We start from the raw sequence: 144,085 nt of genomic DNA on the forward strand, positions 1-144,085 counted from the left end.
CCTGATTACCCAGTAAGTCAATCGAATCTTGATTAACATGCCCAGCATGCATTAATTATCCCGTTGGTGCTTTGACAAGGCCTAGCCTTGTCTGCACAATTCAATTTCATGTTCTAACTGGAACCCAAGTTAGCAAACCAAATTGTGCCCTCGCCTCCAGAGTTAAATTTTGTCCTTCGGGATCCTGTACTGACCAGCTCTGCAACCCACTCCAGGCAAGCACTTGCCAACTCAATCCGTTTAAGGGTAGCCCTCTCCAGGAAAGACTTGAGCTCCAGGGATCCAGTCCTGGCCATGCACGGTTGACTCAGTTGGTAGTAAATGCAAAATGATCATCAAGACCAGACGAGCCCCTAAATGTTAGGGAAATTTCCTTCGATAAGAAATCTTCATGGAAGTAAGTACAAAGACAAAATAATCTATGCACAATTAGCAGTTTAATTTACTTGCAAGATGAGACGCTTCAAAAGCTTACAGAATAAACCTGTGAGGAATCTCTGAGAAAACACAGAACAGTCAGAGTACTTCTTACAGTTAAAAGGGGTCTGGTAAGATGCTGCCCAGCTGTCTCATGTAAACAATACATAGGTTTCACCCAAAGGGGGGGCTGTCCCCCCACCTTATCCTTCCTGCCCTAGGTGTTTACTATGAAGGGGGTAGGGGAACATCTTAAAAGACAGTCGGCCACATTCTTGAAGAACAAAGGACAGATACCCTAATTGATTTGGGCAGATTAACAGATGGTCATAGTTCCCAATGATCTGCTGACATTATTCAGACATGTCACAAACAAAGACCAGAGTTACATACCAGGTAATAGAAAAGCAGACATTTGATAAAAAATTTCCATAACAGTGTCCATCTCACCCTTGCGAAGCTAGCTTTTGTCTGGGGGAGGAATTAGGTTTCAGAGACACATTCTCTGGCCGTGCATGGTTGACCTAGCTGGCAGTGGATGCGAAGCGATCATTGTAAGGAAAACTGGATGAACCCAGAGTCAGAACCATTTAAGGCAGTTAAGGTAGAGATCAAAATACTCTTTAAAACAAATACAGTTTATGAACATTTGCATATAGAGACAGAAAGAAAAAAAACAAACTCAAAATCAGTGACTCTCTGTCTGCCGTACAGTTCAGAAACACCTCCTTTTTATGGGCAACGAGGTGGGAAAACATCTCACAAAATTACTGACCTTTGAGGAACAAATGACTAGGGTCTCAATCAGCTTCGGGCTTGTTCCTTTGATAAGTTTAGCTCTGAATTAGCAAATCTGTAAGGCTTCGTATTAACGAGGAGCAGGAAACGTGGAATCGTATGTTTAACGTCTTTAATGACGGAGTAGCACAAACAATGCTCACAATCACAGGTCAGGCTGACCAAGACCCCAGGTTCTACATGAACGCTTTCCAAACCCTGGACGTGAACTGGGGACCCCAGTCAGACACAATTTCCTCAGGCACCCCATAGTGCCGGAAGATGTGCGAAAACAGAGACACCGCGGTCTGTAGGGCAGTGGGAAGGCTGGGCAGAGGAAAGAGGTGGCAGGTCTTCGAGATCCTGTCCACAACGACCTGGATGGTGGTATGGCCCTGTGAAGGGGGGAGATTGGTAAGGAAATATATAGAAAGGTGGGACCATGGTCGTTGTGGAATGGGCAAGTGGTCTGGGTGGAACGAGCGGTCTCTCATCGACCACTACCGGTGCAGCCTTCGCGAGGACGTCCGGAGGGAGCTGGCATGTCGGGACGCAACCCTCTCCTTTGACCAGCTGGTGGACCTGTCTATCCGTCTGGACAATCTGCTGGCTGCCCGAGGACGTCCAGGAAGAAGCCTGCCTGTTCCACCCCTACAACTGGACACCGCCGTCCCCATGGACCTGGGGGCGGCTGCGCTCCTGGGCAGAGATCTGGGAGGACAGGTGTGGGGTGCCTCCAAAAAGAGACGAGGCCATTCCGCTGCACCACACTACTCCTCCTTCCCCGAGTTAAGTGGTGATAGGCACGGCAATTCCGCATCACCCCAGGTAGCTCATGCCCATTTTCCTTTCGGGTATGTTATTCTGTAAGGCTTCGTAGTAACGAGGAGCAGGAAATGTGGAGTCGTATGAGTAGCACAAACAATGCTCACAATGGTGAGACAATAACACACAAAGACCAGGGGAGCAGAGGGAACATATATACTGGGGGGAAAGATTGTGAATGAGGACCAGTTGCGCTAAACAAGACAACAGGTGAAATTAACTGACGAGATGGGTGGTGGTGTCAGAAGGCCAGGGACGTCGATCGCTGGAGCCTGCCTGCTGCAGGGGGAGGAGAGGCAGCAGAGGGCGCAGTCGTCACAAAATCTTGTGTAACCCACTTATAGGTGTTAATATTTCAATGCTAGGTTTGTAGGAATTAAGGGGAGACAATAGACCGTAGATGAAGGGGGACAGACACCAGGTGCGAATGGTATTATAAGACAGGATATATTTAGTGACAAAACACCAAGACATACATTAATATGTACACAAACACAGAATTATTCAGATACAAATAAAATGAATTAAAAGAAGGCCTATGTATTTTGTGTAAGTCACGTAGTTATGTTCAGTTGGTCAAGTTGTCGGTTTGGTACGTCAAGTTCAATGTGCTTGTTTCTGCGTGGCTAAGACAGTCCTACCACACCGCAGAAATCAAGAGGCTCAAATCCAAACAGATGAGTCTTCTGTCTTCAGTATGCAGTGGTTTCACCGGATCTCTGGGTGGCTCGCCATCAGCTGAAGCATCAACTGAGCTCATAAAAATTGGTTCTCAAAAACCAGGGTCTCTATAAGACCTGACCAAGAAAGAAAACTTGTTAAAGGCTTAAAAACAGAATAAAGTATGGCTTTAGCCTCGGTTTCTACAGCTCTGAATTTGTTTTGAAAGTTGTTCTAACTAAATCAGAGAGGGCTGTCAGTCATCTTCAACCATAAGGCAGGACATTGTTCAAATAACAATTTGATTGGTTGAAAGCTATTAAACAAGAATCTTAACTATTGTCACACATTTAACACTGGGTTACACTTGCATTTTCCAACTGTCTAAATACATGAACTCAGTACTTCACTATCAACAAAGTAGGTTGATAGTGATTTTTCACTCTCCTCTATAATGGTATAATTAATTAATACATCAGCTCAGTACATTTCTACAAGTTCTTCAGTGTTAACTGACCATCCAGCTCAAATCAACTGGCCAACCAGCTCAACAGACAAGACCAGCTCTTACAAACTGGTCAACCATTTTATGACCAGTTTTACCATGCTGGTCTCCAGCGATAGCAAACTGGTCAATCAGCTCACCCAACTTTTCAACCATCTCAAGAAACATTACTGGCTTGATCAAGCTGGCTAACCATCTTATGTTCTTCAGTTGGACCAAACTGGTCAAATATCCCAACCCAACTGGTTAATCATCTTGCCCACATTATTAGGAATTGTAGTCGAACATTAGGTATGCTATGTTGCTAATTAGAATGTACACATTTGTAAGGGTAATTTAAGTAAATATGTTGATATTTGTCACCTTGTTCTGACGAGATTGCCGTAGGTCTACATGAAACACAGACCTTATTTGAAGCGATTCTAAAAACCCTTATGGGAAGAATTAATGGAGAAAATGCTAAACGAACTGGAAACTAGCCTGTATAGCATTTTGCTGCTAGGTTTTATGATGCGTCGAATATTTTGGTCTATCTGCTAGTCTAAACGTGAATATTTAGTTTGTAACGTTTGAATAAAGCATTTCAAATAGATTTGTGAAATTGAGTTCATGTATGATACTGTAGGGTATGAGATGTCATTAAACATATTGTATTTCTAATTGTTTTGTTTGGTATTTTGACTACAGGTAAGTCACAGCCTCCAGCTAAAAGCTGTGGGAGACAAGAGGTGATCGGAGTTGAATTTGTTAAAATACAAGTCAACTAGATTCAACTGAATAATCTAATTGCTCTCAACAACCATGAGTTAAGTCTAGTCTGGCATTGATCTAGTACCTGCCACACACTCACATTATCGCATTCATTTGAATCTTTAGATATGTGAATGCCCAAGTACTTAACAGTGGACTTCATAGGAATGTTGTAAGCCTCAGGTAATTGACTTGTAGAATCTTGGGGACTTCAAATAACTGCTGCATAAAGATGGTTGTATCATCTGCTAACTGGCTAATGATTACCATGTACAACTAATGGAGCTATGTTAGAATTTTTTGAGAGCATTTCCGTGGTTATTATAATGAGAAAAGGGGAAATAGGGCAGCCTTGCTTGGCCCCGCGTTTGATTGTAAACCGGGGCAAAGTACCTCCTGGTAAAGAAATCAAACTTTGTACTTTCATAAAATGATTCTATAGTTTTGAAATCTATCCCCAAAACCAAATAACCTTAAGCAGCGAAATATGTCGTGTTGTATGTCGTGTCTGAGAGGAACTGATTTATATTATAGCTGGTGTTCCTGTCAAATTGTTGAGGTGTTGAATATGTCAATTATTTGGCGCTGACTATATACAGGAGTGAGTTGGTATTTTTGTCTGGTGTCTCTTTTTATTTTAGTACGTAAGAGGTAGGCTGGGAGATATGCACTTTTGTTTTTTAAAGAGTGGACCTGTTTTTCCACAGGTTATTCACCTTTTAGCGGATCCCAAGCACAAGGCCGATGCAACATTGGAGTGGCAAAAGAACAAAAAGGTTGTGCAGTATCCCAGTTAAAGTCCTTATCTCAATTCCATTGAGAATCTGTGTCACTATTTGGAAATTGAGGACCATCCATCCAATCTGAACAACCTGGAGCAAATCTGCCAAGAATAATGTGCCAAAAATTTGCAAAACGGGTACATTCAAAAATACTTAAAGTTGTTATTGCAAATAAAGATGGTTTAACCTCATACCAATGTGTGGTGGTAAAATAAATACATATGCAAGTAATTACACAGCAACACCAGAACAATTGTAGAATTAAGAACATCGTTATGAGGAATCTTACCGTTTAGTGCTAAATGCAAAGTAGCAAACGTTCAAACGACTTGAATGCACCTGATCGGAGTATTCATTACAAAAAAACAAATTTTTTCAGTTGCCAAATGTTTTGCCAAAACATAGTTTTTATTGGACAAATTTAGATAAATCCCACCCTGTTACGTAAAACCGAACAAAAAAGGGAGAAACCTACCAGAATTTATCCAATCGAAATGCTACTTGAGAAATCGCTGCACATATAGAACGTTTTGTTTTAGGAAACGAATACCGCCTCGACTTCAGCGAAGGGTTATACCTCCTACATCATTTTGCCGGGAATGCATACACCACGTGTCCTTTTGCCGGTCTTGTTCTGTGGGTGCAGGAGTCACATTTTCATAGAACAAGAGTTGTGGTTAAGATGGCGACGCGGTGGGGTGCAGGCGAGGAGATTTTAAGTGCCTGCAACATGGATTTTTTCTCTTCCAATGCACTAAATGAGGTAAAATACTATGAATAAATACGTTTATGTACTATATATTTGATATCATGACTGTATGTGGGCTGTTTCTCAAATATCTCGAGTGCTGGGAATTCACTGGAAAAGTGACACGTGGATAGCTACTACTAGAATCATACTTATGTAATGGAATGGTTGTTGCAGCCGGTTGTCCAATATTAGTTATAACTGATTCTTAATTTACCTAGGAGAGCGTGTGGGTATTCATTAGTGTATAATGTTATCACTGCTCTAGCTGGTAGTTAACATTCAAACCGTCTGAGGTAGTTTGCTAACTAGTTAGCTCTTGAACACATTGCCCCTGCCAGCCGGATGTGCAGTTAGTGAGCTAACGTTAGCTGGCTATATAGACATTTGTTTTCTTGGCATAAATGTTTAGTAAGTTGATTTTCGTGATTGGGTACCTCGGTCAGACACTACTAAGTAATCTGTTTAGGAAACAGTTGTTCTTCAATGTACACACGTGTAACACTAACTACCGCACTGAAACGCATTATATAGCCAAGAACAGTGCAGGGATTTGTTTTGGCCAAGATGAAACCATTGACACCTGTCTTAGATCGTGTAAAATGACGACACGTCGATGTCTGGCAGTTTAACCATCATTCAATGACGTTCGGTGATTTAAGGAACTTTTAATATCTATATCTGCGTCATATTGATATTTCTTTGGGCCTGTACTGTGCCCATATTCGAGTCTGATTCATTGACACGTGGTTGTAAATACATGACGTCGTAAACGTTTCATTGAAACGGCATTATCGTGATTAAACCAATTTATACTAATAAATAATCTACATATCCAGTAGTTATTGTGCTATTTAACATCTGTGTTGTTTTAGTTCCAGAAATGCATTGCACTGAACACATGGCGGCATTTGTTGTGAGTTTGAAAACATTTAGCCTACTTTCTTGTTTAAGAATGTAGCTAATGTGCTACCACATTACTTGGAGTTATTGTCAGTACACCTCTGACGTTAGGGTGTACATTGTAAGATTATTAGCATGCTTATTGATGAGCCACACGTGGTTGTGGTGGATGCTTTGACATGACTTGTTTTAACAGTGATTGCAACGTTAGTCAAACGACACCTACTTAGGAAGTGTACAATTAAGACCACGAAATTAAATGTCAATTATTATAAATGCATGGATTTCCTTTTTATATACAAGAGGGTGGTTACCACGCTTCTACCCCAGTGGAGCCATGTTTGTTGTAGTGTATCAAATTCAACACGTGGTAATTAGGGAGGAGATCCCTTTGAACTGGGCACAGGCAGCTACACGCAGGTTTCTGTTCAATGGTGCATTGACAGAACGACACGTGGTGGTTTACTCAGGGATGGAACTAGTTTGGTCTAATTCAGTTCATTTCGTCCTGAATAATAACAAACTCATTGATGGGAAGTGTATGTCCTGTCTACAGACTTTATAGAAGGTAAAGTTGTGTTTATTTCCTCTCCTCCACTGGAGCATGCGAAGTGACTAGGCCTGTACCATACATCCAGGGTGATTTGTCTCAGGTATTCATTGCTTCCAAATTATTTAAAACAACAAATTTGTTTGGGACAGTTGCCATAACTAGACATGGGAATAGATTTTTTTGGGACATGAATAACTACTGTACACCATGTGAAAAATGTCTGGTGTTATGTCTATATTATAATGTCTTTCTTTCCCATTTGAATTAAGAGGAAGTAGTGGCTACGCTAGTTACCTATCCAAAGCTATGATCGTATATCCCTAACCTAAAGCTGTTCTTTGTTGCCCATAGTAACAGAAAGGTGTAGGTTGACAACTATGTGAGATCAGATGCAACACTGAATACTACAGAAACATTTAAATGGACCTTGTATGGGGTAGTCTCTTTGATTATTTTTTTTTTCCCCACAAAATATATACTGCAGCCTTTAACTCTGAGTGGTAATCGTACATGAGTCACTGGCATGATTTGTGGTTATGAAAGTATTCTCAACCTTATGGTACTCGGCTTAAGATGGATTTTTATTGGTAACATGGCGCTGACAACTGGGCTGTGTGGTGGTAGTTAATGGGAGCACCCCCCCTTTCTGCAGATTTATTTTATTCCTTCCAGGGCCTGTTGAAGACAGTGGCCTAAGAAAGACACACTCTCTCCCACACCCTTGAGATCCTACTGCATTGGGTGATTTGCATGGACTGGGTGTGCCCAGTGGCTCCCATACTTGTGTTCAGAGATGGTCTGTCCTTCAATTGATTTAGTCCTAAGCCTGTTTTCTACTTGGGTCACCTTTTGGTTTGTTTGTGTAAGCCCCCTCTGCAAGTTTTCAGTAAAAAAAACAATTACAGCATTTTGCAATTACTCCGTGGTCAGAAAGCGGTTCCACCCCAATACCCTAGAGAATGAAGTTCTGAATAATAACATGAAAAATAGAATTACCTGTACCAAAAAAAAACACTAACTCAGAGTTCATGTAATGTATGCTGTAGTAGACAAGGGAGGAATTGGCAGTTTGTCATCTTGGTCTCTAGCTGCCATTATAGTTTCTTATAGTAAGCGAACTTCACTCCCGTACTTATGTCATCCAGCAGAGTCCAATGCTAACTTTTGTTGGACCGTGTAAGCGGAGCCAACCAAGAAGAGCAAATGTCTCTTACTGAGTGACTGACTTACCCACCTGCAAGCAAAATTGGTCCCGCATTTCAATCTCGTTAGTCAAAGCAAATTATGCATTAGGATTTGTTCTGGATAGATAAACTTTGCTGGCTACAACCTTCACTAGTTGGATTATAGTAAACCTAATACTAAACTTTTCACGGTTATATTGCGACTATTTCTGATAGTACGCATTTGTGCATGATTTTTGGGGTAACAAAGGCTAGATAAAAACCCCTTGGGCAGGAAAAGAGTAGAGGTTTCCATGATTCTCGGGTGCTTTCCCTTGACGAAAAAGTCAGTTATCATCACCTATATTGAAAGTTAGTGTATCATTGTCATTCATGAATGAAAGAAAAACTAAAGTTTTTGTGCCATGAAATGGTTTTGGCTGTGTTAAGTTCATGTTCAGTCTCACTAGCCATTGCTCACATCTTATGACTATTCCAGGTAGTTAGATACTATGGTATTACTGGCTAATAAGCTGTTAAGACACCCAGTGGCGAAAGCCATACATTTCTTAGATTCTATTTGTGGTGGTGGTAAACTTGAGAAACGTTAGTCAGTTTAACACAATTCTTAATGGTGTCTAGCGAAATATTCAAACTTGGTGTGATTTTAATGCATGACAAGATGAGCTAATGTCGAGATGCTATTCCGACACTGGACAAACCTATAGCACCGTGGTGTAGTGGTTAACGACGCAGCCACTGACATGGGAGACCTGGGTTCAAATCCAGTGAGGGCAACAACATTTATCACTTAATTATGGGCTGGCTGATCTAGGCTTGCCGTGTTCCTTTTCTGGTTTTCTCACTGGCCTGGACTGTATTTTTCTTGGCTTGACCTGGGAGGGGTAAAAACCAATTGTGTAATACAGATATATAGTATGTAAATATATCATCAGAATATTAATTTATTACACAGCTTTGCATGTGATGAGACATGAGAGCTGATTCAAGCAATTGCTGTTTACGTAAGCATAATGCACTGCATTAAAATGGTTATCAAAATATTAGCTACTATATAATCTTTTCATGAGGATGCTTGATTATTTGATGTGACATAAAAGCATGAAAAAAAATGTAGTTAATATATTTATGGTAACATATGGCGCAATACAGTACTTGCACTAGTTGGTTGACTGCCTGCTTCTGTATCACTGCTAGCAAGTGCTTTGGTAGGTGTAGTTAACATGACACTTACTGTCAACAAACGATGTCCATATAGATTCTGTTTTCAACGGATTGTCATGGTCCATGAATGGTTTCTCCCTCTTCACAACATGATAGGCGGTCGTAATTAGCTTTTCGATTTGGCTACACGCCACCTCATTCATTTGGAGCAGGCAGATGTTCATTGGTACAGCCTCAGGGTTGTCAACAGCCCGTTTGGCAATACATGCGACATGCTGCAGGGACTTAAGAGCAGGTTTTTGGATTGTTTGTTCCCTTAAATGACCCAGCCTTATCGACTTTCGTTGGAAATGCACAACATGAACAGCAGTAGGAGTCCCTTGCCATTGTTTTCGATCTATGGAACCTGTTCTTACCACGAAAACCAAAAGGAGTGAATTTGCTTTGCCTCGTACTATACCTTATTTGGGTCTTGCTCTAGAATGCACTATGAACTATGCTCGAAACAGATGAGCCATTGAATATTATTGGTCAAAAAGATGAGGTGGGGAGAAGCACCACAGATGCATTTAAGTGCAAGAACAAGTGAAAAGTGGGACGAGTGACAAACTTTTTAATACAATACTATGAATTTAAATGGGGAAATTGAGCACTGGCCCTCATGGGAAAATAGTGACCGGCTCCAAAGATTGTGGCACTGAACTGTGTTTCTTAACAACTCTTAGAGGGCCTCATCAGCCTACACATGTTTATAGGGGATGAAACTTTAGTTTTTCTACTGAACAAATCCTACCTAGTGGTGCTTTAACTGGAAAGCTGTAATTGTCCCAAACGGGAGACCTGTAGGATATGGGAGGGTCTTCAAGCTCCGGCTCGTCATTTGTTTGCCATATTTATTTGAGGCTGCATTACATGTTCTAGTCTACTTCAGCTGCTCAGTTACGGCTCCAAGATCCATCTAGTGGAAAACTGAGTTTAGAATGTTAGTTTCGTGCACAAACAATTGTGTGTGGTTAAAACTAGACTCTATTTACTCGGATCACAATGCGTACTGAACCAAACGTCCTGTACCGAATGGTACACGCCTACTGCACAGCATGTGCACGATAAGTCTCGCAAGCCCATTGCCTTAGGTTAGGTGGTTCTACCAGGTCTGATGTTATTTATACTTTTTTGATCAGCAACACCCCACCCCCTCGGTTCTGTAGGCATATTGACTCGTACTCTACCCATCAGGCGGTGATCCTTCATGGGGGCCTGTCCGGTGAGAGCATGGCCAGTCTGGAGCTGGAGACGGGTGAGGCTCTAGGGGCCCTCAACAGCTGCCTGGACCCCTCCATACTGTCAATCTTTGAAGACACACCAACCGAAGAGGTGAGGCTCAAAATCATATCCTGATTACTATTTAGCTCACTGCCTTAGTTTAAACCAGCCTCATCTGTGGTCAGTTAACTTTCTGCAAAATGGTGAACTGTTCCTGCAACAAAGAGCAGTTGTCTGCTGATTCTATGTAAAATGTAACACACAGCTTTAATTAATCCATACATCTTTTGTTCAGGACAAAACTGGACTTGATGAGGAGAATGAGGCAACGCTGCTAACTGCTCTGACGGAGATCCTGGACAATGTAGACGATGAGAACCTATCCCCCTTCGACACACTTCCAGACTCTGATCTTCTATCTGGACAGAAAGGCAGAGAACAGTCACCGGTGAGTCCAACACAACATGCACCAACTGTGAATTTGTGGCAGTTTTCTTTTTTAGTTTCTGAACATTAATGTCCTCAAAGGCTAATAATTTAGCTGCTGTCTCACTAGAGGCTAAATCATCTAAAATGTAAATTAAAAAAAAAAAAAATTACAGGTGATTATTGCAAGCAGGCAGGTTTGCCTCACACTATGCTTTTCTGTAGGGGCTTTGTATTTGCAGTTGGTGACAGCCTCTACTAGTTTATATAGCCTCTACTAGGTGAGCCAAGATGTAGGAAATGAATAGTCAACTGGAGTCCATTTTGGCTCTATTGACAATACAATGGTTTCAACTGTTTTATGATTTGGCAAAGTTGACCTGTGTGTGTGTGACAGTTGTTTTGTTGTCATTTTAGTTGAGGAAACTGCTCTGCTTGTCTCGCACACCACCAGAAAAAGAGATGTACTGCAACACACGACACTTTTCCACTGGAAAGGTAGATCCGCCATCATTGTACATGTATTCTAAAATCCATTGACATGACATCTTGTTCTTCCAAATAAATCCAAGTAAAGTGTTCATTAGTCTGCGACAATATGCTTGTTCCCTGATGGGCTTAAAACACTTCCAGGCTGAATGAAGAAACCCAGACGTTGACCTGAGCTTTTCCTTTGTCTCTCCACCCAGAGTCTCCCCAGAGCACATGTGTCCATCCAGAGGAGTGACGGGGAGGAGGAAGAAGATGGAGAGGCTTGTTCTCTCTCCCTGAGCCCAAACAGCCACCCCTCATCCCTGGAGCAAGGTCTCCTGGGCTGGGGTGACCTGCCTGTCCCTTTGGTTCTGGAACAAGAAATGGAGGCGGAAGTCAAGAATGGAGCAAGCTTATCCGTGAGTCTAGGAGAGCTAGTCAGACACATGCACCCCTACTGCATGGCCGTGTGCCTGGAGAACGGTGAAGAACAGCTACTGCCAGAAGAAGGCATTTTCCTGGAAGTGGTGGACCAGGGAGAGCATGGCGAAACGATATTTGCCATTACTGACATGGGACTGCCTCTCACAGTCTCTCAACCCAATCCTCCCCTGCCTGGAATGGAAGTCTTGTCCGGAATGGAGCTGATGGTTCCTGCTGACGTTTTGCAGAACACTGAGTCTGCAAATAATAATAATGATGTTGTTGTTGATGATGATGAGCCTGCAGAAGTGGCGGACCCTGCTGCTATCCAGAGGTGTGAGGTTATTGGCAGAAGCCTGAAACAAAAGATGTCTGAGAGGTATCCATCACGACGGAAAAAGAACAGAAAAAACAAAGACAAAAGTTCTACTGTTGAGGTTGCCCTGGTACCTGCCCCAGCAGGTGGAAGGGTTCTGAGAAGTTCATCCAATATGAGAGCCCCCCTGGAGCCCTTGTCCCAGAAGCCCATCAAGGAGAAGGCCAAACATGAGGAGAAAAATGTCAAAGAGCCATTTATCTCTGCAATCTCTACAGCTGAGGCCCCAAAACCCAAGCCGAAAGTGCTGCGCCTCGCCAAAACACAACAGTCTCAGCACCGCACAGAAGGCTCTGCTCTAACACTACCCACACATCCTGGTGTTAAGGTTATCCTAGGCTCTAAGCCTGTTTTTAATGTCAGGCCCCTCGGCCAGCTTCCAATGAGTGTAAATACAACTCCTGGGAAGGTTTTTCAACCAAGCGCAGACTGCCCGAAGCCTCAAGGCCCCCCAGCTTCTGCATCTGCCACGACAGCCACTCAGACAATAGCCGTCACCATGGTGACGCCGACCTCCTCCTCCTCCACTGCACCCCAAGCTCTGAAGCCCTCTAAAGCACCCATGTCATTGCCCTCTCCCATGAATGCGCCACCCAGCATTGCCCCTTCAGCCTCACTCCAGATGAACCCCCAACCTGTTGAAGCAGCAGCAATCGAGCCCAAACCCAGGCCCCTGTCCCTGGAGCAGTACCGGCTGCTCAGACAGCAGAAGAAACCAGCCCCTGTCGGGAGAAAAGAGGACCAAAGCACCAAATGGCCCAGCCTCCCTGAGCCCCCTACGGAGCTGCCTCCCATTCCCTGTCTCCCAACCCCATCCCTGAGAGACCCCCGCCGCACTCAACTCGTTCCAGGGAAGAACGAGGCGCAGGAGGTCAAAGCACCCTGGCAGCCGCTGGGTCCGGGAGCCCCTCCTACACCTGAAGCCCTGCTGGTGCCTCCTGCTTACATGAAGTCCTCAAAGTGCTCTTCTACCAAGGTCGCTGGTGCGACTGCAGCCCTTACCGTCACTCCCCGGCAGGCGTTCAGTACTGCTGCAGCTAGCCAACCTCAGCCAACCCTCTCTGCTGTGCCAGCATCCCCTTCAGGGGAGGTGGTGGCCCCACTGTCCCAGACCTCCTCTACACAGACCCTCTACCCAGAGCTTAGTTATGTACAATCCTCCCCTTTGCTCAATAACCAGCATCCCACCTTGAAGCCTGTGGTCCTTACCAAATCTCAGAGCTCTGTTGGAGCCTCGTTGAAAACCACTACACCTGTCCACAGGCCTACCCAAATTGCTGCTGTCCTACCCCCAAAATCCACCCCTGTTGCTGCTACTGTCCCAGAGAGAACTTTAAACCCTGCTGTTGTTGCCTTTTCTGTCCAAAAACGTACCCTCACTGCTCTACCGAAGGTGGGTGCTACTCTCCAGAAGGCAGTAGCTGCTTTCCCTCAGCCTAAGATGTCTTTAGCTACTGCTGCACCCACCCTGACCCAGGCCTCCAACCCTTTGTTGCGGTGTACTCCAACCCAGAAGGCCCCCAAAGCCAAAAGCCCCACACAGGAGTTGATAGAGGCCTTCACCAGTGAAATCGGTGAGTAAGCATTGACAGCTTGGCCCAGACTAACTGCATCCTCTGATCTGTTTATAGTGTTTGAAATGTTTTCCCCATACTATTACTGTTTTGGTTTATCGACATAGTAGCATGTGGTTTTGTCCTCTGCCGCAGGAATTGAAGCCGCTGACCTCACCAGCCTGTTAGAGCAGTTTGAGGAGACACAAGGTAAGTGATTAGAGTATTTATGCAGTTGTGAACACTGCCTGTTGAACTTATATTTTAAAATGACAGCCTTCTGATATCTCAGTTTCTGTCATTTTGTTTTTTTATTATTATTAGTTATATTGTTCTATAACCCACCTTAAGTAACCACATTTTGAAACAAGTTATTGGATTAAAACACAGCCAGGAATTGAGCTTTGAATAGCTGCTGTTTTTCCTGTTAAAATAGAATCGTAAAATGTTCTCCTTTGGGATGCAACTGGTGCAAATCTATTGGCTTGGATAACGTCTTGGAGTTGGCTAAAAATTCAGTGGGGTCAGCTTGTTCAGTCGCACTAGATTGTATCTGTCATGGTTCACATTCGCTGCATTGTCATGGAGTTGTGGGAAGTGGGCTGACAGGTTGTAGAACATGGTTAATTCTGGCCATGACTGATCTGATGATTATGTGGTGGATGGATTTAGGCGTGATGCGACTGCTTGTGTTGAGAACGAATCTCTTGCGTTTTCTTTGGGTGGCAAACATTTGGTTTTGCAAGTTCATCTGGAGTGTTTTTATCCCTCCCCCCCAGTGCAGGTGAGAAGCTTGACACTGCAATGTCTTCCATGTTTGCCTTTTTGAGGGATTATCTGAAGAGCTGGGCTTCAAACTGAAGTCACTCAGTTTAGTATGAGATATCGGAGTTCCTGCCAGTGACTGGTGCTTTGGATCACAGGGATTGGATAGAGCTGTGTCAATTTCACAGCAAACCTGGAAAAAATATTTCTGGGCCACAATGGCAATTTTGTCTGCAATATTTTATTCGGGAAGGATGGCATTACAGCCACTCAAGAAGGAACTGGTGGCCATGGCTTACATGAAATGTAAGCCCTGACTGCTACTACTTGGGGGTTTTGTCTTTAAGCGAATATACTGTGTGGTCAGGGCAGCTGTTATGCGCTCATGTCTGCAGAGGGGATGGAATTCTGCCCTGTCCGCAAATCCATTTAACTCTCACACCGCCACTTTTGTCTGGCTGGATTCACATGATGCAGTTAGAACAAGTGGCCAGACATGCGTGTGGCTGTGTTGCTCCGCTGATGGGCTTGTTTGTGTAGTGGCTCCACTTGTGGTAGTCTGTGATGACATCACCACCATTGAGTAGTCCCAGTCTGGCATAAATGTAGGTATCCCAAATGCCATCGGTTCCTATTAATGTGCTGTTGGTGGAGAAAGGCGAATGTTTTGCAAACCCCCACACCCCATTAATCCCTTGCTTGTTATTCATCCCCTCTCTTCCTTCTCTCCCTTCAGCCAAAGAGGAGCAGTGTGTTCTGGAGGTCTCTTGTAGAGCAGCCGCTGTAGGAAATTCTAGGTGAGTTGCCCTACTGCCACATCTGCTCTGGGGTGCCTGTGGAGCCTTCAGCATTTTCTGCAAACTGATGCCTGACTCAAAAGTGGGCTCAGCGCTCCTCTGCTTTTTGTATTGTTTTATACATTTTGTTTAAGCAGTTCAAGTGTTTTGCTGTACTAGTTGGTGTGGGTTCTGGACTAAGCTGTAGGTTGATCAGGAATATGTTCAATGAATGGATGTTGAAGCCGTGTCTCTTGTTTCTATCAGTGTGGAGCAGCCATGTGACAGGACGGCCGTGGAAAGAGTCAAAGCGCATGACTTGAGCAACACTGCAGGTATGAGCTACTGTACACAAATGAGATTAAGCTCCTAATTATAACTGGACAGTTGCCAGGGTCAATTAAATTTACTTACAAAGCCCTATTTACATCAGCAGTTGTCACAGTGCTTTTACAAAACACCCAGCCTGAAACCCCAAGGCGCAAGCAACAATTTTGAAGCAATGGCCATAAAGGGGCCAACATTTAGGGAAAAACCTAGAGAGAAACCAGGCTCTGAGGAGTGAGCCGTCCTATTCTGGCTTTGCTGGGTGAAGATTTTAAGAGTACAAGTAGTAGTAATTAATAAATGGTCAGCTGAGTGGCAGCTGGAATTGTCAGGTATCATCTTGATCTGCAACAAAACCAGGAGGACTTTGGACAGGGACAGCAAACAAGTTTTCAAGCCTGGTCCTGAAGTCCTAAGTTTAAACGGAGCAATAGACAAGGAAAATTAAGTGCATTCATTAGATTTACAGAGAAGGAGCACTGACCCTACTCCCCCAGCACCATAATATAGCAGCGGAAAACCTTGGGGCTGAGACACGGGGGTCCGGTGACACAGGGCCCCACAGCCATGAAGTAAATCCACCCACATTGCCAAGCATCAACCAAAGGGAAACCAGCCAACCGCAACCATCCTCAAATTGCCAGCAGCGTACACACACCCATTGCACAATGGGCGCAACGGCGAGACAACAAGCTGGTGACTCCGCCCCCAAATGGCATTGAAGGAGAGGGCATCCCAGTGGCGATGAAAGCCCACCTGGCATTACAGTGAGGGTGGACAGTATCATGCTTTTCCGTTCACCTTCACACCTTTGGACCAGACTGTACTCAATCATAGACCATGCTGTAGAGATTAGTCTTTAGTAGACACTTGAAAGTTTGCACTGAGTCTGCATTTCTACTCTTTAATTGGCAGATCATTCCATAGTAGTGGAGCTCTGAGAGAAAGCCTGCCTCTGGCTGTTTTAGAAATTCTCTGTACAATTAGAAGGCCTACATGTAGGCATCGTTTCTATAATTCCATCTGGATCTAAGAGCGTACTGACCGGTCTAAAGCAGTGTAACCTGCAACTAGTGATGGCCATTCAAGGCTTCATTACCGTTCTTGGAGCAGCAAAATAAAAGCCATCATTGAGATATATAAGGCAATATAGTTAACAATCTAGTCTGCAATTTTATGTTTAATGTCCATTCCAATGTTGTTTTTTCTTTTGCGGATTAGATTAACTATATGGCCTTGTAAATTTCAATTATGGCTTTTATTGTGATTAAGGAAATCTGAGTGATGCCAGTATAATATCCTGCTGCTAAAATAATGCTAATGATGCCTCGAATGTCCATCACTATTTATAAGTATTCAGCAAAACAATTTGCTAATGCTGATTATGTGGCTAATCCTAATTGTATATGGCAAATGCTAATCATTAACCTCTGATTTACAATGCTAATTACTCCAAAACCAATGAGCCGGTTTGCTGCTAATGCTAGTTACATTAATTAGTTGGAGTATGGTATGTATTACACCATGGCCTAGTGGTTAAGAATATACGTATTGTTACTTGACGTTTTGTTAATCTGTTTCTGAGCATGACCATTACCTGCAGTTCTCTACTTTTAGAGTGAGATATTGAAAGCAAGGTGACACTTCTATTGCACCTTGAGTTTAATTGATGGCTAGGTTATTTTAACCTTAATCTTGTTTCCATCTTTCAGGTCTGACCCCTCCAGCTACGCCACCTCACCAGATGTGGAAACCCCTGGCCCCTATGGCTCTCCTTGGGAAGAACCGTGCTCTGGAGGCCCTTAAACCATCGCCTTCCAAGGCCATCCAGATCGACCCGCGACCCCTGCCCTCAAACAAGCTCCGGTGCAAGCCTCCCTGCCACCCTGTGACCATTGACCCAGTGGCTGTAAGTCTGGCTTTCTTAGACCATGACTACTGCCTCCCTCAGAAGGAGCCTGTGGGGGTTTTGGGCGAGCCTGGCAAGCGCTGGAATGTCAAACAACAAGCAGCCATCACCATCAAGACCATCGAGCTGCTTAATGGAACCAGGGCACCCCAGATGATTCCTGCCCCCCCTCCTCAGCCCCTCACCCCAGCCCTGGGCGAGATCCCTCAGCAAGCCCCGATTGGTCCTCAGTTCCTGGATGTAAGGACTGTGAGTCCCAGCTCTATGCTGGAGACGCCCGAAGCCTCCCCTAACAGGCTGGAGGAACAGGCTGGTCCTGTGGAGCGGTTTCCCAAGAAAGAGAGGTCCTACCGGGGCTACAACACTGACTCCTCCACCAGACCTATCCCCGGCCCAAGCGAAGGAAATCGAGGAAGGGAGAGGAAAAGATTCCACCATTCCTCAAGTCCGTGTTCAACTGGCTCAGAGACAGACTCTCACTCCTCTTCACGGTCTAGATCCCGCTCACCACCCAGGAAAAGGTGAGACCATCACACTGTCATAAAAGCTACCCTTACCTGTCACTGGGCAAGGCTGTGACTTCAATGGCACAGTCTTATATCTGGCAGTGGAAGAATGTCCAGATTCATCTCAGCCATCTCTTCTGTAAAGATGAGGGCTGGTTCATGCTATAGGAACAGATGTATTGAATTTGTCTGTTATGAATTGAGTCTTGGCTCCCACCTTTATGGAGGTGGCGTTCTTGAATGTGCCTGATTTGTGATCCCACCAAATAAGACAACTGGTCTCCCATCAGATACAGGCCCCGTCGCCCGGAGAGCAGCTCCAGTGCGTCGTCTTGCTCGTCCCGCTGCTCCTCCCGGTCTCGCTCTCCTCCCCGGTCTTGCTCTCCTACCCGACGGCGGCGATATTCCTATTCCTCTTCTCGGTCAGGATCATGGAGTACGTCACGTTCCCGCTCTCCCCTTCGACGGTCGTGGGGCAGAAGCAGCAGGCGACACAGGTGATTAAAGCACTATGCTCAAACGTAGGCCTTTAGGCAGTTTTAGAAGTGAACAACATATGTGGTCAGATCTGTATGTTTTCCTGAAGACTTCAGATTGACATACTGTACCATTACTTTATGGGACATGTTCTTCAAATTCGACATTGACCAAGCTATTTGCTTATGTCCCACAGCCCTTCGCTCAGAACATGCTACAGGCCTGTATCCAAAGAGAACACTGAGGAGGTGAAGAGACTAAAAGAGAAAGCTATCGTGAGTACATGCATAGTTCTCTTTGTTGTGATAGGATGACTAGTTGTCTTGGTCTAGTTCCCTAGAGCAACACATCCTATTCAGTTGAAGACAGGCATTTGTCTGAGGAAAAATGGCTGTGTTGGATTAATATTTTTCTCTCAGGAGGAACGTAGGGTTGTTTACGTAGGAAGAATCAGAGGGACAATGACTCGTAAAGAACTGAAGGATCGCTTCTCTCTGTATGGAGAGATAGAAGAGTGCACTCTACACTTTAGAGACCATGGGTAAGTACTCCCAACATAGGCAACATTTTGTATTGGCAGGAGCAATGCCTAAAACCTGGCTTGTGGGTTAGACTGTGTGGAAAGCTTTAGCCAAAATGGATCCATTCAAAATCTTCCTAATAGGAAACTTTCTCTGCTTTGAAGAGTTCCCAGTTTTGTACCTGGTTGACCCTTTTTGTGGTCTTTCAGGCCAAGCTATTTGTTTATAACTGGGGCCCCCATGGAAAAACCACTGTGGCTCTTTTAATAACTCACACCTGAACATTGTCAACCAGTCATCGCTAGTGTACATTTTACTAAACAAAAACCCAACTAAGAGGTATGGTTTTTCTGGGCATTTGCAATTAATGCTCATTTTAACACTACAATCCTAACATCAACATTTGTAAACTATTAGCTTACCATTGGTTTATATCACTTTTAAACGCCTCATGAACTTGGTTCAACAGTTATACCACATCAGAACCTAAAATGTTTTTTTTTTTCTCAAATCTGCATTAACAATGTAAAATGCAGTCCTGTTTGACATCTTATCTTTGTGACAGCGATAACTATGGGTTTGTGACATACTACGATACAAAGGATGCATTCACGGCCATCGAGAATGGGGGAAAGCTCCGCAAGCCAGACGAACTTCCCTTCGACCTCTGCTTTGGAGGAAGGAGGCAGTTCTGCAAGACAAGCTATGCCGATCTAGGTATAACATGGTTTATTGAAATGTAGATAACTAATATGTAACTTGTTTTGGATGTCAACAGTGTTTAGATAGAAGTGTATTTTACTGTTAACTTAGAATACAACTGCATTTGATTGTAGTGGAATGAGAACTAGCAAAGGCTGGTCCCACAATCTGCCATTGCACTAATGTGATCTCCTTTCTTTAGATTCCAATCGTGACTATGACCCTTCGCCCACAAAGGGCAAGTTTGATGCACTTGATTTTGACACTTTACTGAAGCAGGCCCAGAAGAGTCTGAAAAGGTAACAAAGGTCAGCCCAGTGGAGGCCCTACGCTAAGACTTACCTCAGAGCCGTCGGCAGGCTCCTACTACTTTCAACGCTGCCTTTGCCTTGACCCAGGAGTGAATCACAGTGCATGGTTGATGGTACATTAGCCAGCTAACATTAATAAACATGCAGATGTTTTTGTTTGTTTGGGGGGAGGGGAGAATCAAGAGTAATGATACCTTTTGAGGTTATAATGGTTAGACATTGTACAAAGCTCTTAGGGGAATTGATATATTCCGGAGTCAATGAAAACAATGTTATCTAGTAATTTGAATACATTTTATATCATGATCAAAGAAAATGTTTAATGACAAGAATTCTGTGCCTTCAATATGGGTTGTTTAAGTATGAAATTATTTATGCCATGTTAATTTCAAGCTTGTCTGTCCTGACAAACTCCTGTATTTCCTTATGTTTGGTTACAAATGTTTGCTGGCTAATGCATTGATTTTGCTTTGTGAAATGGACATTTGTCTTTGTTTTGTTTCTGCAAGCTTACACCTTCTATTGAAGTGAAGATTTGTATGAAAAGTTTAAAATAAACAAAAAAAAGAAATTAGGATAACTTTATTTAAATGTATAATCAGAATTGCCATTGTGTGGCAAGACATTTTGCAAAATGGGGTCAAAAACGAGTTTAAATGAATGTCCTCTGTTATTTGGGAGAAGGTGGAATTTACATTGCTGAAATGTACTACAAACTGAAATAAACCAAAAAATAAAATAGTTGCCTTTTAAAAGTTTTAGAATTTCCCGATCTGAAAGTATTTTCTGGATTCAAGTGACTTAAATCTCACTTTCCTAAGTTAATGTTGATGACTCATCATTAAATATGGTTGGCTTGTCCAATACCTGAATTTGTGACCAAACTGTTAAATATGCAGTGAGCGGCTTCTGTGAATAACAATTGGGCACAATCTAAGTAAAATTACGATCATACCTCCGCCCTGGAATTCTGAAGTTTGGAAGTGGTTTTGATGACATGGAGCACTTAACAGCACTGGATGAAAAGTACATGATTTTGAGCTACCTGTTGTGACTCCACAGCACCAACTTTACAACCAGTAGGTCTGAATATTTGTAATTGTTTAAAAACGTGATTTTAATCACAATGTCATGACATTCTGCTAAAGATGAGCTAGCTAGTCAAGAAAAAGAATATCTAAGAGGAACCCAATACCTATTTGACACCGCTAATTATCTTGGGAATTTGCAACACCGGGAAAAGCTGGCTTCATCGCAAAAATTGTTTGAATCTAATTACTGTACCAGAAAGGTAACTTGATGTTTTGGAAAAACGAGGTTCCCGCAACATTAAAAGCGGCAATTTAGCACACTGTATCTAAAATGTTTGCACATTCTGACATTGTGGCCATCATTGTTCTTGAGAAAATAGGAAATTTACGCTATATCCATGCGGTACCAATGTCGCAAACGAGGTTTGTAATCCTCAGAGACCATTTCACACATTTTAAGTATGGGATTTTATATGAGGTTATAAATACGAAGCCTGTCAGTGACACTAAACAATAGTGGATTGCGAGCTAGAATGCTAGCAGCAGGCAACCGAAAAGCAGTTATTTTTTGTTCCGAGCTGTAAACACTGATGCACCTCATTGCAATCGTTACCGATTGCTCACATTGTAGTTATGGATTCATGCATATATTTTGTCAAACTTGGCGGTTTTAAAAATTGATATTTAATATCCATAGATGGACAGGGAATTGTGAATACAAGATCCCCAACTTCAATCAAATCCCACACATACACCAAGCAGCTTCATGGGCGATTACATCTTTGAGTAATATTGCACGTCAATTCAGTTTAATTTGTATGTTCATAACAGCATTGTATTGATCTTTCATTAATAGAAACGTTGATAATATTTTTTTGTTAAAATTTGTTGATCCGTTTTACTCTTGTTCAGACTACTCTCTTGGTAATGGATTTTTTTTTGGTTGCCACAAGTCCGGTTGTTACTGGTTTCATCCAGTCTCATGAGCATGCGCAGTTGGTGTAAACAGGAAGAAGCTGCGAAAACCAGAGCAAAGATAACCAGAACTGTAAGACGAATAGATTTTCACCGGTGGACAAAAATACAATTTATTAATCGTAAATGTATTATCTGAGTGAACGTCTATGTCAACAAGTACAAAATGCAATACTACGTAAAATTATTCTGAATTAAGTATTATATCACAGCGTAAGACGAAGTGATAGACAGCATTGCATGCAAACGTTATAGCTAATTACTGTCAGTAACCAGCAACAACAGGCACGCTAGCTAAATAGTAACGTTAGCTAGTTAACTATCGTTTGCTAGGTGAAGATAATTTTTGGCCAAATCAATTGGCGACTGAAGCAAAGTCTTTTTTTACTAGAAGATATTTATGTAAAAGCTAATTTTGACAATATCTAGAAACGTTCAACCATTACAGTGAACTACTGACAGTGGAATTGCTGTACTTATCAAGCTAGTTAACAGACTCGTCCTATTCAAACATATTTTTTCTGTCAACCCGGTCTAGTTAAGCCTACAGAAATGGTTCAGAAAGACAAGACTGTGGGGGAGACGTCTCAAGTGGAGGTTGAGGCAAACTCGGGGCCGTCTGAGACTAGTTCTGAGGGCCCTGGCCCAGTGGAAGAGCCGGGAAACATCGTTGTGGAGGTGTCGGCTCGCAGGAAATTCATCAGTGGAGTGGTGGAGGGTAAGTAGTTCTTTAGTGAAACTGTAATTTTAATTAATTCACTAGCTACGGTGGTTTGCTGGCTAATCGCTATAGTTTAGGATTGTTTTGTTTTATGTGTTTGATGCATACTGGATTTGCACACCATGTTGTCAAGAGAAAGTGTCAGACTCATTTCAGGTGGAATATGAAATAATAATTGCTTTAATAAACACAGATCAGCCTTAACATTATGACCACTGACAGGTGAAGTGAATACCACTGATAATCTCGTTATCATGGCACCTGTCAGTGGGTGGGATATATTAGGCAGCAAGTGAACATTCTCTCCTCAAAGTTGATGTGTTAGAAGTAGGAAACATGGGAAAGGGTAAGGATCTGAGCAACATTGACAAGGGACAGATTGTGATGGCTAGACGACTGGGTTAGAGCATCTCCAAAACTGCAGCCCTTGTGGGGTGTTCCTGGTCTGCATCCAACCAAGGAAGGAATAGCGTTGAACTTGCAACATGGTCATTGGGCGGCCAAGGCTCATTGATGCACGTGGAGAGTGGCCCATGTGGTCCGATACAACAAAAGAGCTACTGTAGCTCAAATTGCTGAAAAGGTTAATGTTGGTACTGATATAAAGGTGTCAGAACACACAGCGCATCACAGTTTTTTGTGTATGGGCTGCATAACCGCAGAGCAATTAGGGTGCCCATGCTGACCCATGTCCATTGCCGAAAGCGTCTACAATGGGCATGTGTGTTTCAGAACTGGACCACAGAGCAATGGAAAAAGGTGTCCTGGTCTCATGAATCACTGTTCCTTTTACATCATTTGGATGGCCAGGTGCATGTGCGTTGCTTACCTGGAGAACAAATGGCACCAGGATGCACTATGGGAAAGAGGCAAGCTGGCGGAGGCAGTGTGATGCTTTGGACAATATTCTGCTGGGAAACCTTGGGTCTTGCCATTCATATGGATGTTACTTTGACACGTACCGCCTGCCTAAGCCTGGTTGCCGATCATGTGCACCCTTTCATGGCAACGGTATTCCCTGATGGCATTGATCTCTTTCAGCAGGACAATGCTCCCTGCCACAAAGTAAAATGGTTCAGGTATAGTTTGAGGAATACAACGACGAGTTCAAGGTGTTGACTTAGCCTCCAAATTCCCCAGATCTCAATCCAATCGAGCATCTGTGGGATGTGCTGGACAAACAAATTTGATCCATGGAGGCCCCAACTCGTAACTTACAGGACTTAAAGGATCTTCTGCTAACGCGTTGGTACCCGATTCCACTGCACACCTTGAGAGGTCTAATGGAATCCTTGCCTCGACGGGTCTGGGCTGTTTTGGCAGCAAAAGTGGGACCTACACAATATTAGGCTGGTGGTCATAATGTTATGGCTGATCAGTGTACCTATAATAACAATTTCTCAAGGTTGATGACACATCCATGGCGTTATGGACATTATCATGTTTAAATCTATGTTGCCATTGGCTTTGTAAAATGCTTGATTTATTATTGGGACATGATGTGAATGCACAGATGTGTTGCTACAGTATGACATCTGATAATATTACACGTTGTTGTTCTAGGTAACCTTACTGTATAGGCTTTAATTTGCCGACAACATTAAAGTAATTTTGGTGATGGAGGGATTATGTTATTGGGTGATGGTCAACCTAATGAAGAACCGAGAGACTAAGTGTAGTGGGTATCCACCCCATTGCGCCATGTTATGACATTTTCCTGTCTGTCAAAATGAAGGTATGGAAGAGACGAATACTCTTTGTAGGATTACTTCATGGAGTAAAACATTTACTGTTCTGATAAAAAAAACACCAGTAATCAGAGAACGACATTTACAGTCTACCATTTTATTAGGTACATAGCCCAATTCAGAAAAATGTATCTTGCTACATAAAGTGATTGTTAAATTGAAGGGCTGGGCTAAACAACGTATCTAAGTGACTTAGAGCATGATTGATGTTCACTGGTTCCTGTATCTCAGCGGCCAGATGCATTCAAGTGGTCCAAAACAGCTTGTTGATCAGAGTTGAAGGACCGTGGCAAGAGTCATGCGAACTATGGACAACAAACAGGAAATGGTGCAGTAGAACAGTGGTGTGCAGGACAACATTTCAGATATACTATTCCAGCAAACGTCCACATAGAGTTCCAAACCTATCAGCTAAAAACACAAACCACTGAGAACGCAATCACCAAAATTGGATAGTTGAGGTCTGGAAAACCATGGTTTTGTTTTAAAAACCTATTGTGTTATTCAGTTTGGAAAATATAGGTTTGACATAAGCCGCATTAGTCCATGGGCCTATCCTGCTCAGTGGGGTAAATGTGTGGGGAGTGTTTTGCTGGCACACCCAGGTCCTGTGTTGCCGATTGGGAAAGGTTTATTTGCCACAGTGTGTCTGAATATATTTGCTGTCTAGGTGCATCCCTTTATGGCTGGTTTATCTTTCCTAACATGGATACGTCAAGAAGTGTAATGCACCATGTAGTAAAGCACATATCATCTAAGGATCGTTCTAGGAATGTGACAGTGAGTTTAGTTGTGCTGCCTTCTTTAAAGACCTATCAAAGGCCTTTGACAGAGCAGATCAGTGGTACTCATTGCTTGTCCTGCGAGTTCTTAATTTGTGGCTAGCCGTGATTTCCATTCATTATAGATAACAAAAACGCAATTTCGATTGAATTTGTTTAATGCAGGCCTGAATCCCGTCATTGTATATATCCATTGTTCCCTGCACAGCAGATAGATGGCAGCTGACTTCAGTTTTCTACTGGGCACTTTTGCAGTCTGGTCGACATGGATTGATTTATTGTAAAAAAGAAACGTAAATCTATCTACCGTTAAAAAGAGGGGGAGAAGCTGAAAAACAGCATGACAGCTATGACGAACAACCACCGGGGAACCGGGACAATATGGAATATGGTGGTGGGGAAATGCAGCAAGCTAACGTGGCTCCGGTGGCTAAGAGAAGGATATGGTCAATTCAAGAAGAACACAGATAGTTCTAAAAGGACAGTAATTTTTTGTACTGTATGACGAGACTAGCTCACTTTTTTATTTGCTAGAAGGCAATCAGTTGTTTTAAACAAGCAAATTTAGAGCACCATTTCCAGTCACACCATGGTGCCCTCTTTTACAAAGCAACCTCAGAAACAACAAAATAGTGCAACTCAAATGACAACAACAAATGATAGACATATCTAGCACTGTTGCATAGAATACAACAGAGGCAACATATGAGATTGCTTGGATACTAGTGAGAAACAAGAAGGCCTTCATAGGTTCAGAAATTGTAAAAAAATTTTTTTTGGCCTCAGCAGAAATTTAGTATGCTGATTTCACAAACAAGGAAGCTATTTCACTGCAAATTAAGGGACTGTTATGGCGCTTTCCACTGCATGGTACCGGCTCCACTCTACTCGCCTTGAACTCTACCCGCTTTGGGAGCTTTTCAGTTGCAGTACCAGCTCGGCTTGCCTCGGTTGGTTTTCCACCACAGATAGTACCCTGTACCTGCCTATACAGGAAAACTGCCTTGTCTCCACCTCCAACGCGACACACACTGGAACAACAATGGAGATATCGTACACCTAATAATGGGGAAAATAAAGATCTATTAAATGAACTCCATCAATTTTCTTTTAAATTGACATGCTTTGAACGTAAAGTAGCAAATCAAGTAAACTAAATCTGGATAACATGGTCAAAGACCTTGTTTGAAAACCAGTAAAAAAGTAGAATAGAATTATTGCCCTGCAGTATAAAAGATTATTTAACTGCAATGTTCTGTTAGATTTAAGCGTATACACCTAACATCTCAACAACAACACACATTTAAAACAATCTACATAATCCCTCCATCTCGATTAAAAGGTGTAAATAATTGCTTTATTACTTGCCGGCTATAATACCACGCTGACTGACTCAAGAGTAGCCTACTGTACACAAGGCAACATTTATACCGGTAGTAGCGAGGAAGTACGCGTGAGCGGTAACTTTGGTCGTAATACATTGCTGACTGCAAAAATGGTTAGAGAGCTTGGTAGGCTGCTTCTGTTTGGCCTGACATTACTACTTGCAATGTATTCCAGTTATCCTTTAGGTTACAAAAACAGCGCGTTTGTGGGTCTCACAGGAATAAGGGGTTGATTTCAACGCCAGTGCGTAGGTCCAAACAGAGAAGAGTTTTGGGAAAACACGATTGCTTAATTACGAGTCTGGTCCTATTCACTGGCACTGAATTTCAATGCAAGGACTCCTGGCACGGCTCCCAAAGCAGGTCGAGGTGAGTAGAGTCGAACCAGTACCATGCAGCGGAAAAGCGCAAATAGAATTTGTGACACAAGAACAGTGCCTCTTTGTGCATCTGAGCCAGGTGTCCTTGAATTGAAATGGGTTAATTTCAGTTTTTCAAGCAGGGTCTGTAACCATGTTATCCAGATTTAGTTTACTTTTGATTTGCCACCAAAGCTTGTCAATTTAAAAGAGAATTGGAGTTCATTCAATAGATTTTTCTGTTCACTGCAGGGTTTACGTTAGCCAGCAAATGCTGGCTTTTCACCGGTATCAGATGTGCGATATCTCCATTAATGTGTGTCGCGTTGGGGGAGGCGCTACGGCAGTTTTCCAGTGATCAATAATGTAGGGTACAGGGTACTGTCTGCAGTGGATAACCAACCGAGGCGAGCCGTGTAGAGCCGATGCCATATGACACAGGTCGGCTAACACGCTTTGAGTCACTCTTGTCCAATCAAAGGTCCTCAGTGTTTTCACATCACTTTTTGGTATCGCCTCAGCTCGATGGAACGTCGACAAAGCAGGTACTAAAAAAAGTATCTGGTACCAGGTACTATCACAACTTTTGGGCAGTGGAAAAGTGCAAAAGGCGAACCGAGTCGAGCTGGTACCGTGCAGTGGGAAATGCTCCCAAAGCGGGTAGAGTTCAAGGCGAGCCAAGTAGAGCGGGTACCATGCAGTGGAAAAGCACCATAACTCTCAGACTCAACCATAACAACATGCCTTGAAGACATCGGGGATGACATCGGTAAGCAACTGATTTAAGACTCATCCGGGGCGCTTGTGTTTTAGTATTGCACTTGACACAAGCACAGATGTAGGTGACATTGCCCAATTATGCGTTTGCGTCCGCTTCCAGAGTCTAAACGAGTTGTTCAGAGAGGAACTTTAATGTTTACTGCCTCTTCAGGAACAAACACGAGGAGAGGATATTTTGAAAGCCCTTTATACATTTTTTTCCTGATAATAATATTGACTGGTCAAATCTGGCATCTGTGAGCCCTGATGGCATAGGGAAAGGGAAGGGACTCATAGGCCTGATGAAGAAGAAGATATTTCCCAAATTTTTACGTCTCATTGTATCATTCGTCAGGAAGCACTTCTGGCTAACCTCAAAGACTGACTTACAGAATGTGATGCAGCAAGCAGGGTTGCCAGATTTGATTAACCATATAATGCTCAATCACAGTCTAAATACCGCACAATCCACTGAAATCCTGCACAAATAAAAAATTTACACGTACAACAAAAATGTACACGTACAATAAACTGACAAAATATTTATACATTAATATTTCTTTCAGCTTTTTTTTCATATATCTCTTAAACAACTTGAAACCTGCTCAAAACAACCAAACATTCAATCATTTTCAGGATTTTACCCCTTTAAATGCCAGCTTGATTGTTTGAGTTACCTCATTTATTAAATTTTTTTTTTACAAAAATAATATTTTCCATATAATAAATAGTAGAGGCATGGGGCTTTGGTGGTGATTAGAGTCTTGGATATGTCAAAGATTAACATTAGTATATTTTATGTAGTGCCAGATACTTCCTCTGGACACCTTCGTGGACAAAAATGTCCCATTGACTTCCATTAAAAACTATTTTTTTTTATCTCACTGCCATTAGAGTATAAAACCATTTCATTTAGAAGAAAAGTAGTGATATTTGAAATGTTGACTGTATTCCATCCACACACACACACACGGGTGCGCACAAAAACTGTTCTACCAGATTCAACCATTTTCCCATTGTAGGCCAATGGATGAAATTCTTGTATATATATTTTTTTTTTGGTGTGCCCTCTTGTATGTGTGCGCACGCGCGTTTGCGCACATGTTTGCGCATGTGCGCACGTCTGTATATGTGTGTGGGTGTGGGTGTGGGTGTGGGTGTGTGTGTGTGTGGGGGTGTGTGTGTGTGTGTGTGGGGGTGTGGTGGAATACAGTAAACATTTCAAATCACTACTTTTCTTCAAAATGAAATGCTTAAAGTGGTTGTATAGCAAGCATGTTGAAGTGGGGACAGTATAAAATAGAGAGTGAGATAGTAAAGCTGCAGGCAAATGAAACATTGCAAGGTGAACTAAGATCAGGTGTTACCCATTTTTGGAGCCTTGTGTCAAATACAGAGTATCCTCTTCTGAAGCTGTGCGTGCAAAATATGATATCCTTTAGATTGCGTAGAAAGCCAGCATCCTGGAGTCGTCCCTTCACTCTTAATGTTAAGACTGGTGTTTTGTGGGAACTATTTAAAGAATCTGCCAGTTGAGGACTTGTGAGGTGTCAATTTCTTAAACTAGACACTAATCCCAATCTATCTATTCTGGTTAGAGACAGTTTGTTCTGTGAAGGGAATAGTGCACATCGTTAGTGATGGCCAAACAAGGTTTCATTAGCGTTATTTTAGCAGCAGGATATTATGCTGGCAGCACTCAGATTTACTTAATCACAATAAGAGCCATCATTGAAATGTATATGGCAGTGTAGTTATATTGCCTTATATATTTCAATGATGGCCTTTTTGTAAAAGATAATCTGAGCAGGCGTTGCCAGTATAATATCCTGCTGCTAGGAGAACGGTAATGAAGCCTCGTATGGCCATCGCTACACATTGTTGTACACGATCTTCAGTTTCTTGACAATTTCTCACTTGGAATAACCTTCATTTCTCAGAACAAGGCTGATGAGTTTTAGAAGAACGTTCTTTGTTTCTGGTAATTTTGAACCTGTAATCACAGCCATAAACGCTGATGGTGAAGATACTAAAGTAGTCTGAAGAAGGGCAGTTTTATTGCTTCCTTAATCAGCACAACAGCCTTTAGTGGTTCTAACATAATCGCAAAAGGGTTTTCTAATGATGAATTAGCCTTTTAAAAAGATTAACTTGGATTAGCAAACACAATGTGCCATTGGAACAAAGGAGTGATGGTTGCTGATAATGGGCCTCTGCATGCATGTTTAGGTATTCCATAAAAAAATATGCCATTTCCAGCTTGAATAGTCATTTCCAACATATAAAAAAATTATACACTTTCTTTTCTGATCAAGTTGATGTTATTTTAATACAAAAAAATATATATTTAAAAAATTGACATTTCTAAGTGATTCCAAACTTTTAAACGGTAGTGTATGTTGCATTGTAATACAAATACAATTATCTCTGATATCCGGCAGAAATGGAGAGATGGAACATTGAAGAATTGAAAGCCACACTCATCCTGTCTTCAGGGCAAATGCATGGCAGCATAATTTGCACAGCCATGGGAACAGATGGGGTGGAGGGCAAGGAGGTTTGCTTTGTTGTGTGTGTAAAAACGGATTTTTTTTTTGTTTGCAACAGGCTTCTATGGCCGTCCATGGACAATGGAACAAAGGAAAGAACTATTCAGGAGGTAATGTAATTGTTGTTTACACTGTACAGTTGGCTTACATAGAAATAGGTGACTTTGGTCCCGGAGTGATTTTACCTTAAAGACCAAGGCTATATTCATTCCTTTAAACAAAATGTCTGATATTGAAAATGGCTGTTGTCAATATGTTCTGTGATGAACAATCCTGTTAATCACAATGCGTTGTGTTCCCCAGACAGCAGAAATGGGGCTTGAACACGTACCTGTATGCTCCTAAGGACGACTACAAACACAGGATGTTCTGGCGAGAAATGTACTCTGTAGAAGAAGCAGGTGAGCGCGTGTTTGCATTATTCCTGTCACACATATACACAAACATGTAGGGAAGGTGGCAGGTAACCTATCGGTCAGGGCATCTGACCAGTAAGTGAAAGGTGGTGAGATCAAATCCTAGAGCTGACAAGGTAAAAATCTGCTCTGTCCTTGACCAAGGCAATGAACACTAGTTGCTTCAGGATATCTGTCGTTAATGGGTTATCCCCTAACTTCAGGGTTGAGTTTTGCCCCAAATCTAGGGCAATCGCATAATTCTGCCCCCAGAACCAGATTCATGGAAAGAAAGACTGCCTTTCAGGCTTTGTTGTTTTTGCTTGTTTCAATAGGTTGCTCTTCTGATGAAGGAGCGTGCTCCAAACCTTCTGTAGCATTTAGGTTTTACATTTCTAAGGCTCTACACCCCTTCTGTAGTTTAGAATATGTTTGAACCAGGGATGGAAATTAAATTTTTTGTCCACCGGCCACTGTGGCTGGTGGATTTCAAAATCTACCAGCCACTCAATGTTTTTACCAGCCACTTTCTTTTTTTTACCAACAACGTGAAGCGTGTTGACGACATACAGAGCAGTACATTATCAGATTTGTCTCGTCGTAAACTAACCAATCGCGGGACTCCCCATTGTCTGCTTTTCTCCATCGTTCTTTAAAAAATTTTTTTTGACTTTCGCCTCTTTGTCCACTGGCTCCTCCTGAGATGTTTTCTCAGCGGACCTCTTAACGCCTGCAATGTAACGCCACATTTTTTTTTATGTGCGCCGCCTCTTAAGTGTACGTAAGAGGATTAGTGCCAAGCAATAATAAAAAAAAAAATCAAACCATCTCGACAATAAAGTCATTATAATGCGAGATTAAACTCGTTATATTTCGAGAAAAAAAGTCTAAATACAATCTTGAGAATAAACTCATTAAATATCGAGAATAAATCCGTTGTGTTTCGAGAAAAAACTCGTTATATTCCTAGAAAAAAGTCGAAATACAATCTTGAGAATAAACTCATGAAATATCGAGAATAAAAGTTGAAATTAAATGTAGAGAATAACGCATTCGATCAGTGTGCATTGCATAGCCTACTGATAGAGGACATGGCAGAGTTGGATCAATTAGTCAAGCTATATTATAGACTTTCTTTCAGTAACAAAGAAATACTATCAACTATTAGCTAATTATGACAGAATTATAATTACCATACGAATTTAAAAGAGAATTTGCAAGCGGCTAGGTCTTTTTAGAAGAAAAAATCTGTCCAATTTGCGCGATGTACTCGCTTTTGTCCAACATGAATTGACAACCAGTGGACAAATTGCAAGGTTATCGCTGGCTTCACCTACGCGCGATTCATCAAGGTTTCGTGGTTTCCCAGGATACCATAAGAAGGATTATTAAACTTTATTCTTGATATTTTTTGAGTTTATTCTCAAGATTGTATTTCGACTTTTTTCTCAAAATGTAACAAGTTTAATCTCGCATTATAATAACTTTAATGTCGAGATGGTTTTATTTTTTTTATTATTGCTTGGCACTAATCCTCTTCCGTAAAAGTGTCCGGGTGAAACAGTATGCTATTTTTATTTACCCGCCACGGTGGCCGATAGGTGAAGCGAGTTTACCCGCCACAACACAAAATCACCCGCATTTGGCTTGTGGCGGGTGCTAATTTCCATCCCTGGTTTGAACAATTGGTTACACTCCAACCAAGTAATAAATGACATATGCCTAACATTTAACATTATGTTCCCCTTTTTTGAATGGTTTTGCAGGCTTATTTCCTATCAATCCTGAGTGTGCAAATGTATGTAACATTGGTGGGAAATGGTTGTATTTATTATGCATCTCTCTCTTAGAACAACTGATGACCCTGATCAGTGCTGCAAAGGAGTATGGGATTGAGTTTATCTATGCCATCTCCCCAGGCCTTGACATAACCTTTTCAAACCAGAAAGAAGTGTCAGCACTCAAGAGGAAACTGGATCAGGTAACATGAACCTTAAAAAAAAAAATGAATGCTTCTTTCCTCCCTCGTCCTGCAGATGACCCACTGAAACCAATGCCAATTTACTGATGAGCTTTTCTTTTGTTTCTCATGTGGGGTATCCGTTTTGGGGGAATTCAGGAAAGTTCTGTATCTGTACTTCATTTATATTCCATTAGAAAAAGCAAGGAGCAAGTATCTGTTTAAATTATTTCTCTTTTTTGATTTTATCCCGTTCAGTGTTTCCCTTTTTCCCCCCAACAGTGGGGGGCGGGGGTTATGGGCCGACATGCCAGCATCAATGACACAAAAGTGAAATGCTAAAACATTCTCACTGTACAACAGTCTCTCTTGCTTGACAGTACTGTCTTAACATCATTCCCTAATAATAACCTAAGTACTCACTCTCAATTAAACATTATCTAAAACTGTTCATGAATCGCCTCCCAGACACATAATAAAAGCCACTAGCTACTAATTAATGAGGCAATGTGAATTCCAGGTTCAGTATAGTGTGTTGCATTGGGAGTTAAAGAGGGGGTAGAAAATATAGTTTTGCTGGATTTCGCAAACCCTCCTGAGTTTTTTGTACAATACATTCACTGTGACACTGAATAGTTTTTCCACAAAAATGATCCCTTGTGCATTTGTGGGTGGATGGAAAATTTTGTGTGGTTGTATTTATAACTCAATCTGTCTCCAAAGCTAATTAGCACAAGCAAATTAACAACAATAACATAAAAATAGGATTTTTTTAATGTAAAATATGTTGTCTACATTAACTTAACTTTTAACCGTTTCTCAGTGTGTTCCACCTTATAATATTTTTTAACTAAGTATTATTGCCGGACTCTGTCTCTTATTGAGTTATTTAACAAACTATTTAACAAAGTACCCATTGTTAAATAGCATAGTGGTTAGAGAATAATTATTCCTAGGAAATTAGTAAATACTAGTAAGCCTATTACTGGTTAAAAAGCTGTTAAAATGGCCAGTGGCAAAAGCCATACGGTTCATAGACGCTATGGTGGTTGTTAAACTTAATAAGAAACGTTAGTCAGTTTAACTATATCAATGTCATTCATGAATGGCCAATTAACTGTTAAAACGGCCAGTGGCAAAAGAGGATTTGTTGAGGATGGACACAAGGCTATACTGACACCTGGCAAATGTACAGCTCCGTGGTGTAGTGGTTAACGAGAAAGCCCTTTGTTAGGGTGACCTGGGATCGAATCTTGAGAGGGCAACACTTTCTATTGCAGGCTGGCTGAATTAGGCTTGCCTGGTTTCTTGTTTAAATAGTAATTTTGTTTCACTTATACTTTTTCCTTTGAAAATGTACATTACACACTGTATAGCCACACCAGACTTTTATTTTGACGGTGAAATACGAAAACCAGAGGTCTTACTATTGCTGACAAATCTCTAACGTTTCCAGCATGACGCTCATCAATTGTAGCCGATTGTAACTATCGAGTTGTGACGGTTGGTTAGCTAGTTAGCTTACCTTTGGTTGTCGCTCAGACGATGGCTACCTGCATTATATCTATGTGACAGCCACTTACTGACAGTTCAACACAAACGTGCGTGTGCACAGATACAGCCAGTTACATTTCTCTGACCTCACTCGCTAGCTTGTAGTGATGGAAAGTTTGACTCTTTACTGACTTTGGTCTTTTCGAGTTGTTCAATTAAGAGTTTGAATCTGTCGTCATTTCGTTCATTTCAGTTTTAATGCCAGTAGCCCCCCGTGGCGAACGAATGCTCATTATTCAATTGAACAATAAAAATGTATGACTCAGTCGTTCACCTTTTCTACTTAAGTAAATGGTCAGTGTAGCCTATGATTTCAACTATGTTTATCATTACAATCAAAAATCGGCTACTACATTAATTATTGTAGGCCAACCATGCATCCAATTATCTGTTACAAGTATGTAAAATACCATGGAGCACTGAGCTGGAGACCAGCGTATTCAGTGGTTGCCTTGTGAATCCTGTGTCACAAAAAAGATTTGTTCAAAAATAATGAGTTGTTCCCGGACTGCACATCACTACTAGCTTGATACTCTGAACGTCGGGTGCAGGATGTTGTTGCTCTGCTCTGATGCTTGTGCGATGGTAAACTGCGCCCAGCTTGGTAAAAAAAAAAACTGTGGAAATCTGCATCTTTGTTGAAAAAGATTGCCCCGGCACCCTTGACTGTCTGCAGTCAGGCATTTGCCCGTGAGTTTTAACACGACGTGAATGTGATTCCTCAGGTGACTCATTTCGGATGCAAGTCATTTGCTTTACTGTTCGATGACATCGACCACAACATGTGTCCTGCCGACAAGGAGGTGTTCAGCTCCTTCGCCCATGCCCAGGTGTCAATCACTAACGAGATCTTCCAGTACCTGGGAGAGCCTGAGACCTTCCTCTTCTGCCCCACAGGTAACATGCACACCATTTTGGCATTCTTATTAGACAATTATACATAATACGCATTTCTTATTAGACAATTTAAGATTGTATCTCAATATACATGTGCATCTAAAAAAATATATAATATCCTGGAAAAATTATTCCCCCCCCATAATTTAAATCAAAAGGTGACACCTTCATATCCTAGATTAACAAAGTGAAACATTTCAAGCCTTTTTTGTTTCAATCTTGATTATAGCTTACAGCTCATGGAAATACAAATTCAGTATCTGAAAATATTACCAAAAAAATGACAGTACAGAAATGTTGACCTGAGAAGAGCTCTAATCAGCTAATCAACTCCCTGGGCATTCAGTACACATAACCACAATCATGGGGAAGACTTTTGACAGTTGTCCTGAAGACACTCATTGAGGAGGGTCACAGAAGGTCAATGCTGAAAGGGCTGGCTGTTCGCAGAGTGCTGTATCAAAGCATATTAATGGAAAGTTGACTGGAAAGGAAAGTCTGGTCGGAAAAGGTGCACAAGCAACAGGGATGACGGCAGCCTTGAGAGGATTGTCATGCAAAGCTGATTCAAGAACTCGGGGGAGCTTCACAAGGAGTGCACTGAGGCTGGAGTCAGTGCATCAAGAGCCACCACGCACAGACGTGTCCAGGAAATGGGCTACAAGTGTCGCATTCCTAGTGTCAAGCCACTCCTGAATCAGAGACAATGTCAGAAGCGTCTTATTTATGCGAAGGAGAAAAAGAACTGGACTGTTGCTCAGTGGTCCAAAATCCTCTCTTCAGATGACACTAAGTTTTGCATTTCATTTGGATATCAAGGTCCCAGAGTCTGGAGGAGTGGAGAGGCACAAAATCCAAGGTGCTTGAAGTCCAGTTTGTTTTCACGGTCACGATGTAGGGATGCCGTGTCATCTGCTGGTGTTAGTCCACTGTGTTTTATAAAATCTAGAGTCAATGCCGCCGTCTTCCAGGAGATTTTATTCCATCTGCTGACAAGCTTTATGGAGATACTGATTTCCTTTTCCAGCATGTCTTGGCACTGACTTGGCACTGCCAATGGTATTACTGTGCTTGATTGGCCAGCCAACTCGCCTGACCTGAACCCCACAGAGAATCTATGGGGTATTGTGAAGAGGTAAATGAGACACCAGACCCAACAACACAGAGGAGCTGAAGGCCGCTGTCAAAGCAAGCTGAGCTTCCATAACACCTCAGCAGTGCCACAGGCTGATTGCCACGCCACATTGATGCAGTAATTCGTGCAAAAAGAGTGCCAACCAAGTATTGAGTGCATAAATGAACATGCTTCGGCAACGTTTGCATGTGTTTGGGTTAATTCGCTGATTAGAGCTCTTCTCGGGTCGACATTTCTGTATTATACATTTTTTATTATAGTATTTTGAGATACTGTTTTTATTCTTCAAGATTGAAACAAAAAAGGCTTGTGTAATGAATCTGGAATATATGAAGTTGTCACCTTTTGCTTTTACAGGAAAAAAAGTAATTTTTCCATGATATTACATTTTTTAAAAGCACCTGTATTTCTAATCTGTTTTGGGGCAGCTTCTTTCATAATGGAAGCACAAAAGCTTGACAAGTTATCTTTGTATCCACATGCCCTGTATGTTGTTATTGATTTTAAGTTGAAGGGAAATCTAGGTTTCATGTGTTATTAATTTTTTTTTAATTTACCAGAATACTGTGGAACATTCTGCTACCCAAGCGTGGCCCAGTCCCCCTACTTGCACACAGTGGGCGAGAAGCTGCTGCCTGGTGTTGAAGTGCTGTGGACAGGTACACCAGGTCCACTTTTTGTTTTAATTTAATGTAGTTTCCGCCATTTATGTTTCATTGGGTACAAAATGTCTGGGTAGTTTTTGAGAGGGCATTGGGTTGGATTTTAACTCTTCATAATCATTAGATAAATTAATTAACAGGCTGTTTACCATCTTGTAATATACTTTATCTACATCCATGTCTCCAGGTCCTAAGGTTGTATCCAAAGACATCACAGTGGAGTCCATAGAGGAGGTCTCTAAAATCCTGAAGAGAGCTCCGGTAATCTGGGACAACATCCATGCCAACGACTATGACCAGAAGCGCCTTTTCCTAGGGCCGTACAAGGGGCGCTCCACAGAGCTCATCCCCCGCCTTAAGGGTGTTCTCACCAACCCCAACTGTGAGTTTGAGTCCAACTTTGTGGCTATCCACACCCTGGCCACTTGGTACAAGTCCAACATGAACGGCGTGCGCAAGGATGTCGCCATGAGTAAGTTTTACATTTAATCCCCAAGGGGTACTTCTTAATAAGTTATGTAAAATTTGTATTTTTGTACCGTAAAAACAACATAGTCATTGTTAATGGTAAGTCTGACTCAGATGGACTTTATTTATTCACTTATTCACTCACTCATTCACATAAAGAATGCATTTACACATGCTTTCTTTACACATAAAGAAAGCACCCCAACATTGTATTCAACAGGGACAAGAAATTAGCATTTTATCTTTGTGTTGCCTTCACATCCATTCAACTGTTTTAATTTGATCTGGGTCCAATGTAAAACTGATTGCAGTTAGAATCAAAATCTAATCTGGGTTCTGAGAGTAATTGTGTGAATACAATCATAATGATTTTGCCTAACAGGGCCATTTCATTAAGCAGGATTATTCAGCTTCAACTCTGAAGTGAAACATTGAAGTGTTTGTTTGGTTTGTTTGTTGTTGTTTGTTGTATTTGTAGAATTGTGTGAAGTTTGTTTGAGATCAAGTTTGTAGGCTCGAGATTGTGTGTTTGAGTCTGTAACAACATGAACAATAGACTATTGAATGCTGCAATAAATAATTTAATTACTCTCTCCCTTGACGACCGGGTAAGCGATCATTATATGAACTATACGACACTATACGAACGGCTGAATTTTTTTACGTATTTCTAGTAAGAGTAGCTACATGATCTTAAGTGAACAGCGCTGTACGGAGTTACCCCAAATGACCGCCAATGTCTTGTCTGTCTTTTTTCTTATTTTTTTCAAGATGCTACAAAAAGATGATATGAACTTGACAGGGGATAAACTTGTCCAGTTGAATTATGCAGCTTTCAGTTTAACCCAGACACGTTAGGCAGCCCAGTATTCAAACTGGCCTGTACATGACACGTTTGTAATGGTTATCCATGTCTCTTCCTCCTTCCCCCTTTCCCTCTGTTCTCATCCCTCCCCCAAATGTCAGCGGATGGAGAGGACAGTACCGTGTCCATCCAGATTAAGCTGGAGAACGAGGGCAGCGATGAAGAGTTGGAGACAGACATGCTGTACAGCCCTCAGTTGGCCCTGAAACTGGCCCTGACTGAGTGGCTTGGGGAGTTTGTGGTGCCTCACCACTATAACAGTAATCACCACCCCTTACCTATCATCTCTCATATGACACACAGAATGCATATTTCCTTACTATCCTGTCATTTTAAGCAATGGTAATTGCCTTAAATTCGTCCTGGCTTTAATCCCTTAATGGCAGCTTTTCTTTGTCATTAAAACTACAGGGTCCAACACAGACTGTATTTTTACTGGGCCAAACTGAATAAAAAAAAAAAACATAATATAATTGTATTTTACAGATATACAGGTGCTGGTCATTAAAATTAGAATATCATCAAAAAGTTGATTTATATCAGTAATTCCATTCAAAAAGTGAAACTTTTATATTATATTAATTCATTGCACACACACTGATATATTTCAAATGTTTATTTCTTTTAATTGTGATGATTATAACTGACAACTAATGAAAATCCCAAATTCAGTATCTCAGAAAATTAGAATATTACTTAATACCAATACACAAAAAAGATTTTTGGAAATGTTAGCCAACTGAAAGTATGAACATGAAAAGTATGAGCATGTACAGCACTCAATAAAGTTGGTCAGCAGCAGGAAGTGGTCTAAAACTTCCTGGTAGACGGCTGCGTTGACCTTGGACCTCAGAAAACACAGTGGACCAACACCAGCAGATGACATGGCACCCCAAACCATCATTGAATGTGGAAACTTTACACTGGACTTCAAGCAACGTGGATTCTGTGCCTCTCCTCTCTTCCTCCAGACTCAGGGACCTTGATTTCCAAAGGAAATGCAAAATGTACTTTCATCAGAGAACATAACTCAGCAGTCCAGTCCAGCTGAAACCCATGTCTTGCATACGTCTGTGCGTGGTGGTTCTTGAAGCACTGACTCCAGCTGCAGTCCACTCTTTGTGAATCTCCCCCACATTTTTGAATGGGTTTTGTTTCACAATCTTCTCCAGGGTGTGGTTATCCCCATTGCATGTACACTTTTTTCTACCACATCTTTTCCTTCCCTTCGCCTCTCTATTAATGTGCTTGGACACAGAGCTCTGTGAACAGCCAGCCTATTTAGCTATGACCTTTTGTGTCTTGCCCTCCTTGTGCAAGGTGTCAATGGTCGTCTTATGGACAGCTGTCAAGTCAGCAGTCTTCCCCATGATTGTGTAGCCTACAGAACTAGACTGGGAGACCATTTAAAGGCCTTTGCAGGTGTTTTGAGTTAATTAGCTGATTAGAGTGTGGCACCAGGTGTATTCAATATTGAACCTTTTCACAATCTTCAAATTTTCTGAGACACTGAATTTGGGTTTTTCATTAGTTGTCCGTAATAATCATCGACATGTAAAGAAATAAACACTTGAAATATATCAGTCTGTGTGGAATGAATGTATACATTATACAACTTTAACTTTTTGAATGGAATTACTGAAATAAATCAACTTTTTGATGATATTCTAATTTTATGACCAGCACCTGTATTGTATATAAATATCATATCATCTGGATTTTGATTTATACCACAGATTTGCATGTAATATGAGACATGAGAACTGAAACAAGCAGTTGCTGTTTACATAATGACACAATGCACATCATTACTTTTTAATAAATGGTTATCAAAATATTAGCTACTATAAATGTCATTATCTTTTCATGAAGATGCTGGCTTATCCGCTCTGACACAAAAGCATGAAAATAAAAGAATTTAGTTAATATATTTATGGTAACAAAAATATGCCGCAATACAGTTGGCCTACTTGCACTAGCTGTTTGACTGGCTCCTTGTGTCACTGCTAGCAATTATCGCATTTGCTTTGCCTCATAGCCTGCGATACCACATTTGGGTGCTGCTCTAGAATGCACAATGAATTATGATTGGTCAAAACAGATGAGCCAGCGAATTCTATTGGTCAAAAAGAGGACACCGGTACTGTACCACACGGGATGGGGGGAGAGAAGCCCCATGGATGCATTTTAATGTGAGAACAAGCGAAAACCGAAGCGGTAAGAGTGACAAAGATGAAACGCAAACGTTTTAATACAATACTATGAATTTAAATGGGGAAATTGAGTACTGGCCCACTGACCGTCTTTTGACTACTTGCCTGACATTAGGTCTTACTGGTCCTGGGCCAACGGGCCATTGTTGAACCCTAAACTAGCCATGTTTTTTTTTAATCTACCACTTGTTTTAAAAGCCTGTCCCTCTTTGCTTATGTTTTTCCTTTCCCTTGCTTCGTTTTGCTTTTCAGGTCGCCAGGTACCCCACAGTGGTGCCAAGAGTTCAGCTATTGACATGGCAACCCTGGGCACCTCCTCGCTTTGCTCCTCCACAACGGTCACCACCGTTTTTCAACAGCCCATTATGGCCCCTTCAGGTGCCCCTGACCCCAACAACCACCCCATGGTCAAGAGATTGCAGCAACAGGAGGTAGAGGAGGTAAATTACAGAATGAAATTTGATCAATGGAGTTGAGTTGATTTTTTGGGTGGAAACTGGAAATTCTTCCCCTCAAGATCACCTACACAGTGGTACGTTAACAGGTTTCCTAAATGTTTTCAATGCTGTCCAGGTGGATGTGGGGAAGAAAGAATTTGATGATGAGCCCATGGAGATGGTGGTTGAGAAACCAGACGAGACGGACACAGAAGCTGAGTCTGTGGCAGAGGCTGATACGGAGACCAAGACCTGCCTGGCCCACTTAGACAAGATGGCTGAGGACATGAAGCCCATGGACACAGACAGGGAGGTACAGATTCCTGAGCCAAAGTGTCCTGAAGAAGACATTGACATGGCCCCAATGCAGACAGACGAACAGCTCAAACAGGTTAGTCGTTTGTGTTCAACTGTCAGAACTGGGTTTAAATTACATCTTGATTACAATATTTGTCATTGAAATACTAGAGTTTCGTAGTTGAAAGGGATGATTTTCCCTCTTTTATTCTGCATTTTACCTTGGGATTTTGGGTTAGTTGTTGTGAGTTGCAAATCCCAATTAAATTAGAATACTTCTCTGGAGAAAGCTTACCTTGATGTTTTTGCTGTTGGTGATTTATACAAATAAGAACTTCTCAGAGTCTGGTATAACAATTGATTATTTCAAGTTTAATTACATGGATCCACGGGAACAAGGCTTTGGGACAAATCTTTATATGTCTGTGAGTGGCCCAGCCTGAGCCAAAACCTGAACCCCTTTGACCATCTGTGAGGAGACCTGAAAATGGCAGTTCTGTCGCTGCCCATACAATATGAGACCTTTCGAGGCCGCAAGTAAGAATGGGAGAAACTATCCAAAGACAGGTGTGCAAAGCTGGTCGAGGTATGCACAAAAAGACTCAATGCTGTGATAGCTGACACTGCAAGGTACTGAGTAAAGGGTCTGAATACTTATGTACATGAGATATGAATGTTTTTTTTTTTTTATTATAAATTGGCACAAATTACTGTGATGGTAATTCCATGTATCGACACTCGGAGTAAGGGACACAGAGACAAAGTTCTCTTTGTACATTATTTTATTAATTATTATGCACAGAGACTATTATGAGAGACGCGTCAACCGCTTACACAAACATAATCGTCTGAGGAGCCTCTAACTAATATAGCTCATTCAACCGTATATATCACATAGGAAAAAGGGGTGTGGTAAGATGCTGCCATCTGTCTAAACACCTTTCCCTTTGTTCTATCACACAAGTCAAATGCTATCTTCCCCCATCTTATCCTTCCTGCCATAATGTTTACTGTAGTGTTTACCCAAAGGGGCCAACTGGCCTTACTGCCCCCTGTTGTATCTTCTCCTATCCTGTCCTAAAACCCATTGATCTCCATCTGGACAGACAATAGATGTCCCCTATGCAAATACCAGATCCCCCACATTCCTGTACCTATCTTAACAGTGGGACTCAGTCCTTTACTCAGTGAGAATACATTGTATAAAGAAATTTCCACAACATTACCTAACTTGATTTTCACTTTGTCATGATTGGGCATTGTGTGAAAACGTAAATGTAATCAATTACATGACTAGATACTTTCCGAAGGCACTGTAAGTGTGGTAAAGGTTAGCAAGCAAGTTTATTTAAATGGCACAATTTATACATAGGTGCAATTCAGTGTGTTTTACAAAGAAAAAGAAACAAGAAACCAGGCAAGCCTAGTTCAGCCGGTCCGCAATAGAAAGTGGTAATCGTGCCTGTCCTCTTGAGATTCTAACCCAGGTTGCCTATGTGAAAGGCTGTGTCGTTAACCACTACACCACATAGCTGTACATTTGCTGGGTGAAATTATATAATTTTGTCACGCATTAACATCACACCAAGTTTGAATATTTCATTAGACACCATTAACCATTGTGTTAACCTGAGTAAATTTTCTTAAGTTTACCTCCACCACAAATAGCATCTATGAACTGTATGACTTTTGCCACTGGCTGTTTTTACTGCTTATTAGCCATTTGTGAATGACATTGATACAATAACTACTGTATCAGTATAGGTGACGATAAATAACTTTTAGTCAAGTGAAAAGACGAGAGAATGGTGTAGCCAGCAAAGTATTTGTCTATCCTCAACTGTTTTATTTTATACTTCCTATAACGTAGCTACATAAGGTTGTAGCCAGCGAAGTTTTTGTCTTGAACAAATCCTCAGGCATAATGGCCCTCATTTATCAAAAGTGCGTACACCAAATTTCCAGCGTACACCCAAAACCACGGTGACTTTGTGATTTATCAATATGGACGTTGGCGTTCGGCACTCTCAAATCCTACGCCAGCTCAGGAGGTGGTGTACGCACGTTTTGAGTTAGTGCGGAAATGCGCAGAAAAACATATCCTAACGCACTGACAAACTAAAAGATGTTATGACCCACTGTAAAAAAAACTTCTGTGTTTATTTTTGTGCAACATGGACTTCAGTGTTTAATTTGTGTGACTTTACCAAAGCATTTGATTTATATGTATTCCTTCAGATGCGAGCCTGTGCGCTTTACATGACGTTTCAGGGTTAGGCCCGGCAGTTGCGCACGGACTGGGTTCAGTAATAAAAGGCTTTTAATGACCAAAATATAATTCAGACTGACAAAATAATAAAAATTACATTCTTCTTCTTTTAAATAATAATAATAATAATAGAAATAATAATAATAACAACATTCTTCTGCTAAATAACAATAAAGGTCATTAATAATAAATATCATAAAATAATAAGACGAATATTACAAATTGTCATGCAATTATTAATGTGAATGAATGGTACTCCACATCACATCATCTTTTATTCCGCTTTTTAAACTGCCAAATGAAACTATTTTATTTCTTTCTACCTCCCTGGTGATCGTCTCAATCTCCACGTCAGAGAAGTTTATCTTTTTTGCCTTCTTCCGTGTGTCCATGGCGTAAAATGAGGGCGTGGGCGAAGCGGAGACTTGAATATATAGGGGCGTGTTATTCTAATGACGGTCGTTTTCAGCCGCAGCATTTATCAAGGGCAGGTATTGCGTACACCTGGATTTTAAAGGTACACACAGCTTCATAAATCAGGCGTTGAGAGGAGTGTAAGCAAAATCTTACGCCAACATATACGCCCGTTTCTACGCAAGAATGATAAATGAGGGCCAATGTGTTTTGACAGTAACAGGAGTCGAACATGGGACCTGTTGTTCCGAAGGCCGCGTCTCTAACCACTATGGTAGTCCAGTCCCATCTGTCGGTCAGTCAGTCAGTCAGTGACATTTGCTCTTCTAGTCCGCTCTTCTAGTCCGCTTACATCGTCCGGCAAACATAAAAGAGTACAATAGCATAAAAACAAATACTCAAATGCAAACATCAGAACAAGATTATAATAAGAAAACATAGAATAAGAAAATACAAACCCGATTCCAAAAAAGCTACAGGTGAAAAATTGTGGAGCAATATCAGAAAGGAGTTTCTTAGAGAAAAATTGCAAAGAGTTTGAAGTTATCACCATCTACAGTGCATAATATCATCCAAAGATTCAGAGAATCTGGAACAATCTCTGTGCGTAAGGTTCAAGGAAACTATACTGAAACCATACTGGATGCCCGTGATCTTTGGGCCCTCAGACAGCACTGCATCACACACAGGAATGATACTGTAATGGAAATCACAACATGGGCTCAGGAATACTTCCAGAAAACAATGTCGGTGAACACAATCCACGGTGCCATTCGCCGTTGCCGGCTAAAACTCTATAGGTAAAAAAAGAAGCCGTATCTAAACAGGATCCAGAAGCGCAGGCGTTTTCCTGGGCCAGGGATCATTTACAATGGACTGTGGCAAAGTGGAAAAGTGTTCTGTGGTCGGACAAATACAAATTTGAAGTTAATTTTGCAAAACTGGGACGCCATGTCATCCGGACTTAAGAGGACAAGGACAACCCAAGTTGTTATCAGCGCTCAGTTCAGAAGCCTGCATCTCTGATGGTATGGGGTTGCATGAGTGCGTGTGGCAAGGGCAGCCTACACATCTGGAAAGGCACCATCAATGCTGACCGTTATATCCAAGTTCTAGAACAACATACGTCGTCCCATCCAGACGTCGTCTCTTTCAGGGAAGACCTTGCATTTTCCAACATGACAATGCCAGACCACATACTGCATCAATTACAATGTCATGGCTGCATAGAAGAAGGATCCGGGTACTGAAATGGCCAGCCTGCAGTCCAGATCTTTCACCCATAGAAAACATTTGGCGCATCATAAAGAGAAAGGTGCGACAAAGAAGACCAAAGACAGTTGAGCAACTAGAAGCCTGTATTAGATAAGAATGGGACAACATTCCTATCCATAAACTTGAGCAATTTGTCTCCTCAGTCCCCAGACGTTTGCAGTCTGTTATAAAAAGAAGAGGGGATGCCACACAGTGGTAAACATGGCGTTGTCCCAACTTTTTTGAGATGTGTTGATGCCAGGAAATTTAAAATCAACTTATTTTTCCCTTAAAGTGATACATTTTCTCAGTTTAAACATTTGATATGTCATCTATGTTGTATTCTGAATAAAATATTATTTGAAACTTCCACATCGTGGCATTCTGTTTTTATTCACAATTGTACAGTGTCCCAACTTTTTTGGAATCGGGTTTGTAGAAATAGCATAAATACAGGATAAAAACATAGGAAGCTATAAAAGCTGTAAGGCTAAACAGTGCAGTTAAGTTTAAGTGTTCAGTCATAGGTGTGTGAAAGGAGAATGGTTTTAAACTGGATTTAAAAATGTATAAGTACATTGTTGCAGTTTTCTATGTATTAAGAGCAAAGTTACTGCTCATGCATGCTTCTTTGCTATCACTATGGGCGGGCCAGTACCATGCAGTGGAAAAGCTCCATAAGAGCCCTGCTCTGTTTATATTCTTCAAACATATCAGAAATGTATTCAGGGCCTAAACCGTTCAGTGATTTATAAACTAAAACCACCACATTAAGATGTATTCTATAACTGCCTGGAAGCCATTGCAATGATTTAAGAACCAGAGTGATGTGCTCTGTTCTCTTGGTCCTGGTTAACATTCTAGCAGCAGCATTCTGAATGAGCTGCAGCTTTTTTACAGTCTTTTTGTGGAGTCCAGTTAAGAGGCCATTACAGTAGTCAACCCTACTAGAAATTAAAGCATGGATGAGCTTCTATTAGTCTTTCTGGGACAGCAAGCCTTTGATTCTTGCTATATTTTTAAGATGATAGATTGTTGTTTTGGTGACTGCTTTGATATAACTGTTAAATGTGAGGTCTGTGTCTATCAGAACACCTATATTACTCACTTACACAGAGAATCCAGTGGTTTACTAACACTAGTTCTTTCATTTTTGTTGCCAAACGCAATACTTTCTGTTTTATCTTGGTTTAATTCTAGGCAATTTTGGTAAGGTTAGTAAACACATTCTCCTGCCAACAGCCATTATTGAGCTAGAGTGTGGTAAGACAATGCACACATGTCCAACTTCCACTCGGCCCCCATGGGTGGCACTTAGCCAAATTATGTTTTGCGTTTTAATGAGCCCCTCCAGTCACAGGATCATCCATCTGAAATCTACTGCCAGCTGATATAGTCCCACTTTAGAAACCAGTCATAAGGTTGGAATAAACAAAAAAGAGAAGCCTATTTCTGCTCGCCCACAGGTGGAAGTGACTGTGGTGAGTTGGTGAAGGGGCTTGAGCAGTTATTTATGGGTCATATCTAGATAGCTAGTAGACATAGACTATCATCCAAAGGTTTGGGACCACTTAGAAATGTCCAAAGTTTTGGCGATTAAAATAACATCAAATTGACCAGAAAAGCAGTGTAGAATTTTTGACTTCTTACTGAAAACAGCTTATTTTTCGTGGAATATCTACATAGGCGTACAGAGGCCCATTATCAACAATCACCAGTCTTATGTAGGGCTGGGAACTGTGAGGGACCTCACGATACAATAGTATCACCATACTTAGTTTTGTATGTGATTCTATGAATTGCGATTCAATATTGCTTTTATTTATAACCATTTGCAAACAGTTCTGTCATACCTAAAAATATTTGAATAATACAACATTATTAGTCTGTCAAAGAAATTCGCAGACATTTTGCTAAAATGCATTGTGCCTAGGGGTAACGTTTTGATATATATATATAGATATAGATATAGATATAGATATAGATATATATCAATATCTATAATATATATATATATATATATATATCAATATCTATAATATATCTATATAATATATCTCTATTAGGGCTGTCAAAATAACACATTAACCCATGCGAATAATAAAAAATGCTTAATGCAATTAATTATTTTGTCGCCATTAACACTAGAACCGCCAGGCCTTTTTTACCTCCTATAACTGTCATTTGCCGTCATTAGCATACAAATCATCCCCATTAGCATGGACATTCTCTTCCACAGCATCACCATCCACCCAGAGCATCATTTCATCTACTGGGTCTTAATCAAACTACATAGTCTAAAATATAATGAATTACAGAATGTTTGTTTGGTTAATGAATATGAAAAATACAAGAATGTGTTTATATTGAAGGTCTCATCATACTAAAAAAAACTACTAAAAATAGTATACATAGAAAAAGATGAGGTCCGAACTGAATAGGCTGTGAACAGCGCGTTTGCACGTCTCTCCCAGGGGTTGTAGTGGGGCTGTCGAATTGATTTCAAAGCCTGTATTCTCCTAGATTACTGGCAAGTAATATTTCTCTCTAGGTGACATGAATGCGTTATCAAAAAATCAAGAGGAGCTATTAGAAAAAGACCAGCTCTGAAATGAATAGGCTGTGAACAGCGTGTCTTTGCAAGTCTCTCCCAAGGGTTGTAGTGGGGCTAGCTGGTTGATTTCAACGCCGTAAATCGAAAAACCAAGAGGAGTTATTAGAAAAAGACGAGATATTGTAGGAATTTCGTTTTGTGGATATTTTGCCTAATACATTTGTAGAATATTAATCTTCAGTAAAATAAGCAGAGAAATTAATAGAGGGACAATAGGATGTGTGCGATTTAGTTTCTCTTTCCCTCCTAAAATTATGTAGATTTACATTTGATGAATTAGCCTACACAATAAGCCGAATCTCCTATTGAAAAACGGTAACCCATGTGATAAGTAGCCTATATCATTTCTATTAGGTCTCATAAATAGTCTGTTTTCATTCATCTGGGTGTATCACGCATTAATCAATTTGACGTCATGCATTCAGTGAGGGGGGTGATTAGAGCCTGGGTTCCATTTGGGTACCAACGCAGATTGAGTCAGAAAACAGGGTAAGAAAAACAGGGAAATACTCTATAAATCGTTTTCTGTTAATCAGTTTAGAATTCCAACAACGGAACAATGTAATATACGTCTATTTAGGGAAATTAATAGAAGGAGGAGGTTGTAGCTTTAAAAATGGCAGTTTTATTTTAATTACAAACTCAAACGCCAATTTGCGTGGGCATTTGGCGGTTCTAGTGTTAACACATGTTTCTTTCTTTGAGCCCCAGTACCATAGTTAGTGCTTGACTTGAGCAAAAGGTGTCATTTGCGACAGAATTCGGTTAACTGTTTGGCACTTGACTTGTGCTGGGGTAGTCGAGAGCGATTCACATTAACTTTTTTCATAATAACAATATAGAGTAGCCTACACATTCATGTCATGAATTGTGTTTACTCACCACTTGCCTGTGAATCCTTCCGTTAAATGGAGCGCTGGCACTTTCAATGACAGCATGCTGTTTATATGTGAACGGGGTGTAACAGCACGTTAGTACTCGCAGGTTAGAATGCAGTCTGCGCTGGTCTTAGACGGGAAATGGCATATCTATTAATTAGATGAACAGCTGTGCCTCTCCTCTGACCCTTTTCTAAAACTGTTCCCTAGACGCTGTGTGCATATAAATCCACATGTTAACCTTGCTTTTAACTTGGTAAGTTATTTTATGTTTTTGCTAGACTAAACCAAACATAAATTTTGCCATCAGTCCCATTTCCACTAAAACATTATAATTGCATAAATAAAAACTTCTATACTGAGCATAAATAAATTACATATCTGATCCTGATTAAAGTTTGTGGATAAACATCTCTGGCTATCTTGCCTACCTTATGCCTTTGTAGTGATGGGGATAAACATTAACCCCTTCGAATGTTACTGAGTGGACAGGTAGGAAAATTAGTGCAGGAGAATCTATGACCTATGTGATAATTTATCCAATCATAAATGACCATAATATGCTGGAAGTTCTTAGAAAAAGGTGTTATATCTTTCGTCATTTTTAAAGTTTTTCACTGCCTACATTATCCTTCATTCTACTCATCAAGCAATGAAATTGTTAATGTATTAAATATGTTTGATGAACACCATTGGCTCAAATGTTTTATTTATTAAATGCACTGAATAACATAGCATCATTCTGAACAATGAAATACTTGTCACATGGCACACAACATCTACGCAACCGGTAGATTGCTTTATATACAGTTGCTGGTCATATAATTAGAATATCATCAAAAAGTTGATTTATGTCATTAATTCCATTCAAAAAGTTAAACTTGTATATTATATTCATTCATTGCACACAGACTGATATATTTCAAATGTTTATTTCTTTTGTGATGATTATAACTGACAACTAATGAAAATCCCAAATTCAGTATCTCAGAATATTACTTAAGACCAATAAAAAAAAAGTATTTTTAGAAATGTTGGCCAACTGAAAAGTATGAGCATGTACAGCACTCAATACTTAGTTGGGGCTCCTTTTGCCTGAATTACTGCAGCAATGTGGCGTGGCATGGAGTTGATCAGTCTGTGGCACTGCTCAGGTGTTATGAGAGCCCAGGTTGCTCTGATAGTGGCCTTCAGCTCTTCTGCATTGTTGGGTCTGGCGTATCGCATCTTCCTCTTCACAATACCCCATAGATTTTTTTTTTATAGGGTTAATGTCAGGCGAGTTTGCTGGCCAATTAAGAACAGGGATACCATGGTCCTTAAAACAGGTACTGGTAGCTTTGGCTCTGTGTGCAGGTGTCAAGTCCTGTTGGAAAATGAAATCTGCATCTCCATAAAGTTGGTCAGCAGCAGGAAGCATGTAGTGCTCTAAAACTTCCTGGTAGACGGCTGCGTTTACCTTGGACCTCAGAAAACACAGTGGATCAACACCAGCAGATGACATGGCACCCCAAACCATCACTGACTGTGGAAACTTTACACTGGACTTCAAGCAACGTGGATTCTGTGCCTCTCCTCTCTTCCTCCAGACTCGGGGACCTTGATTTCCAAAGGAAATGCAAAATTGACGTTCATCAGAGAACATAACTTTGGACCACTCAGCAGCAGTCCAGTCCTTTTTGTCTTTAGCCCAGGTGAGACACTTCTGATGCAGTGTTTTGTTCAGGAGTGGCTTGACACAAGGAATGCGACAGCTGAATCCCATGTCTTGCATACGTCTGTGCGTGGTGATTCTTGAAGCACTGACTCCAGCTGCAGTCCACTCTTTGTGAATCTCCCCCACATTTTTGATTGGGTTTTGTTTCACAATCCTCTCCAGGGTGCGGTTATCCCTATTGTTTGTACACTTTTCTACCTCATCTTTTCCTTCCCTTCGCCTCTCTATTAAAGTGCTTTGACACAGAGCTCTGTGAACAGCCAGCCTCTTTAGCAATGACCATTTGTGTCTTGCCCTTCCTTTGCAAGGTGTCAATGGTCGTCTTTTGGACAGCTGTCAAGTCAGCAGTCTTCCCCATGATTGTGTAGCCTACAGAACTAGACTGAGAGACCATTTAAAGGCCTTTGCAGGTGTTTTGGGTTAATTAGCGGATTAGAGTGTGGCACCAGGTGTCTTCAATATTGAACCTTTTCACAATCTTCAAATTTTCTGAGATACTGAATTTGGAGTTTTCATTAGTTGTTGTCAGTTATAATCATCAGAATTAAAAGAAATCAACACTTGAAATATATCAGTCTGTGTGGAATGAGTGTATACATTATACAAGTTTCACTTTTTGAATGGAATTACTGATATAAATAAACTTTTTGATGGATATTCTAATTATATGACCAGCACCTGAACAGTGGGGCAAAAAAGTATTTAGTCAGCCACCAATTGTGCAAGTTCTCCTACTTAAAAAGATGAGAGAGGCCTGTAATTTTCATCATATGTACACTTTTTTGGTAAATTATGGTGGAAAATAAGTATTTGGTCAATAACAAAAGTTCATCTGAATACTTTGTTATATACCCTTTGTTGGCAATGACAGAGGTCAAAAGTTTTCTGTAAGTCTTCACAAGGTTTTCACACACTGTTGCTGGTATTTTGGCCCATTCCTCCATGCAGAGCTCCTCTAGAGCATTGATGTATAGGGGCTGTTGCTGGGCAACACGGACTTTCAACTCCCTCCAAAGATTTTCTATGGGGTTGAGATCTGGTGACTGGCTAGGCCACTCGAGGTCATGATGAAAGACCCAGCCACGTTTCATCTTCAATGCCCTTGCTGATGGAAGGAAGTTTTCACTCAAAATCTCACGATACATGGTGCCATTCATTCTTTCCTTTACACGGATCAGTTGTCCTGGTCCCTTTGCAGAAAAACAGCCCCAAAGCATGATGTTTCCAGCCCCCATGCTTCACAGTAGGTATGGTGTTTTTTGGATGCAACTCAGCGTTCTTTCTCCTCCAAACATGTGTTGAGTTTTTACCAAAAAGTTCTATTTTGGTTTCATCTGACCATATGACATTCTCCCAATCCTTTCTGGACCATCCAAATGCTCTCTAGCAAACCTCAGACGGGCCTGGACATAAGCAGGGGGACACGTCTGACACTGCAGGATTTGAGTCCCTGGTGGTATAGTGTGTTACTGATGGTAGCCTTTGTGACTTTGGTCCCAGCTCTCTTCAGGTTATTCACTTGGTCCCCCTTTGTGCTTCTGGGATTTTTGATCACTGTTCTTGTGATCATTTTGACCCCATGATGTGAGATCTTGCGATTTGGCCATAGTGGAGTTTGGCGTGTGACTGTTTGAGGTTGTGGACAGGTGTCTTTTATACTGATAAGTTCAAATAGGTGCCATTAATACAGGTAACGAGTGGAGGACAGAGGAGCCTCTTAAAAAAGAAGTTACAGGTCTGTGAGAGCCAGAAATCTTGCTTGTTTGTAGGTGACCAAATACTTATTTTACCGAGGAATTTACCAATGAATTCATTAAAAATCCTACAATATATTTTTCTGGATTATTTTTCACATTTTGCCTCTCATAGTTGAAGTGTACCTATGATGAAAATTACAGGCCTCTCATCTTTTTACGTGGGAGAACTTGCACAATTGGTGGCTGACTAAATATTTTTTGCCCCACTGTGTATATAAAGCAAAAATATCCATAACAATGTTAACTAGCAGCAATTCTAAAGAGTGTAGAATTGGATGTATCAAAAATGTGGATAGAAATGTTAGATATTATGAATTGTATGTTAAAATATGCTATTTTAGCATATTTGTGTATGGGGGTCTCCGACTTCAAGTTCCTCAGTGTGTTCATCAATGATGACCTGGCATGTTCCAGGCAAGCTAACTCGGCAGTGAAAACTGCCCAAAAACGACTATACTTCGAAAATAGTTTGGCATGTCTGTTAAAACTCTCGCCAACTTCTACAGGTGCATCTTTGAGAGCATCCTCTCTGGCTGCATTACTGCCTGGTATGGCAGCTGCTCCATGTTCATAGTCATATTACACCCATTGTGCCTATAATATTCAGTACTTCTACCGATATTATTTTTTTTAAATTGCTGCTAGTTTACATTTTGTATTATTGCTTTTCTTGCTACAGTATATTATTTAGTATTTCTACCCATACTATTCATATTTCCCATCCTACTCTTTTTAAAATTGCTGCTAGTTTGCATTATGTATATTCCTATATTTTTGCTATATGTTTCTAAATTCATACTATGTAGATGTTGTGTGCCAAGATTTTCATTGTGCAGAATGACTATGGTTTGACATTAATGATGGCCGGCTGGCCCGGGGCAAATAAGACCTAACATCAGGCCAGTGGACAAAGACAGTCACTGGCTCATAAGGGCCAGTGCTCAATTTCCCCATTTAAATTCATGGTATCGTATTAAAATGTTTGCTTTTCATCTTTGTCACTCTTCCAGCTTTAATTTTCACTTGTTCTCACATTAAAATTAGTCTGTGGTACAGTACCATAGCCGTCTTTTTGGCCAATAATATTCGATGGCTCATCTGTTTTCTCCAATCATAGGACCCAAATATGCCATGTGATAATCATGACAGTCCTATCTTCATCGCTAACCCCTATGCTGTCTAACAATGTGTAGTCAGTCAGTCACTCAGCCAGAGACATTTCCTATTCTTGAAAGGCTTCGCTTATGCGATCCCGCAAAAATAACAATAAATAACTACCAATCCTATTGAAACGTAGAACAGTGAATCCCCCCCTTGCTTACCGACCTCTACACTTGAACCGTATTTTGTCTGGTGGTGAGACTTATATATTTTCCTTATTCTTTTTACATTTTTGTCATTTAGCAGACACTATTATCCAGAGTGCAATTACAGTTTGCTTTAAGAGAGCTAGGGGAAACGATTACACAGCTCAGTAATATGTGCATTCTAATCAATACATTTATTGGCAAAAGTAACTCCTGGAAGGAAGACCACACAAATTAACAATAAAACATAAGCGAAGTTTACAAAAAAGACAACATAGCTGAACTATTTTTGCTACTCTATGAAAAGGTGAGTTTGCATAGAGTTTGAAGATGGACAGATTCTGCTCTCCTAGCCTCCAATGGGAGCTGGTTTTACCATTTCATTGTGAGGACCGAGAATAATTTTGACTGCTTGGATTGCTAACTGCCCCACATGGGTGGAACAGCCAAGAGCCAAAGAGGGTTTGATAGTTGCCTGAAGGTAGGAAGGTGAGTCACCTCTTGTTTCTCCATAGGCAATAACAACTGCTTTGTAGCGGGGTGTGCGAAGGAGCAGGGAGACATTGGAGAACTTAGAATTTTGAACAATTGGTACATCACTGCGTTTTGAATAGGTTGCCCCAAATGGGGTTTGGATGCACATGCTGGGAGCCCTAGTAAGAGTGAGTTGCAGTAATCCAGATGTCATAAGTGCCTGAATAAGTACCTGTGCTGCTTTCAGTGTAAGGTAAGTCTGTACTCTACGAATGTTCCATGTAGGAAACAATCCAAGTGTGTGCAGAGCCTGAGAGGGTGAAAAGCAAGATACAATGGTTTAGTGTCGAAGGCAGCGGCCTTTGGTTTAGTTAAGAGACACAGCACGTGCTCAGTGAAGAATTGATGAGGGAGGTAAGAAATTGGAGACTGTCTCCTGAGATGGTCTTGAGGATGGGATAGGTTCAAGAGGGCATAATGTTGGGGGGCCAGCCATTTCTACCTGCAGGATATAAGCTGGTGATATCTGGGAAAAAGCGGTTATTGCATGGGCAGGTTTGCGCGTAAGGAAGGCTGAGTGAATGAGATCAGATATTGTCAACCTTAATGTGAAAATTATTGACAGTCATCAGCAGAAAGGGAATATGCTGGTGGGAGGAGATATAAGGTTAAGGAGTGCAAAGAAGGTGGAGAAGATTATGACAAGCCTGTGTGTCCTTCAGTCATACACATAGCCACTCCAATCTTTCTGAGGGACTTGGTTGAAACAATGACCTTTGTTTCTTTTCAGGATGTCTTTATTCCCGGCCCCAATGAAAAGGCACTGTTCACTGCGGAGCCTCTCTCTTTGGACGACCTCACCCTGCTAGCCGAGCTCTTCTACCTGCCCTACGAGTACGGGCCCAAGGCAATGCACATGCTCAAGGAGTTCAACTGGCTACGAGCCAACAGCAGCACCGTCAGCGTCAACTGTCAGGGAAAGGAACCTGAGAAGGTGGGGGATAGTGATTATGTTTCACACTGCTTTTGTTGCCTTTGAATATTGATCATTTCAGGCAACTTCACTAATACAACCCAATGCAGTGTTAAGATGTCAATCAACAGCTAATTAAAGCTGCTTTTTGTCAATTGAGAATGTGGACTTGCTTAATGCTTTGTTCTGTTTGGTAATGTTCTCTTCTACCAATTTCAACTAGGTACAGTGGGGAGAACAAGTATTTAATACACTGCTGATTTTGCAGGTTTTCCTACTTATGAAGCATGTAGAAGTCTGTAATTTTTTATCATAGGTACTCTTCATCTGTGAGTGACGGAATCTAAAACAAAAATCCAGATTTTTTTTTTTAAGTAATTAATTAGCATTTTATTGCATGACATAAGTATCTGATATTTCAGAAAAGCCGAACTTAATATTTGGTACAGAAACCTTTGTTTGCAATTAAAGAGATCATACCTTTTTTGTAGTTCATGACCAGGTTTGCACACACTCCAGCAGGGATTTTGGCCCACTCCTCCATACAGGCCTTCTCCAGATCCTTCAGGTTTCGGGGCTGTCGCTGGGCAATATGGTCTTTCAGCTCTCTCCAAAGATTTTCTATTGGGTTCAGGTCTGGAGACTGGCTAGGCCACTCCAGGACCTTGAGATGCTTCTTACGGAGCCACTACTTAGTTGCCCTGGCTTTATGTTTCGGGTCATTGTCATGCTGGAAGACCCAGCCATGACATGCGCTGGCTTGAGCAGGGGGACCTTGCGTGCGCTGCAGGATTTGAGTCCATGAAGGTGTAGTGTGTTACTAATGGTTTTCTTTGAGACTGTGGTCCCAGCTCTCTTCAGGTCATTGACCAGGTCCTGCCTTGTAGTTCTGGGCCTTGTAGTCCCTCACCTTCCTCAAGATCAATGATGCCCCACGAGGTGAGATCTTGCATGGAGCCCCAGACCGAGGGAGATTGACTGTCATCTTGAACTTCTTCCATTTTCTAATAATTGCGCCAACAGTTGCCTTCTTACCTCTATATGCTTTGTAAGTAGGAGAACCTGCAAAATTGCCAGTGTATCAAATACTCTCCCCACTGTAGGTTAAAACCTTAAAATCAGCCCAAGTAGTAACAGGCAGCCAGGGTAAAGATGCTAGTACTGGAGAAATGTGTTCAAATGTTTTAGTTCTAGTTAGGATTCTAGCAGCCGTGTTCAGCACTAATTAAAGTTTTTTTATTGATTTATCTATCAGGGTAACCAGAGAGAAGAGCATTACAGTAATCTAATGGAACTAATGCACTTCAATATTAATTGTGGCAAGAGACCCCTGTAGATCCCTTAATGTTACCCATTGGGTCTCTATGACTAGGATGGGTATCTTTCAGTCAGCTTTTGGCCTGAATTTGGTGGTTAAGTCGAAGTTTCTAACCTTTATGGATGGCGGGACCTTTCCACTTAAACTCAGTTTTTCTAATAATTTGCGTGTTTTTGGCACACCTGATTCAAATTTTAGCCATTTTATAAACAACCCTGTTTCCAGAAATATTGTGGCGCTTCATAAAATGCAAATAAAACAGAATGCAATGATGTGCAAATCATTTATCCCTATATTTAGTTGAAAATGGTACAAAGACAAAGTATCAAGTTGTGAAACTGAACAATTATAATGTTTTTGGGAAAATACATGCCCATTTTGAATTTGATGCCAAAAAAAGTTGGGACTGGGGCATGTTTTCCACTGTGTTGCATCATGTCTTCTAACAATAATCTGTAAGCGTTGGGAACCGAGGAGACCAATTGCTGTAGTTTTAAAATTTTCCCATTCTTGCTTGATATAGGATTTGAGCTGCTCAACAGTTTGGGGTCTCCTTTGTAGTTTTTGTTTCATAATGCGCCAAATGCTTTCAATTTGGTGACAGGTCTGGACAGCAGGCAGGCCAGTTTTGCACCCGGACTCTTTTACTATGTTGCCATGCTGCTGTAATATGTGCAGAATGTGGTTTGGTGTTGTCTTGCTAAAATACGCAAGGCCTTCCCTGAAAAACATTATATGGATAGCATATGTTACTCCAAAGCCTGTATGTATTGTTCAGCATTACTGGTTCATTCACAGATGTGCAAGTCACCCATGCCATGTGCGCTTATGCACCCCCATACCATCACGGAGGCTGGCTTTTGAACTGTGTGCTGGTAAGAAGCCGGATGGTCCCCCTCCTCTTTAGTTTGGAGGATGCGGTGTCCATGATTCCCAAAAATAACTTTAATTCTGATTCATCACACCACAGGACAGTTTTCCACCTCAGTCGATCTTAAATGAGTGGGCCTAGAGAAGGTGGTGGCAGTTCTGGATCTTGTTTATATATGGTTTCTTTTTTGCATGGTAGAGATTTAACTTGCATTTGTGTTCCTGAGCCCATGCAGTTATTTCCACTAGAGAATCATGTCTGTTTTTAATGCAGTGCCACCTGAGGCCCCGGAGGTCATGGCCATCCAATATTGGTTTTCGGCCATGTCCCTTGCATACAGAGATTTCACAGGATTCTCTAAATATTTTAATGATATTATGCACCGTAGATTTGAAGACACGTAGATTTGTAGATTTTTAATTGTTGCACTATTTGCATGTGCAGTCTTATGCAGCGTCCCAACTTTTTTGGAAACGGGGTTGTAGTAAATGCTCAGGGGTATTAACTTTTTCTGCATAAGGAAATTGCACTTAGGTTTAATTGCATAAATGTAAATTTTTTATGAAGTGTGTTAAATTCCATTACCTTTATCAATTCATGTGTAATTTATTTCAGATTAATGTGTACAAATATGAAATAAGTCACATGACTACATAGTTTTAAAGGTATTTGGAGAAATTTACTTCAACTGTTTCTTATTAGGCAGGTGTGCTTGTTTGTGTAATGAGTTCATGGACAAGGGAACTAAGTTGGTGCCTAGAGTTGATTCTTGCTTTTGCGTTTGGAGTCGGTTGTTGGTGTCTGAAACATTATGTCAAAGGAAGTCTCAGTCCACGTCAAGATGGTCATCATGATCCAGATGAATCTGAATAAATTGATCAGAGACATCAGAGCCAAAACAGAGTTTCAACTGTTTGGGACAGTAGGGAGGACTGGTTTCCTCAACAATGGCAAATTACCTCCTAGACAAAGGAACATCTCTAAGTGGATGACAAAGAAATGTTCACTGTAATATAGAAAATACCACCAAATAACTGTCCAACAGATCAAGAACACTCTTCAGGAGATAGACATGGATGTGTCAGCCTCTACCAATTTTAGAACACATCACCATGCAAACGTGCGTGTCACTTCCTGAAGAGAGGTCTGAGTGTAAAAATGCCCCAAAACCAACAGAAACTGAAGATGCAGTACAATCCTGGCAGAACAGCACAAGTGTGGATACCCGGCATCTGGTGATGTCTATGGGTTGCAGGCAGTCATTGACTGCAAAGGGCTTGCAACCAAGTACTAAATAAAACTTTTTTTGAGATTATGTTCTTTTGTCCAATTACTTTTGGTTCCCAAAATGGTGGTGACTGTGACAAAAAAGGGGTTTTGGGTTCATGGTTCGTTACAAGTAACGACCCTCAAATTAATGCTTTTGGTCTCCACTTGAACCTCATAAAATAAAATAATTACTAAATCCAATGGGCAGCCAAAACAACAGAACATGTCACTGCTCAAATACTTATGGACTACTTGAAAGTTTTGTGTGTTCTTGGTAGTTATCGAAGTTAGTTACCCCCCCATCTCCCAGAGACTAAAAGATGTCAATCAGTTCACTCCGTTATGATGCCATCGTCTGAGAGGATTCCCAGGAACAAGTCCCTGGATCATGCTCACTATGCACCAAATAGAAAGAAAAGTACTATAACTGGACAAGCACCACCCAGACCTGTCCAATAAGAATCACTAATTTCCATCTCTTGTGTTTTTCACCAACACTGTTGTCTGCCACCAGGTAGCCGAGTGGAAGGCCCGGGCTGAAAAGTTTGAGGAGATGTGTTGCTCCGTAATCCAGATGTTCACTAGGCTGTCCAACTCTGCCAACCGCACCATCCTCTACGACCTCTACCCTTACATCTGGGACATCAAAAGCATCACCTCCATGGTCAAGTCCTTTGTCCAGTGGCTAGGTACGCATGGACACACGTTCAAACTCACACAGACACACACACAGGCTGACTAGGTACGTATGGTAGAGAAAGCCAGAGCGGTGCATATTGTCCCCAACTCCTCAGAGCTGCAATTACTGCAGTTTCGGCTGCTAAAGAGACATTTAATTTACCCTCATAGCCTTTGGTAGTGAAGTTACACACATTCATCTACATGTTTATCTACACTGGCTCAACCCAGGCTGCTTAACATTTTGTAGCACAGCTCTAGACCTGGAAGTTCAAAATGTCACCTCGGGTTCTGCCTGTGTTCAAGGTGAGTCTAGAATCCTCTAATTGAAAGCTAAGTTTAGTATTACTTAGGCGTTTGCATATTCATCCACCAGTGACAGATAGGCAACTCCCACGCTGCTTTCCAGTTGTCTTTTTAATTCTGTTTTACAAACCTTTTGTGTTGAGTTTACTTTTGTGACTGACTGAATGCTGCTTGCTCTGCTAGCCCTTAAATGAATTTGTTCACCCCGCTTAGGTGATTTGCTCAGTGGTGACAGGTCCAGAGATGGGTTACGGCTGCTTGCTGTGTGGCTAGTAACAGGCTGCTGCATTCACACACACACAGACATACACACACTTACTTCCTGACTGCCCTCTGCCTGGGGAGTGGGAGAAGAGGGGAAAAGACCCACCCCCTCTCTTCCACTCTGTAGCGCACCTGTGAGCATGGAGAGCAAAAGGACACATTGCGGAAGGCCATTCTGGTGTATAAACAAAGACAACTAACACATTTTGTAGTTAATTTATTGCTTAACAAATTGGTTCATGTTGAAAAGATTGATTCCATAACGGGTCATCAGTGACTAATGCAGTAACTGCAGAGGTTAGTGAGACCTGCCCAGCAAAGGCTCTGTGTATCAGTGTTATTTCTGGTTCAGAGTGCTTAGTCAGCCTCTCCTGAATTTTTTCTTGCTGTCTCTCTCAGAACCAGTGTGTACACTTAACAGGTACACACACAAACAAATTGGTCTTCAAGCACATACACACAATGACCATACACACCCAAAATGAGCACACACAGAGTCTAACCAATGTAATACAATTTCCTGATGCAGTTTGGACCACCCTTTATGTGAGAGGTCATCAACAGCCATTTAATGTTTTTTTATTACACCGAAGCACCAGCATGGCCTCCAGGTTACACCGTAACCATGTTTCATTCACAGGTTTCTGTCCAGAGCTGAGGACTCTAACCTCTACAGTACACAGCAGGCAGCAAAGCCACACTGGCAGAACCACTTAAATCATAGGTATAACAACATTATGGAGTCCTATAGTCCAGTAGATAATTTGAGACAGATCCTGTTTCTCCGGATACATTAATTTAGTGGATATGTTTGTCTTTCTAAAGCACCCCGACATTAGATGGTTCATAAACAAATTAAGATCAACCAGTTAGTGTGCAGACAACCACATGTAATGCTTTGTTTTTTTTAATAAACAATCCAATCCACCAGATCTATAATAGTAATTAACTGGACTGAAAATGCACTTTTCTAGATTCCCAATGTGCTTACCTCCACCACTAATTTGAGCGCACTACTGGGCATTGCCAGGCGCCGAAATCTGGTGAAGAGGGGTTGTGTCCCCGTTGTTCTTCGTTAGCGCTGCAGCTGGCATTCAGTCTATGTTCTTCCTCCCTGGTGTTGTCGCTGAAACACGTGATCTAACAACTATCTTCTACTGTTCTCTCCGTGTGCAGATGGACGAATCCTCAGTACCAGTTTCTACTGCTATTGGATCGCCACTGGCCGATGTATGCGCACTGCAGGCCTTGACGCCTTTTCGATTGGGTTTTGTTCTTTTGCCTTTGTTTTGATTTTCATATGTAATGGAGAGTTTGTGATTTGGCCAAGGAACAAAAAGCAATCCTTGCAGATGAAGTCACAGTCCCATTTTTGCGCAGCGGTGTTTAGTAGCGAGCGATAAGCTGTAATTTTTTCGAATCTTTACTTCCCCCCTCTGACAGCATTTGTTTCTCTCTAACATGTTTGTTTTTACCAGTAGGAGGACTTTTCTTAGAAGTGGCTCGGAACCAGCAATGAATGTGCCCACACAACGGGGACCACACTTAGCATTCGGAATAAAAACTCTACCAGCCTACCAAATATAGAGGGTATTAAATAAAGAATACACCAAAATCTTCACTCTTAAATATGCTTTGAAAGTGGTTGGTTGTTAGTTCAATTGCATTGAAGCATGACAAACCAAAACAAGTAAATCGGCAGTATAAAATAGCTGTTTTATCAGCATGGAATGTATCTTTGTTAACTGTTGGACATCATCATGGTGTACGGTGTTGTTGCTTGACCCTCGAGCAGCTGAAAACTAGCTGTGATTTCCTCTGTGTGGGTGCATCTGGGCGCTGGGCCTCATCAGTGTTTAAATGTCAGGGTGAGGGGTTGTTAATATGTGAGGGGCTGGAGCATTTACTCCTCCTGTCCTCTCCTATTGCTGTGCCTGTTTCTTCACATGACAGGAGACCTCATTACCATATTTGGGATTGTTGATCTGATCTTACTGCCTGATGACACATTTCTAACAAAGTGCTTCTGAAATTGTAATGGCCAAAACAATGGCAATGCTTTTTTATTTTGAATGGTGGTCCATAGTTATTACAGTAGTCAGTGCATACTTTTGCCACAAAATGCCGGCTCAAAGTGCGCTAAAAACGATGTGCCTCTTTCTGCGTCTTTGCACAAACCAGTCTGCTCTACATTTAGTTTTTAGGGGGGAAAGTTCCTCCTGGTTTGAGTCTTGCTCTCTGGTTATGTGATGAGGCAGGTTAGATGAGAGTGTGACTTCAGACGAGGAGGTGCTGGGACCAGTGGGGTGACGGCAGTTGAAGCTTACACAGGGCGAGTTGCCCCTAGACGCTGACTCTTGCTCTGGTCTGTTGTAACTAGCTGGAAATTCGCACTCTGTCCTCACTTGTTTGAGTCGCATTGACACACCAAAGTAAGCTTTAGTTGCACAAGCCCCCAGTCCAACCCGACTAATTCCAGATGGAAATGCATTTTTCATGTATTCTAAGTTGGAGGGGGGGTGGCCCAAAAAAGTACTTAATTTTCTTTTGAGTGATTGGAAAGGAATGACATTTAGACCCTTACCCCAATGCTACAACCCCTCCCTAACCACCACCTGTCAGCGAGTACCTTCTTATCTCTGGTCCCTGTGGTAACGCTGTGTCCCTCCGCCGCTGTGTGCTCCTAACAGGGTGCCGTAGTCAGGCCACTGCACAGTTCCTTAGTGGAGACCAAGAGCCTTGGGCCTTTAGGGGCGGTCTAGCAGGAGAATTCCAGGTATCTACCTAAGCACTGACTACACAGATCTAACTGCCTGTAATGCTAGATAAGAAAATGAAATACAAGTTTTGTGGTGAAGAGAAAGCCGTTGTTTGCGCACAGCAGACGCGAGAAGGTTTGGTCTGTCAAAGGTGGGTTTATCATGGCTATGTTCAAATCTTTTAAAAATAATATTCCCCCCAATTGTAATACAATGTATTTAGTATGTCAATTTCTTGGACAGTTAAAAATAGCAGTGATTTTCTAAACTTGTTGGTCCATTCTGGATCCAGTGTAGTCGAATACGTTTTAAGAGAAAGTGAAGGTGAACTAAATCCATTGAAAGCTATAGGAGTCACACCAAAGTGATGGTTTCCTAATGCTAAAATGTGTGAAATTTGGAATTTCTTTCAGATGGCTTACTCAAAGGAGATGCTGCTTTTTCCTAGCGCATGCGTTCTGCCTTCCCCTCCCCTGCCTGTGTGGCATGGCTAGGGTTGGATTTCCATGACATTTCATTTCTTTGCAGGAAAAGCTCAGCGCGTATGTATGCATTGCACCACCAGTGAGAGCGCAAGCAAGTCCACCCACTCAACAAAAAAAAAACTCCATGAGCAAACTCCTTGCTCAAAGACATTAATACCAAGTAGATAATCCTTAAAAAGACGTTGGTTTAAGCATGTTTAATATACGTTGAAACGTTTAATATAGGTTTGCTCCTGGAGTTTTGTGTCGGTGCCAGAATCATTACATTTTTCTACAGGAGTACCCAGGCCTTGCGCAGCGACTCTTAAACCCAACCCCAGGTAATGGAGCAGCAGCATCTCCTTTAGCGAGCATTACCTTTCTCAGACCAAGCCTCGCCTCCTCCCAGACACTGTAACTCACAATTCCCCTGTCTGTAAGAAAAGAAAAGCTTCATTCTGTGCTATGCTCTCATGAGAACAGATGTGATGATTTGCTACTGCGGTTCACTGTCTAGCCAGAAGTGCCCAGGAGCCTTTTTGTTTTGTTCAGTTACTTCCAAGTCTTGGGCCATTGGTTGGTTTAGCCTTCCCTTGATAACCAGCTGTTGACAGCGCCACAGTGGCTCAGCAGTAGCAAAGGAGCTCTGGGTCTGAGACAGTGAACACAGAGAGAGGGAAAGAGTCAGTCAAACTGAACACATCTGTTTTGATCCCCGACAGAGATTGTTACCAATCGACGGGGCAAACGATCTTTTCTTCCAGCCTCCCCCAGCAATGCCGACATCCAAAATCTATTCCATCAGGCCCTACTATCCTAAAGATGAGGTGAGACTGCGTTTTTACTCATGGTGTATTTTGTGATATGGGCTGTAATCAGATACTGTGTCCAAATTACAATGATCAAATGCCCCAGAAAATATAAAAACAGTATAATTTTGCATTCATATTTTTGAATGAGATGTTTATCTTTAGTTGAATAGTCAGTGAAACCAGAACAAACAGTAAGTTGATAAATAACCAAAATGCTGCTGTCAGTGTGTATTTTTTACCAAATACATCAGACTGTAGTTCAATACAGTGAAATCCAAATTGCAGCATACTCAACTGAAGTGATATGCACTGCCCAATTTCCCCTCTGAATCAGTATTAGGTCAGCTATTTGCTATATTCCTGTTTAGTTCTCTAACGTGTGTGTGTGTGTGTGTGTGTGTGTCAGCATGCCGTGTACAAGATCTGCAGAGAGATGTACTCTGAAGGAGTAGAGGGACTGCCTTTCTCTGGAGAGGAGCCTGACCTCATAGGGGACCGGTAAGTACTTAATTGATTTAAATTGTCATCCAACATTAGGTTGAATACAGCGGGTCGATTTATTAATTTTATCCATTGTAGCAAAATCACAAGCTTCAAGGTTTTACCTTCAATGGGCTTTCACACCAAAAGAAGCAACCGCTGACTGTAACGCCTTGTTTTTGTGAAAGGTCTATTTTTCACAGGGGGGCGCAATACTATATTTTCTATAAAATATACTATAAATAATTAAATATGAAACCAAAATATAGTCTATTGTACAGGTGATACCTATAATATGTATTTTAAATCATATACATATTATTTTTATAAAATGTTGATTGCACTGTATTTTGACCAGTCATGTAGCAGGTTGGAGAATAAAGTGGCATGACGCGGAGCTGCCAGGCTGTTCGTGGGTTTTTATATTACAAAGCAGAATGCAATAATGCGCATATCCTTTAAAACCTATATTCAATAGTATAATTGAATAGTATAAAGACAACATATCAAATGTTGAAACCGAATTATATATGCCCACTTTGAAATTGATGCCAGCAACATGTTTAAAAAAACCTGGGACAGGGGCAACAAAAGACTGGAAATGTTGTGACATTCTAAAGAATCTGGTGGAACATCTAACAGCTGATAAGATTAATTGGCAAAGGTCAGTAACATGATTAGGTATAAAAAGAGCATCTCAGAGAGGGTGGGTCTTTCAGAAGTAAAGATGGAGAGGGGTTTACCACTCTGTGAAAGACTGTGCAGGCGAACAGTGCAACAATTTAAGAATAAAGTTTCTCAACATAAAATTGCAGAGAGTTTGGGGATCTCGTCATCTACAGTACATAATATGAAAAGATTCAGAAAAATCTCTGTACGCAAGGGACAAGTCCAAAAAACAATATTGGATGGCCGTGATCTTCAGGCACTCAGTCAGCACTGCATTAAAAACAGACATGATTCTGTAGTGGACATCACTGCATGGGCTCAGGAACACTTCCAGAAACCACTGTCTGTGAACACAGCACGTTGCTGCATCTACAAATGCAAGTTAAATCTCTGCCATGGAAAGAAGAAACCATATACAGTACCTCACAAAAGTGAGTACACCCCTCACATTTCTGTAAATATTTGAGTATATCTTTCCATGTGACAACATGGAAGAAATGACTCTTTGCTACAATGTAAAGAAGTGAGTGTACACCTTGTATAACAGTGTGGCAACAAAAGTGAGTATACCCCTAATTGAAAATGTCCAAATTGGGCCCAATTAGCCATTGTCCCTCCCCGGTGTCATGTGACTCGTTAGTGTTACAAGGTCTCAGGTGTGAATGGGGAGCAGGTGTGTTAAATTTGGTGTCAACGATCTCACACTCCCTCATACTGGTCACTGGAAGTTGAACATGGCACCTTATGGCAAAGAACTCTCTGAGGATCTGAAAAAAAGAATTGGTCCTCTACATAAAGATGTCGTAGGCTATAAGAAGATTGCCAAGACCCTGAAACTGAGCTGCAGCACAGTGGCCAAGACCATACAGCGGTTTAACAGGACAAGTTCCACTCAGAACAGGCCTCGCCATGGTCGACCAAAGAAGTTCAGTGGACATGCTCAGCGTCATATCCAGAGGTTGTCTTTGGGAAATAGACATATGAGTGCTGCCAGCATTGCTGCAGAGTCTGCATGATTGTCCACCCAGAAGGAAGCCTCTTCTAAAGATGATGTGCAAGAAAGCCCACAGTTTGCTGAAGACAAGCCGACTAAGGTCATGGATTACTGGAACCATGTCCTGTGGTCTGATGAGACCAAGATAAACGTATTTGGTTCAGATGGTGTCAAGTGTGTGTGGCAGCTACCAGATGAGGAGGACAAAGACAAGTGTGTCTAGCGTGGTGTTGGGAGTGTCTGGGGCTGCATGAGTGCTTCTGGCACTGGGATTGTGCCGGGAGTGCGAATTTCCAGTTCATTGTGGGATCCAGGGAATGCCAACTGTGACATACTGACCCAGGATATGATCCTCTCCCTTCAGAGACTGGGCCACAGGGCAGTATTCCAACATGACCCCAAACACACCTCCCAGACGACCACTGCCTTCCTATAGAAGCTGAGGTTAAAGGTGATGGACTGGCCAAGCATGTCTCCAAACCTAAACCATATTGAGCATCTGTGGGGCATCCTCAAACACAATGTGGAGGAATGCAAGGTCTCTAACAACCACCAGCTCCGTGATGTCATCATGGAGGAGTTGAAGAGGACTCCAATGCCATCCTGTGAAGCTCTGGTGAACTCCATGCCCAATAAGGCAGTGCTGGAAAATGTTGGTGGCCACACAAAATATTGACACTTTGGGTCCAATTTGGGCATTTTCACTTTTGTTGCTAGTGGTTTAGACATTAATGGCTGTGTTGTGTTCTTTTGAGGGGACAGCAAATTTACATTGTTATACAAACTTTACAATGTAGAAAAGTGTCATTTCTTCAGTGTTGTCACATGAACAGATATGATCAAATATTTACAAAAATGTGAGGGGTTTACTCACTTTTGTGACATACTGTATAAACAGCATCCAGAAACGCCCGCCACCTTCTCTGGGCCAAAGCTCATTTGAGATGGACTGGGGTGTATTACAACATCATGGCTCCATAGTAAAAGAGTCTGGGTGCTAAACTGGCCTGACTGCAGTCCAGACCTGTCACACATTGAAAGCATTTGGTGCATTATGAAATGAAAAGCTGGTCCAGAGGCGCTGGTCCAGAGGCACTGTCCCCGACCGCCACGCAATGTTGTCAACCAAGACAGCCCCGCAACATCCAGAAATTTGAGGTACTCAGGGCGGATCTCATCCACCCCCGGTGCCTTGCCACAGAGGAGTTTCTTGACTACCTCTGTGACTTCAGCCCGGGTGATGGACAAGTCCACCACTGAGCCCTCATCCTCTGCTTCCTCAATGGAAGACGTGACGGCGGGGTTGAGGAGATCCTCGAAGTACTCCTTCCACCGCCCGACGACATCCCCAGTTGAGGTCAACAGCTGCCCACCTCTACTGTAAACAGCGTTGGTAGGGCACTGTTTCCCTCTCCTGAGGCGCCGGACGGTTTGCCAGAATCTCTTCGAGGCCAGCCAATAGTCCTTCGCCATGGCCTCACCGAACTCCTCCCAGGCCCGAGTTTTTGCCTCCACAACCACCCGGGCTGTAGTCCACTTGGCCTCAGGAGTCCCACAAGCCAACCAGGCCTGATAGGACTCCTTCTTCAGCTTGACGGCATCCCTTACTTCCAGTGTCCACCACCGAGTTTGGGGATTGCCGCCTCGACAGGCACCGGAGATCTTACGGCCACAGCTCTAAGCGGCCGCTTCGACAATGGAGGTGGAGAGCATGGTCCAATCAGACTCTATCTCCAGTCTTCCTCGGGATCCAGACGAAAGCTCTGCCGGAGGTGGGAGTTAAAGATCTCTCTGACAGGAGACTCGGCCAAACGTTCCCAGCAGACCCTTACATTACGCTTGGGCCTGCCTGTCCCGCTTCCTCCCCCGCCATCGGATCCAACTCACCACCAGGTGGTGATCAGTTGACAGCTCCGCCCCTCGCTTCACCCGAGTGTCCAAGACATACAGCCGCAGGTCAGATGAAACGACAACACAGTCGATCATCGACCTGCAGCCTAGGGTGTCCTGGTGCCACGTGCACTGATGGACACCCTTATGCTTGAACATGGTGTTCGTTATAGACAGACTGTGACTAGCACAGAAGTCCAATAACTGAACACTGCTCGGGTTCAGATCAGGGGGGCCATTCCTCCCAATCACGCCCCTCCAGGTGTCACTGTCATTGACCACGTTGAAGTCCCCCAGTAGAACGATGGAGTCCCCAGTTGGAGCACTTTCCAGCACCCCTCCCAGAGACTCCAAGAAGGTTGGGTACTCTGCACTGCCGTTCAGCCCGTAGGCACAAACAACAGTGAGAGACTTATCCCCAACCCGTAGGTGCAGGGAAACGACCCTCTTGTTCACCGGGGTAAACTCCAACACATGGCGGCAGAGTTGGGGAGCTATAAGCAAACCCACACCAGCCCGCCGCCTCTCACCATGGGCAACTCCAGAGTGGTGAAGAGTTCATCCTCTCTCAAGAAGTGTGGTTCCAGAGCCCAAGCCGTGCGTTATCGGTGATCCCGACTACCTCTAGTCGGAAACTCTCAACCTCACGCACGATCTCAGGCTCCTTCCCCATCAGCGAGGTGACGTTCCACGTCCCTAGAGCTAGTTTCCGTGTCCAGGCGCTCGCGTACGAGCCCCAACCCCGGGCCTGGCTCCAGGGTGGGGCCCCGGCTGCGCCATACCGAGCGACGTCACAGACCCCAACATGTTTCTCATCATGGACCTTATTCACCGCGCCTCCATCTTGAAATCCAAAACGAGGCTGGGGGTTACACTCTAACCGGAAGTTCATTGACAGAGTGCAGCAGCGGGCGTCTATCATCATGGCGATACCTTTGTGGACATCAAATCTTTCATGTCTTCCCAACATAACAGTGGACTATGTCGAAAAATGGGCCAATAAGGACTGCATGATTCCCCGGGCTGTTTTGCTGAAAGGATACAGCAACTGGATCGAGGGATATGTGCACGACGTGGAAGGTAATGCACGGACGATCACAGCTTTTTTTCTGAAATCAGCATTAGTTAACGTTACTGTTGAAGTTAGCTTGTTAGCTAGATAAAACAACAGGACGTGACAACATTACAAGCTGATGCAAAGCATTGTTAAGATATATTAACCACACCAGCCTGACTGTTATTTTGAGTGTTAACAATAAATTATTTTGCCGACAGTCAAGAGTCGCTCAATGCGAAAAAACAAGGCACCTTATAACATTCAGGTATCATGACTGTGGATAAACTGCTCGGTTTGCGGAGTGGTGCCACTGCTAGAACAAATACGCTTGCTGTTTATCCACTGTTTATACGTAGTTGTGTGCTTAACATGTTCTAGATTAGCAATGGTTATTATCATAAACAGGCACAGATCACGTCTTGTTTATATTTGGCTGTAAGACACGCTACCCACGGCAGGACGTTAGCTGACCAGGCTAGTAAAAAGAGCAACTACTTGCTTAACGTTACCCCCGAATCAGCCCTTCACTTGTTATAACGTAAAAAGGACCGGTTCGTGGCTAATCAAGTCATGTCTATTTAGCCAGAAGGTTTAGCTAGCTATGTCTATGACAGTTAACATAAATATGGCTAACGTTAGCATCGTAAACTAATGTTAATATCTTACCTTGAAATGGCGACCGGGATCTCTTCTTATATTATGAATCCTTTCACGGCAAAATACAGGATCTTTTGGGAAACGATGGAATGTTTGACTTGTATAGGATTTATTTCTCTTAGAAGATGTACATTTGGGAACACAACAATGCGGCGGCATTGTAGGTAACGTTATGACAGATGGGCAGGCCAACGTTACTTCCGTACCCCACAGCCTCGTTTTGGTTTAAAGGAAGTGACGTGGGTGAATAAGGCGAATTAAGAGGTCTATACCCTCTACGGGGTGTTGGAGGGTTCATGGGAGTTTGCCCAACCAATCCACATGTGTTTTGTGGATTTGGAGAAGGCATTCGACTGTCCCTTGCGGCATCCTGTGGAGAGTGCTTCGGGAATATGGGGTCCTGGGTCCTTTGCTAAGGGCTGTCAGGTCCCTGTACGACCGAAGCAGGAGCTTGGTCCGCCTTGCCGGCAGTAAGTCAGACTTGTTCCCAGTGCATGTTGGACTCCGGCAGGGCTGCCCTTTGTCGCCGGTTCTGTTCGTAAATTTTATGGACCGAATTTCTACGCGCAGCCAGGGGCCGTCGGGTGTCAGGTTTGGGGACCACACAATTTCGTCTCTGCTCTTTGCGGATGATGTTGTCGTGTTGGCCCCTTCAAACCAGGACCTTCAGCATGCACTGGGACGGTTTGCAGCTGAGTGTGAAGCGGTGGGGATGAGAATCAGTACCTCCAAATCCGAGGCCATGGTCCTCAGTCGGAAAAGGGTGGCTTGCCCACTTCAGGTTGGTGGAGAGTGCCTTCCTCAAGTGGATGAGTTTAAGTATCTAGGGGTCTAGTTCACGAGTGTGGGAAGGATGGAACGGGAGATTGACAGACGGATCGGTGCAGCTTCTGCAGTAATGCGGTCGATGTATCGGTTTGTCGTGGTGAAGATTTACCGGTCAATCTACGTTCCTACTCTCACCTATGGTCATGAGCTTTGGGTCATGACCGAAAGGACAAGATCCCGGATACAGGCGGCCGAAATGAGCTTTCTCCGCAGGGTGGCTGGGCGATCCCTTAGAGAGAGGATGAGAAGCTCGGTCACCCGGGAGGAGCTCCGAGTAGAGCCGCTGCTCCTCCACATCGAGAGGGGTCAGCTGAGGTGGCTTGGGCATCTGTTTCGGATGCCTACGGAACGACTTCCTGGGAAGGTGTTCCGGGCTCATCCCACCGGGAGGAGACCCCGGGGAAGACCTAGGACACGCTGGAGGGACTATGTCTCCCGGCTGGCCTGGTAACGCCTCTGTGTCGCCCCGGAAGAGCTGGAGGAAGTATCTAGGGAGAGGGAAGTCTGGGCATCTCTGCTTAGACTGCTGCCCCCGCGACCCGGCCCCAGATTAGCAGAAGATGATTATGATGATGAAATGAAAATTACGACAAAGGAGATCCCATACTGTTGAGCAGCTGCAATCCTATATCAAGCAAGAATGTGGAAAAGAAATTCACTTGCAGAACTACAGCAATTAGTCTCCTCAGTTCTCAAATCCTAATGGAGTATTGTTAAAAAGAGGTGATGCAACACAGTGTTAAACATGCCCCTGTCCTTACTTTTTAAAAATGTGTTGCTGGATTCAAATCCAAAAGGGGCATGTATTTTTCCAAAAACAAGAACATTTCTCAGTTTCACAATTTGATATGTTGTCTTTGTACTGTTTTCAATTACATATCGGGATAAATGATTTGAACATCATTGCATTCTGTTTTTATTTGTATTTATTTTACGCAGCACCCCAACTTTTCTGGGAACGGGGTTGTAATTCAGAACACAAATTAAAACAAGACAACCAAAGCATTTGAGGGGTTTAACAAGTACTACTGGCTTGCAGACCTTGGCATCTGTCTTCTGGACTGCTGTGATAGCAATTTTATCGATTAGAACTCTTTTGGAAGTAGGTACAGAGACCGAGAGATAATTATCTTTGCACAATTAGCAGTTTATTTGCAAACAGGGAGATACACACATATAAGGCCAATGGGATCTCTGAGGTACCTAGAGAATCATCAAGACTTATACTTCAAAGTGGTGGGGGTACAAATCTGTATATTCATCCTGTAAAGAAAACATTATGTTCCTTATCCCTTCCTTCCCCCTGTCGTGTGTTTACCTATCCTGTCCCTAGTGTTTACCCAAATGGGCAGATTCCCCATACTTCCCCCAAGGGGCTAGGGGAAAATTGTAAATGGCCCTTTCAAGACAGCTGGCCACATTCCTGATATTGTCAGTGATCTCAAGGCAGCTGGGACCATAGTCACCAAGAAAACTATTGTTAACACACTACGCCTTGAAGGACTGAAATCCTGTGGCGGCTGCAAGGTCCCCCTGCTCAAGAAAGCACATGTACAATCCCGTCTGAAGTTTGGCAATGAACATCTGAATGACTCAGGGGAGAAGTGTTGTGGTCAGATGAGACCAAAATCAAGCTCTTTGGCATCAATTCAACTTGCCGTGTTTGGAGGAGGGGGAATGCTGCCTATGACCCAAAGAACACTATCCCCACCGTCAAACATGGAGGTGGAAACATTATGCTTTGGGGGTATTTTTCTGCTACGGGGACAGGACAACTTCACCGCATCAAAAGGATGATGGATGGGGCCATGTACCGTCAAATCTTGGGTGAGATCCTCCTTCCCTCAGCCAGGGCATTGAAAATGGTTTGTGGATGGGTATTACAGCATAACAATGACCCAAAACACACAGCCAGGCAACAAAGGAGTGGCTCAAGAAAAAGCACATTAAGGTCCTGGAGTGGCCTAGTCAGTCTCCAGACCTTAATCCCATAGATGATCTGTGGAGGGAGCTGAAGGTTCGAGTTGCCAAACGTCAGCCTCGAAATCTTGATGACTTGTGCTAAGTCATGTTTTGCAGAGGGATCAAATATTATTTCACTCATTCATATGCAAATCAATTTATAACATTTTTACATGCGTTTTTTGTTGTTGTTGTTATTCTGTCTCTCACTGTTCAAATGAACCTACCATTAAAATTATTAGCCTGATCATTTCTTTGTCAGTGGGCAAACGTTGAAAATCAGCAGGGGATCAAATACTTTTTTCCCTTACTGTGTATGTGTGTGTTAGGCCACCTCACAACTTGGGCACCTCACAACTTACAGGACTTAAAAGGATCTCCTGCTAATGTCTTGGTGCCAGAAACCACAGCACATCTTCAGAGATCAAGTGGAGTTTTGGCGGCAAAAAGGGGACCTACACACTATTAGGCAGGTGGTCATAATGTTATGGCTGAAGGTAAAACACAAATTTCTCAACACAGACTGCTAGATTCTGTCCACTTTTGATCCATAAACAAAATCATAATACCGGAAGTCTGGGGTGAACTTTCTTTGTAAGCATGTCCAATATGTTGATCTTCATATTTCTTACATGTTCTCCAATAATTACGAAGTTAACACCGTATTTTATGCCAGAATGCATAGGAGGCAGTCAGTGATCATAGCCAACCATTACACAGTCTATTATTATTCTCCAATAAGAAAGGTTTATCCTACATAATACCCCTTGCGTTGTATGTTCCAACCTCTCCTATGATCTATGAGTCTCCATTCATAGAGTGTTATGACAGTCACTTGGACAGCTCCTAGCATGAGGTATGGACAGGATGTATGGATAGGATGTGTGGGGCCCATCAGTAATGGGTATTACGTTCAACCTATTTTTTTAGATTAGATTCAACCTTATCATTGAACAGAATGAGTACAGTGCAACGAAATGCAGTTAGCATCTAACTAGAAGTGCAGGAAGAGGGCAGGAATTTTACAAGTATTAAGTATAGTGTATGTTACGCAGTCCTGTGGGCGTCCTGTGGGCGAAAATGCCTTGTTGATGCTAGAGGTCCGAGGAGAATGGGCCGACTGATTCAAGCTGATAGAAGAGCAACTTTGACTGAAATAATCACTCGTTACAACCGAGGTATGCAGCAAAGCATTTGTGAAGCCACAACACGCACAACTTTGAGGCGGATGGGCTACAATAGCAGAAGACCCCACTGGGTACCACTCATCTCCACTACAAATAGGATAAAGAGGCTACAATTTGCACAAGCTCACCAAAATTGGACAGTTGAAGACTGGAAGAATGTTGCCTGGTCTGATGAGTCTCGATTTATGTTGAGACATTTGGATGGTAGAGTCAGAATTTGGCGTAAACAGAATGAGAACATGGATCCATCATGCCTTGTTACCACTGTGCTGGCTGGTGGTGGTGGTGTAATGGTGTGGGGGATGCTTTCTTGGCACACTTTAGGCCACTTAGTGCCAATTGGGTATCGTTTAAATGTCACGGCCTACCTGAGCATTGTTTCTGACCATGTCCATCCCTTTATGACCACCATGTACCCATCCTCTGATGGCTACTTCCAGCAGGATAATGCACCATGTCACAAAGCTCGAATCATTTCAAATTGGTTTCTTGAACATGACAATGTACTGAACTGTACTGAAATGGCCCCCACAGTCACCAGATCTCAACCCAATAGAGCATCTTTGGGATGTGGTGGAACAGGAGCTTCGTGCCCTGGATGTGCATCCCACAAATCTCCACCAACTGCAAGATGCTATCCTATCAATATGGGCAAACATTTCTAAAGAATGCTTTCAGCACCTTGTTGAATCAATGCCATGTAGAATTAAGGCAGTTCTGAAGGCGAAAGGGGGTCAAACACAGTATTAGTATGGTGTTCCTAGTAATCCTTTAGGTGAGTGTATGTACAGGTGTAGTATATGTATGTACATGTATGATTTAATAGTTGTGCTATGAAGCAAATACAAGTACATGGCAATTATGACTACAATCAAGCAAGTTGGAGGTATAAGGTAGTACGTGCAACTGAAATGCAGGGATAGGAGCAATGAGGTTTCTAATGTTTCAAATAATATTTTTCTTCTAAATTTAGTGCTTGAGATATTCCCCATTTAAATTTTATCGACGGCCCATCTATCATTTTGCATTGACTTGTAATCTCGTAATACTCACTTTAGACACTCACAGTACTCTCCTCCCACCATAAACTACCCTGGACTAGCTAATGCTATTCGGGTCTCGTTTGATAAGGGAAGATGAAGAGACCAGTTGTGTTATTATTTAGGGGCAGGATTCTCGACAGTGCCGTTTTTGTGGCTATTGTTGGGGACTGACTAATCACATAATGTTTTGTGTTAATAACTTTACTTCCATCAATTAAAGTTCCATTGTATATTTTTGCAATATCTTTTTGAAAAGATTGAGGGAAAAATTAACTAACTCATAGTAGCAGTGATGGGATTCCCTGAGCTATAAAATGGCACACTATTAATAGAGAGACAGAAACAAAATAAAATGCAGCGTGGAGGCAGGGGCCAGAGACAGTTGGTGCTTCTGCTGAGCTTCACTTGTATAATGTCAATATTAGCTTGCTAGCTATGTTACCTGACTAGTGGCTGCCTAATTCTGGCTAGTGTGAGGGTTCCCCTGGCTCTTCAGATTAATGTGCACCACACGTTTGTGTTACAAATATTTCGATATTTGTAGACTTCTTAGTGACTTGTGTCTTTAAGGCACCCCAGCTCGGCTAAAATGCCGCAAATCACTGCATTTACTGTAATCGCTTATATCACCTGGTTCACTTGATTCTGCTGAACAGAGTGAAAAAATTGCATGGCTAATACAGTGAATCAGATTACACAATTACATGAACAAATTCAATCTTGCCTTTGGGATGATAGACTTTGGAGGGTTTGGAGTGAGGAACAGAAGGGTTAACATAAAATGTTCCTGAGCTGTATTAAGGGAAGACTTAAATCACACATCAGGTCTCGATGAACAAAATATATTTAAGATCAAAATCTTAACTGCACATTGTGTAATTCGTTGAGTACAAAATTACATAACAACGGTCAGTGGAAACCAAAATCACCGACTGATTGATGGCAGGATTCATCGAAAATCAAAGGAAATAATTGAAATCACAGGCTGTTTCAACTTGCGTAAATTTCGTCATGGCAACTCATAATGTCACTCAGTGTTGTGTATTGCCTCCACGTGCCTGTATGCACTGCAGACAATGTCTGATGAGACAGAGGATGGTGTCATGGGGGATCTCCCTGCCAACCCACTCTGGCCACATGAGATTGAGCATTTTCCTGCACCATGAGGAACCCAGGGCCTATTTCACCAGTGTAAGTTCTAACAATGGGTCTGATGATTTAATCCCGGTACCTTGCAGCAGCACGTGGAAATCTGTGCAACCCTCCAAGGATATGCCTCCCCAGACCATCACTGACCCACCACCAAACGAATCATGTCGGATGATGTTGCACGCAGCATAACGTTCACCACGGCAACTCCAGACACTTTCACGTCTGTCACGTGCTCAGTGTGAACCTGCACTAATTTGTGAAGGGAACAGGGCGCCAATCGAAGACCTGCCAATTCTGGTGTTCTCTGGCGAAAGCCAATCGAGCTACATGGTGCTGGGCTGTCGACACACCCCTGTTAAAATACCAGGTTCTTGTGATGTAAAAGAATGAGACAAATCATGTCAGACCCTTTTCCACCTTTAATGTGACCTATAATGTGAACAATTCAATTGAAAAACAAACTGAAATCTTTGAGGGGGAAAAATAAAAAACTCACAATAACCTTGCTGAAGCATCCCCAGATCATCACCGATCCTCCACCGAATTTCACAGTGGGTGTGAGAGACTGTGGCTTGTAGGCCTCTCCAGGTCTCCGTCTAACCATTAGACGAGCAGGTGTTGGGAAAAGCAGAAAATTTCACTTGTCAGAGAAGATGACCTTACTTCTTCCTCTATGGTCCAATCCTTTATGGTCTTTTGCAAACTTCAGCCTGGCTCTTCTTTGCATCTCATTGATGAAGGCTTATTTCTAGCTGTGCACAACTTCAGCCCTGCCCCTAGGAGCCTATTTCAAACCGTCCTCGCCGTGCACTTCACCCCAGCTGCTGTTTGCCATTCTTTTTGTGGGTAACTTGATGTCATCCTACAGTTGTTGAGTGACATTCAAATGAGTTGACGGTCATCTCGGTCAGTGGAAAGTCGTTTTTTGCCCTCTGAAAGTCTGTAGCCTTGTTGTCCCCAATGTCTGTTGCTTGACCTTGTTCTTATGAAATGGTAGCAACATGACGCTCACTGTATCCCTCTGCCAGTAAAGCCAGAATTTAACCCTTCTTTTCCTCACTCAAAGCTTTTCTTTTCAACTCTTTTATCATGCTGAATAGTAATATTTAATTCAAATTACCTTCAGTGTACTACTTGCACTGTTTTTGCCATCCAGCTGGTCCCATTGCAAGAGGAATGTGATGACCACAGCAGTGGTTTATATACTTCTTGTTAAATTAGATTTGATTCAGGTAATCACCTAATCAGTACTTCATTAAGTAAAATGAGGTGTGCCTGTGTTGCTTAAATTATTTTAGCACATAATTTATTCACTTATTTTCAGAACAAAATCATTGGAAAGCCTTTGTTGGTTCCAATTCTATGAATGTAATGTATTACCATAACAGAAACAAACAGCATTATTACCGGCAGAGTATTTCTGCTATTGCGGCATGCTAGGAATATGACCACCCTTGGTATAAGTAGCGTGCAAGAATTAACGTTATGTATTAACTTTTTTTTTTTTGCTTGTCAGCCGACCAAATGAACAGTAAACAAACATATCAGTCTTACCCTAGCTTTCGCATTCAAATAACATCAGCTAATTATTTTCAAGACTCAACGTTAGCTACTGGTGTAACACATTCATGTAGTTTTCTAGGTTGCCAGTATAGTAAAGTCCAAATTATAGGCAACAGAATTTTCTCACAATGGAGGTGAAATCTTTATCGTTAGAGAAGTTACAATGTACAAAAATACTGGCAAGTATTCTGTTACGTATTGCGGTCACTGGCGAACAAAATGGACAAAATACAACTAAGAATCATCTAATAAAAAAGGATTATGGCATACAGTGGGGCAAAAAAGTATTTAGTCAGCCACAAATTGTGCAAGTTCTCCCACTCAAAAAGATGAGAGGCCTGTAATTATCATCATAGGTACACTACAACTATGAGAAACAAAATTAGGAAGAAAAATCCAGAAAATCACATTGTAGGATTTTTAATGAATTTATTGGTAAATTATGGTGGAAAATAAGTATTTGGTCACCTACAAACAAGCAAGATTTCTGGCTCTCACAGACCTGTAACAACTTCTTTAAGAGGCTCCTCTGTCCTCCACTCGTTACCTGTATTAATGGCACCTGTTTGAACTTGTTATCAGTATAAAAGACACCTGTTCACAACCTCAAACAGTCACACTCCAAACTCCACTATGGCCAAGACCAAAGAGCTGTCCAAGGACACCAGAAACTAAATTGTAGACCTGCACTAGGCTGGGAAGACAATCTGCAATAGGTAAGCAACTGTGTTTATAAGTTATAAATTGCCTTTGGAACCCAGTTAAGGTACAAAAATCTATTAAACAAAATTGTGACGCAGTTAAGTTTTTTCGCTCAGCCGAGCGCTCTCTGTTGCTGTGTTGAGAATGGAGATGTGTGGAGCAGCCTGTGTCTGTTACCGCTTTTATTCTTTTCCCCTCCCCCGACTGAACGTCACTCACTCATCCGGGCATGTACTGCGGTCTCATGAGAGAACGCAGCTTTTTGATATAACGGTTTTCTTGTTCCCGAATACAAATATTTTTTAAAGTATTTGTTTGAAATAAGTATTTGTAAAAACCACGTTATTTGTGCCTTTCTGAATACCGTATTCGGCTTCGGCTCCACACCTAATAGGTACTCTTCAACTGTGAGTGACGGAATCTAATACAAAAATCCAGAAAATCACATTGTATGATTTTAAGTAATTAATTTCCATTTTATTGCATGACATAAGTATTTGATACATCAGAAAAGCAGAACTTAATATTTTGTACAGAAACCTTTGTTTGCATTTACAGAGATCATACGTTTCCTTTAGTTCTTGACCAGGTTTGCACACACTGCAGTAGGGATTTTGGCCCACTCCTCCATACAGACCTTCTCCAGATCCTTCAGGTTTCGGGGCTGTCGCTGGGCAATACGGAATTTCAGCTCCCTCCAAAGATTTTCTATTGGGTTCAGGTCTGGAGACTGGCTAGGCCACTCCAGGACCTTGAGATGCTTCTTACGGAGCCACTCCTTAGTTGCCCTGACTGTGTGTTTCGGGTTGTTGTCATGCTGGAAGTCCCAGCCACGACCCATCTTCAGTGCTCTTACTGAGGGAAGGAGGTTGTTGGCCAAGATCTCGCCATACATGGCCCCATCCATCCTCCCCTCAATACGGTGCAGTCGTCCTGTCCCCTAGCAGAAAAGCATCCCCAAAGAATGATGTTTCCACCTCCATGCTTCACGTTTGGGATGGTGTTCTTGGGGTTGTACTCATCCTTCTTCCTCCAAACACGGTGAGTGGAGTTTAGACCAAAAAGCTCAATTTTTGTCTCATCAGACCACATGACCTTCTCCCATTCCTCCTCTGGATCATCCAGATGGTCATTGGCAAACTTCAGACGGGCCTGGACATGCGCTGGCTTGAGCAAGGGGACCTTGCGTGTGCTGCAGGATTTTAATCCATGACGGCGTAGTGTGTTACTGATGGTTTTCTTTGAGACTGTGGTCCCAGCTCTCTTCAGGTCATTGACCAGGTCCTGCCGTGTAGTTCTGGGCTGGTCCCTCACCTTCCTCATGATTATTGGTGCCCCACGAGGTGAGATCTTGCATGGAGCCCCAGACGGAGATTGAGCGTCATCTTGAATTTCTTCCATTTTCTAATAATTGCACCAACAGTTGTTGCCTTCTCACCAAGCTGCTTGCCTATTTTCCTGTGGCTCATCCCAGCCTTGTGCAGGTCTACAATTGTATCCCTGATGTCCTTACACAGCTCTCTGGTCTTGGCCTTTGTGGAACGGTTGGAGTCTGAGTGTGTGGACTGGTGTCTTTTATACAGGTAACGAGTTCAAACAGGTACAGTTAATACAGGTAATGTGTGGAGATCAGGAGGGCTTCTTAAAATTACAGACCTCTACGTAAGTAGGAAAACCTGCTAAATCGGCAGTGTATCAAATACTTGTTCTCCCCACTGTATCTAGGAACATTCCTAAAAGGATATGAACATTCCTATAAGCTTATCGAGTGCCACCAAAACTTTTTTTTTAGGTACCTCTGTGTGAAATTGACCCCTCCCAGCAATTCTAGTGTTAAAAAAAGGTCTTATGCTGCTATACTATTGTCCTGGGGGATTGGGTCAGTTCTCCTACCCCACTAAGTTGTCCTTCTCCACTATAAATCGTTGTTGATATGAAGAATGCATTTTCTGAATTTTCCTCAGTCTCCTCCTGTTTTAAACTTTAGGAGGACTTGAGGTCCTGGTCCAAACCTGTGGAGTAACTTGTTTGGGGGGCCTGTTCCTGTCCTTGTCCATCTGGTCGTGCTTCTGACCTAGTCTAAATTTAAATAGACTCTGGATTTAGCCCACATGCATTTCTTAATTATTCCAATTGGACTCTTAATATCTCACCCGGCACAGCCAGAAGAGGACTGGTCACCCCTCTGAGTCTGGGTCCTCTCTAGGTTTCTTCCTAAAATACGGCCTTCTTAGGGAGTTTTTCCTAGCCACTGAAATTCAACACTACTGTTGTTTGCTCCTTGGGGTTTAAGGCTGGGTGTTTCTGTAAAAGCACTTTGTGACAACTGCTGTTGTAAAATGGGCTTTATTAATAGATTTGATTGATTGATTAATATATGAAGTTGCTTGAGTTTGCTAACAATGTCCTTTTCAGAATTGTACACTGCCAAAGTCTTTGAGTTGACTGGTTAAAGTGTCCTGAATGTCAATTTTGAGTGTGAGTGGTTCATTTGCCGGACCACGTAAGCGGAGCCGGCCTAGAAGAGCGAATGTCTCTTATGAGTGAGTGAGTGCCTGACTGACTGACTACCCCTAGTTAAATACCGTAGTGGCTAGAGACTGTTTACTGTTATATTGTGACACTTTCTGGTATTTTTTTCTAATTGTGCATTAGGATTTGTTCAGGTTAGACAAAAACTTTGCTGGCTACAACCCTCAGTATCTACGTTATAGGAAGCCTAAAATAAAACAGTTCTGGGGGATTTTGGAATTATGCATTAGGGTTGGTTCAGGATAGACAAAAACTTTGCTGGCTACATTCCCCATTGACTTCCATTAATTTCCTGTGGAGCCCCATGCATTTGTTGATTATAGCAACACCATCAGGCCGATCAGCTTGAAACTTGTGTAGGCCTTCCTGCCATAGGCCTGAACCCATATACTTGGTTGCGGTAGGCCTCACCATCTTGCATTAATGAGCATTTGAATTGAGACCACGCCCACAATAATTTTCATTGGCTCATATCAGACATTCTGTGAAAGATATCAACAATCCTTATACTGAATATTTAGATATTTGTCCCAAGATGCTTTATACCGAGTGCTGTAAAGATCAGTGCAGCGCTCTAGTTGTCTTTTAGACAAAATTCTAAGTGGCGGAAAATCCTGGATGGCAGACTTTGTGTTCTTTAGGTGAAGAGGGACCTGTGGACCAAATTTCAGACCTCTAGGTCATAAGGGGTGGAAATGCCAGTGGGGATTTTGGAGCGACTTAGGTTGTTTATTATAGGACCATCTAGGGGTCAGTTGGACCAATAGTCAAATAGATTAATTCGTTAGAAGGTGTACACCTGTGGGCCAAGTGGTGTGTTTGTAGCGCATACCATCTCACAGGAATATGCAGCCAAAAAAAGGAGTAATAATGATAACCCAAACAAAAATATGGCTCCTGAGGCCCTTTGGGACAAGGACCCCAAATTATGAACCGGAACAAAAACAATAGGGTTTCACCATTGAACTGCTGAAACCCTAATAATAATAACAAACTGGAATAAACCTAATAGGGGTTTCACCAGTGAACTGCTGAAACCATAAAAAGGAATAAAAGCCTAAAAAACAATTTTTGCTTTCCTAGTTAAACAATAAATACATTACATTAAACAAATTACATACATAATTCAAGACTTAATAAGTATGATAGATATTTGCATAAAACTACAAGCTGCTCTCTTAAAAACTGTGAGCTTTACCTACGTTGTTACTCTATACCTTCTGTGATTGTCCAGGTTTGTAGGAGGGTTCCTGAACCTGAGTCCAGATTATGGCTTTGTCCTGGAGGATGAGGAGGGGATATGTGGTTATGCACTGGGAACCGTGGATGTCAAGCCCTTCGTCAAAAAGTGCAAGATGAGCTGGATCCCCTCCATGCAGGAAAAATACAACAAGCCTGACTGCCAGAAGGACCTCTCTGAAGCTGAGGTAGGATACATCCATGACTTTGATATCCCTTAGTAGTTTTAATTTTATCACTGTGGACAGGGCACAAATTAGATTAGGATCACTACTTAAACATTAAGGAGCCTGGTTAATGTTATTTTTGTATGTACTGCCTGTATTTAGATTTGTATCTACTTTTCTGAAGAGATTCTCGAAGTCTTCTATTTGCACTACCCATTTGCTTTCTTCACAAGTCAAGCTGCCATAGTAGGTGTGCTGTGCTCACAATACAAGCACTATAAAAATACTGTCTTCTAAATTACTGAAATGTCAAATATTCCCTTTCCCCTTCCTGCAGAAGATGATGTTGAGTTTTCATGAGGAGGAGGAGGGCCTCCCGGAGTCATTCCTGTCCAATTTCCCATCCTTAATCAAGGTGGACATCCATGCCAAGGTCACCGACCCCAGCGTTGCCAAGAGCATGATGGGGTGCCTGCTTTCCTCCCTCAAGGCAAATGGTAGTTGGCTTTTGCAGAATCTCAGTCAGTCAAGCAAATTTGTCATTACATTTTAGTTTTGTATTTTTACTGTAAATTGCACACAAGCTCCTAACAGCTTTAACATTTAGAGTGTCTGGTAGAAATTAAGTTATTCTCACAAAATGTATTTCAACATATCTTTAGCATTACAACCATGGTGTATCTGTAAAACAATCTGCTAGGAAGTTGGTAAATTATGCTCCAACATGCTTATTACCACTCCTGAGAGTTTTTAGTTTTACTTCCTTAACTTTTACTTAGTAATGCTGTTGTTTACACTGCGCCCCAATGCATCCAGGTTCACATGGTGCATTCTGTGAAGTGCGTCAGGCAGACAAGCGGATGATAGACTTTTACAGTAAGCTGGGCTGCTTCGAGGTTGCTAAGATGGAGGGCTTCCCGAAAGACATCATCATCATGGGCCGCAGCCTCTGAGGAGGACATCATCATCACCATGCAATGCAGTCTCTGACATCGTCATCATCTTTGTTGCAGCTTCTGAGACAGTTTGCTTTGGCCAAAAAAGCAACTACGGAGCTGCATAGAGATTCAGCCCGGATAAGGATTTCCATCTGACTGTTAATTTTATAAATCAAATCTATATGTGTCTAGTCCACCCAGGAGTAGGCGAGGCTAGAGGCAGCTTGTTTTTAGGTAGTGTTCAGAAAACACACTTGTACAGATTCATTGTGCTGTACCCAGATGCCTAGTGCTCTGCCTGGATTAAAAATGAGTACCAAAACGTAAGAGCCACAGAGGTCAACTGCAGCCCTGTAAAGCTGTGTGCGCGTGTGTGTGCGCGTGTGTGTGTGTGTGCGCGTGTGTGTGCGCGTGTGTGTGCGCGTGTGTGTGCGCGTGTGTGTGCGCGTGTGTGTGCGCGTGTGTGTGCGCGTGTGTGCGCGCGTGTGTGTGCGCGCGTGTGTGTGCGCGCGTGTGTGTGCGCGCGTGTGTGTGCGCGCGTGTGCGCGCGCGCGCGTGTGCGTGCGCGCGCGTGTGCGTGCGCGCGCGTGTGCGTGCGCGCGTGTGTGCGTGCGCGCGTCTGTGTGCGCGCGTCTGTGTGCGCGCGTCTGTGTGCGCGCGTCTGTGTGCGCGCGTCTGTGTGCGCGCGTCTGTGTGCGCGCGTCTGTGTGTGCGCGCGTCTGTGTGTGCGCGCGTCTGTGTGTGCGCGCGTCTGTGTGCGCGCGTCTGTGTGCGCGCGTCTGTGTGTGCGCGCGTCTGTGTGTGCGCGCGTGTCTGTGTGTGTGTGCGTGCACGCGTGCACTGATTGGAGCAAAGATGGCGGACGTCATCTGTCACCAGAGTGGAGTTGGCTAAGACTGCTCCTTGTGTGCCTCCAGAAAGCAAGAGCTGGACAGGTGCCATCCACCACCATTCAGACCTTTTGACTGGACTGTCAGCAGCTACTAGTGGGATGGTGTGTTGTGATCTTTCTCTCATTCTGTATCTGACACAGGCTGATGAGGGTATAAGTTGTGGTAGGCCTTTATAAAAGTGTTCTCCTTTTTCAAGTGCTTCACCTAGCTAACAAATAGGAGAGCAGTTTATGTATCCACTTAGTCCACCCTTTAGACTCAGGGTTTGGGAATACAACGTCTAACTTGGTTGTGTGACAGGTTTCTTCATAGTCGACCTAAACACAGACAGACACGCAGGGTAAAACATGTTTCAGAACTTCTGAAAATGTGGTTCACGAGAATGTTGTTTTCTGGAAACCCAGAAATGGGGTTGAGATAGATATAGATGATGTAGAAGTGGTCACTTGATGATTCCTCCCCCTGTTCCTTCAGCTTTTTGCCATGCTTTTTCACTGTATTGTTATTTTGTTAAATTTTTATGTTGCATTTTTGCATCACCTTTGTTCATTGCCTTTCTAAAACCTTTTTGTAACTGTGCATTTGTATCTGGATCACCTGGGGTCCTGCAATTAGATCCGTATCTATTACAAATTTCCCATCTACCTGACCTATAAATTAAATGGTCTTCAAAATGGGTGCATTCATTTTAGCCCGCCCGGTGCCCTGGCTGTACTCAGTTTTGACATTAAATGAGCAATGACATGGTCTGAAATGGGCAACTCTTGTCTTCATGCTTTAGGAAGGGTGAAACAAATGCAATGAAGTGTCTTTAATTCAGTAATCCAGCCCTGGCTCCTAAACCAAGATAGATTAGTGGGATCCTATTGTCAGAAAAACTATTGAAACAAGGTCAGATGAAACACTTTGTTTCATCTGCCTGTTGAAACACACCAGCCTTCTTCTGCAAATTCCCACGATGCACAAGGAACCTCAACCACTAAACCCCTTCTTATCCAGAATAATTATGTCAAATTAGTAAATATGCTGTGTATATTCTTCACCAGCAGGATGAGGAATTATGTTGGCTCTGAATGACACATTTCTGTCCACAGCATCATACAACATTGAACGGCACCCACTTGTATAACTAATTATTGGGAGACTGCCTTTCTATCAGTTTTTGGCTCTAAACCCTTAGGTAGAATGGCATTGATGGATGTCCTCCACTGTCCATCCCAAAAAAGAAATAGGATGGAGACACTAGGTCTTTGTAACTATGTATATGTTAAGTGTTTTATACTCCAAACGTCTTTCTCATTTTTTTTAACTTTTTTTCTGTCAATTTGAATCAAGAAAAAAAGCACTTTCCTCCGAATATGAAGCCTTCTCATTGTAACTAGAGGAGCTAACAGTAGCTCATTTTGCTTTGTCCAACTGCCTGCCAATTTGACGGTTTGATACTGCTGCATAGAATACATCAGTACTGTGCATGATGCTCATTAGAAAATGTTTTGAAGGCGTTGGCAAATATCAGTAGGAAATTAAAATAGAAAATCAGATGCTTAATTAAAGTCTAGATGTCTCCACAGTGCTGTTACCTATGAAGAAAGATCAATAAATAAAAAAAATGGAAGTAGCATAGGTATTTGTTTATTTGGGTACCTAAGGTTTTCAAAAAAATATATGAGCACAAGCCTAAATGTTTAAGCCCAATTCAAACATTTGATGAGTTAGATTGCAGTCTCATTTATTTCAATTCTTTTTATCCAACCTTTCAGCCTCAGACTTTGTATTCCATGCTGGTCTAGTAAGTTCCACAGGGAGAATAGTAGCAAGTATTTTCCCTCCTAGTTCTCCACTGGAATTGAACAATTTACAGAAGTTTTGTGATTGCTTCTGGTATTGTGAGGACTGCATTTTCTTCTGCTTCTAGTACTGATTAGGAAGGTTTAACTTTCAGCCTACGTTCATACATACATTGGGCTAATTGTTTAGGGAGGGTTGGGGTCATTTATTGATTATGTAACTTATTTCTGTAAAAAGAATTATGTAAAATGAAAAATATGGTTTATAATAATAATAATAAACAATGAAACATTTTTGTTAGTAGCTTTTATATTTTTTGTATGAACTCATGCTTAGATTTATTGATCTACAGTTGTGCTCAAAAGTTTGCATACCCTTGAAGAATTTATAATATATCTGCCGTTTGTAAAGAAAACATGAGTGAGCAGGCAAAACACGTCTTTTATTTCTTATAGGATTTACATTCAACTGTAGGTCATAACATAATGGCACAATCATAAGACAAAATATGGCAACAAAGAAAAAAATTTACTGACCCCTGTTCAAGAGTCTGCATACACTTAGTTCTTAATACTTTAGCATCAATGACAGCGTGCAGTCTTATGTAACCGTTGTCTATGAGACCCTGAATTCTTGCAGGTGGTATAGCTGCCCATTTGTCTTGGCAAAATGCCTTCAGGTTATGCAAAGTCTTTGGTCATATAACATGAACTGCATGTTTGAGATCTCCCCAGAGTGGCTCGATGATATTAAGGTCAGGGGACTTTGATGGCCACTCCAGAACCTTCACCTTTTTCTGCTGTAACCACTGGAGGATCAACATGGTCTTGTGCTCAGGATCATTGTCGTGCTGGAAAGTCCAAGAGCGTCCCATGTGAAGCTTTCATGCAGTAGAATGCAAATTGTCTTCCAGTATTTTCTGATAACATTCTGCATTCATCTTGCCATTATTTTTCACAAGATTCCCCATGCCTTTAGAGCTCACACCCCCCCCAAAACATCAGTGAGCCACCACCGTGCTTCACAGTGGGGATGGTATTCTATTCACTATAGGCCTTGTTGACCCCTCTCCAACCATAGCGCTTTTGGTTGTGACCATAAATCTCTTTTGGTCTTGTCACTCCAAATTACAGTGTGCCAGAAGCTGTGAGGCGTGTCAAGGTGTTGTCGAGCATAATGTAACCAGGCTTTTTTGTGGCATTGGTGCAGTAAAGGCTTCTTTCTGGCAACTCGACCATAAAGCTAATTTTTGTTCAAGTATCATCATATTGTGCTTCTTGAAAGAACCACACCGTCTTTTTCCAGAGGAGCCTGTATTTCTCCTGAGGTTACTTGTGGGTTTTTATTTCTTTCCCAAACAATTCTTCTTTCAGTTTTGGCAGAAATATTTATTGGTCTACCTGACCTTGGCTTGATATCAAGGGATCCCAGAATTTTCCACTTCTTAATAAGTGATTCAACAGCACTGACTGCCATTTGCAAGGCTTTGGATATCTTTTAATATCCTTATTTTTGTATTTTTTTTATATATATTTTATAAATGTTTATCGAAATAGAACATAACCGACATGCAAGTGCTCTCTGTATTCACAAAAATATCAAAACAGGAAAAAAAAAAAAAGACCCACCATCCAGACCAAGATGACTTCAGGAAGCTGATGACTGTCCTTACCCCAAAAATAAATATATAATAAAAAATGATATTTACACATATACATATACATACACAATTAAAAATAAAACAGTCCTATCATCAACCCCAACTGTCCCAGTCACTCTATACACATACTGTGCCTTCTCTCATCCATGTATAATGGGATTAAAATATATATTATACAAGTACCCAAGACATTAACAGGGTGGATGAGGTTAATAAAAATAAATATGTAAATGAAATAATAACAGAAATTAAATTAAATAGAAAATACCTAAATAAATCAAACAAAACCATCATTACAACAAAAGTATATATACAAGTAGATTGTCAGATAAGATCAAAGCGAAAGGGAGATCTAGAGACCGGCAATAACATAAAATAACACAAATCATCCAGAGGAAATGTTCCAGTCTAAGGAATATCTCACCTTATTAACAGTGTCCTGGAGGGGCGGGGGCAAGTACCTCAGGAAGGCTGACCATGTTCCCTCAAATAAATTATTTCTAAGGGTAAAAATGTATACGTTTCTTGGTACCATTGTGTGACAGTTGGAGGTTTGTCACTCACCCACTGCTTCAAAATACATCTCCTAGCCAGAAACAGAAGTTTGTCACAGAGTTTAAAGAGCACTGTGCAGGTTGGACACCCCTATACAGCATAGTGTATATTAATGATAAACAACTAGATTTTCAAAAACTGGAGGAATATATTACCGCCATAAACAATATTTTGAGATAAAATAGTGATAAAATAACTTCTGCATCTATCTATCACTGACCGGAAGTGACGTAACGCGAGGGAGTCTGGTCAAGTTCATGCTCAAATTACAATAGACGTGGATGAAGAAACCGAGCTCTCCAACTTCGGCGAGCATGCCTATTATGGCCCACAGGCCTATAATTATGAGCCTCCTAGGCGAGAAAGAGGTCAGGGGGAGATTAGGGGGAGGAACAATGGGCAGAGCAGAGAAGTAGAGTTGTGGTGTCAACAAAACCATTGGCGAATAGGGCAAGTGACTTGGTGAGTTACTGTGTAGCACGGTGGCTAACGCTGGTTCGTCTAGTTGTTATACAATAACATTGGTGTTATACAATAAATCTGCTTCAGAAAACATACTTTCGACCTTGTTTCATATTAAAACTCTTAGCTATATCTTTGTGCAAACTGCATTGATGTCAAGGCAGACAATTGTGAAAACCTGTTCTAAAGCTCTCTCTCTCTCGCTCTCTCAGCCCTGATGCTAGGAACTTGCAGGCAGCGCATTTTTAATCCAGATGAGGGAATGGTTTCAGACGCAATTTTAGCTACTCCTGTCATCAAATCAACAGCTACCAAATGTTTGCTAATGCAATAGCATTAGCATTCAAACTTCTTTATTCTGAAATTATTAGACTAAAACATTACGAAATCAACCAAATTAAGAGTTAAAATAATTAAAAGTAAGACTTACTCTGCTTTTTCGGTGCATGGAATTTCTGCAAGTGCCAGCACTTGGTCCTCCAGTCCTGCCCGCGCCAGGTACAGGTGAAAGCTTTGATGGTGGTGGACTTGATTCCATCGACTGCACCGAGGGAACAGCATCGGTTATCAGCCCCACATGGTCCTTACTCCGAAATCCCATCCGAGACTCCAACAAATCTCCAGGTCTATAACTCTCCGGAGTGAAATGAGTGCCACAAACGACCGAGTGTGTGGTGACAGACGCAGCAGTGAAGTCTGCTCTCTTCACCGGCACAAAATGCACCCAAAAATGATAGACCTTGCTTTTCCTGGAAGGAAAATTATGTATACGATTTCCAGACAGGCTGGAATTTGTGCAAACAAATTGCTTAAAATGGGCATTCTTTCATCAAAATTTCTGCTTTTGGGTTTGAGTAACATAGCAATTTCTACTTATGTGTTTTTAAAAGACCTCTTCAGACAACATTAAGTATTAATTCCGTTATGAATTCAACCTGCACATTGCTCTTTAAAATCTGTTCTGCTCAAAGATAATGTTTTTGAAGGCAAGCTTAATATGAATAGGCCAGAATCCTTTGTAACTTTGAGTGAGAATATTTTACTCAATTCCTGGGCTATTGGAAAATTGGAATATAACTGTCTCATAATATTGTAAAAAAATAAATATTGATGAACTGTGTCTCTATTTCTATATTTAAGTGATGATATTAAATTAATGGCATTTCTGCCCTTTGCCACTTGGGCAAGAAGGCGACCAGGCTTATTGCTGTGTTCAGATAGCCTCTGTCTGGCAAAAAGGATAGAAGCCTCTGCATTGCTTGTTAAGAGCAGATTAAGCGCCGATCTTGCTGCTTCTAAGTTTTTAAGATTCTGTTTAGATGGAGATCCCTTAAACTTGTTCTCCAAACTCTGGATTAAATGTTCTAATTCCAATAACTTCCTGATTGTATCCCTCTTATGAGCTGCTGTGTAAGATCTAATGGACCCCCTCATGAACGCCTTAGCCATTTCCCATAACAGGGAAGGATTTAGACCTGGTGTGTTATGTTACCATAAAAAGTTCACATTGTTTCTCCAGAAAATCCCAAAATGGGCAGCTACTTGAAAGTTAGGAGTTAAATCTCCAGTGGCGTGTGGAGGGATCAAAATGGAGGGGGGGGGGGTATAGTCATAGATACCGGGTTATGATCAGAATGTGCATATTCCAATTGAGCATGCCTTGATTCTATCCACTACCTCTCTAGACACCAGAAAATAGTTGATTCTTGATAGAGATTGGTGGGGATGGGAGTAAACAGTGTAGTCTTTTGCCATTGGGTTTATAATTCTCCAGATGTCGAAGAGACCCAAATCCGCACACAGCTCCTTCAGCCTTGCGGTATTTTTTGACATAAAAGCAGGTTTTGATGGAGATTGGTCAACACTAGCATCCTGTACACAGTTAAAGTCTCCTCCTGATACTGTGAAGGGGATTAAATGTGAGGACGCCTCTGCAAGCAGTCCAGAAAAGGAGGGCCGAACGTGTTAGGGAACCGATGAGGATTCACTTCCCATGAAGGAAGCCTAAGATAATAACAAATCGTCCATCCTCATCCTTAATAACCTCGTCCAGAGTAAACGCTATCTTCTTATGAATGAGAATGGCTACTCCTCTACTATGTGAATTGAAGGATGAATAGAACACATGGCCTATCCGGCTTCTCCTTAATATAATGTGTTCCAGATCTGTCAAATGTGTTTCTTGTAGGAAAGCGATTTGTGCATTCTCTTTCTTTAATAAAGAAATAATCTTCTGCCTTTTTACGACATGGCCGACCCCTTTGACATTTAAGGAGATAATCTTAATGTCACTCATGGTTGTTAAATGAAACAAAAGATATGCCAATAATGCTCAGGCCAAATAAGATTCAGGGTCCTGAGCAATGAGATGATACATATATATTTGACAGGGTATAATGGTGGTGAGGAGGTAGTCTTACAATTCAGAGCACTGCGAACAAAAATTACCTCTGAACGATGGGCATTGAACACAGAAATAGGCCTCAACCAGCCTAAGAAAAAACAAAAAACACAACCACAAAAAACAGGTTTGTGTAACAGTTACAAATGGTTGTATGACACTGAAAGCGCAGGTAACACCGAAGAAGAGCAACAGCCTCAATCTCTTCAAGAAACTCCCGACCCCACGACCCAGATATATTCACATCCCTTTAGAGCCCCCAAAAAATAATTAAAGTTCCTCAGGGGTTATGATGCTCTAGCCACAGCTCCAAATTACAGACATCCCGATTTTATCAGACTAAGCTTAATTAAACTTTACCCTTTTGGGTGAATATCACACCCGTTACAGTCCTGACTTATAAGTGAAAAATTTCTATATTAGCTAAACTTTTTTTTTTTTTTTCTCTTTCCATAGACATTTTTCTCTTTCACCATAGACATCATATATAAAGGCTAGATACCTTGTCCGCGCTGTTGGCCAATGGAGGTTGACAATCGCACATGGTGGCCATCTTGCCACAGGCCGCTCGCTCACTCGTAACATTGTGTTTTGTGGTGCATGTACTTTTTAAATAACCATAACTTGCTAAATTTTCTATCGATTTTCAAACGGTTTGGTTTGTTATAAACGTCAGATATGTAGTTATGACACTGCATACATATGAACCATTAAAACCATGGACTTCCATATATCCTTGAACAGAACCAGATAGGTGTAATGAATATACAAACACAAGGTATTTATGTTAAGTCAATAAATAGGCTACTAAAACTCAGTGTACAGAATGGCAACATGACATATATACACTTATGTACTATTACAATAAAATTACTATTACAATAAAATAATTTTAATTGTTACATGTTTTTTCTTTCTGCCGGATAACAAGCATCTCTGAACTGACCACATTTCAGCCCTCTAAGTCACTTGATATGACTGAGCCCTAGCACCAGGTCTTGTGAAGCTGTGTGCAAAAGCAGATCAATATAGAATGAAATTGAGTACTTTAGACCATTATTTGCCAAGGTATGGTCATGCGTATTGTAAAATGCCCTATGGAAATTCCCCATAGGACTTTTGGTTAGACAAAATGCTGACAATAAAAGGCTTACTGTGTGGCAACCTCTTCGTGTAGAAGCATAATGAAAAGAAATCAAATGAAAGGTAACACTGATGTTACTTGTAGACTATTTGGATTGTATGTCAGGGGTTCTGATATAGAATGACTACAAAAAAATTGAATTACAGTCTCTATTTTGAAACTATTATAAAAGTGACATTTATTTGCACAAAAAAATAGGTACCCGATTCCCCTTTACAAATATCCAAAAAAGCAATGCTGTAGAGAGAACTACACTACTGTTGAAGGACAGTACCTTGAAAACACATACCTTGGGCTAATGCCCTTTGAAAAGGACAGCTTTATTAAGTTTCTGTCACATGTTGTTGCTCTGTAAGCGGAGGTTTCTAATTCTGGCGATGTGGTGCAGCCTTAACTTAAAAAACAGGTACACAATTAATTTTAACAGCATATGGTGGTGGCTGTCTATCCCATACTGTGTCTCGCCGGTGTGCTCCCCTAACACAAACACATCCTCTGAACCGATCCTTTTTCGGACAATGTTAACAACCTCAAGCAGTTTGATGGGCTGTGATTGTCTGGTACTGCCTGATGACTGCCGAATGACCCACTCTGCTGCCCTGAAGACCCTCACGGTTCCCTCTGATGGAATCACCAGACCTCCATTGTTTTTTAAAGTCAGCAGGTGGTAGCTCTGGTCCTTGATGGCAGATGCAGCATATGCATCACATGACAGCTTCTTCAGAGCCTGTCGCACAACAAATCCTGAAATTTGAGTTAGTAATATCATAACTTATAACAATAATCATTAATAAGCATGGGGAAATTAAGGGAACACTTCTCTTTTTGGATAATCGTGAGATTGTTTTTCCCCAGATTGTGACTATTGGCACTTTTGGTTATAGGGAAAATCGACTTTCAGTTAACCTTTACCTGAAATGTACACTAGAGCGTTGTCCACAAGACCATCGATGTGGACGGGAAGGTAGCTGTGGTCATGTACTAGGGCAGGAATGTCAGCAAACGGGGATGGAAGAATTCCTCCTGCTGCAGAGGACATATCTACAGCTGACAGGCATGTAGAGGTGTCGATGACAGCTGGTAGGGACTCTGTGTCATCCTGTGCCGTCACATTGCCTCTGCATGGTTTAACCACCCCACACTGGGCCATCAGCTTCCTAAAGATGTACTTGAACTGGCTGGCATTAGGGTTGTTATTCCAGCCACCGTAAAAAAAAATAAAAAAAGATAAACAAGTATAGTACACAGATATTCAATACATGCTTTAAAATGTTTTATGCTTACTTAAAGACAAATTAGAACTTAGCCACCCCTGAATGATCTTTCCACATAAAATAAGTTGAATGACATTATCATACAATTCAGACAATATCGCTGTCCTTCAAGCAGCACAGGAACCAACCTGATTGAAAGTCATGTGCAACTTTGCTGGTTAGCAGCTAAACTGTAACGTTAGCTGCTATAGGTCTCACTCAAAGCTTATTGTTATTAGCCAGCAAATAACTACAACCACATCCACAAATATTGTAATTTAGACAAAAGATTAGTTGTCATAAAATAATTTTTGGTATCAGTAAAACCTTTATAATCGAACAGCTCGATTGTGATATCTGCTTTGATAACTTGAGCAAGTAGCCGTGATACACAACTATGCTGCACCATTAAGTCGTTTTTAGAAAAGAAAAGCTGCAATTTCAAAATTTTCAAGCAATCTGAATTATAGCCACGTTAATAACGTTTGTAAGAAACCAAACCGTTTGTAAATCCGTCAAGGTTTCAGCGAGATGTTCGTGCTGATCACTCACCTTACATCAGGTACCACAGAGCCCGCCAGAAAGCCTGCCTGTGACAAGATGGCCGCCGGTGATGCCGGAAGTGACTGCGCCATGAGACATCTAGCCTTTATATATGATGTCTATGGTAGCCACCTGCACCGGAGCCGCCATCTTGCGCCTCCATGTTCGCTCGGCCCCTCGTCGTTCTTTGAGATTTACTTGGAATTTGGAGTGGAACCAAGCCACTTTCCTTGCTTGACATCGTTAGGAATCTTAGAGCAGTCAGCTAGATATAAAAATGCCAGTCTGTGGTGGATAAAATTAAAATTATGGTCGATGGGAGCGGGAGCTCAGCGCCAGTCCGACCTCTCAGCTCAGTGATGTCATACCGACCCCCTTAATATCCTTTTCAATCTTTATGAAGTTCCATTACTTTCTTATGCAGGTCATTTGACAGTTCTTTTCTGCTCCCCATGGTTCAGTATCTAGTCTGCTCAGTGCATCCATGTGAGAGCTAACAAATATATTGACTATTCATACACAGACACTATTTGCAATTTAAAAAGCCACAGGTGTGGGAAATTCACCTTTAATTGCCATTTTCAAGATGTGTGTCACCTTGTGTTTCTGTAACAAGGCCAAACATTCAAGTGTATGTAAACTTTTGATCAGGGCCATTTGGGTGATTTCTGTTATAATCATGATTTAAAAAGGAGCCAAACAACTATATGATAATAAATGGCTTCATATGATCACTATCCTTCAATAAAAAATTTTTTTTTTTTGCATGATCAGTCATATTTTCAAAACCATTGCCTAAATTGCACAATTTCTGCCAGGGTATGCAAACTTGTGAGCACTACTGTAAACCATAGGTGGTAAACAAATTTCATGGAGGTCTGCTGTCTGCTGGTGTTTGCTTGTACTTCATTGATTAATTAGGTCAGTAATTACAACCCATTTCCAAAAAAGTTGGGTAAACCAGAATGTGGTTTGGCATTGTCTTGCTGAAATAAGCAAGGCCTTCCCTGAAAAAAACGTCTGGATGGCAGCATATGTTGCTCCAAAACCTCTAGATATTGTTCAGCATTAATGGTGCGTTCATAGATATGCAAGTCACCCATGCCATCACGGTTGCTGGCTTTTGAAATCTGCGCTGATAACAAACCGGATGGTCCCTCTCCTCTTTAGTCAGGAGGACATGGCATCTGTGAATCCCAAAAGGAGCTTCAGATTTTTATTTGTCAGACCATTCCATTTCACCTCAGTCCATCTTAAATGAGTTCAAACCCAGAGAATGCATCAGTGTTTCTGGATCTTGTTAGGGTTTCAGCAATTCACTGGTGAATCGAATCGAATATGGCGATGAAGCCTGTATGCCAGCAACCGTTTGTCTGATTGTAACCAAACTTGGGAACCGTAGTTAGAATGAGGAGCTGAGGTGGCCTGCAATGTTTGGCACCAATCAACATTGTGGGGGCGCTAAACTAGAAAATTACATTAAAGAGTTATTACTCTTGAATGCAAATAGATATTTCATGATCCAAACTTAGTTTGTTGCATGGATGCAACAGGTTGTTGTGCTGCAATCAATAGGGAATCAGTAGTCCAAACCATGTGACCACCACAGGCCATTGAATTTCAAGCTATGAATCAAAGGCTTTAGAAATGCTTGATCGCCATCAAACTTAAGTATAATCAGTATAGGCTCCTATGGGCCCCCAACAGGCAGTTGGGTCGCCATTCGAGGGCCTAACAGTGTATTGTCAAACTTAAGATTTTGAACTAGTCCTTAGGCCGTTTGTCAGTTTATGAAAAAAACACTCAGGAAGCGCATTTTGGCCATGTACTGAAACATTTATAAAAAAAGTTGGTACTTCAAAACCTAGTGACCTACAAAATCTAAAAGGCATTTAAGGCCTAATATGGGCTAAAAGATCTATTAGGCCTATACGGCAATTTCTTATACCTTAAGATTACTTCATACACAGTGGTCTGACCTCATCTCTAATGGTTTTCCATGTACAGTTTGGAAGTAATTGGACACTGACAAGTTTTGTTATTTTCACTGTTTACTAAAATATATTCAAGTTACAGTTAAATAATGAACATGAGCTTAAAGGGCAGTCTCAGCCTTAAATTTGAGGGTATTCACATCCAAATTGGAGGAAGGGTTTAGGAATTCCAGCTCTTTAATATGTAGCCCCCTCTTTTTCAAGGGACCAAAGGTAACTGGACAATTAAATCAAAAGCGGTTTGATATACAGGTGTGGGCTATTCCTTTATTATGTCTACAATCAAGCAGGTAAAAGGTCTGGAATGGATTCCAGATGTCATTGGCATTCGCATTTGAAAGCTGTTGCTGTGAACCCACAACATGCGATCAAAGGAGCTCTCAATGCAATAGCACAATTCATACATTGAAGCAATTCAATGTGCTTTACAAAGATGAAAACATCAAAACAAATGAATACATCATAATAATAAAAAATACAATAAGAAAACATATAAAGATTAAAAATGGGATAAAAACATAGGAAGCTTTATGGCTAAACAGTGTGGTTAAGTTTAAGTGCTCAGTCATAGGCACGTGAGAAGAGAAGTGTTTTTAACATGGATTTAAAAATGTATACATTTGGGGCATGTCTAAGATCTTCTGGTAGTTTATTCCAATTTTGTACAGAATAAGTGCTAAACGCAGCTTCTCCATGTTTAGTTTGTAGGATCCTTTCCATGGTAAAGAAAAACCCCTTCACCACATCCAGCCAAGTGAAGAACCCTCCAGGAGGTTGGCATATCAATATCCAAGTCTACTATAAAGAGAATACTTTACAAGAGCAAATACAGAGGGTTCACCACAAGGCGCAAACTATTCATAAGCCTCAAAAACAGAAAGACCGGATTAGACTTTGCCAAAAAACATCTAAAAAAGCTAGCTCAGTTCTGGAACAGCATTCTTTGAACAGATCAACCTGTACCAGAATGATGGGAAGAAAAAAGTATGGAGAAGGCTTGGAATGGCTCCTGATCCAAAGCTTACCACATCATCTGTACAACACGGTGGAGGCATTGTGATGGCATGGCCATGCATGGCTTCCAATGGCACTGGGTCACTAGTGTTTATTGATGATGTGACAGAAGACAGAAGCAGCCGGATGAAATTCTGAAGTGTATAGGGACATATTGTCTGCTCAGATTCAGCCATCTTCAGCGAAGTTCTCTTTACAGAATGACCCAAAACATACGGTGAAAAGAACCCAGGAGTTTTTTAAGGCAAAGAAGTGGAATATTCTCCAATGGCCTAGTCAATCACCTGATCTCAACTCGATCAAGCAAAAATTTCACTTGCTGAAGACAAAACGAACAAAAAGACCCACGAACAAACAACAACTGAATTGAATTAAAGGCCTGGCAAAGCATCACAAAGCATCACAAAGGAAGAATAAGTTAAGAAGAAGAATATATAAGCCAAAATATAGCCAGACAAAAAATAACAATAAAATAAAGCTACAATTTACATAACACTGTACACTAGTAGCAGTTTTAAAGAAGAGTGCTTTAAACTAGCAGCAATCTGGGTGGTATTATTGAACATTTAGGTACGGCAAGTATGGCAGTAATATACATTGTAAACTAGCAGCAATTGGTAACTGTGGCCCAACTACTCACTCACACCAAGTCCCGGCCGCATATCACCCCTACTCTCTGTGTGTTACATTGGCTTCCTATCTCCCAACGCATTGACTAGAAGATCCTCCTACTGACATATAAAGCCCTAAACAATATTGCCCCTGCTTACCTCTCTGACCTTCTTCCATATCAACCTACACACTCAATCCGTTCCGGTACTGCGGGCCAACTCATAATCAGATTTGGGAAGTAACTGATTACAAAAAAACAGTAACTGTAATCCGTTACATTACCAACTAAAATGTTTTAATTGGATTACAGATAATTTTGAAAACATTTATGATTACTTCTTCGATTACATCAATTGAAAAATAATAGGTGCACGAAATAATTACGATTTTTTTATTTTAATTAATTGATTTTTTAAATGTAATGTTTTAGAAACATCTTTATTTAAATCCAAATACACTGATCAGACATAACATTATGACCACCTGCCTAATGTTGTGTAGGGCCCTTTTTTGTTACCAAAACAGCTCTCACCCGTCAAGGCATGGACTCCACTTGACCTCTGAAGATGTGCTGTGGTTTCCATTGCTCCGCGGTTCAGTTCTGATGCTCACAGGCCCATTGTAGGGGCTTTTGGCAGTGGACAGGGGTTAGCATGGGCACCCTGACTGGTCTGCATCTACGAATCCCCATATGCAACAAACAGCAATGAACTGTGTGTTCTCACACCTTTCAATCAGTACCAGCATAGCTCTTCTGTTGGATCGGACCACACGGGCCAGCCTTCACTCCCCACATGCATCAATGAGCCTGTCGCAGGTTCACCGCTTTTCCTGCAGATCAGCATGTATAAAACCTATTTCTGTGCACATGTTCACGATTGCCAAAGTGCATTCGCGTGCCTGGGGTTTCTGCAACGTTTTGACAATGTTGGTGGTTGTGGAGCAAATCATCAGACTGCATATTTATTGTATGCGCAAAAAGCTACAGATATTTTGATTTTCATATATTTTGATTTTCAATTGAAGCAATAAAAAACATGAATAAAACACAAATAACAGAATAGGCTAACACATCCTTAGATTTTGGGTTATGTTCAGATAAAATGTCAGATTCTGGAAGATTAAGGGTTAGGCTATAATTGTAATGACTGAATATCTGACAGACTTTTAGCGTTTAATGTAGAGATGTAGCCCAATCATATTGAAGTAGAAGGCAATGGTTTAGAAACCCTTCCCAAAAGCACTGTACATAACCTATAAGGTAAAATGCTAATTCCGTTTTGGCCAGCTATGTAAACTGCAACATAAATTGATCCTGCAAAAGGTGTTCAATTGTTTATAGGCTATTCCTATTTGTCTTCTAATGCCCCTTAATATAAAAGTAATCTAAAAGTAATCAGATTGTGTTACTGAGTTGGGTAAGCAAAAAGTTAAGTTACTGATTACAAATGTAGACAGGTAACTTGTAACTGTAGCGGATTACATGTTAAAGGTAACCAACCCAACTCTGTTCATAATCCCCAAGTCTCTAGGGTTGCTCTTAGACTCTGGAACTCTCTCCCCAAAACTATCCATGACTCTGAGACTATCCCCATCTTCCAGCAACACCTCAAGAATTTTTTATTTTTTTGTTTGTTTTTGTTCCGTCTTCATTTTGAAAAGCGTCTTTGGGTCCTTGATAAGTGCTATATCAATAAAATGCATTATTATTATTATTATTATTGTCATATATGAGTGCAATAAGCTTAAGAATGGTGGCATAGCACACTACAACTTACATAGTGAGAAATTAACTTTGGTGAGAAAATCTGCATGCATTTTTGAAGGAATATGGTACTAAGGAGCGGAGTTCGCGGTCCGATAGCCAATCCGGTCTTAAAAAACTTGGGCAGAATTGACCAGGGTGAAATCTGTTTTATATTCAAGATTCAACAGACATTCACATGAGGGTCGACAACCGGCGGAGGAGCAGGAGCCGGGGGAGCCGGCGGAGGGTCGACAGCCGGCGGAGGAGCAGGAGCCGGGGGAGTATAGGAGCCGGCGGCAGGTCGGCAGCCGGCGGAGGAGCAGGAGCCGGGGGAGGAGCAGGAGCCGGGGGAGCCGGCGGAGGGTCAGAACCCTGTGGGAGAGCCGGCAAAGGAGCCGGAGACGGGGAAGCCGGCGGAGGGTCAGGGAGAGCCGGCGGAGGGCCAGTGAGAGCCGGCGGAGGGCCAGGGAGAGCCGGGACAGGCGAGGGCGTCGCTGAGGCCGGGACAGGCGAGGGCGCCGTGGGACGAGGCGGCGGCACCTGGGCAGGAGAAGGCGCTGCGGGCGGCGGCGGCCAGTCATCCGCGGCCCCGGGCTGCGGCGGCCAGTCATCCGCGGCCGGGACAGGGACAGGCCGGGGAGGCAGAGGGTCAGTAGACGGGAGAGCCAGCGGAGGGACAGGAGCCGGCAGGAGAGCCGGCGGCGGGTCGACAGCCGGCGGAGGAGCAGGAGCCGGGGGAGCCGGCGGAGGGTCAGGAGCCGGCGGAAGAGCCGGCGGAGGAGTAGGAGACGGGGAAACCGGTGGAGGGTCAGGAGCCGGCGGAGGAGTAGGAGCCGGGGGAGCCGGCGGAGGAATAGGAGCCAGCAGAGGAAAAGGAGACGGCAGCAGGGGGCGCTGGCGGCGCTGGCTGCGGCTCGCTGGCTGCGGCTCCCAGGCAGCGGGGGCCGCTGGCTGCGGCTCCCAGGCAGCAGGGGGAGCAGGGGGCGCTGGCTGCGGCTCCCAGGCAGCAGGGAGCGCTGGCTGCGGCTCCCGGGCAGCGGGGGGAGCAGGGGGCGCTGGCTGCGGCTCCCAGGCAGCGGGGGGGCGCTGGCGACGCTGGCTGCGGCTCCCAGGCAGCGGGGGGCGCTGGCTGCAGCTCCCAGGCAGCGGGGGGCGCTGGCTGCAGCTCCCAGGCAGCGGGGGGCGCTGGCTGCAGCTCCCAGGCAGCGGGGGGCGCTGGCTGCAGCTCCCAGGCAGCGGGGGGCGCTGGCTGCAGCTCCCAGGCAGCGGGGGGCGCTGGCTGCAGCTCCCAGGCAGCGGGGGGCGCTGGCTGCAGCTCCCAGGCAGCGGGGGGCGCTGGCTGCAGCTCCCAGGCAGCGGGGGGCGCTGGCGGCGCTGGCTGCGGCTCCCAGGCAGCGGGGAGCGCTGGCTGCGGCTCCCGGGCAGCAGGGGGCGCTTGCGGCGCTGGCTGCGGCTCCCAGGCAGCGGGGGGCGCTGGCTGCGGCTCCCAGGCAGCAGGGGGAGCAGGGGGCGCTGGCTGCGGCTCCCAGGCAGCAGGGGGAGCAGGGGGCGCTGGCTGCGGGGGGAGCAGGGGGCTCTCAGGCAGCAGGGGGCGCTGGCGGCGCTGGCTGCGGCTCCCAGGCAGCAGGGGGAGCAGGGGGCGCTGGCTGCGGCTCCCAGGCAGCAGGGGGAGCTGGGGGCGCTGGCTGCGGCTCCCAGGCAGCAGGGAGCGCTGGCTGCGGCTCCCGGGCAGCGGGGGGAGCAGGGGGCGCTGGCTGCGGCTCTCAGGCAGCAGGGGGAGCTGGGGGCGCTGGCTGCGGCTCCCAGGCAGCAGGGGGAGCAGGGGGCGCTGGCTGCGGCTCCCAGGCAGCAGGGAGCGCTGGCTGCGGCTCCCGGGCAGCGGGGGGAGCAGGGGGCGCTGGCTGCGGCTCTCAGGCAGCAGGGGGAGCTGGCGGCGCTGGCTGCGGCTCCCAGGCAGCAGGGGGCGCTGGCGGCGGCTCCCAGGCAGCGGGGGGCGCTGGATGCGGCTCCCAGGCAGCAGGGGGAGCAGGGGGCGCTGGCTGCGGCTCCCAGGCAGCAGGGGGAGCAGGGGGCGCTGGCTGCGGCTCCCAGGCAGCGGGGAGCGCTGGCTGCGGCTCCCGGGCAGCAGGGGGCGCTGACGGCGCTGCGGGGGGCGCAGGCTGCGGCTTCCGGGCAGCGGGGGGCGCAGGCTGCGGCTTCCGGGCAGCGGGGGGCGCAGGCTGCGGCTTCCGGGCAGCGGGGGGCGCAGGCTGCGGCTCCCGGGCAGCGGGGGGCGCTGGCTGCGGCTCCCGGGCAGCGGGGGGCGCTGGCGGCGCTGGCTGCGAGAACCGGTACGGCGGGTCCCGATAGCCCCAGCAGTCCTCACATCTCCCTACATCAGGGAAAGCCCTCATAGGCCCCACCAGCGTTGTTGCCCGACGCCTAGGAGCTGGCACCGGGCAGGGCTGGGGCACCTGGACTACCCCCACGTGAGCACGGGTGGCACGGCCGCGTCCTTCCACTCCGCCTGCCCCCACAGCACCCCCCCAAGAATTTCTTGGGGCGGACACACAGAGGTTTGCTTCCGTCGCCTCTGTCGACGTCTCCTTTTGGGTGGACGCTGTGTTGGCCCGGTGTGCCGCAGGGGACGGTAGGGGTTCTCCTCCTCCTCAGTGTCGCTGTCAGGCCAACCGAGGAGTTCCCCTACCGTCCATTTCTGCCGTGTCTCTTTGTGGTGGTTCATTCTGTCACGGTCGTGGGATGAAAAGGACACAGGCGCAGAGTAGAGGTAGGTAAGGTAATCCATGTTTAATGCAAAATAAAGAAAGAAGGACTCCAACAAAACAAAAGGCAGCAACCAGTGACGTGGGTATTCCTTACACAGGATAAACAAAACCAAAATGAATCACGCCTTGGGGCCTACAAACTAAACTTAAATAGGGTCCCCAATTGGAGGCAATAACTAACACCTGCCTCCAATTGGGGAAACCAAAAAAAGGAGTAGAGGTGGCTAAAGGCCACCTCCTGTCCTGTCCTGGCTATGCCCCGATCCCAGCGCAGAGATGGCTAGGGGCACAGCCAGGACGTGACACTTCCTTTTAATTTTATTGATCACTGGTTAGTTTTGAACTCCCAAAATTGTGTCCAATTATGAGATTAGTGTGTTTGGCAAAAAAAAGTATTAGTAAAGAGCTGGATTCTCAGGCCCTTAAAACCAGGGATCAAGTGCGTAATCTTGGTGTTCTGATAAAACTCAGACCTCACATTTAACAGTCATATTCAAATGGTCACCAAAACAGCATTCTAAGATTTGCAGGCTTGGTGCCCCAAAAAGACTCAGAGAAGCTCATCCATGCTTTTATCTCTAGTAGGGTTGACTACTGTAATGGCCTCTTAACTGGACTCCCCAAAAATACTTTAAAACAGCTGCAGCTCATTCAGAATGCTAACCAGGACCAAGAGAAAAGAGCACATCACTCCGGTTCTTAAATCTTTGCATTGGCTTCCAGTCAGTTACAGAATAGATTTCAAAGTGATGCTTTTAGTTTATAAATCTCTGAATGGTTACATTTCTGACATGTTTGAAGAATATAAAGGGCTTGATGTATGAATTGTGCTATATAAATACATTTGCCTGCTTTACCTGGTTACTTTGATCTTAATTAGATACTTCCCTAAAGTGGTGAACAAAGCCGAACACAGTTGAATACTTTTACTTTGCACTTTGTACACCTCTACTTCTATGTGATTTTTGTGATCTTTCATTTCAGTTCCAAAGATGCGTTGTTGAGCTGGGGGATGCTGTTGCCTGGGTAAATGCCAACATGGGCCTTTTCTGAGACTGGGTAGTCCTCACCCCTGAATGATGAGGAAATACAGGGTGCTCTGCAGATGCTCAGAGAGGCTTCAATTCTAGAGGAAGAACAAGAAGCTATCTCCCATTCATGTTTTTGTTTAATAATTTTGAAGACACTGAAACATTCATAGACGAAATAGACAAAAGAGGACTTAGTGATAATTTTGAGCTTCCCTGTTAATTATGTTTGTTGATGAGGATACCTATTAGCTGTCTTTAAACCATCAGCTAATGCTGGGTTCCACACAACAAAAATTACAAGATCCAGAAAACACAATATAATTTGACGAGACAAAGAGACAAGGAACATCATTTATTTAGCAAGAGTAAACTGGACAGTTTAGTTTTGACAGTGTTGGAATGTAATGTTTAGAATATTTAATGGGGTAATTAAATGTTTAATTGTCTAACTGGCATATCATTTAATTTTGTATTTCTTAGGTTATGCCATTAACTTTAAGATTTTGGGCTATATTAATTTACTTTCAATAATGTATGTTGTGCTCTTTTTGACCTGTTCTACTTGTAATTTATGCTATTGAAACAACTTTTAGAATAAGGGTTAAATTAGATGTAATACATATTCCTCCCAACAATGTTTTAAGTCCATAACCACGTCATTACTATATAATAAAAATTGTGCTTGTTCCAGTCACCCCTGGATAAATGTATTGTTCTGTAAACAGATGTTGACCTGACCTTTAAATTATGCAAATTGAAACTTGCCACCTTTCTGCAACAGGCTATAGAAAATTCCACACTTCCAGTTATTAATTTCAACTTTCTAGAAGATTGCTGTTCAATTGAACAATGCAAGTCAGAGGAAGGAGAAACCATTACAATGATTTGTATGAAAACTGGTCAGATCTATACAGCAGAACCCACAGGTCTCAGAAAAGGACCTTCAGAACAGTTTAGCTGTCACTGAAGTTGTTGCTCAACGGTTCACCTTACACAGCATGTTCACATTTGTCTAATATGTTGAATCTATGGAAAATACATAAATGGTAATACTGTATAAACGTGTGCAAAAGGAAGGCCTGTTTCACTTTGTAACATGAAGAGCTCAGATCAACTATATTTTAACTGCAGTAAGCAGAATTCTCAACCATCAACCTCCTAATGATGGCCTTCTACTGTATCACATATAACCAAGCAATGGCTACTTAAAGAAAAACTGACCATGGCAGGCATAGTGAGTATGACTGTGCATGTGTATGTATGCATGTGTCTGTATTATAACTGCACTCAGCAGCTTTCTAAACCACCCATGTCTCATTCTTGACTGTAACCAGAGGCACAGTTTTCAAATGAATGTATTTCAGTTGTTTGTTATCAAACTATTTTAATCCTGAAACAAAATACAACTAAATGTTATTGGAAAATACCATTTTATTTTACTTAATTGGAACAAGCATAATCAGACAGTGCAGTTGTCAAAGCAAATACACTTTTGTTTTCTATATCAGTGCTTGAACCGCTTGAACCTAGTGTTTATATCTTGACAAATGATATTGAATGAAATCACATGGACTGAGATAAAGTTGTAACATTAGTTTACTCTTCCTCCATTAGTACACTCAACGTAATGACGTCATATGCATACATGACACCTAGTGTTGAAACGTGTGTCAAACCATAGACATCATATATAAAGGCTAGACGTCTCATGGCGCAGTCACTTCCGGCATCACCGGTGGCCATCTTGTCACAGGCAGGCTTCCTGGCGGGCTCTGTGGTACCTGATGTAAGGTGAGTCTTATCTCGCTGAAACCTTGACGGATTTACAAACGGTTTGGTTTCTTACAAACGTTATTAACGTGGCTATAATTCTGAATGCTTGAAAATGTTGAAATTGCAGCTTTTCTTTTCTAAAAACGTCTAAATCTTGCAGCATAATTGGATCACGGCTACTTGAGCAAGTTATCAAGGCAGATATCACAAACGAGCTGTTCGATTATAGAGGTTTTACTGACACCAATAACGATTTTATGACAACTAATCTTTTGTCTAAATTACAATATTTGTGGATGTGGTTGTAGTTATTTGCTGGCTAATAACAATAAGCTTTGAGTGGGACCTATGGCAGCTAACGTTACAGTTTAGCTGCTAACCAGCAAAGTTGCACATGCTTTTCAATCCGGTTGGTTCCTGTGCTGCTTGAAGGACAGCAATATGTCCTGACCTACAGGTTCAGCCAGGACCACTTGGAGCTTCTCTTTAACTCCATCAGAGCATCTGATAGGGTTCATAATTTATATTTACCAGCTGCAACACTAAGTGACACAGTGTCAGCAAATGCTTGTATTGTTTTCAGTTTGTCGGTCCATATGTTTTTTTTTTTACTTTTGGTAACGTTTTCTGAAGCCATACACCCTAAGACAAACCATTTTGAGTATTTAGAAAAATGCCTGTGTTTGACTATTTGTTTGCAGAACTTATCATCACTGATACAGTCTGAATTGTATAATAATGTCATTCAACCTATTTTATGTGGAAAGATCATTCAGGGTTGGCTAGTTCTAAATTAGTCTTTTTGTAAAAATGTTTTAAGCATAAAACATTTTAAAGCATGTATTGAATATCTGTGTACTATACTTGTATCTTTTTTTATTTATTAATTTTTGGTGGCTGGAATAACAACCCTAATGCCAGCCAGTTCAAGTACATCTTAAGGATGTAAAGCTGATGGCCCAGTGTGGGGTTGTTAAACCATGCAGAGGCAATGTGACGGCACAGGGTGACACAGAGTCCCTGCCAGTTGTCATCGACACCTCTACAAGCCTGTCAGCTGTAGATGTGTCCTCTGCAGCAGGAGGAGAAGATCTTCCATCCCCGTTTGCTGACATTCCTGCCCTAGTACATGATCACAGCTACCTTCCCGTCCACTTCGATGGTCTTGTGGACAACGCTCATGTACATTTCAGGTGAAGGCTAACTGAAAGTCGATTTTTCCCTATAACCAAAATTGCCAATAGTCACAATCTGGGGAAAAACAATCTCACGATTATCCAAAAAGAGAAGTGTTCCCTTAATTTCCCCATGCTTATTAATGATTATTGTTATAAGTTATGATATTACTAACTCAAATTTCAGGATTTGTTGTGCGACAGGCTCTGAAGAAGCTGTCATGTGATGTCTGCCGTGCCAGCCTGGTGACAGATGCTGCATCTGCCATCAAGGACCAGAGCTACCACCTGCTGACTTTAAAAACAATGGAGCTCTGGTGATTCCATCAGAGGGAACCGTGAGGGTCATCAGGGCAGCACAGTGGGTCATTCGGCAGTCATCAGGCAGTACCAGACGATCACAGCCCATCAAACTGCTTGAGGTTGTTTACATTGTCTGAAAAAGGATCGGTTCAGAGGATGTTTGTGTTGGGATAGACAGCCACCACTATAGGCTGTTAAAAATAATTCTGTCCCTGTTTTTGAAGTTAAGGCTGCACCACATTGCCAGAGCAACAACATGCAACAGAAACCTAGTAAAACTGTCATTTTCAAAGGGCATTAGCCCAAGGTATGTGTTTTCAAGGTACTGTCCTCTTTTACTTCAACAGTAGTGTAGTTCTCTCTACAGCATTTCTTTTTTGGATATTTGTAAAGGGGAATCATGTACCTATTTTTTTTTGTGTGTGCAAATAAATGTCACTTTTATAATAGTTTCAAAATAGAGAACATATTTTTTGTAGTCATTCTATATCAGAACCCCTGGCATACAATCCAAATGGTCTACAAGTAACATCAGTGTTACCTTTCATTTGATTTCATTTCATTATGCTTCTACACAAAGAGGTTGCCACACAGTAAGCATTTTATTGTCAGCATTTTGTCTGACAAAGTCCTATGGGGAGTTCCCATAGGGCATTTTACTATACGCATGACCATACCTTGGCAAATAATGGTCTAAAGTACTCAATTTTCATTCAATTTCATTCTGCTTTTGCACACAGCTTCACAAGACCTGGTGCTAGGGCTCAGTTGTGTTTCTAAAGTCATATCAAGTGACCTAGCGGGCTGAAATGTGGTCAGTTCAGAGATGCTTGTTATCCGGCAGAAAGAAAAAACAAGTAGTAATTAAAATGATTTTATTTACTTTATTTTATTTATTATTATTATAATGTTATTATAATAGTACAAAAGTGTATATGTCTTGTTGCCATTCTGTAGCCTATTTATTGATTTAACATAAATACCTTGTGTTTGTATATTCATTACACCTATCTGGTTCTGTTCAAGGATATTTTCATATGGAAGTCCATGTTTTTAATGGTTCATATGTATGCATCTCTGACGTTTCTAAAAAACCAAACCGTTTGAAAATCGGTAGAAATTTTTTAAAGTTATGGTTATTTAAAAAGTACATGCACCATAAAACACAATGTTACGAGTGAGCGAGCAGCCTGTGGCAAGATGGCCGCCATGTGCGGACGTCGACCTCCATTGGCGAAAAGCACAGACAAGGTATCTAGCCTTTATATATGATGTCTATGTGTCAAACCAGGATGTACCCAAACTGACCAATGGCGAACATAATTGGGTGTTACTTAATATTCAAGAACCCCCATTTAAACTGACCAATAGCGAACATCAGAGGGCGTCACTTAATATTCAGGAACCCCCATATTAAGTAACGCCCCCGACTTGCGGGTCTGCAGATATACCTTATTGGCCTTTTGGGCCTACTTCATCGATGACGTCTATATCCAAGCGACGCGATTTGTTTTTACGTAATATTGTACTATGTATAGCGTCCCTTGAAATCAGAGGTTGCACTCCATCCGGAGATTCCTACTGTGTTGTTAATACGTTTACTTTATATTTCTACAACGAATCATGTCTCACAGTCACGGAGAAGATGATTGCTGCTCGGAAGACCACGGAAGTGGTGGCAAATCGAGATTGGAAAGCTATGTATTCAGTAAGAATCGCCCTTTCCTAAGTAGTGTAATATTCATGGTAGTACCAAAAGCACACGTGGGGAAGCTACTGTACCAGGTTGATTTTGTATCGCGTTTACACTCATTGGAGTTAATTGTACGATTTAGAGAGAACGTTTTATGATAAAGACCGATAAAAGATATTGCTAGCCAAATGGTTAATTATACACTACACAAACCATTATTGGTATTATTTTTTTGGGTAGCTGAGTCACATCCGTCTCGGAAACGCACGTGTGGTAGGCTAACTAAAATGGCTAAATATTTTCGCAGGTTGTGAATTATCATCAAAAGTACCGTTCTATACTTTCCAATGTGACGAAGAGGAGGATTTGGAACATTTTCTTGAGCTGCGAACGGTACGTAGGTATTACAATATTTATTTAACAAAATCAGTGTACAGTACTTTATTCAGTCAAATTATTTGGACAGTGACTCGAGATTTGTTGTTTTGTCTCTGTACTCCAGAATATTGGATTTGAAATTACATTTCAATCATAAACCGCGCACCATAGTCACTATTTAGGGGGACCTAAAATAATTGGACAAATTAATCTTAAATTAATTTGTCATATTCAGGAACTTGTTTCAAATCCTTTGCATTTGATGACTGCCTGAAGTCTGTGACCCATATACATCATCAGACGGCGGGTATCTTCCCTGGTATTTCTGAACGTTTTATTGGCAGTGTCCCCCATAGATCCAACTAATCGATAATTATATTTGTTTTTTAAACTATTGATGTTATCAATTAGTTGTTGCAGCCTTATTTCTACTTCAAGGCCCTGCTGAACAAATATGAATGTTACCTGTTCTCTTTTAGGTGTGCCTGGGAAAGGGAGCCAAGGATGAGAATAATGTGGTGGAAGTGACTGCTATGAACCACCAGGGAAAAACTATCTCTGTACCTGTTGCAAACCTCCATATCAACTGCCTGCCCATGGTGAGGGACAAAACACCGCTATGTTTAGACTGGGAGGATATATTTAAAAACATTTAAGAACCTTGATTGCCCACACTAATTTTTACCTTTTATGTAAGCTAGGCTTGTACTAATGTACCAAGATGTATCCAAATGTATAAATGGGATTTGATTTTGAATTCTTAAATTAGACAATGTATTATTTGTCACGAAATATTTTTCTAGCCAATGCGAATGTTTGAATTGGTTTGAGTTCCGGCTGATCTACGTTTGAATCTAGGGGCGGTTGGTTATATGTTTGAATCCTAAATGTTGGTTAACCCATGTAACATCTAGTAAATAATTGGTGAGATGAGATTACGTTCTGGGTCCATAGGTGTTAAGTGATCAGCCTAGAACCAGAATTGAGAGCTCTTTTTGAAAATGATGAGCAAGTACATGGGCCAACAGTTCTCTTCCCTTCTATATTAATGCTGTGGGTGATGTCATATATTCCGTTGTTTAATTTAATATATTGCGCCATTCATGTATACGTTCTATGTACAAAAGGTTAATTTCTGTTGGTGTGAGTGTGTGGTTTACAGTATCATATGTTATTTTCCTTAGGTGAGTCTTGGGGAGTTTGAGTTAAAGGCCCCCGTTACAATCAGACTGAAGTCAGGTACCGGACCGGTGAACGTTAGTGGTCTGCATCTCATTGGTAAGATAATTATTTAATTGAATGAATGAACCATAAACAGTATGTACAATACGTTCCAGTTGAACTTATTAAAGGAAGTACTACTGCCACCACCACCAATATTAATTTACAAAAACCATTATCATTTTAATATGGGAAAACTCACAGTTTCTGTTAAAAGGGTTCAATTGTCCTCTTAAGAACTTGATTAAGAACACCTGTACATTAAAGGGATGGTCTTTTAAGTTCTCGGGCCTAGAAGCAGTGAAACTGTCAACTCAGGAACATATTTATATCCTGCTGGTTGATAAGGTCTCCTCCTCTCCTCCCCCAGCCACTGACAATGGTGACTCTGACATGTCTAGTGAAGAAGAAAACTTGGAAGAAGAGATCATCCCCATCAAACCAGCCAAGAAGAAGAAGAATCAGATGTTTTAATGGGACTGGATCTTATATCCTGGATATGTGATTTATAGGTGTTTTGGGAATAAACAAGATGAACACCAAAAAATAAACATATCAATTCAGATATTTGCTGTCACACTGCAAAGTTATTAGAATGCAGGTGCGCTAAAATAAATTGACTCTACGAGGGAAAGATGCTTGAATCTGGACCTCATGTTCAATGTTTGACCTTGTTTGGGTTGTGGTTACTAAACCATATCCTGGGATTGGTTAACTCTTGTCTGTTTGAGACCGCTCCTGGTGTCTGCTGTGTTTTTAACTGCAGATGTATTTTAGTTTAGTTGCCAATTCTTTCTATGTATTGTACGAAATATACAGTGAACACCCTAAAATTATTATTGTTAAAACAATTTTTGAGTAAAAATGGTTATAAAGCTTTTAAGAATCATTAGGGTGTAATTACTTTGGGCTATGCACCTTTTTAAAGGTGGAGACGGCATTTATGGTCAATGCTGCCTGTCTGTTCATTCAGATATTACTGTAATGTCAAGTGGATCCAACACAATTTGGAATGAATCCAGGATGTTATTTCCTAAAGCCTTTGTTATCATCATGGTTAAATTGTCTTCAGTGGACTAATATGTTTTACTCAGGGCCATTCAAATGTATTTGGGTGCCAGCCTTCAAGCCCAACATATTTGTTATTTGACATTTCAGCCAAAAGAGAAATATCTTGATTTGTAGCTAATTTCCTATTATCATTCACTTTTTACCATGATGCTATCTGAATATTTTGTACATTTCAATAGCAATTCTACAAATATGGGGTCCTGCATGCTCGACTGGTAATGCGGCCCTGTTTTCACCCCTGACTTTCAGTCTATTTTCTGGTGGGTGAAAGTAAAAAATGCATTGTTTTAGTATACTGTTGTTAATTTGGATAACAGTAGACCTCTTCCATCTTGTTGGGGAAGGGGTTTGAATAGGTAGGTGTTGATGTTATTGTTGTTCCTTGAGCTGGGTTGGATTTGAACGTGAATAAATAGCCTGGTAGAGGTACTCTGGAAAAACACTCATGTGAACATAATGACCTGTTTCTGACTGTTTAGGAAAGTAAAAGATGGCTAATTCATTAATCCTTTGTGATATTACCTCTTTTTGAAGTTATTTTTATTTTGTACATTTTCATATTGTATAAATAAAAACATGGTTTTAATTTGGATGTTTCATTTATTGTATTGGTTTAAACAAAAATCATAACTTATTTTTGGATGTCTGAGATCTGACATTGCTCTCAGTGTCATCAGAGACTATTGTATTGTGGTATACTAAATAAAGGATGCCTCTGCTTGCTACCCCTCGCCCCAGCAAGTACAAAGACATAACCTGGCATAAAAGTGTAGCATGTTTGGTTTAGGTGCAGGCACTTAAGGCAGCCTAGGATCAAATGCTGGTACATGTGAAGGAAGCTTGTAATGTAATTATTAAAGCCTTTGGGCATCCTGGTTGGTTGTGTCTTCTGACATATTTTTTATTTTCAGGTGGAAATACGTAATAATATAAGGAATGGGAAAGAACTTTGACATCTTCAAGAAGTTCATCCATAGGAACAATCTGGCAAGGTAATACTGTAGCTTAATAAAAACATCTAGAGTATCCCAATCAATTGCTGAGGATGCAGTTTGGGCTGAGATGGGGGTGTAGGGGAATTAGGTTAAAGGCCAGGCACCGGGGTGGGTATTCTCGTAGCCCCTTATTGAAGTAGACTTAAGGTACACCGTCAATACTGAGCGTTTATGAAGTCTCTCAACTCTTGTTCCAGCTGTGACACTGTCAAAGAGATGGACAAACAGAACAGAAAGACACTGGTAGGAGTAGTTGAAATGTTGAACTTCTAACACATTTAAATTATCACACAATATTTAGAGCAGTCAATTTAAGAAACAAGACAGGACTAAATGCATTCTCTTCCAGTAGCATTGTGTAGCTAACCAGTTCTGAGGGAAGGGGGTATTGTCGATGTCAATCATACTTCAAACATTTTGTTTAATTACCAAAATCAAAAAATCTGTGAGAAAAAGACTCACAAGAGTGTCCCAGCATGTTTTCGTTCTCATCAGTAACTGTGATGCTATTGAGAATCTTCCTGAGGTCACCAACGCACACAACCAAGAGTTCACAAGATTGCAAAACAAACTATACAAAAACATCCCTTCTCTTACCCTCTAACCCTGTGCTACTTTTTTAAATACATCTGTAAAATACTCACTGTTGCCTCGTGGGGATTATGACAGTTGGCAACTGCAAAGAGAATTCAACGTGCCACTAGGGGATATACTTTCTGGAGAGGGGATGGATGAGGGTGGGATGACAAATGGGTGAGAGTATGACTTAAATGTCAAGGGACCAGTTAGCTGGACGTTAGGCAGGAATGTGCCAATGCCTATACAGTGTGACTGTCTTACCTTGGTATAGACGTTTAAGCCTACAGCTGTAGCCAGAGCAGTAATGGTGGCAGTAGCATAACCCACTCCTATCTGCCTGACAACACCCCCATCCACAAAAGGAAAATCAACAAAACAGCCTGGCACACAACATTACAATATAATTCAATTATTATTTGCCTTATGCCAGTGTAAGCGTATCTGTGTGTTTGATATTAATTATTTGATATGGGTGATGCAGCATTGCTGTTGATGTAGTTAGCCCATGATTTGTTGACCAATACTAGAATACTACAGCTGGGACTGTCCTATAGTACAGATAGATTATAGACAGATAAATGGACAGAGAGAAACAGATAGACAACAGACAGTAAGACACATGAGATTCTAGCCATAGGTGTGTATATTACATGTAAATCCTTTCATGCCACCATTTATGGTTGAGTTCCTGCACTTGTCTACATTCAGCAATGGCAGAGATTTGGTTCATTCTCTGAGAGTTACCAATAAATAAGACCTAAACTTCTCCTGGTTTGCAGTTGAAATCATTGTTTACTCTGTATAAGAATCAAAATGGCATCTGTGCTTAGTGATACACCTGTGACAATCCAGACTTAAGAAATAGGCAGCAGAACGGAGGAACAATAAAAATGATACATTCCAGAAATATACAATGCGCCAAAGAAGTGTTTTGTAAATTTTTATAGAACTCAAATACCGCTGTTTAAGCAGCTGATGGATCAGCATGACATTGCGGATGGAAAAATTGTTTAAATGTCACAGGTAAGGTTACCGGTTAGCATCTGATGTGATCTGGAAAATGGCATGTTTTGACAAATTGATGAGCTATACGCACAAAGTCAACAATGGCAGAGCATTGTTAAACTAAGGAGATATCTTGTTGCATACGATAGTTACGAACACAATCCAGCTGTATATGGAATGTAGATGTATATGGAAGCAAGAATGATATGTATTGGTTAAAAAGCCACTCCCACTGGTCAAAGGATCTATGCAGCAATAAAAGGGTAGGGCTAAAGTAGACCGTTTCAAATAACCATGGCTTCCTTGATGCCAGTGGACTCCGCCAGGAGACCTATACCTGCATTATATCACAATGTCGGAAAAAACTATTGACCTATTACGAGCAGTCCTAAAATATATTTTACACCATTGCTTGATGAAGATACCCAAGACCTGGAATGGGATATAAGTTCCACAAGTGTCAACAAACAGTGCAGCAGTCCGCCTTCTTACTCAACGGTTATGCTCCCATCCTACCCCTCCACCTGAACAGCCTTCAACACCACCACCACCACAATCACCTGACCTGCTTGCCTATCCCCCGACCTGCTTGCCTATCCCCCGGATTCTGACGTTTTTGATGGGGGACTGAGTCTGGTTTATGTGAACACCATCAAGGCTTCCATTGTAACAATTTTAGAGATTGTGATTGAGGAGCACAAAAAACAAAACTGCCACATTTGTCTTACAGGCCATGGTTATTCAGCATCTCTATGATTGTCCCAAGTATTATTATATCAACCATTTTGACGCTCTGAAATCCTTGGGACTTTTACCTAGAGTCCGTGGACTTTCAGAGTTTTTTCTAAACTGAAAGAGTCAACATACATCAGTAAGACCTTAATTGCTATAATAACTGTTTATGTAGGTTATTTGAGAGAACAACTCATACATTTATTTGGAGAAATGTTACAGATCTTATGATGCATATTATTGAAAGGAAAGTAAATTATTTTTCACTCTACACATCCCAAACCTTTGTTAATGTTGGATCGTGTTGGTATGCATATATAATGGTGTGTGTTTTAAAAATACAGAGCCATAAGCCTGTAAATGTAATCAAAGTATTCAAAGTCATTAATTATTATGTAACCGAGAAAACTGATTTTAAACTCTTGATTGGTATTGTAAGCATGTAAACTGATTTTCAATTATTGATTGATATTGTAAGGATGTAATCTCTTGATTAATATTGTGAATAAATTCTCCTCAACCTTTTCTATAAGTGTCTGATGCATACTTTTGGAATAACCATAATAACAAGAATTAGGAGAATGCTAATCAAAAATATATATTTTAATCCTACTCACCCTGGGTCTTTTGGAAGAAAGGAGCGACTTCAGAGAGCTATTGCAAAACAGGTAATAGTATAAGTGACGGACCTGTAACTGATTGGCTGTCCGGCCAGGACGCTTATACTCTCCATTAACCAGTGAGGAAACCTTCCCGCGAAATAATGTGTTTACCACTTATCGTTTTTCCCAATTCCAGGCCGACATGTGTGAGCTTTTGCTGATAAAAATTATGGAAATCGCTATATGTTAACGGTAATACACATTTCCTCTCACAAAAGTAGCTTTTGTGAGAGTGTTAAAAAATAAGAGCGGGGCTGAAGTGACTAGGACTTTTGCATCTATTTTGAAAGAGAGTATAATTCCCAAGAAAGTCACGGAATCTGGAAAGGAGTTCTTTAATCGTAGAGTCTAAAAATGTATGAACGAGCACAATATTATCCATTTTGCTACGGGTTCAGATTTAAAATTATCACAAGAGCATACGTATGACACCGTTACAAGTAACATATCCGAGAACACACTTGGAAGTTTCCCCTTCGTAAAAAGAAGGCATTGTTTTAAAAAATAAAAAAGGCGATATTGTGCGTGTCTCAAAGTTGCGAAGTGTTTTTGATAAGAAATATGAACACGGTTACTCTGACGAATTATTTTCAGTGACGGAATGCGTATACCGCCTGTTTATAAACTAAGCGATTATGATGGAGAGTCTAATCGAGGGTACCTTTTATGAACAACTAAACTAAAGAACGTAAAAGGAGAAATGCACGTATATGTCAGGTGGAAAAACTGGCCGAAAGAGTTCAACAGCTGGGTCCTAGAGTCGGAATTATTGGACGTAACAGGATAAAATAAATACTGCTAGGGTGTGTTGTTCACAATTGATTTAAATTTTATCTGACGCTGCCCAGCCGAAATATATCCAAACAACAAAAGTTCTTATTTCACAACTAATTTTGCCAAACCGATAGAGCTACAGGGGGAGCTGGGAGGTAGGTCTCGTGGAGATTATATACCTGCATAGCAGGATAACTATCCTGAAAAATGATTCAGTTTTTCTACAAAATAGACTCTAAACCCACTGAAGCTATCAGACTCAAAGCTGGTTACAATAAAAACATAGAAGCGGTTGTCTATGGTATGAACCAGGCCTTAAATGAGAAGATTAAGAATGTGTTTTTAGGTTAGGATTAATATTCAAAAGCGAGTAAAAATTCTTGCCTCAAGTGGAGGTGTTTAAGTATCTAGGGTCTTGTTCACGAGTGAGGGAAGGATGGAACGGGAGATTGACAGACGGATCGGTGCAGCTTCTGCAGTAATGCGGTCAATGTATTGGTCTGTCGTGGTGAAGAAAGAGCTGAGCCGCAAGGCGAAGCTCTCGATTTACCGGTCAATCTACGTTCCTACTCTCACCTATGGTCATGAGCTTTGGGTCATGACCGAAAGGACAAGATCCCGCATACAGGCGGCCGAAATGAGCTTTCTCCGCAGGGTGGCTGGGCGATCCCTTAGAGATAAGGTGAGAAACTCGGTCACCCGGGAGGAGCTCAGAGTAGAGCCGCTGCTCCTCCACATCGAGAGGGGTCAGCTGAGGTGGCTTGGGCATCTGTTCCGGATGCCTCCTGAACGCCTTCCCGGGAAGGTGTTCCGGGCCTGTCCCACCGGGAGGAGACCCCGGGGAAGACCTAGGACACGCTGGAGGGACTATGTCTCCCGGCTGGCCTGGGAACGCCTCGGTGCCCCCCCGGAAGAGCTAGAGGAAGTGTCTAGGGAGAGGGAAGCATAGACATAATAAAGAGTAGACACCGCATTGACCGCTACTGCCTACTGGCGCTGACGAGCCGTGGGGCCGCCATCTTGGACCGGTCCGCCGCTCCACTCAATATAATCTGTTTTGGCAGGAAACGAGCTGTCAGCGCATTTAATTAATCATACCTCAGTGAATACCTTACTGATTTTCACACAGTTTTTTTGCTGCAAAGATCATACATGTAGCTATGATACAGGACACATGGTTCGGCGTATATTAATATTCATAGTGGACGTAACAGTAATAGAATATTCTGATATATGATATAAAGTGACCAGACGTCCAAGATCAAAACTGTGAACATAATCCCCAAAAAGGGAGAAAAACAGGAACATTTCCAGTTTGACTATCATTCTGATTGAAACACCTAATGTGTAAATAGTGGCAGTAAAGTCAGAGATATATATTTCTCTCTCTCTCATTTCGCAGCCCCCATCCCAACATACACACATGGGTCCCAGTCTAAAATAGCAGGATGAAATGAAAAGTGACAGTTTTTATTTAAACTGCACATTTACTTTGTTGAAACTCCCTTGAAAAGTCTGCAAACTTAATGTAGCAATTTTCAAAACACAGTTACAAGTGCTTTTCAGAACCCAGAAGATGATGATGATAAGTAAAAATTGTTAGTGAGGAAACCCAGTCAGCTATCAAGACTCAAGGCAGTTTAGCCCACATATTCGGGATGCGTTCTGACAGATGTCTGGAAACAAAAGATAATTTGAGCCCATTGCCTGTAGTTATACACACAGGATTTTATAACATGTTTGTGTACATGGATATTATATATTTTCAAAGGGTCGGAGACAGTTATGTGCCACTCCTACAGTTCTTATAGAGGGAACAGACGGAGATATTATCACAATTAATTATATGTGGCCACACTATGTACCTGTAACCAAGAAGTATATTGAAAACATACAGATTGAGATTTAGACTAAGATTAAGATTGGGGTAAATTGATTGTTAAACTCCACTTTCAACTGGTACAATCTTCTTTACATATTTAAAGATGTTACACAATCCGTAACTTGACTCTAACCGGTACATAGCTATCTTATTATGTTAATCAAGTAGGAAACTGACTCCCTGGCTCAGGGGTTGGCGGTATATTTTGTAATCTGTTTAGAATGGTTTTACCACTACTGAAGAGAGGCTTTAAAGCTAAGCCCCATCTGAAACATGCGGCGAAAAAGTTATATCGAACATTATGAATAAACGCACAGCATCAGATCCTGAACAACAAAGAGGATCCGGTGGACTCATGATGCTGTTTCGCAGAACTAAAAAGAGACCCCCTGGTGTGCGGATGCCTCCCCCTAAAAAGCCACGGTTAAAATAAAATCAGTAAGAAGCGGCGCAAATGCAGGAGGTCTGCAAAAGGAATAGGTGAACTCTGCTAAACGTCAAACGTCAGCATCAAAGTGACCAAGAAAGATGGCGGTAATATTCCAGCTGATGCCAAGGTGGCTCTCATTAATTATCCTCTGGCTACCATCAAGTGGACGTGACATTAGGAGATCGACTCATCCGTCAAAGCAGCTATACTTACCCCTACAGGGCAATAATGGAATGTTTACTAAATTACTAAATTCTGTAGACACACTAAATAAGCAATTTGCAGCCGGCTTGTTTATGAAAGATACAGGAGGCGGTTTGTAGTGCGTCGACCCCGCATGCCATTCCACCAGCTGCAAATAGAGGGCTGAAAGGTATATCTTTTGGGAGCAATACATCACATGATTTTCTTTCAAGAGCATTTACTCCTAAGTGCCTTTGATTTAAGAATCAAGTTATCAAGAGCAAAAAAAGAATTTTGAGATTTTAGCTTAAAAGTGTTGAGTGCCTTGCTGGTTGTTGAAAAAAGTTTCTGTTCGTTTAGGTTTTACTCCATTCAAAGAATTACCATGAAAACATTCAGCATACCCAGAGGCTCTAGAATTTCCAGTCAGGACAACCTGTTTTTGGAAGCGCAACCCCGCTACATTATTATAGGACTGGTTGATCATGAAGCCTGCACAGGTAGTTCCGTAATTTCAACGTAGAGTATGTAGTCCTCTGTCTGGACGGACGTAAAATTCCCGCTAAGGTCTTCCAACCGAATTTCAGCAACGGTCTACACGTTACATAATTTTATAATCTGTACCTGGCTACGGGAAGACATTTAAAAGATCTGGCTTTGCCCATCCTAGAGGCCTTCTGTCTTCTGATATATTGTGTGAGGCAGTTACATTTTTGATCACGTCTATCATATTAGAGCCTCTTAAAATGTTACCATTACTGATGAATTCACCCTTGTCATTCCAGCCAGCTCTTCCTTTTGACCCCTTTATTTGATTCATAATGTATAAAAAAAAATGTTGGCTACGTGCTGGAGTATGTTCGAGCATGTCGCTCGAGCAACATCATCGTCGTCTATGGTGTGATCTTTTAAGCTCCCTGGAACAAGAGGTTCTGTAGACTCTGTTTCCGGCAGGGAGAGGATCAAGTGTCCCGTGTTATTTTCATCTTGTTTCAACAAATACAAATACCTTTGTAAGAGTTGAGAGTATTTCTTTGCCTTGTCATAAGGGTTCATTCCTTCATATCGGTATCCAGATCCCTTTCAGCAGTTTGTCTAATAGTTTCAGGACATTGTTGCTTAAGTTTATCCAGCTGATGTTGAGGCACTAAATACATTTTGTTAGACATTAGCTCCCACTCCTGGGGGTGATTAGGCTACTGAGGAAAGGGAGGGCTACGCTTAATAGGAGTAGAAAGAAACTGCCCTTCTGCTGTATGGCACGCCTCTTTTTTTAGGGGGCAAAGCAACGAAGTTGCTGGAACACTTTTATGTTTGTATGTTTTATTACTATTATTAGGGGGCCAAACAACGAAGTTGCTGGAACCCTTTTATGTTTGTACGTTTTATTATTATTATTATTCTCCAGGGCCATTTTCAGAGGTCCATAGCTCGGTCCCCTCTGGTTCAAAACTTTGCCTGATTGTAGATGGCATAGACATCATATATAAAGGCTAGATACCTTGTCCGCGCTGTTGGCTAATGGAGGTCGACGTCCGCACATGGCGGCCATCTTGCCACAGGCAGCTCGCTCACTCGTAACATTGTGTTTTATGGGGCATGTACTTTTTAAATAACCATAACTTTAAAATTTTTCTACCGATTTTCAAACGGTTTGGTTTGTTATAAACGTCAGAGATAAAGTTATGACACTGCATACATATGAACCATTAAAACCATGGACTTCCATATGAAAATATCCTTGAACAGAACCAGATAGGTGTAATGAATATACAAACAAGGTATGTATGTTAAATCAATAAATAGGCTACAGAATGGCAACAAGACATATACACTTTTGTACTATTATAATAAAATTACTATTATAAAATAATTTTAATTACTACATGTTTTTTCTTTATGCCGAATAACAAGCATCTCTGAACTGACCACATTTCAGCCCTCTAGGTCACTTGATATGACTTTAGAAACAACTGAGCCCTAGCACCAGGTCTTGTGAAGCTGTGTGCAAAAGCAGACCAATATAGAATGAAATTGAGTACTTTAGACCATTATTTGCCAAGGTATGGTCATGCGTATTGTAAAATGCCCTATGGAAACTCCCCATAGGACTTTGTCAGACAAAATGCTGACAATAAAATGCTTACTGTGGGGCAGCTTCTTCTTGTAGAAGCATAATGAAATCAAATCAAAGGTAAAACTGATGTTACTTGTAGACTATTTGGATTGTATGTCAGGGGTTCTGATATAGAATGACTACAAAAAATATGGAATAATTACACAAGTCTCTATTTTTAAACTATTATAAGAGTGACATTTATTTGCATAAAAAAAATTGGTACATGATTCCCCTTTACAAATATCCAAAAAAAGAAATGCTGTAGAGAGCACTACACTACTGTTGAAGTAAAACAGGACAGTACCTTGAAAACACATACCTTGGGCTAATGCCCTTTGAAAATGACAGTTTTATAAAGTTTCTGTCGCATGTTGTTGCTCTGTAAGCTGAGGATTGTAATTCTGGTGATGTGGTGCAGCCTTAACTTAAAAAACAGGGACAGAATTATTCTTAACAGCCTATGGTGGTGGCTGTCTATCCCATACTGTCTATCCCAACACAAACACATCCTCTGAACCAATCCTTTTTCAGACAATGTAAACAACCTCAAGCAGTTTGATGGGCTGTGATCGTCTGGTACTGCCTGATGACTGCCGAATGACCCACTCTGCTGCCCTGACGACCCTCACGGTTCCCTCTGATGGAATCACCAGAGCTCCATTGTTTTTTAAATTCAGCAGGTGGTAGCTCTGGTCCTTGATAGCAGATGCAGCATCTGTCACCAGGCTGGCACGGCAGACATCACATGACAGCTTCTTCAGAGCCTGTCGCACAACAAATCCTGAAATTTGAGTTAGTAACATAACTAATAACAATAATCATTAATAAGCATGGGGAAATTAAGGGAACACTTCCCTTTTTGGACAATCATGAGATAGTTTTTCCCCAGATTGTGACTATTGGCACCTTTGGTTATAGGGAAAATCGACTTTCAGTTAGCCTTCACCTGAAATGTACATGAGAGCGTTGTCCACAAGACCATCGAAGTGGACGGGAAGGTAGCTGTGATCATGTACTAGGGCAGGAATGTCAGCAAACGGGGATGGAAGATCTTCTCCTCCTGCTGCAGAGGACACATCTACAGCTGACAGGCTTGTAGAGGTGTCGATGACAGCTGGTAGGGACTCTGTGTCACCGTGTGCCGTCACATTGCCTCTGCATGGTTTAACAACCCCACACTGGGCCATCAGCTTTACATCCTAAAGATGTACTTGAACTGGCTGGCATTAAGGGTTGTTATTCGTTTAAAAAAAAAAAAAAAGATATACAACATTTTTACAAAAAAATACTAATTAGAACTAGCCACCCCTGAATGATCTTTCCACATAAAATAAGTTCAATGACATTATCATACAATTCAGACTGTATCAGTGATGATAAGTTCTGCAAACAAATTGTCATGGTGCGGTGAGCAGTCAGTAGTTAGTTTCGTTTTCCGTTCGTGTTCGGTTTGTTTGTTGTTTTAATAAAAACCCACGAACGAGAGTACTGCCTGCGCCTGGTTCCTCCAACACTACACCACGACGAGTCGTTACAGAATGATCCACCGCAACTGGAGCCAGCAGGCAGCCCCTCCAGAGAGGGTGTATACGTGGAGGGGCGATTGGTGGTCTGACTCCCTCTCATCGGATGATGATGAAGCGGTCTATGAGAGAGTGGAGGAGGATCCCCTTGGGGAGCAGTGCTGGGGGTTGCCCCAAGATGGGTTCGGGGTGCCGCTGTGGGGCATGGACCAGTATGGAGTGGTCAAGCCCCTCACCAAAGAACAAGGGGAGCTGGTGAAGGGTCTCCTGCAGGACATGCAGGAGGCAGGAAGGACAGGACGTAGGCGAGGCCGGAGGAAGAAGAGGGCGAGGTGCCCAACGCCCGGTCCGAGGTCCCCCCAGGAAAATTTTAGGGGGGGGCTGAGAGGGTGCCCGAGGGAAGTCCCGACGGCGCCCCCTCTATGTCCGGTGCCTCCTCGACCCCGTGCAGGCTGGCAATTAGGCGCACACCGCTTCCTGCTCCGCGGCCTTCCGCCGCCCCTGTCCCTGCGCCACGGCGCCGATTGCCCCCTGCTGCATTGGAGCAGCAGCCAGCGCCTCCTACCTGCCAGCAGCGGCAGTCAGCGCCCCCTGCTGCATTGGAGCAGCAGCCAGCGCCTCCTACCTGCCAGCAGCGGCAGTCAGCGCCCCCTCCTTCCTGCCAGTGGCAGCAGCCTGCACCGCCTGAGGCCGAGGAGGAGCGGCCTGCACCGCCTGAGGCCGAGGAGGAGCGGCCTGCACCGCCTGAGGCCGAGGAGGAGCGGCCTGCACCGCCTGAGGCCGAGGAGGAGCGGCCTGCACCGCCTGAGGCCTGCACCGCCGGCGCCCTCTCCTGGCCGAGGAGCGGCCTGCACCGCCTGAGCTTGCCGGGGTTTGGCTGCCACCGCCCTCTCCTGTCCCGGCCGCCCCGGCGCCCCCTCCTGTCCCGGCCGCCCCCTCCTGTCCCGGCCGCCCCGGCGCCCCCTCCTGTCCCGGCCGCCCCGGCGCCCCCTCCTGTCCCGGCCGCCCCGGCGCCCTCTCCTGTCCCGGCAGCTCCGACCCTCCGTCGGCTCTCCCGGCCTCTGACCCTCCGCCGGCTACCGACCCTCCGTCGGCTCTCCCGGCCTCTGACCCTCCGCCGGCTACCGACCCATCGTCGGCTCTCCCGGCCTCTGACCCTCCGCCGGCTACCGACCCTCCGTCGGCTCTCCCGGCCTCTGACCCTCCGACCGGCTACCGACCCTCCGTCGGCTCTCCCGGACCCTGACCCTCCGCCGGCTCCTGATCTTCAGCCGGTTCTGCCTCCCCGGCCTGTCCCGACGGCTCCGCCACCCTGGTTAGTCGCGGCTGTTCCGCCCCCTCGGCGGGTTTGTGCCGATGGGGGTACTGTGCTGCCCCGCCCCCCCTCCCTTGGGCTGGGGTTCGTCTTGGCCCGTCCGGTGGCCGGGCCTTTGGGGGGGGGTACTGTCATGGTGCGGTGAGCAGCAGCGCCACAGTGCCATGTTTTCACAAGTTCCCATATCTCACGAACACATCCCGGACTGTCACATGTTTCCAATCTTCCACACCAGGTCCCAATCTAGCTCGTTTGTATGTGTATATATGTTTCCCCTCTGCTCCCCACATTGTGGATCATTGTTGCTGTCTGTTACTATACCGGTGAGTGTTGTTAACATACTGTTGAATGTTGATTGTTAAGACGCGTTGTCGCGCACTTTATTTTCATTCAGTCAGTAGTTAGTTTCGTTTTCCGTTCGTGTTCGGTTTGTTTGTTGTTTTAATAAAAACCCACGAACGAGAGTACTGCCTGCACCTGGTTCCTCCAACACTACACCACGACGAGTCGTTACACAAATAGTCAAACGCAGGCATTTTTCTAAATACTCAAAATGGTTTGTGACACTTCCAGGTATTGTGTATGTCTTAGGGTTAGGGTGCATGTCTGCAGAAAACACATGTTACCAAAAGTAAAAAAACATATGGACTGACAAACTGAAAACAATACAAGTCACTTAGTGTTGCGGCTGGTAAATATAAATTATGAACCCTACCAGATGCTCTGATGGAGTTGAAGAGAATCTCCAAGTGGTCCTGGCTGAACCTGTAGGTCAGGACATATTGCTGTCCTTCAAGCAGCACAGGAACCAACCGGATTGAAAAGCATGTGCAACTTTGCTGGTTAGCAGCTAAACTGTCACGTTAGCTGCCATAGGTCTCACTCAAAGCTTATTGTTATTAGCCAGCAAATAACTACAACCACATCCACAAATATTGTAATTTAGACAAAAGAGTAGTTGTCATAAAATCGTTATTGGTGTCAGTAAAACCTTTATAATCGAACAGCTTGTTTGTGATATCTGCCTTGATAACTTGTAGTAGCCGTGATCCAACTATGCACGATTTAGAAGTTTTTAGAAAAGAAAAGCTGCAATTTCAACATTTTCAAGCATTCAGAATTATAGCCACGTTAATAACGCTTGTAAGAAACCAAACCGTTTGTAAATCCGTCAAGGTTTCAGCGAGATAAGAGTATTTGTGTTAGTGCTGATCACTCACCTTACATTAGGTACCACAGAGCCCGCCAGGAAGCCTGCCTGTGACAAGATGGCCACCGGCGATGCCGGAAGTGACTGCGCCTTGAGACATCTAGCCTTTATATAAGATGTCTATGGTAGATGGTACCCATACTCCTCATGGTGGCGCTGTAGCACTCAGTCGAAAATGGAAAAAGTGAAGCTCAGATCTCATGAACCGAATGTTGTAGAGACACGCAACCAAGTTCCAGATATACCTCTTCTCATGCTGACCAAAAAAGTCTCGGGGTCTTTCAAATTCGCCCCTTGGATTTTCCTTCATTTAGAATTCGGTGAAAAACACGATAACGACATCTCCTCCGAGAGCGCTGAACGGATTTGCATGCTGTTTGGTGTGAAGGACCTTTGAACCATTATCTTTAAAAGTTATATAAGGAAAGTTGATATCTCAAATAGTACGGCCGAAATCAGCTAATGAAATGGAGCTGGGTGGGTCTATGACTTTAGACGTCCATTAATCCCAAATGGAACATCAAACAGCTATGAAATGAAACATACTAGTACATGTGTCTCTCAAGAATGGACAGAAAAAGTCCCATACAGAAATACCTCTTGGGGGCGCTATAAACATCACTGATGTTTCTCATGATTTTGCCGTTAATAAAAACACACTTAAATGACATCTCCTTCGAAACCACTGAACAGATTTGGTTGTTTCTGGTGGATTTAAAAAATGTGTGTGCTATTTCGGTTATTATAGATCCCAACCCGATGAGAATATTCAATTGGCCAGCCGGCCCTATGGTGTTGTGGGAACATCCTGGTCCTTCAATATTGTGACACCGGTTCGATTCCCATCTCAGAGCTTCTGAATTTTGTATCTCATAAATGCTTTTCCACATTACATATCTGAAATACCATGATTTTCAGTTATTTGTGAGAATAATTGTATAACGTGACCCTTTTATGCTGTGGAGTGATTGGAGTCATTGATTTCATTATAAGTAGGATGTATAGCAATTAGCTAGCCATCTATAATAATCTTTGTACGACAGTACACTTTAGTTCCGTTACAAACGTTTTGTTGCCAACTTTATCTCAGCAAAATTGTAATGGCTGGGGTAAAATTTACATTTGGAGAGGATAGAGAATTGTAGGGACAACCAGTAGCTACTGTGGTGTTGTGGGGATGTCCCTGTTCTTCAATATTCTGACTCTGGTTCAATTTCCCTTTGAGATGTTCCAAATATTGTATTTCAGAAATGTATCCAGTGGGATGCGTAAGATTTTGAGTTCTGTGACGTCGCCCGGTATGACCTGAGGTTTATCACAAACTTTAGAGCATTTACTCATCACTGTTCTTTGTATGATCGGGTTGGTTGGTCTGCATTGTCCACCCATAAACGTAATCATTGGTACATTTTCATTTATAAAGCTATTCTTGGTCTGCTTCCCCCATACCTTCAATCTTACATCACAAAGAAAGGTACCGGAAGATATTGTCTTCGTTCTGAGGACCTAATAATTGTATCTGTCCCTCACGTCCGGACTGAATTGGGAAAAGGGGCGTTTAAGTATGCAGCCCCCTGTGCATGGAATCAGCGGCAAAATGTTCTGAAACTTCAAGCGCCGGTTTCGTTAGTTGGTTTTAAATTACTTTTAAATGACATGCAGGCTACACAGACCGGCTGTAGATGTTATGACTGACTATTCGGACGATCCTTGCTGTTGTCTATTGCTTGTGATAAACATTAATGAAACTGTGATATTTTATGACCTTGAAACTCACTATTTATTATTGCCATAATTTGTTATATGTTGATGTTATATGTTTTTATGTCTGCAACCTTGTTAATTGTGCTGCTGTCTGTCTTGGCCAGGATGCTCTTGGAAAAGAGATTTTTAATCTCAATGAGTTATCTTTCTGGTTAAAAAAAGGTTACAATAATAATAATAATGGCGCAGCCCGAACGGGCGAGCTGCAGCTCGGGTGGTTGTGGAGGCAAAAACTCTGGCCTGGGAGGAGTTCGGTGAGGCCATGGAGAAGGACTATCGGCTGGCCTCGAAGAGATTCTGGCAAACCATCCGGCACCTCAGGAGAGGGAAATAGTGCCCTACCAACGCTGTTTACAGTAGAGGTGGGCAGCTGTTGACCTCAACTGAGGATGTCGTCGGGCGGTGGAAGGAGTACTTCGAGGATCTCCTCAATCCAGCTGTCACGTCTTCCATTGAGGAAGCAGAGGATGAGGGCTCAGAGGTGAACTTGTCCATCACCCGGGCTGAAGTCACAGAGGTGGTCAAGAAACTCCTCGGTGGCAAGGCACCGGGGGTGGATGAGATCCCCCCTGAGTACCTCAAGTCTCTGGATGTTGTGGGGCTGTCTTGGTTGACACGCCTGTGCAACATCGCGTGGCGGTCGGGGACAGTGCCTCTGGGATGGCAGACCGGGGTGGTGGTCCCTCTTTTTAAGAAGGGGGACCGGAGGGTGTGTTCCAACTATAGGGGGATCACACTTCTCAGCCTCCCCGGGAAAGTCTATGCCAGGGTTCTGGAGAGGAGAATACGGCCGATAGTAGAACCTCGGATTCAGGAGGAACAGTGTGGTTTTCGTCCGGGCCGTGGAACACTGGACCAGCTCTATACCCTCTACGGGGTGTTGGAGGGTTCATGGGAGTTTGCCCAACCAATCCACATGTGTTTTGTGGATTTGGAGAAGGCATTCGACTGTGTCCCTCGCGGCATCTTGTGGAGGGTGCTTCGGGAATATGGGGTCCTGGGTCCTTTGCTAAGGGCTGTCAGGTCCCTGTACGACCGAAGCAGGAGCTTGGTCCGCATTGCCAGCAGTAAGTCAGACTTGTTCCCAGTGCATGTTGGACTCTGGCAGGGCTGCCCTTTGTCGCCGGTTCTGTTCGTATATTCCAAGGAGTTGTCCTTCATTCTAGCTGCTTTATCACCCAGGCCAGGAGAATCTGTGTGTTCTCCCTTGTGATCGCCAAGATGACCAGTTTTAGCTAAAGGCTCTATAGCTAAAGGCCAGGTAGAAAGTGACTGGTTACTAGTACCAGAAAATGCACTTTTCCTTCAGTGACTTAAATTCACTGTGCCTAACCTTTAAAGACTGAAGCCCTCCTGTAGCGTGTGTCGTCAACCCCAGGTTCCTCTCTCAGCTACCTGGACAGCAGATGAGATGTACCTGGTATGGACACAATCAGCGTAGCATGATGTTGTGCAGTAGATCTTTCCGCGCCCCCGTAAACGTTGTCCAGAACCGGAGCTTTTGTTGCAGTCTACATCCTAATGAGTGAACTGTTTCAGGTTTGATACCAAGGTTTGACATGTTATTAAGAGGATGGATTGTTATGGAACTTTTTGACTAAGGTGCATTTGAGAAATGTCTGTCTTTCCATTTGGCTGATATGTGGATCTTTACTTTGATTGTGACACACGTCTGTATAATATCAGAGGATTAACTGGTATTTGGGCCATGTCCTCCTGCCTAGACAAAGAAGGGTGTCAGTCTTTTGTTCCTCAGGAATGTGGTCCATGGGAGGAAGTAAGATCAATTGGATCTTTAGGTAAACACAACAGTAAACATTATGGCAGGAAGGATAAGGTGGGGGAGGATAGCATCTGACTTGTGTGATAGAACAAAGGGAAAGTGTTTTATTGACATGAGACAGATGGCATCATCTTAACACACCCCTTTTCCTCCCTTATATGCTGTTGAAATGACATGTATGAAGGAGCATTCATACTCCTCGGATGATTATGTTTGTAAGCGTTTGACGCGTCTCTCATATTTGCAAATATTAATAAAACTGTTAGAATGTGCCAAGAGAACTTTGTCTCTGTACTTCCTTCTAAAAGAGTTCTGATCGATAGAATTACCATCACAATATCCACTCAGTACTTTAAACCCTTCACACAACAATATATATCCCCTCTGTAATACCATGATTCTCATATGTATAGTAGAAATGTTTTTACGTGACCCTTATATACTGTTATTGTTTTCCAAAGTCACAAATCAGCCATGAAGTGATTGGAGTCATTGTTTTCGTTATAAGTAGGATGTATAGCTATTAGCTATATAGTCTTTGTGCAAGACTACTCTTTAGTTCCGTTAATAAATGTTATTTTGTCCACATTATTTCAGCAAAAATGTAATGGCTGAGGTAAAAGTTGCATTCTGCTGTTTAAATAGTGTAATGATTAAAGACAGTCTGCCACATAGAAAACCAGGGATTGAAACCTGCCAGCGACAACAACATTCATCCCTCCTAATCGGCAGAACTAGGATTGCCTGGTTCCTTTTCTGGTTTCAAGGTCTTTTTGTTTTGATTTCCTCTTCTTCGATTGGACATCCTCACTACTAGCGGCATTGGGCATTTTTAAATAGCAAACATTTCTCTGGTGAGAACATGCAGTGAGATGCTTCCTGTGCCCTGCTTGGCCCCCTGAAACGCTGCTCGCAGCTTTAATTTAATACTGGTCCTTTTATCTGCAAATAGCTTGATGACTGCCCTTTGCCTCTATAGTTTTTAAAAATGTTCCTAGCTGAGTGCGCCCTTTGAGAACATTCAAAGCAATCTTGCAGAGGGCCAAAATAAGATCTGAAGAACAATGGACCACGGCAGACTTGCGTTCTTTAGGGATGGCTACGACTAGGGCTCTCAAGAACCGTGCATACGTTTACTTTTTCTTTGGGACGTAAACTGTTGGCCACTCCCACGGGAACAAACCTGTTCATCATCTCATCTCATCTTCATTTGCTTATCTGGTATCGGGTCGCGGGGACAGCAGCTCCAGCAGGGGACCCCAAACTTCCCTTTCCTGAGCCACATTTGCCAGCTCTGACTGGGGGATCCCGAGGCGTTCCCAGGCCAGTGTCGAAATATAATCTCTCCACCTAGTCCTGGGCCTATCCCGAGGTCTCCTCCCAGCTGGATGTGCCTGGAACACTTCCCTAGGGAGACGTCCAGGGGGCATCCTTACCAGATGCCCAAACCACCTCAACTGGCTCCTTTCGATGCAAAGGAGCAGCGGCTCTACTCCCAGTTCCTCATGGATGGCTGAGCTTCTCACCCTATCCCTAAAACAAACTTGTTCTGAGTCTTAAATGTTCTTGTGTAGAAGCTTTAAGGTCTACCAGTAAATACGAAAATGCTTCAGGGATTCCTTCACCATTTAGTTTTCTTCAACATTTCTTCATACATCGGTTGATAGGAACTGTAACACCACACTATATTGTCAAAGTTCTGAATTAATACATGTTCAGAATTTTCAAACACATTTTTTACAAAACAAGTTTTTCCACTGCTGGATGGTCCAATGACCAGAGCTGATAAAGGTAAATGCAATCTTGAATAAAAACCTTCTACAAACTCCATCTTATCTAATCAGAAGTCAAATGGTAATGTAGTACCGTCTGCTAGAAGCACTCTCTTGTCATACACCACCCTGAACATTTTGACGAGAGAGGCATTGCGCAGACGGAAAACTTTTTTATCCCTGACAATTATTTTGTAAGATGTAAAGATTTCCACACTAGTTTTGTCTTTTATGAAACAATTGACCAAACGTGTGAGTGATTCCAGATTTACCTTTGGGGCGTTTTCATAGTTTTGTGTGATGCCTTTGACCTTCAAGACTACACAATTGTTTTTAGTCCTAAGCCCATAACTCTTGGGACCACACGATGACCATTCTGTGATATGATCACCATCTTCAAGTTCATTTGTTAAAGCTCCCAAATAATGCTCAGAGGGGGCTTCCAGTCACCCCGCTTGCTCACCACAGAATCTGTGTCGTGGTATAGAACTCTCCTCTGTAGCTGTTCCATAAGGTTGTACAATTCAAGACGGCCATAAGCTGTCGTGAAAGCTACAATGATTACATTGACATTTCTGGGACATCTAAGGTAATTGTTTTTATGCCGACCACTATACCAGAGCAACATCCTGATTCAAAAATTTCAAATTTCAAAACAGTTTGAAAAATGTACTCTGTAAATTGCTGTGCTTCTGTAATGGATATTGTAATCATACTGCTTCTCAACATACTTTCCCCACATTTTTATTTTTTTGAAACACTTCTCAGCCTTATTGACTACCTTTTTTTCCGGATTCAAACATATGCCCTCTTTGTCATAATAATCCTGAATGTACCTGTCAAGTCCTGGCTATGCCCCTAGCCATCTCTGCGCTGGGCTGGGGCCATAGTCAAGACCGGACAGAAGGTGGTGCCTCTAGGCACCTCTATCCATTTTGGTCTCCCCAATTGAAGACAGGTCTAGATCTTTGCATCCAATTGTTCAATGTTTGGCCACACCATTTTGGTTTTGTGTTTGTGCTTGCTGCCCAACGTCATCGGTTGCTGCGATTATTTTGTTTATTTTCATTAAAACATGGTTTATTACCACCACAACTGTGACAAAATGATCCACCATCCAGAGACACAGCAGAAATGGACGGTAGGGGATCTCCTCGGTTGGCCTGACAGCCACCAAGAGGAGGAGAACCCCTACCGTCACCCGCTGCACACCTGTCTAGCCCAGCACCGACCACGGAGGAGATGACGACAGAGGCGACGTCACCGACCCGCCTCTGTCGTCACGACCCGACGTCACCGATCAGCCAAAGACATTTTTGGGGGGTGCTATTGGGGTGGAGGGGTGGGAAGAAGGGCTTGTAGAAGCCCTCCCGGACATCGGTAGGTGCGTGGACTGGTGGGGCTTCCAGTGGTGGAGTACCCGGCCATCCTGGAGCAGCAAACGCCTGCTCCATGCCCGATGCCAAGGCGCCGGGTGTTTCCTTCTACCCAGGAGCCGCCACCAGCGGTTTGCCTCTCAACAAAGTCTTGATATACACTTTAAAAAGACTATCTGATTTTCTGGTTCCACATTTTAGCCACAATGTAATCATTCTCTAGAGCCTTATTAAACTCCTCAGTAACTCATACACCTGTCAGAGATCTCTCTTCATCAGAATAATCAGAGGGATGTTGCTGATTATTGCATGTGGGACAAAGAGAAAAGAAAAGCTTCCCATTAGGCCCATGGGTTGGTAACACTGGAAGAAACAAACCCAGAGGAGGGTAAACCGTTGCCTTAATCAGACTGAAATAGTTTTGGGGCAAGTCAAAGTCACTATGAATGATTTCAGGATGGCCAAGAGGAAAGTGGTATTTACTCATTAGATGAGGATAAAGGGATGTAAATCTACTGTACTCTATTGTTTCATCCTCTTGGGCTAAAAGCCTTAAAGTCAATGCATTGGTGCAACCACCAAATAATGCATCTCTGGACTCCAGGGTTTCTGGCATGCCAAAATTATCCATAAAAGCTTGAACCTGAGGGTTTGACCTTTTCAAGTGAGCTCACTCGTGCTCCCACAAAACCAACACTTACAGACCATCAATAACCTGTAAGGATTTATGTTTGTCTTGGAACTCTATATACATGTCACCAAAGCTCTTTTGGCTTAAAGCACACATTTCCTGTGGCAGAAAACATGATGTACATCCATGAAAGAAACAGCCATTGTACTCAAAAGCTGTCTTGACGCCGTCGATGACTGCATAACCGTCTACATGATAAGGGCCAACAAAATGTCACCCCCCTTCAAAGTATGCTGAATAAAGATGTTTTTTGTCTCAGCCAGGTACTCCAACCATTGGATGGAACCACTAGAGTATGATTTGTACTGCCTTCTATAGTTATCAAGTGAGAGAATGGCTATAGATTCCTCTGTCATAAAATAAGTACGATAGATTTTCATACAAGCTGATGCAATAGTTATACAACTCAAGGAATCAACGCCTGTGTCATTGATTACTTCCTCTCTGAACTTGAGACAAACTTCATGCAAGATAGCCACATCATTGTCACAATACATTTCCATCTCTTTATGAAAATAAAAGGTTTCATGCCGGACTGTCTCATACCATGTCATAAACTTCTTTCTCTCTTTGCCTGTCATTTGATCAGCGCCATACATTTCAGGACCGGGGTAAGGGCCGATGTTATTGAGATTCTCCTCAGAGCGGATAAAATGCGGAAACCAACCTTTAACAGCTGTTTCAAACCCGAGAGCTTTGGGCATTTGAGAGAGTTTCATGGGAAGACAACCAAGACTGTCAATATATCATTGATCAAATGTATGATCTATAAGAAACAACACCTTGCTTCCTTGTGTTATAAGAGTGGGAGTTACACCTTGCAGTACCAAGGGATTTAAAAGAGGGTAGGACTTATACAAATACACTAACGTCATCCAAAAGCTCTTTACATATTGGACAATGTTTTCTGCTACATTTGAATGGTTCAGGGTTATTCATTTTTAGATTATAATTACCCTAGCATAAGGGACAACAGTTATCCCAACAGGAGTGCCCTCCTAATCGCGTAAAGCATGACATGAATGACAGATGTAGGGAACTCCCAAGAATGCCTTAATGTTGTTAATCCCATAATAATGATTGTCTTGTACAAACAAATACAGCATTTGTGGATGAGGCTGTAACGTGTTTTGGAATTTCAAGATAGCCAAATCATGCCTGGTATGATGAACCCTCTCTTTGATGTCGAGTAAGCTTTCAAATTTGACTAGATCAGAAAACGCTAAAGTTTCATAATTGGAGAAACCTACTGCTCTCTGAAGTTCAGTAGCTATCTTTAGACCTTTTATATCACTAATGCCAGGATTCAATAAATGCGGCAGACAAATGTCAAAACATAATTTGTTGTCAGCACTCTGAGGAATAAGATATTCCTTTTTGTTGTTAATTATTTCGGATTTCAAAAGAGTTTCAGCCTTCCTCCTCTGTCCACCCACACCCTGAGGAGTTCTCAATATTTGCACAATAATTTCTTGGGTATTATCGGCTAAGATTGATAAATTGGACTGTACAACCCTGTCAAGCATATCCAGAAATTGATTCAAGTTTGCATCACCATTCTCCATAATATAGGATATATTGTTTCGTATAGAATCACCCCTACTTTCTAATTGCAGTACATCTCAGTACATTTCAGCTATTCAGAAAGGAAGCAAAACTGTGGACGGCTCTCTGTGCGTATCCAGCAATCTTAACATTGGTAAGAAGCCACACTAATTTTTTATTTGTAAACAGCAATTAAGTTATGCCCTCATCAATTAATCCTTTATGAGGACACATATAGAACAATGAAATTATATTATTCAATTATCTATTTACTTATTAATGTATGCACATATATGAGTGTGTAGCCAAGTTGCATAAGGTAATTAGTATATTTGTTGTGGTCAACTACCTTGTAGCCATATGAGTTTTTACATTGTTTACAATGCTCATTCACAATGTTACAACCATCTGTTCCAAATTCCACTTTAGGCTCAAGCCGTTCCATAAACACAATTTAGCCGTGTCTTGACAACGTTAATTTGAACCAGTCTTGAACACGCATAAATTGTGCACACGCATGGAGTACAGTACATATGCAGCCCAGAACAAGCGATCATCGAAATGAAGATACTATGTCGCAAAAAAGAAGCGAAAACTAGAGCGGTGATTGACATTTCTGTGACCAACTGTCAGGGTAACAGGATTTAAATCCAAAGAAGTGTTGATATCCAAACTTATTTAATCTATTTTCACAGATGTGCACATTACATCCAAATCCAATTACTATTATTCTGCCTGACAGTGTGTGGACAGATGCCTCCAGTAGATGCCTGTATGTTGGGCTATGTAAAGATTTCAGATTGACAGTCTGCCTCCACAGGTCCAGATGTGGACTCTAAAGCAGCACATGGGTACAATCTATTGTACCTAAAATATTAGGGAAGCCTGAAAGAAGATTACGTTAATACAGAGGCTTGTCAATCTTTAGGCTACTTTACATTTATTTTAACTGTCACATACCTGCAATTGAATAAAAGGTCTCCTTGATTCTTTGTGTTCCAAGGTGACCAGGGAAAGTTCTGAAAATATTCAGGTACTGCTTTAGAGCAAGACATACCCATATTTCCTGGCATGCAGTTGCCTTCACAAGACATTCTGCGTCACCAACACTGTACAAGAATGTCCCACATGCAAAGAAACGCAGAGCTATGCAGACTGAACAGTGGTCAAATCTTGGCTAAGTTGAGTTTGCTTCCTTATGTGTTGTTCCAGCAGACTGCATAGAACAACTTTGCTGGGCCTACTGAACCTGTACCTCTCACACAGATACTCGTCAGGGAAGCCCAGTGGAGAAATTCTGTCTCTGAAGACCCTTGGAGCTGATGGTGTAAACACTTTGTGTAGAATCTGAGCAACTTCATCCACAGGGTTGTTGAGGAATGGGCATGCCATATTTGGTTGCAACTGGTTGGTCTTTAGATGCACTGCTTACATAGTCTGAATCTCAAATTGCATACTTGCGTACTATTTAGTATGCGCGAAGATTAGTATGTCTCAAACCATTGTCTGCTGAAAATGGTATGCCAAAAGTTCCCGGATGGTCTGCTATTTCTGGTGGATTTTCGAAGAATGAATCCATGCACGCTTTTTAGGGTAATATAAACCATAGCCACTTGCGCAGTGAAAGATGAGGGTTTTCCACGATTCTCTCGTCTTTTCACTTGATGAAAGAGTCAGTTATCGCCCCCTATATTAATTGCATCAATGTTGATTATTGTTGTGCCCTAAAATGAAATAGCTTTGGCTTTAGTCTTTTGGCTTTAGTCTCGCTAGCAATTGCTCAATTCTTATGACTATTCCAAGTACAAAGATACTAGTATTACCTGCTTATGCGCTTTGAAAATGGCCAGTGACAAAAGCCATACAGTTCATAGATGCAATTTGTGGTGGAAGTAAACTTCATAAGAAATGTTAGTCAATTTAACACAATGACTAATGGTGTATAGCTAATTATTCAAACTTGGCGTGATGTTAATGCATGATAAAATGTAATGTTGAGACACAATATTATGACAAGGTAGGTCTCAATCAGTCAATACAGTATGTAATTTACCATAATTTGCGAAGTACGTACTGTACTGTATGTAGTATATGATTTGAGATTCAGCCATAGTCTAGGCCTATATCAATTAACTGTTGGCTTTTGAAGATTGTGAAAATGGTAAGACATGCATTTCTTAACTTGTTTATTTCTATTGATATGTTCTTTGGAACTAAATGAAACATGTCAATTCATGCTTGGTCACAATGACAGAAAAAAGTCTGAACTTATGTTTCTGAACATGGACAGGACAAAAGTGATGCGAGCGAGAAAATACACAGAATGGTATTTTGGCATTTTGTTTCCACCTGTTGGACATTCTTTGAAACACAGCTAAATTAAGCTTGACAGTTAGCCTGCGAGGGAGCAGGGACTCCTATAAGCCAGATTAATTTACCTTTATCTGCCTTGATAGAATACTCCCCAAGTTTGGTTGAAATATCTGTTTGCATTCAGGAGTAATTACTTTCTGGTATAGCGCTCCCACATAGCCGATTAGTATCAAACATTGCATGCCTCCTCTGCATCTCCTTCCAACCATGTCTTCCAAGTTTTGTAACTATGAGACAAACGGTTGGTGAGATACGCCCTCAGTTCCTGTTTGGTGGTGTCATCGCCATATTCGATTGGCTGTAACAGACTAACGGTTTTCCGTATCAAAAGTCCATCTGGTAACTTTTGTTAGGAATGGTCTGAAGATCCTCTGTGCCAGGTTTCAGAAAGATTGCCCAAAATGTGTGTCATGTGAAAAATTTCTAATCATTATCAGATTATTCAAAATGGCGGAAAATCTCATATGGCGGAAATGAAACCGCCTCTGGCAAAGTTGTTCAGTACTTGCCCATACATTCTATGCTACCAGATGTATGTCTCTAGGGCAATCAGAGCATGAGTTATGAGCATTTGAAAACTGCAACTTAGATCCGATGGTGGTGCGAGAGGCATGGGCCTATGGACACCAAAATTGTTGGGTGTAAGTTTGAGATAGCCCTCTACCAGAGTGCAAAGTTACAAAATAAGCAGAAGTAAGAGAACTTGAAAAAACGGCGGAAGAAGGAAAATAATAATAAATATAGCGGCAAGCAGCAATTAACCCTCTGAGAGCTAGGGTTTTCAAATCTGCCTCTCACTATCTTGACATTTTGGCTTGTAAAATGGTCATCCTTTATAGTAGAAGGAAGTGCTTCATATTCTGGGTTTCTGCTGACCCTCGGCTACATGAAGGATGTATTGAAAACAAATTTTTTGAGACACTTACATGAGTAATAATGTGAAATAGTCAGATTTTTTTTAAACGGAAGTGCACATATTTTGGTTTTATATTATATAATATATAATAGATAGCCTGTTTTACATTACATTTGGATACCCCTAGGGTTTCAGAATAACTACTAAGTTGAATGGTTTATAATTTATAAAATAATAAAATGAACATGGCATTTTCTTTTTTCTAATCCACATAATTTTTTTCTCTAAAACTCATTGAAAATGCCCATATGGGGTCACTGAACCTTATTTTAGGATATGCACTCACCTAAAGGATTATTAGGAACACCATACTAATACTGTGTTTGACCCCCTTTCGCCTTCAGAACTGCCTTAATTCTACGTGGCATTGATTCAACAAGGTGCTGAAAGCATTCTTTAGAAATGTTGGCCCATATTGATGGTATAGCATCTTGCAGTTGATGGAGATTTGTGGGATGCACATTCAGGGCACGAAGCTCCTGTTCCACCACATCCCAAAGATGCTCTATTGGGTTGAGATCTGGTGACTGTGGGGGCCATTTCAGTACAGTTCAGTACATTGTCATGTTCAAGAAACCAATTTGAAATGATTCAAGCTTCGTGACATGGTGCATTATCCTGCTGGAAGTAGCCATCAGAGGATGGGTACATGGTGGTCATAAAGGGATGGACATGGTCAGAAACAATGCTTTTAAATGATGCCCAATTGGCACTAAGGGGCCTAAAGTGTGCCAAGAAAACACACCATTACACCACCACCACCAGCCTGCACAGTGGTAATGATGGCATGATGGATCCATGTTCTCATTCTGTTTACGCCAAATTCTGACTCTACCATCTGAATGTCTCAACAGAAATCGAGACTCATCAGACCAGGCAAATTGTAGCCTCTTTTTCCTAATTGTAGTTGAGATGAGTGGTACCCGGTGGGGTCTTCTGCTGTTGTAGCCCATCTGCCTCAAGGTTGTGCTTGTTGTGGCTTCACAAATGCTTTGCTGCATACCTCGGTTGTAGGGGTGTGCAAAGCATCCAGTATTTGTATCTGTATTTGTATTTGTTAAGGGGGAAAAAGTATTTGTATTGGAGTAAAATTCAAAATAGGCGTAAAGATTCCGGGGTTTTTTTTGTGTTAGGGCTGGTTCACCTGATTGCAGCGTAATGAAATAATATCCCGATCAAACTCCGCTTCCTGAAACTTATAAATTGCCTTTGGAACCCAGTTAAGGTACAACAATCTATTAAACAAAATTGTGATGCAGTTAAGTTTTTTCGCTCAGCCGAGTGCTCTCTGTTGCTGTGTGGAGAATGGAGATGTGTGGAGCAGCCTGTGTCAGTTACCACTTTTATTATTTTCCCCTCCCCCGACGGAACTTCACTCACTCACTCACTCATCCAGGCATTTATTGCGGTCTCATGAGAAAAAGCAGCTTTTTGATATAACGGTTTTCTTGTTTCCGAATACAAATATTTTAAAGTATTTGTTTGAAATAAGTATTTGTAAAAAACACGTTATTTGTGCCTTTCCGAATACCGTATTCAGGTTCGGCTCCACCCTTACTCGGTTGTAACGAGTGGTTATTTCAGTCAGTTGCTCTTCTATCAGCTTGAATCAGTCGGCCCATTCTCCTCTGACCTCTAGCATCAACAAGGCATTTTCGCCCACAGGACTGCCGCATACTGGATGTTTTTCCCTTTTCACACCATTCTTTGTAAACCCTAGAAATGGTTGTGCGTGAAAATCCCAGTAACTGAGAAATACTCAGACCGGCCCGTCTGGCACCAACAACCATGCCACGCTCAAAATTGCTTAAATCACCTTTCTTTCCCATTCTGATATTCAGTTTGGAGTTCTGGAGATTGTCTTGACCAGGACTACACCCCTAAATGCATTGAAGCAACTGCCATGTGATTGTTTGATTAGATAATTGCATTAATGAGAAATTGAACAGGTGTTCCTAATAATCCTTTAGGTGATTGTATTAGAGGTGTAGGCAGATCACTGTGTATGAGGTGATCTTAAGGTCACATAAATTGGTGTAAAGGCTTTATAGGCCTTTTAGCCCCTTTAAGGCCTTAAATGCCTTTTAGGTCTCATATGCCTTTTAACCCATTTATGTTGTATAGGCCTTATAGGCCTGATAGGTCGTATGGCCTGTGAAAGCCTTTAAGACTTAAAAGCCATTTTGATCTTTAAGCCTTGTGAGCCCTATAGGTGTTTTTGGCCTTCTAGGCCATTTACATACCAATGTGAACATAAAACACATGATGTTTAAATTGACTGGCATATGGTGACCACAATGTTCTGAAATTCATTGCCAAAAGGTGCTTCTGTTGAAGTTTTGGCCTAGGACTTATAGTTTTGTTGTAATATATTCTAAGTTCACAGAAACGCAAAAGATGGAGCTCATAGATGCGAGAGGCAATTTTGTTTGTCTCAACAAGCAGCACCATTTGAGATGAGTTTGGTGACTTCAGCTCTAAGGAGCACAAAAGATATTGCTATTTGAAAAGCTCAAGTTTTACCATACACTGTAGCGCCCCCCAATAGCCAATTGGCACCTCACTCTGAAAGTATCGTTACCTTATCATCCCAATGATGCCTACCAAATATGGTGAGAATTGGATATATGTTTGTGGAGATATGCTTTCACTTCCTGTGAAACTGTAGGATGCAGGAAGTTGTTGACATATGACATCTGCTGTGTTTGAAATATCACATTTTCTGTTAGTAATTATTGATGGGGAGTATCCACAGATGCTATATCTGATGTTTCGGGGGAAATCGGATGAACGGCCTAGGACTGATTCGTTTTAGTATAATTTTAATCTATTCAAAATACAGGGAAACGAAGATGACGCAGCTCATAGGTCCAAGAGGCAATTTTGTTTGGCTCAACACAAAGCACAGTTTGAGATGAGTTTGGTGACTTCAGCTCTAAGGGGAACGGAGAAAACGCTATTTGAAAATCTCAACTTTGACGAAACACTGTAGCGCCCCCAATGGCCGATCTCATCCATATTTTTAGGATTGGTCCGAAGATCATCTGTGCCATTTTTCAAGAAGATTGCACACAATTTGTGGCCTGTGAAACATTTCGAAGCATTTTCAGAAAATTCTAAATGGTGGAAAATCCAATATGGCGGAAACGAAAACAGCCTTTTGCATGGGCCTATAGACACCAAAATTGTTGTGCGTTTATTTGTGATAGCCTTCTTTCAGCATGCAAAGTTACAAAATAAGTTAGCCAGCGGAAATAGGTGAACTTGGAAAAATCTAACTATTACAATCGGATTTCGCAGCTTCGCTGCTTGGACCCCTAATAATAAAAAAACAAACAATTACAATAGGTTTCCGCAGCTTCGTTGCTTGGTGCCCTAATAATAACAATAAAAAAACTAACGATTACAATAGGGTTCTGCAGCTTCGCTGCTTAGACCCATAATAATAAAAAAAACTAACAATTACAATAGGTTATAGCAGCTTTGCTGCTTGGACCTCTAAATATAGATGCAAGCAGCAATTAAGTGGTCCAAGCTATAAGAACGCCATTCGAGGATAGGCCTGATAGGTTGTATAGGCCTCTTTGTGTTCAGGATTAATGAGTGTTTAATGTGATTTTCTGGAAAAGCGCCCCCAAATGGCCAATTGTCACCACACACTGCACATCTCCTTATCTTGTCATACCAATGATGCATACAAATGGCTAATATTGTTAATAGTTATAGATGGGCAGTATCCACAAATGTTATTTGTGATGTTTCTTGGAAATGGGACGAACAGCATAGGAATACATCTCAAAGGTAGATTTTTCAGAAAATTCAAAATAGTGGAAAATGTAATCAGGCAGAAATGAAAACGGCCTTTTGCAAAGTTGTACAGCACCTGTTTCCACATCATATTCTATCAGTTTTATGTCTGTACAACAATTGGGGCAATTGTGAGGATTTGTTGCGTACAAACGAAACACAGAAATTGCGTACGCAAAAATATTTTGATTAATAAAGCAGTGCGCACGCACATCCCACGACGGTTTCTTTTATAAATCACAACCAACTCTAAATTAAGCGCACATGTGCGAGCGTGTTGCCCTACCCAATAAACGCCAATAATTGCCTATAAATGGTCACTGAAAAGCCCCAAATTAATATGAATCGATACTGACTCCATGACTGCAGTGAAATCCCAACAGAGGCCACTGAGGTACTACATTAGTTAATACCATGTCCGCATCACATATGATTTGTACATTAAATGGAATGATAATGCTTTCAATTAATGAAAGCATATTCATTCACACTCGGGGCTTTTATAGCAACATGAGTTCAGTCAATAGCTCCGATTACATTTGGGAAATCGGACATTGCTGCAAATTACACTTTTTTATTTGCCTGTTCACCCACTGTGTAAGGAAACTTTATGTAGAGGGTCGTCGATCCAATTATATCTCCTAACACGTCTTGCTTAACGCAGCTTAAGGTTGGCTGAGAGATCCCTGACCTGTCAGCCAATTCCATTTGAAAAGTGCCAGTTGACAGAAATCAGAGTATTGTCTGGACTTGTAATAGTACAGACATGGCTTGGTTTCTGCGGGTGCTTCTCTGTAAACCTGGGCCCACTACAGAACAGAGATCCAAGATAATAGCTCTTGGTAATCGGAACCGGGATTGTCCAATCTGGGATTGTCCAATTTATTCAAGCAAAATAACAGTTGATTATAGATGGTACATGTTGTATTGTTGTTTCATTGTTATAATATTGTATTGTACAATATGTAATATATAGAAAATCCTTCAATAAAAAAGTTATAGAAAAAAAATGAGATAATATTGAAACTGAAATGATAGATAACATATCCTAAACAAAAATATAGTTTAGCCAGATTGAGGTTCCCAAGATTCTGTTGTATGTCAAGGAATAACTAATTCAGGACTCCCAAGGACTTATACATGTGGGAACCGACTGGTTATCAACTAATACATGAGATAAGATAGGTGTGTGACACAAACTCTTTTGGGTCACATTACTCCCTTTGGTGGGTTGCAATAGCAGGGGTTGAAAAAACCCTATGTGCCAAGCCAAGGCTGGTCCTAAATTAGGGAACATTTAAATAATTAAAATCTGTTATATCCAAAATGCTTTAAGTTAGGATACCCAAGAGCTTTAGGTGAGGGGCAAGAAATCCATACACTGTTAACAGAAGTATGAATGGCTGGCATTGAATGGGTGTTTGAATGAGTGAGTGAGTGAGTGAGCAAGCACACACACAGACACATTTGTGTATGCTCAATACAGTGTGGCTTAGGATTGTGTGTGTATTGGTGAAGAACTTACATAACTGTCATGGGGAAATCCATGTGTGAAACCATTGCAAATTAACCATTGTACTTGTGTTTTATTTCTATTATCTGTTTTTTGTTAGAAAACAGTAGCAACAGGCAGATACCAAAGACTGTTGAAATAAGAGGACATTTATATTTTTCTAAGACATATCAAGCATTGATACAGCCATAGCAAATTACATGCCAGGTATGCAGGTGATTCTCACAATAATTTTTCTTCTGAGTTATTTGTGGTTATTTGGCAGAGGTGGGGGACTCGAGTCACATGACTTGACTCGAGTCTGACTCGAGTCACAATTTTCAGGACTTGTGACTTGCTTGATTAAAGTATGAAAATGACTTGACTTGACTTTGACTTGAGAACAAGTTACTTGAGACTTGACTTGACTTGAAGTGGAAGACTCGACAATGACTTGAACTTATAATAAACAAACAGCAATAAAATTATTTTATATGTTGTGACATCAGCACCACTAATCAGCGTATGTGCCTTTAACGCTGCACAATTCAAACCGCGCCAAACATGGTAGACAGTAACGTTAGTCGAGCTCCACAAATAGTATCGTTTGGATACAAGGACTTTGAACTGGACCGTGTAAAAATATATATTTTTTTTGCCAGATGCAAAATATGCAACAACGTCAAATTTCATTCGTTATTTTAACCACAAGGAAAGGTAAGAAAGTAATCTCTTTACATTCAGTTTCGCTAAGATCTATAATTCATCTTTTGTTTGTCATCATTTGGCCTTGGTTGCATATTATATTTATTTTTTTTCTTGTTAGAAATGTGACCATTATCATTACTGAATACGTCTGGTAAATAGATGTAAGGGAACTTGACTATAAACGTGGCATAGCCTGTATTGTTGATGGGCATCTTAAAATGAGCGGGCATGTATATTATTACACGTAGGCTATAATGTCTGTATTAAATGTGGGCATTTTCAAGTGTTTGTGGACTGCGTGTGGAAACTAAAAAGCATTGTGCTTACACCATAACAGTTAACTTTACTGCATGAAAGGCTAACATGGAGGCCCCGATGTGATTACTAGCACCTAAACATTTCGAAGTGTTTTTTTTTTTAAAGAATAATTACAGCGTAATTACATATTAGGCAGTTTTTCAGTCACAATATTTAGTTTATAAGGTTGTTATTATTAGCCCTAACGGACTATTTTCTTTAGAGGAAGCAATACAATCAATAAATTCCTTTTGAAATCAATATTTTGTGTCAAATTATAGATTTATTTGGTAGGTAGCCATGTAAGCGGGATAAGGTATAGCAAGGCGGTTGTTATAGCGAATACAACCCCTTCAGGCTGATTCAAGATCCCTCCGCTTCGTCCACCCAAAAAATTGTACCGCGGAGGAGAAAAATATTTGATTTTGAAATCGAGCTTCGCACCGAGCGCACGTCAGAAACGGAGGACAGTGTGTGTGTGTGTGTTCATCTCTTTAGTACTGTGACTTGACTTTAAACTTATAAGGACTCGACTTGACTTGCTTAGGGTGAACCCTTGACTTGACTTGCTTGATTTATCTGAACTGTGACTTGAGACTTGACTCGAGACTTGATGGTTAAGACTTGAGACTTGCTTGGACTTGACCATGTGTGACTTGTCCTCATCTCTGTATCTTACTAATTCTCCTCCGTCACTCACGTTTTGAATTATATTTTCCCTTTCCCTTAGTATTTTCACTTCAAACGTTATGACAGTGAAGTTGCCTATAAGAACTGCGTACCTCTTTGGGGCCAAACGCCCATATATCCTCAATATATCCTTTTTATTGTGCCTTGTTCTCTTTTCACATGTTCTAACAGGCAATCCACTCATTCCTCACACATTCACTCAATCATATACTTCAGTGTGCCTCGCAGCCCTCAACTCACACACTCCTTGCGACCATGGGCAATTCTCCAACAACTGTCCACACTCACTCTGCATCCATCAGCAGACCAGCTTCCAAATCCTTTATTTCATGCTCTCTCACACTCGTATTACAGTTTGTTGACCCTGTCTTTTCCTGGTCCGCAGGTAGTCGTCACTCCCCTGGTTTGCAGGTAGCCGTCATCAATACAGAACTGTCCAACACTCCCAAACCACATCCAAATCCTCAGCAGCCCTCTCTATTATGTTGGGTTGGTATCCACGGTGCCCTGCAATCCCTGTCCCTTGAGCCCTTCCTTCTATCCAGGCCGATTGGGGGACTTCCTGTCGAAAGCAGACCCTTCTAGGCGGCCAAACCAAAGGCAGTATTCAACAGACCTCTCTTAGTTACAACTCCCTAACTTATTTACAAATGCATTTACAAGGTGTTAGTTGACATACACGTTACTTTGAATTCAAAAACTCATATTTTCTCATAAGACATAGTTTGTTAAATTTGGAGAGGCCTTACGTGGTGCGTCTGCCTGGCCTGGAAGTTCAAGTCATACAAACTAATACATTTAAAGCAAGAACATGCTTACCTTTCAGCATGGCCACGCGTTGTTTGTGTAACCCGACCCTCAGTGCCTCTGGCAGCTGTCACGGTCTTGGCCCCTTGCCAATCTTAGCAGTGCCTCCAAGAATATATCGTGGAAAAATGTGTCTTCTCATCAAAAAGGATGCAACAACTCAAAAAGATGCAATAACTCAAGAGTTTGTGGATTAAAATTAGACTTTTAATGAGCAATCATAAAAGCCAAGTTGACCTGCAGGAACAACTGTCTTGCCAACTCAGGACACACACATTTATACAGTGATATCTTGCATAACCTTCCTGGCCATCCCCTTATGCTAATTCTTGGGCGGATCTTTCTTCCCATCCGCCACCATGTTTTCGCAACCTTCCAAGTTCCGTTCCCTGTTAAATATTGGTGGCGCAGACTTCAGAAATTTGTTAAAAAATAATAGAGCCATTAGGCCCCTT

The 144,085-nt window shown here is 42.2% G+C and overlaps 3 protein-coding genes across 6 annotated transcripts; all 3 read left to right on the forward strand.

Annotated features, from left to right (window-relative positions):
• Positions 1-5,306: 5,306 nt before the first annotated feature.
• pprc1 (PPARG related coactivator 1) lies at positions 5,307-20,832 on the forward strand. 2 transcript variants are annotated; one of them, XM_010870290.5, is made up of 14 exons: positions 5,307-5,479; positions 10,505-10,642; positions 10,827-10,979; positions 11,375-11,455; positions 11,647-13,801; positions 13,937-13,990; positions 15,282-15,342; positions 15,589-15,656; positions 17,361-18,078; positions 18,354-18,560; positions 18,737-18,815; positions 18,960-19,081; positions 19,627-19,778; positions 19,966-20,832. In XM_010870290.5, the coding sequence occupies exons 1-14, from the start codon at positions 5,399-5,401 to the stop codon at positions 20,064-20,066; spliced, it is 4,170 nt and encodes a 1,389-aa protein (XP_010868592.1). In that variant the 5' UTR covers positions 5,307-5,398; the 3' UTR covers positions 20,067-20,832. The 2 variants fall into 2 exon arrangements, with proteins under 2 accessions (XP_010868592.1, XP_010868593.1); XM_010870291.3 differs by having other exon boundaries at positions 5,392-5,479; positions 10,477-10,642.
• Positions 20,833-21,014: 182 nt separating this feature from the next.
• On the forward strand, positions 21,015-83,156 carry oga (O-GlcNAcase). Of its 3 annotated transcripts, none has more exons than XM_020047395.3 (19): positions 21,015-21,157; positions 22,619-22,798; positions 30,442-30,493; positions 30,687-30,784; positions 32,629-32,759; positions 35,018-35,189; positions 36,885-36,983; positions 37,174-37,458; positions 38,421-38,579; positions 40,785-40,972; positions 41,106-41,360; positions 54,741-54,944; positions 58,896-59,070; positions 62,320-62,405; positions 63,575-63,679; positions 64,071-64,162; positions 81,615-81,807; positions 82,124-82,283; positions 82,603-83,156. In XM_020047395.3, the coding sequence occupies exons 2-19, from the start codon at positions 22,633-22,635 to the stop codon at positions 82,737-82,739; spliced, it is 2,757 nt and encodes a 918-aa protein (XP_019902954.1). In that variant the 5' UTR covers positions 21,015-21,157; positions 22,619-22,632; the 3' UTR covers positions 82,740-83,156. The 3 variants fall into 3 exon arrangements, with proteins under 3 accessions (XP_019902954.1, XP_010868595.1, XP_010868594.1); XM_010870293.5 differs by having other exon boundaries at positions 21,015-21,153; XM_010870292.5 differs by lacking the exon at positions 21,015-21,157 and adding an exon at positions 22,055-22,153.
• A 24,185-nt stretch (positions 83,157-107,341) lies between these two features.
• Positions 107,342-110,925, forward strand: npm3 (nucleophosmin/nucleoplasmin, 3). Its single transcript, XM_010866000.4, has 5 exons — positions 107,342-107,545; positions 107,838-107,923; positions 108,388-108,507; positions 109,093-109,186; positions 109,500-110,925. Exons 1-5 carry the CDS (start codon positions 107,461-107,463, stop codon positions 109,601-109,603), a joined length of 489 nt encoding a protein of 162 aa, XP_010864302.1. The 5' UTR covers positions 107,342-107,460; the 3' UTR covers positions 109,604-110,925.
• The last annotated feature ends 33,160 nt before the right edge of the window (positions 110,926-144,085 follow it).

The sequence above is a fragment of the Esox lucius genome, chromosome 6 (genome assembly GCF_011004845.1).
Source record: "Esox lucius isolate fEsoLuc1 chromosome 6, fEsoLuc1.pri, whole genome shotgun sequence".
Taxonomy (NCBI): Eukaryota; Metazoa; Chordata; class Actinopteri; order Esociformes; family Esocidae; genus Esox; species Esox lucius.

Bases quoted from the DNA above. Each gene is read 5' to 3' on its own strand.
- pprc1 (XM_010870290.5), top strand. From the start codon at position 5,399: ATGGCGACGCGGTGGGGTGCAGGCGAGGAGATTTTAAGTGCCTGCAAC. The intron at 11,456-11,646 runs GTAGATCCGCCA...CTCTCCACCCAG, and splicing joins GACACTTTTCCACTGGAAAG to AGTCTCCCCAGAGCACATGT. The intron at 15,343-15,588 runs GTGAGTTGCCCT...TGTTTCTATCAG, and splicing joins GCCGCTGTAGGAAATTCTAG to TGTGGAGCAGCCATGTGACA.
- oga (XM_020047395.3), top strand. From the start codon at position 22,633: ATGGTTCAGAAAGACAAGACTGTGGGGGAGACGTCTCAAGTGGAGGTT. The intron at 37,459-38,420 runs GTAAGTTTTACA...CCCAAATGTCAG, and splicing joins GCGCAAGGATGTCGCCATGA to CGGATGGAGAGGACAGTACC. The intron at 62,406-63,574 runs GTATCTACCTAA...GATCCCCGACAG, and splicing joins GTCTAGCAGGAGAATTCCAG to AGATTGTTACCAATCGACGG.
- npm3 (XM_010866000.4), top strand. From the start codon at position 107,461: ATGTCTCACAGTCACGGAGAAGATGATTGCTGCTCGGAAGACCACGGA. The intron at 107,546-107,837 runs GTAAGAATCGCC...ATATTTTCGCAG, and splicing joins ATTGGAAAGCTATGTATTCA to GTTGTGAATTATCATCAAAA. The intron at 107,924-108,387 runs GTACGTAGGTAT...GTTCTCTTTTAG, and splicing joins ATTTTCTTGAGCTGCGAACG to GTGTGCCTGGGAAAGGGAGC.